Below are 121994 nucleotides of genomic sequence, written 5' to 3' on the forward strand. Positions count from 1 at the left end.
GCTCTAGCTGCATCAATGTGCTTGTCGGATATTAACCTGTTGCACCCACTCTTTTATTTCCAGTTTCTTGTTGTTGTTTAGTCATAAAAAAGACCTACCGTTTGCTATACGTCTGTTCGGTCACTACTGGCATTCGGTATTTAACACTTCTGTCGCTTTTCTAAATCAGTGGGACCCCTTTGGTGTTCTCGTCAAGTTCTGGTAAAAAGAGGGTTAACGTCTGACTTTGCGAGAGAGTGGCGTAAAAGAGAGAGAGAGGTAAAAAAATCCGCGCATCGATCCACAACAGTCTTACGATGTACATCGTCATTTATAAATTCCAGCGTGAGTTCGAATACGTAATGGCGGCTCAACAGGTTGCGATTCGCGATGGACAGGACGTGTTGTGGCAGATTGAAAATGAAGAATTTGTACCGGACGGTGAATCTGATATTGACGATTTTGATGGATCTGATTTTTCTGAAGAAGAAGAAGAAGAAGAAGAAGAAGAAGAAGAAGAGGTATTTTGGTCTACTGCTGAGAACGAACAGTCATCAGAATGTACGTTTAATTTATAATATTTTTTTTCAATAATTTCATTAAAATTTAACACTGGATTACGCTGACTTCACAGGGACCCTTAGCACACCAACCAGTACCTCATCGCCACAAATTCGAAGGCGAATTGCTCATAAACGACAAGAAAGTCCCATAATACCGATAAGCAGAACAAGTTGTCGCCCGTCAACTCTGAGGTCTAGGCAAACTTACAATTGGGAAAAGTCCTTCGCCGGAAGATCACTGCGGGCTTTCGGCGGCAAACAAGTGGTGTGCAATCGACACCTTAATAGCGATTCCAGTGCGCTTGACTGTTTTCTTCAATTTGTAAATACACGTGTGATTGGATTCATTGTTGAGATGACTAACCTCAATGCTACTCGAAAATTGCACAGTGAGTATCAAATTTAACTATGTTCAATAATGCACGATATACTTTTCGACCTAGTCACATGTTGACGCGCTACAGTCTATAGATACATTTCACTAAGAGTACGTGATTCCTATAATCTTATCAATCATTTCACAGCTCAATCTATCAATAACTGCACCGAAGAGAAGGCTTGGAAAGCCGTTGATGCAGTGGAGATGTATGCTTTTCTTGGATTGGTCATTCTTATGGGGATCATCCGTCTTCCAAGTATCGATATGTACTGGCAGAAGAAAAACTGGATCTTAGACGTGTCAAGTTTCAATAAAATAATGCCAAGAAGTCGATTTCGAGAAATTTGGCATAATTTGCATTTTTGCGACGAAGCTATGGCGCCAGACGCGGAAGACCCCAAAAAAGACAAGTTATACAAAATTCGCGGACTGTTAAATATCATATTGCCATTATTTGAAACATGCTACACACCAGGAAGAGAAATCTCTATCGATGAAACCCTAATCCCGTTTAAGGGCCGAATTAGTTTTCGACAATGTATAAAAACTAAGAGGGCACGTTTCGGAATTAAGGTTTGGGTATTAGCCGAATCCTCAACTGGTTATGTGTCAAGATTGCAAATTTACACTGGTAAGGATCCAACCTCAAATCCAGAAATCAGATTAGCTTCTCGTGTCGTACGATATCTGATAGAGCCTTTCGAAGGCCAAAATCACCACCTTTACGTTGACAATTTTTTCACCAGCCCTGAACTCTTCGAATACCTTCTGTCGAAAGGCGTATACGCCTGTGGAACTTGCCGAAGCAATAATATAAACTTTCCGAAAGAGATAACCATACCAAGAATTGGTTCAGTTCCAAGGGGCACTAGCGACTGGAGGGTTTCGGGACAATTACTAGCACAATCCTGGGCAGATAATAAAGCGGTATACTTTCTTTCTACAATCCACAGACCTGAATATGATGAAGAACACGAGGATAAAAAGACCGTGAAAAGAAGAGCTGGGCGTGGAAGAGCAACCGGGTTGGTAGAAATACAGTGCCCCCCTTTACTTACTGATTACAACGCTCACATGGGGGGCGTAGACCTCTCTGATCAAATGCGAAAATACTACAACCTGACAAGAAAATCGAAGGTATGGTACAGGCGAGTGTTTTCATATTTAATCGAAGTTGCGATTCACAACGCAAGAGTTGTATGCGAAAACCTATCAGAGAAGCGATTGAGTGGGTTGGAATTTAGGGAAGAGCTTATCACCGCTCTTGTTGGTGACTATAGAGCTCCGCGGCGCACGTCTGCAACGACGTCTGTTCCATCTCTTTCCAGACTCGGCCATGTGGGACGTCATTTACCAGTGCCCACACAAACTCGGTCGGTCTGTCCTGTGTGCAAGAAAAAGAACAAGGTAGCTTCTGATCCCGAGCAAGTGTACGTGTCACGAAGTCGCGTGAAATGCGACGAATGCAATGTACACCTTTGTGTGTGCGATGGTAAAACATGCTTTCGCGATTGGCACACCAAAGTTGAGTATTGGAGGTAGAAAGTAATTATATATATTTTTTCTTTCGGTTTACCCTTTGTGTTCATTTTGTGAGCAAATTTTTGAGGTTGTGGTTGCTTTTTCATGGTTTAATGCGGTCTTTTTTCTAAATTTTGTATAGATTTTCACCCACTGTTTTATATCGTCTGTGATTTGCTAATAATAATAATCCTATTTCCTATCAGAATAATTGTGATTGACAACGGTACTATTTTTAATTTGGGCAGCCTATACTTTTACATCGTCATTTGTCGTTCGCTTTGCTATATTAATGCAATTCACTGGAAACAAGGGGTGCGTGTCGTGTGACGAACAGTCTTCATTCTTGCTCTCTCAAAAGTATAGCTCGCAGTTCGTTAAAAACACAACGATACCGCAGTTGCTGGGCAATACCAATTTCATGGCCATGCCATGGTTACTTTTGCAATCACTGCTACTATAAAAAAAAATTCCCCGCCTTGAAAAAACTATGAACAACAAAATTGTAGACAGGAAGATTGGATAACCTCAACCACCGGTTTAAACATGAAAATTCTAAAATTTGCATACTTATAAGAAAGTTATCACCAAGTACTTCGGGACTAATCAAATATTCAGAACCGCTAGCCGTTTTGAAGGTATCAGTATTCGATGGGTGTAATATTTATATTCTTTTTCATTAATTAAATTAGAGGCGTTAATAGTGTGAAGAATGTGCTTAGTGGAAACTGATATGGGTTGCTATAATAATATATATATATACTACATAATTATGTGCCAAATATAAATTGATATTCGCCAAAGCCCTGTTTGTTAACATTTATAAATCACATCCTTAACACTACCAATTACCATTCTGCCCTCGTTGCCTGTATACAACGTTCTGTCCCACTAATGTTTCCGTTGTTAATTTAGCAAATCTCTTGCGCATATAGTTGAATGTGCTTATCTCATCTAAGGCGATGGTTACGCATCGTGCGCGCATTGACGCATGACCATTTTTAATGTGTGGCGCCTTTGAGAAAATATTATAATAAAAGCAGGCTGATTTTGCTTCGTCTGAGCCAAACCTGTCCTCAAAAAGTTTGTAGTAGTAGCTAGTAAACAAACACGTCAATGAAATGCGCACCAGTTGTTTATAAATGTCTATCATTAGTGTTTCTTACATACTGTATACTGTTGTTGAAACAGTGTGAGAAAACCTCAGATTTCTCGACCGCGTAACGTGCGATAGTTTGAATAATGCAAAATCGGAACCTAAACTATAGGCAAACTAGGTATTCAACAGCCAATATTCGTATTGATAACACCAATGACACGAATTTTTATGTTGTTAATATTTGGACGAGGCACAGTTTGGTTGCATGTGTTGAGAATGGTTGAACTAGAGCTCTGCATTCGGCTCTCACAGCGATGTCGGTGGCGGGATAAGTTATCCATCTCCCAGCGGTAACTCTTCTTTTTGCAACCACGAAACAAAAGTGAGATATAAAAAAATTGACGATGCCCCGAAGTGAATCAATCAAGCATTAAATCGAGATAAATTATATAGAAACTGGTCAATATTTTTTGATGTGGCCTGAAGCTATAACATTGTAAATGTAGGTTTGGTTGTTTTAATTTACGCAAACGAACTCATTTGCCATCTTTATATAATATTAATGTAGGGAAAATTGAATATAGGCTAACGTTTTGTGTAGACTGTTTATGATGGAATGACCTAAAAACCATTGTTATTTAATAGTCATTCTGTGTATCTCAGCACAAAAATAATACAACAATTACTAGTATTAGCGTCTATACTCTTATCTATCGTATACATACGATTTGCACAATTCACAAAACATATTCATGTGATTTGACAATATGATGGCTGATTCAATTTGCCTGTGTTGATTATATCGACAAAGCAACAGAAATCGATTCGCAATGATGTCATATGAATAAATGCAGACACGGAGCTCATGTGCCCTTTCCATCGTTATGCCCATTTTATATGAAAACACAACTCAACTTTTACTTTCTTTTAGGTGACTAAAATATGTACCCTGATAATATATATGGGAAAAGACAGCAAATGAGTTACGATTCTCCAGTCATGTCCTATAGACTGAGATTAAAACTGCACTGAACCGGCAAAGTTTAGAGAGTATCGTTGAACGAATAATTGAGCAGTAATAGTACAGTGTGCTTCTTAGGAAGTACCCTAATGGCGGCATGCCGTGTGTTTGTAACAAATATTACAATGAAGCGACAGGCTGCAGCAGCAATGTAGTATGCGGAGTTCAAAAACCACGTCGCCATTTAAACGGGCGGGAAAATGTTTGAGTTCGTGTCAAGCGCTGGTGAAAACGGGTTAACATCTAAACTTTCGAGAGAGTGGCGTGCAAGAAAATGAGAGAGAGAGAGAAAGGGGGAATTTGCGTTACAAAAAGCCAGTCATGTGAACGACGCCGATAAGTGACGGTCTTGTCCTATTTATCGTAACGCTTATATTTACTAGGGAAAAGCTCGAACAGGTTAATATGGCGGTTCAACAGGGTACAGTTTTGAATAATCAAGACGTGTTATGGCAGATTGAAAATGAAGAATTCATACCGGACAGTGATTCTGACTATGACGATTTTGATGGATCTGATATTTCTGACGAAGACGAATCATCTTGGTCTGGAACTGACGACGAGCAGGACTCAAAATGTATGTATCATTTTCGTAATCAGTAGTTTATTTTCTCACCATACCAAAAGCACACTTGATGTACAAATTGCGATAAATAGTTAAAAGGCATTTCAGGATGAGAAGAGCCAGAGAAACCAAATTTGGTTATCGAGCAGCGGCACTCATTATCGATCAGCGGTATCTTTTTGGAATATTACATTAGGTCTTATTTTTTATGAGATACAAAACACATATACACTAAAATACCTCTAAACAGTCCGCTTAACTTTTTAGGGAGCCCCAACACAGCAACACCAAGTACCTCACTGCCACCAATTCGTAAGCGTAGAACTTCGCATGAAAGCCAAGAAACTCCCACAACGCCGAAAAGCAGGAAACGGTATCGCCCATCAACTCCAATGTCTCGGAAAACTTACAATTGGGAAAAATCGTTTGCCGGAAGATCACTTCGGGATTTCGGTGGTAGACGGGGGGTTTCGAGTCGCCGCCTGAATAGCAGTTCGAGTGTGCTTGACTGTTTCACCCAATTCTTTAATGCAACTGTTATTGAGCTCATTGTTGAGATGACTAATCTCAATGCCACTCGAAAACTGCATGGTGAGTATCTAATCTGACTCTTCTGTAGAATTGAAATAATATATTAGCATCTATAGCAATAGTTTTCAACAATATTCACACAACTATTTCACAGCGGAGTCCGTCAATAGCGACACTGAAGAGAAGGCCTGGAAGGCTATTGATGTAGAGGAAATGCATGCTTTTCTTGGATTGGTCATTCTTATGGGAATTATTCGTCTTCCAACGATCGATATGTACTGGCAGAAGAAAAATTGGATCTTAGACGTGCCAAGTTTCAATAAAATAATGCCAAGACGGCGATTTCGAGAGATTTGGCGTTATTTGCATTTTTGCGACGAGGCTATGGCGCCAGAAGCGGAAGATCCCAAAAAAGACAAGTTATACAAAATTCGCGCACTGTTGACAATTCTATTGCCTTTATTTCAAACATGTTACACACCAGGAAGAGAAATCTCTATCGACGAAACCCTGATTCCATTCAAGGGCCGAATTAGTTTTCGACAATGTATCAAAACTAAGAGGGCACGTTTTGGAATCAAGGTTTGGGTATTAGCCGAGTCCGCAACTGGATATGTGTCGAGATTGCAATTTTACACTGGTAAGGATCCAACGTCAAAACCGGAAATCGGATTATCTTCACGTGTCGTAAGGTATCTGATAGAGCCTTACCAAGGTTTATACCATCACCTTTATGTTGACAATTTTTACACTAGCCCTGAACTCTTCGAATACCTCCTATCGAAAGGTGTATACGCTTGTGGAACTTTCAGAAGCAATCTCATAAACTTTCCGAAAGATATAATCGTATCGAAAATTGGTTCAGTTCCAAGGGGCACTAGCGACTGGAGAGTTTCGGGCCAATTATTAGCACAATCCTGGGTGGATAATAAGGTGGTATACTTTCTTTCTACAATTCACAAACCCGAATATGATAAAGAGTACGTGGGGAAAAAGACCGTAAAAAGAAGAGCTGGGCGAAGGAGATCATCTAGATTTGTAGAAATAACGTGTCCACCTTTACTTAAAGATTACAACGCTCATATGGGGGGCGTGGATCTTTCGGATCAAATGCGAAAATATTACAACTTGACGAGACGATCGAAGATATGGTACAGGCGTGTGTTTTCGTATTTGGTCGAAGTTGCAATTCACAATGCAAGAGTCATATGTGAGAACTTGTCAGGGAAGCGATGGAGTGGTGGTGTTGGATTTAGGGAAGAGCTTGTCGCCTCTCTTATTGGTAGCTATAGAGCATCACGGAGAATATCTGAATCGCTATCTAGTTCATCCCATCATCCCAGACTCATGAATGTAGGACAACATATCCCATTAGTCGAACGGAATCAGGTGGTCTGCCCTGTATGTTCGAGAAAGAACAAGTTGGAAAACTCAGGAGAAAAGACATATGTTTCGAGGAGTCGGGTGAAATGCATCGAATGTGGAGTTCATCTTTGTATGACTTATGGCAAAACTTGCTTTCGGGATTGGCATACGAAAATTGAGTATTGGAGGTAGACATCAATGGTGTGGTTTGGATGTTTACTTTCTGTTTGTTTGGGACAATATTCCTGGTATTACGATAAATTTTTTATTTGTTTCTTTGCACTCAAATTTTGCAATGTTTTTTTTCAACACCGTCTGCATTTCATCAATTTCGTTCTGTGATTTGAAAATACACTACTGCAATTTTCATCGAACAGGTGTAATAATTGGCTGCAATATTGTAATATACCAGTATATGCATTAATATTGCTTAGTTAAAACTTTCATTGCGTGGATTCGCCATGAATTCTATCGTTTAAATACAATTTCCCAATAACGAAAATCGTCTATTTAATCGCTTGTTTCCCGGTTTCAAGTACTCGCTGTAGCTTTACAAACTCGCCACGCTTTGGCAAAGATAACTTTCTATATAGCGGTACCTCCCAAATAAGATTTGCTGATTTGGTAGTACGAAATAAATTCTCCACATTTTAACAGCTTCGTCTTGAATACCAGATCACGAAAAAGTTATTTCTATTCACTTACATTTGCAGAGAACACTCGCCTACACGTCTCTCAGTATCAGATAGCCTTTAAATATTCTCTTTGAACTTACCAAGAAACGTATGTATTGTTTATTTCTTGTAAAATTTTATGAGGGAAACTAGGCCATCGAGCATGGCGACTGTTCTTAACGCGGCGTGCGCCCGAGATCGCTCCCCATTGTTTCAAATGACGCCGTTTACACACAAAGGGTCGCGTTTACAAATTTACGCACCTTACAAAAGTGAAAACCAACTTGCAACATTTGGACAAACCTTCTGATAACAATATCCTTGATTACAATATAACTGTTGATTGATTGAGAACTGTTGATACTAATTGATTGTGTTTGTCAGAATGAGTTGATTATTTAGTATGTGAACAACTTTACAAGAAAAAACGCTCTCGCGAATATCTGAGCCGAGACTGTAAAAATATTTAAATGAGTGGATCCATCCGCAACCCAAATTTCCGGTTGTCATTATGGAGAAATACAGTACTAAGATTGTCAGACAGTGGTATAAGTCGTAAATTTGACCTTACTTATCTTTTGTGTCAATTTATCTCTCTGCTAATATACGTATCCGCTAACGGAAAGTGAACAATAAAACGACTACCGAATTTGAATTGTTCAGGAGAGCCTAAAAATGTTGGAATCCACGCTGCTTATCAAGCTCATTTAGAAATTGAAACGATATAAAATAAAACGAAAGATGCATCAGCAATTCGGTTTCGGTACATTGCGTCATTTAAAAACTTCTGTAGTAAAGATATTTTCGATAGAGTATCGAAATAATTTCACGTTATGCCAGTTGTCAACGGAAGCAATATCGTACGTACTGAAGATATAAAAAAAAAGGAATTCGTGTCCAATTTCGTTATCCGCCGTCATTTTATTTATTATAATATTTACTACTTCAATTTATTGTATTAATCGGAATTGCGATAATAATTAACCTTAGTCTCGTTTGCGTGTGCAATGAAGGGGTGGGCATGGAGGCAAATGCAGTTTTAAGCACCCTGTGGCGTCTGAAGCTGCCGCAAAACCATGGCGGGATTTCCAAACCATGGCCGAAACATGGCGGCTGACTTTTTGGCTTCCACACACAAATGGCGTGGGGCGTGGTAGCACTTCAGCAAATTGAAAACTATGGGGGGTAAAATTGTGCTCGCAGGACTGCCACTGATGGTGACACCCTTTGGGTAAGTTATAAAATATTCCTTAGGGATACAGTTTTGATTGATTCGGGGTTAGGTTTCAGGTTTAAGTATATATAATTTGGCATGATAAACTAAACTCTGGTACGTGACTTCATGAATAAACCGGTAATAGCGTCATAAAAACATGACAAGAGATGCCGCGGAATTCAGGAATAGGGGAATCATAATCAGAAACTCGCTCTGGGCAGCAGAAACGTTTGGTACACACCCTGTGCAATACTATTTTAGAAGTTAGATTAGCAACCGTGGATTGCATATTTTTCGTAGAAAAAAATACATTTGCTAAAAAAAAGTCAGCCATGAGATAAATTATATAGAATCTGGTCAATATTGTGTGATGTGGCCCGAAGCTATTACATTGTAATGTAGCTTCGGTTGTTTCAATTTACGAAAGCGAACTCATTTGACATCGTTATATAATATTAATGCGAGGAAAATTGAATATAGGCTAACGTTTTGTGAGGACAGTTTAAAGAATGACTAAAAATGTTCCTTAAACCAATTATATTTAATGGTAATTATTCTTTAGTACGTGTATCTCTGAACAAAAATATTACACCAACGAAATCTTTACGCAATCATATTAGATGAATAAAAGCAGACACAAAACTCATGCGCTCTTTTCAATGGTATGCCCACTTTTTATGATAACACAACTGAGATATGTACATGTAACCTGAATATACGTAGAATAGACGCGGAAAAAGGGGTTGCGACAAGGGGTGGGCTTTTCGAATCGAATAGTAAATTATTCGAATCGGTTCAGAGCTAAATTTCGAATCGCCGCCATCTTGTTTTTATCTTTCCGCTAATGGTCGAGGTGAACTCCCCAATTTTTTTTTCATCGGAGTCATATTTTTTCAACGAGATTCTAACATATGACTATTTTCTGTAGTGAGTTATTGAAAAAACGTGTTTCTTATTGTGTGTGAACGCTCAGTAATCTATCTGGGTGATTTATTCTATGTCTTCAGTAATTCATATTTTTGAGAGGACCAATTACTATGATAAAGTCGCTTACAATTATATATTTTCAAGTATTCGAGATTCGATTCGAAAAAAATTATTCGATTCGATTCTGAAATCACAAGGTATTCGAAAATGCCCAGCCCTAGTTGCGACCTTCCATAACTCAGTCATGTCCTATGAATTGAAAATAAAACCTCACTGAACCGGCAAAGTTTAGGGGGTAATCGATTCATCCTTGGATTTATATGTTTAACTTGTTCTCAGAGCTTCAGTTATCAGTTGCAACTCTTTTAGTATACCACTTTACCAATACTTTTGGTTGTGGATCGGGACCTTGCTTGCTTTGAGCAAACGTATACAATTTTTGTATACTAATTTCGTTTCACAATGTGATATATAGACTAAAAGTAATACTTTGATAATAATAAATATTTGAATAAACGTTTTATCGGGGCAATTTCCATTTACAGCAATTCAGAGTTATAATTGGCTGCCAAATATTTGCGTGTATAATGTACTTTGTTGCATGAGTGATACTAGTCAAGCAAATCGCAACATATTTTCATGATTGACACTCAAAACCGTATCCTCGTTCGTTCAAACGAGTTACGTGGAATAATTGAGTAGTGAAGTAATAGTACAGTGTACTTGTTGGAAAGTACCCGGGTGAAGACCCACTCATTCATTCCTATTTGGTATTCATGGAAGACCCAGATTTGACAGCATGCGCCGAGTTTGTAACAAATATTACAACGAAGCGACAGGCTGCAGCGAAAATGTAGTATGCGAAGTTTAAAACATATGCGTGAGAAATACAAAACAATTTTAGAGATGTATAAAAAGTGAGAAATTAGTAGTGAGTCGTATTAAAATCCTCGTAACGATACGGTGAAGAGAAAATACCAAGAATTAAACTTTTGGTTTCGCAGTGAAGTTACTGCATACCGTATCGTTTGCTAAAAGAGCGTTCGGTCACTATGGACATCCGGTTTTTAACACTTCTGTCGCCTTTCGAACTGGCGGGAAATTGTTTGCATTCGTGTCAAGTGCTGGTGAAAACGGGTTAACATCTCAATTTTCGAGAGAGTGGCGTGCAAGAAAATGAGAAAGAGAGAAAAGGAGAATTAGCATTACAAAAAGTCAGTTATGTGAATAACGCCGATAAGTGACGGTCTTGTCCTATTTATCGTAACGCTTATATTTACTAGGGAAAAGCTCGAATAGGTTAATATGGCGGTTCAACAGGATACAGTTTTGAATAATCAAGACGTGTTATGGGAGATTGAAAATGAAGAATTCATACCGGACAGTGATTCTGACTATGACGATTTTGATGGGTCTGATATTTCTGACGAAGACGAATCATCTTGGTCTGGAACTGACGACGAGCAGGACTCGAAATGTATGTATCATTTTCGTAATCAGTAGTTTATTTTCTCACCATACCAAAAGCACACTTGATGTACAAATTGCGATAAATAGTTAAAAAGCATTTCAGGATGAGAGGAGCCCGAGAAACCCAATTTGGTTATCGAGCAGCGGCACTCATTATCGATCAGCGGTAACTTTTTGGAATATTACATTGAGTCTTATATTTTATGAGATAAAAAACACATTTACACTAAATTACTAAAATACCTCTAAACAGTCTGCTTAACTTTTTAGGGAGCCCCAACACAACAACAACAAGTACCTCACCGCCACCAATTCGTAGGCGTAGAACTTCGCATGAAAGCCAAGAAACTCCCACAACGCCGAAAAGCAGGAAACGGTATCGCCCGTCAACTCCAAAGTCTCGGAAAACTTACAATTGGGAAAAATCGTTTGCCGGAAGATCACTTTGGAATTTCTGTGGTAGACGGGGGGTTTCGAGTCGCCGCCTGAATAGCAGTTCGAGTGTGCTTGACTGTTTCACCCAATTCTTTAATGCAACTGTTATTGAGCTCATTGTTGAGATGACTAATCTCAATGCCACTCGAAAACTGCATGGTGAGTATCTAATTAGACTTTTCTGTAGAATTGAAATAATATATTAGCATCTATAGTAGCGTTTCCCAACCTTTTTTGGCCGCGGACTATTTTCTCACCGGCTAAAACCTTTGCTGACTTAAGGTGCGTTTATTGCAACCGTACTCTGTGTAAAGAAGCAATAAAACCAAACACAACAGAAATTTAACGGATGTCAAAATCGGAAATTCGCCGCAATTACGCGTTCGTTAAAAGAGACGACTTTTTTGGTGTATATTGGACTATTCTGTCGCACAATATTCAATCCATGACAACGACGAGAATTTAAAATGTCTTTCTATTTTAATTTAATTGTGTTCATCGCGGTTGCGTCGACTTACGACAAGATGAAAGCATTACTTTTTAAAAATTCCACTGCCATCTGCGAACATAATAATGAGAGAATATATTGCCTGATTATAATAAGCTTTGATACATATTTTTTGCGATCTTGTGAATTTGTTATCGCTGTTAGAAAAAATCATACTATCTGCTATAAATTTCCAGAATGTACAACTTAATTTAGTATTTATTAATAATATATATAAGGTATATATATTAGTAAATCGAAAATACATATTCATTGCATTGAAATTCTTGCGAACAACTTCTGAAGTAATCGTCGCGTATACGTCACCCGTTAAAAGAGCCGACTTTTTCTTGATTTTTTCTGTTGCATAAAATATTCAATCCATCCACATGTGTGATTCTTTAATCTGCGGTTGTGCTGACGAAATAAGAGCAATACTACTCAGAAAATACTATGACAATCCGAGGACGCAAAAATGCGTGGTAAAGTGCTCGAATATATCTTGTTTTGATTCGTATTTTTGTGGATTCGACAAATCTGTGTGAATTCGACATTACTACTGTGCGTACTTACTGGGCGACATGACTAATGTGGGGGCAGTAAAGCAGATAATCCTAAAGAAAAATGCCCTGGTACGTATAGTACGGTAGCATCCGAAATTTTGCGATATGCAATGTCTAAAAAAGCGTTTTTAATCGGTCGCGGAGCGCTTTTCAATTTAGAAAATTTGGGTAGCGACCATTTACACCTACCAGAAAAATAATTCCTCGTTGTTCGAACTCGCGAGAAACACCTATTACGAATCTATCGAAGCGTGTACAGACTCTTGTTTTCGTTGGAAATCCACAAGTGAGTTGTGAAATCCAATCGTTTGATTAAGCGACTCGCAAGTGACCTGTCGCGTCACGTGTTAACAAATTTTCGATTAGTAAATGTTCTATTCTAATAGTTGAATATTAGAATATAAGCCCAGCCCTATTCAGTAACCAGTAATTATTGACGCGATTAATGTCATGTGAATAAACTGACTTGTTTTGTTTTTTTGTAAATTCTCTCGCAAATCCTAACTTGGCTAACAGTTAATTAGGTTTCGCAAAAACGTTTGCGGCTCGCAGTGAATTTCTGACTCGTTGCGGACTCATTTAAACGCTCTGCGGACTCATTTGAGACCGCGGACTCGGGTTGGGAAACACTAATCTATAGCAATAGTTTTCATCAATATTTACACAACTATTTCACAGCGGAGTCCGTCAATAGCGACACTGAAGAGAAGGCCTGGAAGGCTATTGATGCAGAGGAAATGCATGCTTTTCTTGGATTGGTCATTCTTATGGGAATCATACGTCTTCCAACACTCGATATGTACTGGCAGAAGAAAAATTGGATTCTAGACGTGCCAAGTTTCAATAAAACAATGACAAGACAACGATTTCGAGACATTTGGCGTTATTTGCATTTTTGCGACGAAGCTATGGCGCCAGAAGCGGAAGACTTCAAGAAAGACAAGTTATACAAAATTCGCGCTTTGTTGACAATTCTATTGCCTTTATTTCAAACATGTTACACACCAGGAAGAGAAATCTCTATCGATGAAACCCTAATTCCATTCAAGGGCCGAATTAGTTTTCGACAATGTATAAAAACTAAGAGGGCACGTTTTGGAATCAAGGTTTGGGTATTAGCCGAGTCCGCAACTGGATATGTGTCGAGATTGCAATTTTACACTGGTAAGGATCCAACGTCAAAACCGGAAATCGGATTATCTTCACGTGTCGTAAGGTATCTGATAGAGCCTTACCAAGGTTTATACCATCACCTTTATGTTGACAATTTTTACACTAACCCTGAACTCTTCGAATACCTCCTATCGAAAGGCGTATACGCCTGTGGAACTTACAGAAGCAATCGCACAAACTTTCCGACAAAGTTAACCATATCAAAAATTGGTTCAGTTCCGAGGGGCACTAACGACTGGAGGGTTTCGGGGCAATTATTAGCACAATCCTGGGTGGATAATAAGGTGGTATACTTTCTTTCTACAATTCACAAACCCGAATATGATAAAGAGTACGTGGGAAGAAAGACCGTAAAAAGAAGAGCTGGGCGAAGAAGAGAATCTAGATTTGTAGAAATACCGTGTCCACCTTTACTTAAAGATTACAACGCTCATATGGGGGGCGTGGATCTTTCGGATCAAATGCGAAAATATTACAACTTGACGAGACGATCGAAGATATGGTACAGGCGTGTGTTTTCGTATTTACTTGAAGTTGCGATTCACAACGCAAGAGTCATATGTGAGAACTTGTCAGGGAAGCGATGTAGTGCTGTTGGATTTAGGGAAGAGCTTGTCGCCGCTCTTATTGGTAGCTATAGAGCATCACGGAGAATATCTGAATCGCTATCTAGTTCATCCCATCATCCTAGACTCATGAATGTAGGACAACATATTCCATTAGTCGAACGAAATCAGGTGGTCTGCCCTGTATGTTCGAGAAAGAGCAAGTTGAAAAATTCAGAAGAGAAGACGTATGTTTCGAGGAGTCGGGTGAAATGCCTCGAATGCGGAGTTCATCTTTGTATGACTTATGGCAAAACTTGCTTTCGGGATTGGCATACCAAAATTGAGTATTGGAGATAGAAATTAATGTTGTTTGGATGGATGTGTAATTTCTCTCTGTTTGTTTTAGAGACAAAATTTCTGGGATTACGATTAATTTGCTTTTTATGTGTTCTTTAGCGCTCAATTTTGTAAAGCTTTTTTACACACCGTCTGCATTTCACCGATTTCGCTCTGCGATTTGAAAATACTACAATTTCCATCGAACAGTTGAAAAAATTAGCTGCATTATTTTTAATATGTATTATCATTGCTCATGCAGAAAACACGCAGACCTACACGCCTCTCAATATCAGCTAACTTTTGAAAATTATCTATGAACTTGCCCCAAAACGTATGTATTGTTTATTTCTTGTAAAATTTTATGAGGAGAAGGAGACTAGACCATCGAGCAGCGCAGAAATAATGTAGTTGCTGAATACGTCAGCTCCTCCCTAGGCCCCCTGGGCTGGATACAAGCTTTTTAAAATACAAAGCCAATTTGTTTGGTTCATAATACACAACCTAATAGTAACGTTAGCCTCGTTCATTATTATTCCTCGTTCATTCAAACGAGTAGTCAAGGTTTCTGTATTCAAGGTTCGAAGAAACATCCGATCCGTCGAATCGTTGTCATATATATATATATTAAACTTTTCCCGTTCTCAGTATGTAATACTCGAGTTTTTTTTTCGCAGCTTGGGCTGCTGGTTATAATTATTGGCTTATCGATCGTCCTGAAATGCTCATCCAGAATGGGATTTATAGGTGGTGACCTTAATTTCCAAAGGTATTAATTATTTATAGGTGGTCGACTGTCGCAACTCACAGCATAAGAAACACTCTGCTCTCGCGAGAGATACATTACATGACAATACTTACATTGGGGGACTGCGATTTGCTCTTGTATTGCTGAAAACGATTGTTATATATCGCGACAGTAGGCTGCAGCGAGGGTTGCCAAGTTGTAAACAAAGCTCGTAGATGAAAAGTACTACCGCCGTTCATTTTATAACTTCAGAAATACATGAGAGTCGTGTTATCGATTTGTTCTTGTTTTAGTTTTCATTTTGTTCTCAGCAAATCACTGCGATGCCCATTTGGAAACCGCTGTTCTGTGGGATACTCATAGTTGGATAAATGGCTTTATATCACAATCGCATGCCTGCCGCTGCCAACATCCGACATCGTTTTTACAGTCTGAGGAGGCTTAAGCATAATGAACGAAAATTAAGCCTTCACTTTTATGGATGCTCTCCCGGACATCGGTCTCCTTGTTTATTTCCGTAACAATGACCAATCAGCCAAAAAGTCAACGGCGACGTAAAAAATCAAAATAGATATTGTAATAGCTATACGTAACTACAAATCGTGGAATAGAAGGTGAGCGCGCGTTCAGAAAGAGTGACACGGGATGTTGTAGAAAACCTAATAGTTGCTCAAAAAGTTCTCTTTAGCATGAGAGTACAAAATAATTCCGGAGAATCGGCTGAGGTGCAATGACGCTGACAAAACGTCAACAGTAAAAGCGACATCTAAAATAGAAACCTTCCGCTTCCGATGCCATATACACAAAAAACTCTTTTGCTTCAAAATGTTTACAACACCCAACCACAGAAATTGCTTTCCTCAATAGAAAAATGTTTCCAACTAACCGCAGTCAGATATTTCCAGTAACGGAGGTAGAGAGTAGCAATAAGAGTAGCCTGTTATATCGGTGGCACACAGGTGTAACTGTCATGATTGAAAACGGAGTGATCTCAAATTAAAATGATCCGGAAATCTGAAACATACAAATGGCCATATTTTCAACTCAAAAGTAAGCACTGGTTTTAAATTCTGAAACTAATGTTTCTTTTAAGATTATTCCGATCCAAAGTTTGACGATGAAACAGAAGGAAATGGAAAGGTACCAAATTCCTGGTGGCGAAAATGTACGCTAAATGCATTAAAATAAATATTTACCAGAAAATATATGACGAAGATCGTTTCATCAACAATAAGAAAATTTCAAACATAATTTCGTTACAATCACCATTCACTTATAAGCCCTTGTTGCGACACCACGCCCTGTCACCCTCTTGTTGTCGAGATAACAAAACACGTGCGCTTAAATTTGACCATGCTTAGTTACAGTCTCAATATGATGAGTAGGGAATTTGTGTGAAAGAATTCCTACAATGTCTTTTAAATTTTACGAATTAACCGATGCGCGAACAGGCAACTCCCAAATTTTTGCCGGGCTACGAAAGTTTTGTGTATGGGAAAAGTACGATTGGTGAAAGGTCGTAACGCGTTTTCCTTGAAAAGGGTAGTTTTTATTATTCTTTCTAACCAAACCTCATGGAAAATCTCAATTAAACAACCGATTCTGCACAATGTTTATATTTTCGCGCCAATATTCGTACTTTTTAAATTTATAACCAATGCAGGCAAATTGGATCAAGATGCATATTGTCATATATGTTGTACCTTCGGTATGTGATCTGTGTGATTTTATATTTTAATTGGGTATGTGACCTCAATATATATATTTTAATATTTCATATCGATATTTTATTAATTAATTGTAACAATATCAGATAAGAAAGCAGAAAAAATATCAACGATTTTCTCATTTTTCGCCAGCAGAAATAATCCAGATGAGATTGGAAGGTATTTGTAGGTACGTCTCCCAATTTATTTTAGTATTCCATTTTCGGGATCTAACCATGACCTCTCCATATGCAGATTATATAAGATCCAGTAGCTGAGTTCACATAATTTACTTGGAAATTAACTGTACGATGATTGTAATTCAAGTGAATTAAGTTTGAGTATGAAGGACATTCATCCGAATGAATGATTGAATTTTCCTCCACTTCTCACTGAATTATGGGTATCCCCTTTCTCTACATAAAAATATCTGCATTCATCCGCTTTTTTTAGTCCAAATACCCATGGACCGCCAATGCTTGTTCTATTTGAACTGGCTCTTCTACAGTGCCAACCGGTTTTCCACGATTTGTTACGGTAACTATTTGTGAGTATATTTCACGACAAAAATTGAACCAATCACAGATCATTTTAGTTTCACGACGCAGTCAGTATGTGAACCATATCTTTTATTGTATATCCCGAATGAAATAAAATATTACCTCCAAAATCTGATAGTTTACTCTATCATTCAAATCACAGAACAAGAAAAATGTGTTACTACAAATGTGCACCAAAATTTTTATCACCTCGGTATGCGATGGAGGTCACTTACCAAAGTGAGATCGTAACATATATATCACACGAGTCAGATTTTGTGAGCTGTGTTACCAGTAACATTAGCTGATAATACCTTCGTTGGTGTCATATTTTGGTTTCGACATACACTTACCAAACGATAATAGTGATGAAAAAACAGCACCAACGCTGCCGACAATAAATAAATATATACATAAATATATTGTTTACTTCGACTTGTTGATCAAAAATTGATATGTTTATCAAAAATCGGTGTTTGATTCACCCGCACTGGCTGCTAGGGGGAGTAGATTGGAAAATGCAAATGAACACGGAACGTCATAATATATGATGCATTCAAACACAGCAAGTCGAGAATCTATTTTCATAGTCGTAAATATTCTTTTTATTATGCGGTATCTGGTAGATTTACTTTAATCGCCCACATAATATACGTCGAACATGATTGAGGAAGAATATTCAAGTCGTAAAAGACGCATTACATTCTTAGAGCATTAGGATATACATGCATAAATGGTAGATAGAACAAGCCATCTTGCTGCTATCGCAGTACTACTTTGCGTCATCGCTTAGTTATTTCTCGGTTCCGGTTCTTGACGACCTATCCAAGCCAGTTTATATTTCACGTTCCGCTTTTGCAGATTCTAAATGCTGGTTAAGTAAACACCTTGGGCGGTCGAGCAATCTCAGATCAGCTGACAGTGTTTTCCACAAATATAAACCTAAACAACATTATATTAAAAGACAGCTGGTTCCAGTTGCTGAACTGCAAACAAATTTTACCCAGTAGTTTGTCATGAAAAAGTTTTCGGCTCATCAGAGACATAAGAATGACCATGCTTTGATTAGCAAAATATTTAAAGGGCAACACTTATTTAAAACGGGTATGCGTGTGTGCGCGCATCGTCGACGATTGACGCTTAGTGTAACCATCGCGTTATGGGAGACGATAGCGGAATTTTGAGATTTCTAAAATAACCAAACATTCTTTGAGTAAAGGTCTTTATCTTTGAGTCCGTCCTTTCATCTTCTTACCAATAATTTTTGCCACGTCACTCAAATACTTGAGTCGGAAAACTTACATTTCAGATAACTCGAACGGTTTCGAATTCTTAGAAGCGTTATATCGTTCATTGCTGGCACTACAATTGCACAACAATTCTTTGCCAGCTTTTAAAATTGTCGCCGAGAAATTCTCCACTAAAGTCTCGAAAACCTCTGCGCCTTTCGAGCTGTTTCCCCGACAGTGGAATCTCCAAATGTTTGGAGCCTCGTGTCAAGCGATATTCACTGACATCCCTTTCACAGGAGTAAAACTCTCAGCTCGTTAATAGACGCCTGCAATTCTTTCATCTGTACTGCTTCCATTTTTGGCTCGGTACCTTGCTTGCAGACTTTTTACTTTCGTTGATAATGTGACATAAAGAGTAACTGTGGCATTTAAAACCAATATTCAATTGACCAAATTCAAATTCGGATCTTGTCACATTTGTGGATTTTTGAAAAGGGGAGAACTTCTACACCACACATTTATAAATATGTCACAGTGTTGAAATATCAGTACATAGGTTTAAGTGATTTTTTGACATGTTTTGAAGCAAGCCAATATGAATAGCCAAATCTTTGGGTACGTATTATACTTGGTAATGGAGTGATATTAGTCATCGACCTATATAGTTTCACGTTTCGCATTCAAAACCTTTGAATGATTTCGTTGAAACAAGAGCTGTTAGAAACAAGTAATAGTATAAATATGATGTATGCACAAGCTCACATACGAGATGTAGCTTTTTAATACATGCCGTGTTTTTGTCTGGAATTTATATGAGGTGGATACACTTATTCAATCGTATCGCACGAACATGCGGCATTTGTTGAATGCTCAAACAAAGTCCCGTCAGGCAAGACATTTCCGAAATATGACCCGTGGTTAATGGCGGGAAGCTTTCTGGGAAAAAGGGCGCCAACTTTTGAGAGTAAGGCCATGTGTTTGTAACAATTTGCAGCGCAGTGCCATGTGTTTCAGCAGAAATTTAGTGCACGGGGTTCAAACTGTATGCGAGTAAAATAACATTTCAATACAATTATGAAGAACATTAATAAAATGCCAGTTTTTCGCATGGGAATAAATTTCCAATTCGTGGAAGAACTCGGATCTTTTGTACAAAGCCCTCGCCACTAATGCAAAAATGTGAGATTTGAGAGAAACACCCCCGCCAAGTTTTTAAATAACAAATTAGTGATTATCCAGTTAGGGTTGAGAATGATTTAAAAATTCGAATTATCCATTGAAATCCTAACCCTAACTGAATAAGTATTTATTTTGAGCGTTGGCGGGGTCTTTGTATAAAAGAGCCAAGAATTCTATTTGCAGTTTAGGTTGTATTGACTTTAGGCCCCACCAGTCTGCCCGAAACGCTCATTCATAAAATCGACATATTTAGTGCTATGATACGGCGACAATACAGAGAAGAGAGAGGAGATGTGTTTGATGTTCGTTCTATGTTGAGACAAGTGGTGCGTTTTGCAATGAATAGTAGCTGACCTAATTGGTGCGTAAAGTGCAATATCCTGGCTGACGTTTTCCTATGCTTCCTGCCTGCGTGCATGGGATTGCACTTTGCTGTCGACGAATAGGAGAGCGACTGAACATCAATAAACAAACCGCAGGTCGGTCTGCGACTTCTCATTCAGTAGAGAGAAAGAGCAGCAAGGCCCAAAATTGACGAGGTCATTGTAACGATTTGGCGGGCTCTTCCATGCGGTCAATAAGTAGATTTGTTAGAATACGTAGAGACTGAATACATTGGGGCACATCATCGTAAGTGAAAGAGTGACAATAATCTAATTTAATATTTTATAGGTCATTGAAATCTTGACGTAAGTCAAGCTCTCGATGCAAAGTATTTTAGTTCTGGGATAAGCATTTTGGAATCGACGCACGTCTGTGAGGGAAAACTCTTTGACATCGTTGAAAGCAATTGTACGCGGTTGTCGAGTTATGTGCGCATCGAATGCTTATGTAATCGCGCTCTGTCAACATTTCGTTCGCCAAACGCTAGAATTGTTCTCATGACAGTTTCATAGCAGAGTTCGCTTTGATAAGTTGGTCTGTTGGTGGAACATTAACCACGATCTCTATAATCTATTATCAATGCCTGTTTTCCGCTGTAGACTTTGCCTTGGGGGGATCTGCATTCTGTAGCTTTCAAGAGAAAAATATTAGTGAAATATGTTTGCATGTGAATCAGACCAGACGGTCGCTGTTCATCACTTTTAACGCGGATGACGTTTTCGGTACCAGTTGAGAGATAATTATAAAATTGCAATCTAGATCAGCATTTCAATATTACAAAATAAAAATCGTGTAATAATCTATGACTCTATGTTATGTGTAGGAGTTTACTAAATCATGCGGATAATACCAAAACGAACGATTCATCCCAGTATCATATCTCATTAGTGTACTTACCAGGATGATGATTAGTTACAGACTCTGCATTCCGATATGGTGAATGGCGTCGGTTCTCCATATTTCTTATTATCGGAATTCACTTTTGTGTGGGCGGAGAAACATATATATTGCCTGGACTCGAACAAGACCAGTCATGTTGAAGTTTGATCGCGATGGAATTCATGATAATATGCTGCTGGTGGAATACTGGTTTCCGTTTTTTGTGGTGTCACGCTGCTGAGTTCCCGCCCTTTGCTTTGTACTAAGGCAAGCTCTTTATCCATAAATGGGACCCCCGTCGGTAACGCAACAATGAACAGAAATATTTTAACGCCTAAATAAACGTGTGGGATAATTTCGCGTTTGCTCTTCTGCAAAAATCTACCACATAGCTACTTCGGCTCCTCGAACCGAATCGCTGAAAGATTCGTTTTTATGCGATTAGATAGCTATATTATCATAATAATTTTGTGAAGAAGCTTATGTACAAAGACTGCAATAAATCGGCTTCTTTTGAGTATGATTCCTAGGTCTTGAAATACACCTCTGCTGTATTGAAATCATGCTAGGACATCCCTTAAAACACCGATACAATAGATATTACGGGATTGCTCCGCATGTCTTTAGATACTTGGGCGTGTCAACATATACGATAAACCGGAAGGAAATGAGTTTCCCGACCATGTGAACTACGCGCCGCGAAAATTTCGAGCGAGATATGCTCTGTTTACATTGACTTTGTGGTCGCCGATTTGGTGGTTGGTTCTTGTAATAGAGAAATGGAAGCGGCGGGCGAACATGTTAACTTTCTCTAAACTTCAAATATATTCGTACTTTATAGGTATAAAGTAGAAACAGCATTTCTTGAAGAAGTGAGAGAAATGCGGGGAGCGGATTTTCTTATCAATTCAATTTACCAACTGAACATTCCTAACATAACGTGGCCAAATGTAATAGTTATACTCAAAATTGCAGGTTAGAGGCAGGGCGTATGCGAATCGTTCAAGTGTGCGGCCCGAGATGTGTTCTTTCTTTATATAATGCTTTACATAATATCGCATACTTGAATGATCATGGGGTGGCAGAGGAGTTGCACTAAAATTGTCTAGTGGATTTTTTGTTATTAGATCATTTTAACATTACCTTTAGGGTTACTGATGGGAAGTAGCATATTTCTTATCATATATAAAGGAACGCTATCTACCTATATTAAACTACAGGTTTCTATTTCTTTGTTCTGTTAGTTAGATGTTTCACGCTCCATTCACCTGTGGAATTTTGACACTTCTTTTAATTTACACAAGTTCCTTCGGGCATGCGTTGTGGGTGTGCGGTGGCGCAGTTTTGTTCAGTGCATGATCATATTAACTTCGTTCAGAGCTTCGAAATATCGGATGTTTAAAGTGGCGTAGTTTTGCACGCGATATTTGTCGGCATTTTGGAGGTGGCTTAGCCAGAAACACCTGATCGTCTTGCCTTTGGCGTAATACCAAGTATTGCAAGGAGCAGAACCGACTCATGTCTCTCTTCTGAGTTTACGGTGTTGTCAAATTACATTGCCTGTCGGGTGGTATAAGAGGACGCTAAACGGGTTGTCGAGATTTTGCACTCACTATGTTGGTATAATAGAAATATTTTCAGAATAATATTTGAAACGCCGGTGGCAAAAATGCAGTTCACATTGCTCAATTATATTTCGCGCCGATGGATGCCCGGAGCGTTTTATAGTCGCTGTAATCAAAAGAATTAGATATGGAATTTTACAGCAAGTGCGTTTATTTACATTTTCGCTCGTTGCTGGGCATATATGTGTAATATTTCTAAGCAAAGCTGCGAAGTAAAGTGCGGGGAATGCAAGCAAGTTTGTTAGATTGGACAGGACAATGACTAAATTACATCATTAGGGGCGAGGTTGTGGCTCAAAATGCCCGTTTTATGACGTCACAGTGGAGGTATACCTTGTTGTTTGACTATTTCTTTCCAAATTGGAACAACAAATACCACCATTGTAACTCTATATCGGGAGCTAGCATCAATTACCGTCACATATAAAGGGAAGACCTAGTTTTACTCTTAACTGGTGACTATATTATAGTTCGACCATTAGACGATATAGAAGAGAATGAATAAACTAACACCGATCGGCATGATAAAGGGGAAGGTTTTATTTGAGGACACGCGTCGCGATGTCGATTTAATTAGACAAGATTTGGCGACACAGCGCTCATAACGTTGAATAGAATTCTTTTCTTAGTTTGTTTGTCGGGTGTGGCGTCTTCTACATTCCAAAATTGAGAATGGAAGCAGATAATATAACAGTCCATATTTCTATTCAGGAAGCCACAAACTACAGCTCATGTAATAAAAGTGCCCACCAGTGAACGGTATGATAATTTTATTAGATGAAATACACCATACTGACACGCTTTTTTAAAACACCACGCTTTTCTGTTTAAACCGTGCCGATAATGACAGATTCTTGACGGTATTTTAGAATGACTCATCACGGTTCGCTTTCCGACGCCCACAGTTTAATTTTGCGGTATGTTTCGAAATATACGATCACCGGAGGCTGGGTTCAGATCTTTCGACGAAACGAATTGAAAACTTGAGAGTTTTGGTGGTACTTCGTCAAAGCTAGTCGATTTATTAATCTATTAGTTACCTGAAGTGTAATGCATTCATCAATCAATTTTCTTTTGAAGTGATCTGGTACGAAGAAATGGCTTGGACAAAGATGTGGGTTTATAACAATTGATATGTTAACAACGGTGGTATATCGTTTATGTTTGTTCATAAAACTTTCAAATCAGTATAAAAATATTCCAAAACTTCACTTCGTGGGACCTCATATGCTAAATAGTTTTATACACACACAATTTAATGTATACAGAATGATAAGTTCGATGAAAAGTCGAAACTCTGATTATACCCTTGAGTTTGATCCGAAAATTGTAAAAACATGTCATGAAAAGCACATTGTTTTACGAACTCACCTTAACAGGTATACATGATTTGACCACGCGAACATTGTGTTCAAATAAATTCATGGAATTCGCGTAGAAACTATGACAAGCGTAAAGCCTCGCCCAAAATGCCTTATGATTGAATCACGTGAGTTATGAAAAACTTCCCGATAACATTTCGTGTCATTTCACACGTTTCGAAAAGCGAAAAGTCCCTTCACTATAACATGATGTACTTTTGAATAATATGATAAGCAGCTTGCGTTGGAAAATGCTCCTCAACAAGTTGTGAATATCCCTCTAACTTACATTTCTTCCTTTACAGATTTCACGTGTTCAAACCTCACATGTAGCGGTTGCTCATCAATGTTTTCCGACATTCGGTAAAATAATATTAATACGCAAATTATAATGTGCAGTATATACTTCTTCATTACAGCTTCATCACCAAAGCATTAACGTCAGTGAAGCATTCAAAAATGTCGACTAATGTTACAATTGCCAAGTAAATGTAGCTTTCAAACGCCAGCTGCCAATTCCTCCAAAATTTGTTGGTTCGATGGTTAGATAAGAAGCATCATCTTGAAGCAAACACTTTTTAACTTGAAATAACACATATTATATGCACATCACATTATAAGTAATTGTAAGAACTTGTTCCTGTCACTCATTATGACTATTAAAATTATCCACCGACTCTCTCAGTGTATGATAACGAACTACTACATTTTTTAATCGATTTTGTAAACTACCATCATCATTTTTCTTAATGGACAGGAAGTGCACCTGTCGATCGTTTTCATTTCATTTTCTATTTTGGTTACGGTTTTGAAATTATCCCTCTCCTTGCAATTAATAGACTAATTAGTTCGGATTTTCCGTAATGATGGAAGAAGTTGCTAGAAATCACTCCGAAGATTGTTGGCTTTTATAAGTCACTGGCACCTTTAATGATATCAGGTAGTTTTTTTTATCATTTGTCTGAAAATTTACAGATTATAGTTATTTGACCCCGGTACCATATAATTTTGATATTGTTTGTAGGTGACATACTGCTGAACAATGCAGTCATGTTGTCTCAAAAACTGTGGTATCGTTGTGTTTGAAATATTAACTCTTATCGCGGACCGCTTGAAACGGCATGTAGACCGCGTGTATGGACAAAATGTAATGTCCCACGTTGCATCACTCTGTGGTCTAATGACTTTTACATCCAGATTGAGAAAACTACCCATATACATGTAAGGCTTAAAAATATATATATGGTTAAGACCCTATTTCAAAGTTCATTCTTTCAGTACAGAGCGATTTTCACATACCAAAAACTTAATCACCATGACGACAGTGTACGATTTCTTAAGTTAACTTTTGTTTAAATAATAGAAAAAATTAGAAAAGAATTCCGTCGAATTTGCCTCTAGGCTAACTCTTACAATGCTGGTATGCGTCATTCTTTCTTTGACCTTACATACTCGGTCAAATCCCGACCACAAAAGCATATATATAGATTAGGCATGAAGATTAGATGGAGCCTATCCATCTAGCCGTATTTCATGTTTGAAAAGGCAATTATTTATATGAATGAAACAGAGAAACACGAAAGAAAAACGGAGCGCAAGAAATGCTATTTTGGACATATTACCTCATCGATATATTTAGCGGAATGTTATGCAGACCCACCGTAGCGTACTGCAGGGGAAACCAAAAATCGGCACAGGAAAATGGTCGGTTAAGTGCAAAAATCATGAATACATTTATAAAAGAAAAAATTGTCAAAAATCACAAACCCTTTTAAGTGAAATAAACGCAATGTCCTCGTGTATACCAAACGCATAAAGAATATTACTGAGTCAAGTTTGCGTAACACGAGAAATCACGAATTCTATGCGTCATACTCATTGGACGTGAAAAGCATTTACCGAAACCCAGCTATCTACAACTATTGACTGGAACGCGGTTAACCATTAGGTTCGTCAGAACCGGAATGGGGCTACCTACTTGGTACTCTCGCAAATTATCTTGCACTGGACAGCCAAGTACTCCACATCTCCAACCTGAGATGTCACCAAAAATTCATGTGCACGAGGGATGACAAATGTACTGGTTTAAGAATAAGTGAATGCTTAAGATGTTCGACTTGGAATTAATTAGATAGATCTACAGTATTATATTACTTTAGGAAATCGTATGTTGCAAGACGGATAAAATGATATATTTCACTTAATCCTACTAGTGGTGAGCTGCTGCTTCTCGAACAGTTCTTACGTAGGTTTCATTTTTGTGATGAACTCGTCGTCACGACAGAAGAATGCAGGCGCTTATACTGACGTTTTGTCATAATTCAGGTTATCATCTTCTAGAAATATATTGTATTTTTGCACAAGACTCCACCACTGAAATAAAGTCATTATGAGTATTTAGCAGGGTCCAGACGTATAGGCGCTCTGTGATTCTTCAATCGATACAGACAGTGGCATAACCAGATGGAAATAGAGTTTTTTTTTAATGCAACGTCATAATGGATTTTCTCATATATATATTCCAATCACTTATGCAAAACACGGAATATTCATTAAAAAGAATTGCGAACAGCTGGCTAAAGCCTCCGTTGCATTGCCATCATTTAAACGTGCTTTTATAAGGATAAGATTTACATACAGTATTTATCTCGAGGAGAGAAAAGACGGCTTAAACATATGGCGATGGCGACCCACGGCTTCTCGTCCGGTTACCAAGCCACGTCGGGTATGGCCATGAAATTAGTAATTTGTTTCAAATGCGTAGGACTTGGTGGTAGGTTGAGTCGTAACCGATCAGCGGTTTCCTGAACCACTCCATTGCGACTAGCAACCCCTCTTGCACATAATTATCCTCCATATACGGCGAACCACGGCCTCTTACCAGGGTATGGGATTAGTGAGCCAGATATTCGTTTTCAGATGCATGAACTTGATAGACGAAGCCATCCTCGTAACCGATTAGCGGTTACGTGAACCTCCCTACAGCGACGAGAAGCCCAGCAATCCTTTCGCACGTAATTATCCCCCAAAGGATTTGAACCTGTGAACCCACACCTTTTCGAGGCAAATAAACATACATACCGGGGAATCGCAGGTGCGGTGGCAAGCGTATTCCCCACGCTTGGCACGATGCGCCACACCACCGTTAACGTTACAACAAACTCCAGTTTATCCTGTAGGTAGACCAGTGCTCTTCAACAGGGGTTCCGTGAGTTTATAGGGTTCCTTAGGGGTTCCGCGTTTTTTTTTTTTCAGGGGAAATCATTTCTTGCTTCAGCATGTTGATGCGTCATTATAAATATTCTTAGACCACCTTGTCTCATTCAAACTCCAAGTAGGCCAGTTCGTTAAATAGGAGGTTTAGTCACAGTGCAGTTAATAGACAAAACAGAAAAATTTTCGGTTGTTGCGTCACTTTGGTCATTGTTATGCAACTAACAAGAAAAGAACGCCATTGTCGCACCATAGTTACATGATGTTCAGCTTTTGTTGGAATATAGTAAAAATAGTGTGAAACCAGACTTTTTAATACCTTCAAAAAACACTGAAAGGAATATTTTTAGATTTCTCTCCACAAAGCTTACCGATCTTAAGATCGATAAGTAACAACCAGACGGAAAACTCCTTACTGGTGTAAATTGGTGAATTGTCCGTCAGCCAACATGAAAAACAACATATCAGCGGTAATTCGCGATCTCAATCACCAACTGCGCAACAGAATGGAATGAATATTCAAAACAATGTGTCAATTTTATATTTCAATAGAGACTACTTCTGTTTGTTGTGAACGAGATATTTTGAAACAAGCAATGTAAATAATGACAGGAACTCCACAAAAACGCTCGTGGAATGTTCATTTATCGGTCTTAAAAATGTTCACGCAATATGTTGATTTTTGTTGAACACAGTGGATAATTAGATCTATCAAAACTCGTTTGGCAAAAAATACTAATACAATTTAGCATTTGTACTCTGTTTTACGTCGACACACCAGCGAAGGATTCAAAAATATGCCATATTCTTCAACTTTTCCCATCCATATGTGTATATGCAAAATCTAAAATCATTAAAGAATGATCCACATTAAAACAATTGATAGAATTCTGCAAGTTATACTTAACTGGGAAAGTAACAATTAAATCAATTAATCAATCACTATTACCTCTTTATCTGGTCCTCTGCCATCGAGCTGGTCCGCAGTGGGTCATACCATTGATTCAAGTACTCAAATCTTTCATTTCAAAGACACCAAGACAATACTATCACCTCTGACAAAAAGATTATCCAGGTGCCGATGATAAAGCTGTGGTGTTCCCCCGTGAAAAACTTCAGGCTTAAAATAATCCTTTCCAACAACTTTGATTTTCGTTTTACTGCTTGAAGGGAGCTCTGTGCTTGGCTTCTTTTTATCAGAAGCTGTTGCAACAATTTGTACACCAGTTGTTGCTCTATGTTGCACAGTTTTCTTGAATTGTGTTACTTTGGAACTGGTCTTGCCTTCAAAAAATACATACATGAAAATGTGTAACATAATTTATATACATGAAACATTTATGCAGCCATCATTTTTTTCACACATACAATATGATGGGTACAAAGTTTCATTATCTGAAAGTATATGACTTCATACAAAACTTCGAATCATGACAAAAACACTTAAAAATGACAGGTTTTCGAAAATACCCCAAAGTTTAAAATACCGAAATGGAAAATGAAATTTTCAAAGTCTAATCTTATAAGTATAAGTTTATTTTGACTCCATAATCAGCAGAACAGACAATATAATAATTGATAAAAGCAAAACAAAAAAATGATAACGGAATCAGTAGAACAAACAAAACCTTAATAATGATGTTTAAGATTTTAAAAATAGTTTTAACATACCCAGACTTATATTCTTCATAGCATCCATTAGCTGTAAAGAACATATCAAAATTTAATAGCAATCATAAACACAAGAATTTAATTACATTTTTGGTACATACCAGAGGATGCATAATATGACACTGTAATATGAACATTGAAATGACAAACTTGGAATAGAATATTCATGTTAACAACAGTTCTGCTGTCACTCATGTTTGGGATGGAGGTACCAATTAATAATTATTTGAACAGGTACTACACTCAAGCAAATAGGAATACTTACTGAAGCAACATTAAGTTGTTTTTGATGATCAGCAACTCTTCCCAAAGGTGGTTTTCGAAAAGTTTCATCAACGTCAACCATCGCCTGAGTGCATGGAACAGAGTGGTATTATTTGGGTGCTCATGAGGTATACGTACCAAGGTACCCACTGGAACGTAGTATGTATACCAGGTTAGTGTTAGGCCATATTTTTTTTCCAATTTTCCTTATTTTAGTTCTATTAGATGTTCGGGGAATAGCCAAGTGACTCCCGTAGTATTTGTACCTAAAATTATCGCCTAACCATAACCTGGTACACATACTATGTTCCGGTGTCCGCTTTCATGGTACGCATACTTCAGGAGCGCCATTATTGTTATCAGGATTTTGAAAGCTAATTCCATCTTAGAAAAATACCTAACACATCAGCATAACTGTGTGATAAATAAGTGTTGTCAACTGAGATCCCATCACTAAAAGGATATCCTATATACCAGTGACAGGTGTATACTCAAACTTGAAGTTAGATTACCGTTTGTTATTGAAAACTCCTTCCATCAGGTTTTCTGTCAACTTATTTGAGGCATAATTTGTTTATGTGTCAAATGGTAAAATTGTAAATATTTTTAGGTTAATTCCTGTAATATACTTATTACCACAGTCGAATATGTGAAAAAATCTTCTCCGGTGTGCCATGTGTCTATGAGAAAATGGGGAAATATTTCTATCAAACAATTAAATGGGGCATGATACATTTATGATTTTAGAAAAAATGTTTTAATTACCAAATTAGTGAATCGATCAAATGCAACCACATATCCACTGCAAACACCTCGCAGTCCACAAAAATCTCGAACATAAACATTACATCTCAAATGCTCTCTTACAATCCGATGTATTAGACTGTATGGGCCTTCACTCAGCTCTGAAAACAATTCCCTTCTATAATTTGGCGTCATAATTATTGCTATGCACACACATAGATGAATAATAAAACATTTTTTAAATACCAGTAATATTTTAAAAAATAACAACAAAAAATAATCGTCGGGTGTGGACGTGTCTGCTTGAAAAAACTAGAGTATGCTACGTGCTGTATGTTTTTGTATTTGTAGCGCGTAATATCAACATGGGCAACATCCACCGGAATTAAAGAAGTTTATGGATAAAAGATTGGATTTGAAGTTAAATAAATGGTGGACAATCTGTTCAGGATTTATTGCGAGGTTTCGATCCTTTTATGAATCTAGTTGTGGATGATGGAACAGAGCGCAGAAAAGATGGGACCACTGCACCTGTTGGAATGGTGGTCGTTTGTAGAAATTCGATATTAATGTTGGAAGCATTGGAACGGATACAATGACTTTGAATTGAACTAATCGAAAACGACGAAAGAACCCGATACCCCAATCCATGATTTGTGCATAGACTGCTATGGAACATTCAATCTATTTACAGAGCCTGTTTTTTAGTAAAAATTTTTGTGTTACTGTGTTATTTTTGCAATAAAATTGAACTAGGCCTACAGCTTCACCATTTTACGACAGCGAGTGTTTTCTATTCCATAGTTTTGTAGGAAAAGCACTGTTGTGTTACACATACACGTCTCACATTTTAAATTAAGTTTGAAAGTATTGCCCGATTTTATATCGTGTTTTTGTTTTATTGTGTTTTGACTGTTTTTGGTGGACGGGCATGTACTTGTACGTTTTTAACTTTTCTATTAAGACATGCCCGTCTCCAGGTCTTCTGTATTTTGTTTGTTCGTTTCTTGTTGTTTTGTGTTTTGTTTCTATCAGAGTGACCAAATAAAATTGATTGATTGAACATATAAAGAAAAGTGTTACACACGAATTGGACTTTGATAGAGTGAGAAGAATAGATGCAAAATATCATACTTTCCATTGAAGTAAAAAGTGTTTTTCTTGTTCGAGTTCTTTGAGATCTAACTTTTTTCTCTGGTTTTTCATCCCTGACAAATTAAAATTTTACTTGATTAAATTCAATCAACTGCTGGAGACTGCATGAGACATTCCATATGGAAAATGCTTCAAAATACACTTGAACTGGTGTAAAATGGAAAACTTTATTAAACATGTTGATTGTTGAATCTTGAATAAAACAAAATTCAACTGTGCCACCTAAACCTCAATTTGTAGCTATACTGTTCCCATCCCCAAACAGTGAGGAATCTCACCAAATGAAAAGCATTTTTAACAGACAAATATAAGAGGCTTGCATATGTTAAATTGTTTGGAAGTAAAATTGGATTTTGACTTAGGAGCTAGAGTTGATGACTTCATGAAAAAGGTGAGGAGTCTAGCTAGTCAAATTGTAAATGAGGAGTCACTTTTTAAGTGAATAAATAACTGAGTCTCAGAATCAGATATTCTTGAGCTGGTTGAATGATGAGACTACTTGACTAATACAAGCGAATTTGATAGAATATTGTATATGCTACTCACTCAGGTTTTTCCCCTCTATCAATCTTTTTCCTCATTTCCATAAATTCTTTTAATTTTCCGAGATCTCTGTTCCTCGCTTCTTCTTCCATTCTCTTTCTTTGTGAAAAACTTTTTTGACTTCTTTTCGAGGATCCTGGTGCATTTTTCTGCACAAAAGAAATATGCGATAAAGAAAAAATAATAACAATTCAATTGCAAAACCGATATACGTGACAAAATTGGACTCTGTGAACAATACCAATTTATAATATTATTATCACTTTACAATGTCTATAGTGCCTATATTGAACGATTATATCATATTTCCTAATACAATTAGTAGTAACAGAAGCGTAGGATCAGGCCCGTTTCAACTTGAAACATATCGTAAAAAAATGATAGTAGCACACTTTATTCGTATACACTTCATCACACTAATACAATATTACATTTGAGGAATATAGAATTATTTTAAAGAATAAATTCACAACAAAATACTTTCTTAATCACATATCGGACAGTCCAGTATGTTCAGAAGGGTTTGAAATTATATCAAATTGATATATAAACAAAGGGTGAACATTTAAAACTTAAATGGATTGTGTTTGAATGCATTATACGATGTCTCTAATTGTACACTGTAGATAATATACTATATTTCAAAATAAACCTATAATATGATGCTTTATATGCATGTTTAGCAAAACTAAAACTTGTGAAAGATTAAGACTAAGTTCGATGAAAGCAAAAACAACAAATGAAATGAGGAATCTGAAAAGCGAAATATTATATGTATCAAGTAAAATCCGAGTGTGCTAATATCTAAACAACAAATTTACCGTTTTCTCTGAATGTTGCTGCCTTTTCAAGCTACCTTCAAACATTGCAATATTATCGAAAACCTTGACATCGCTGGTCTGTGGTTCATTATCACTTGAATATAGAGCCAACAAGGGATCGAAGTCTGATGAAGTAGGGTCAGTGCTCATCTTTGATGCAGACCTAGTCCATATGCCTCGAGAAGAAGATAAAATATAAACAGCTACAAGATCTATGAACACCACTAGTCTGCTAGTAGTCAATCCAGATGACCAATATAAGTTTTAAAAGTGTTCAATTACCGGTACTGTTTTTTAGTTCAGTTTTTAGTTTTTTTAGTTCATCTCACTGTAAATCAAAATTGAGTAAATTTTTTTTACCCCTTTCTTACCAAAGATAAGTAGATAATCATATATCTTAATCATCAGATCTCACTTAAACAGGCGTTACCTGATCACCCATTACTTTATTAAACCTTTATAGGTTAGTTGAATCTGACACTAATAGCAACTTTATACTTTCGTCTAGGCTTTTAAGAGGTAAGTGAAAATGCCAAAAACGTAATTTTGTGATTGTCATAAGAGGAATGACGAATTTTTTTTTACCTAGTTGATATCAAGAAATCTCTTCTACACGTTTAAATGATTGATAATCTATTTTTTGCAGTTGTTATGAATAAAAACGTGTTATTTATAAGTAAATGGATATCGGTTTTCATATTTTGTATATTTGAAAACCCCATAATTTATTACATTGTAATTTTGTTTTTGATAAATGAAAATATAAGACATCCCCATACACCATACTGCCATACTGGTACTTATATATTTGTTTTTTTACATCAGAAATTAGAGTAAAGGCCGGAGGGTTTCGCTGCGTTGAAGGTATTTATTGGTATTGGTGAATGCACTTGGAGGTAATCCTGAATATGTCAAGTTTATATGTTTCAGTGTTTGTAGCCGATGCTTAGACCTCATTCACTCTTTGTTAAACTGTTTTGTTTGCCTGTTTCTGAATTGTCTTGCCTCATGTTAGAGGAGCCAAAGTACTACATATTATGTTCTAAGTATAATTTTAGTGATTTAGTGTTAATTTTAGTGATTTATAACCTCCCTGCGCATATTATAATAGAAAGGGCTAATCAAAGCTAGATCCTAATCCTTATCTATCACACAAAGTGCGAGCGCGGTTAACTTTTGTGATCATTTTTTGGGGAATCCCGGAGTCACGTGATAGCTCCTTTTCGTTTTTGGATTTTATAAAATAAAAACATGGATATAAATAGTAGTGTATCAGGATTTTACCATTTTTTATTGCTATATATTTCTCATTGTTTCGAATATCAGAAATAAATTTATAAAAAACATCAGGGACTGGTTTAAGCTTTTGAATCCGGCGATTCCAGATCCTGGCGGATCGAATATGATTTCGAAATTATTATTAAAGACATAACAGGCCCCCATTCTCTACAATAACAACTTATGTATGTATTAGCAGTATATCATCACTTCGACTCGATTGAATTCGATATTGTATATTTATTACAAAAAATGATTTTTTTCAGAGATTTCGTTAACACTACACACAAAACAAGTGATACGAGCGCGGGTAATTATTTAGTAGCTTTCATTTTTTTTTATGGTTCATAAGTTCCTTTTGTGACCACACGCGATTCCGGCGGCCGCTCCTGATTGACAAATACACTGGTAGGTATGCGCGTAAGTTGAAGCAATGACATTAAACAACATGATAGGCAACTCTGACGTCACTCCATAAGACTACAGGCGAAACATTATATTTCATGATACGCTCCAATGCACATATTTCTCGTCGCCTTTCGCGTCCGTTTTCCGCTCGCTTTTGCTACTCGGCGTCTTTTTTACGTGTAGTACCTGCCTTTTTGCGCCTGTAACGAAACAAAACAATCTCTATATCTAAGAAGTTTTGCTTACTTGGAAAGCAGGAATAACAGGCAAGCTGTAAAGAGCAATTCTGGACATCATAGACGTTTTTTTTTATCAGAGAAGATTACAAACGCGATAGCGGAAAGATTTGTGTGGAACATTTTGCAGATAATGACAAAGTTCAAAGTTAGTAATTTTAATGTTTGCGCTTAATCATTGAAATTTCATTTAAAGAGGGTGTCATACAAAACTGTGCTGCGATACAATTCCATAACACAAAGTTTGCACCTATCGAACTTGCTTTTGTAGGTGAATTTATTAGACGTATTACATATTCAGTTAATCGTAGGTAACATTGCTGGTACATAATGCATCGTAGATAGGTTTGTTTAAATTTAGGAATTTAGCTCATAGCCCACTAATTAATATTATCTTCTATGCAGGAGGTTGCAGGGCTGAATTCAACTTGCAGCCTTACCGATCACCTGACGATGCTCATTTAGTTTGGCTCGAGCAAGTCTTCTTGAAATGCTTGTGTGGATGGAAACTACCTATATTTTTTGCCTTTCTCCGATTTTAGACAAATTTATTCTGAGGGATTTCGCATATAATTCTCACTGATTGTTGGCTGTTTATAATTCCTATTGATTGTGAATTCTGATTATAACAATGAGTTGAAAATTTTTTTACCTAATTTACTGGCACCTTTTTCTTGTCAATACTCCAAGCTGAGGTAATAAACATGACAATACATTTATGTCATCTGGAAGCAAAATATGCACACTAATTAATAGTTTGACACATTGAGATAATACATCATGAAAGAAAATACAAGTTAAAGATATGTATGACCATCACATGGTAATTAAAATTAAAAAAATTAATAGGGGCTGTGGAGTATGAAAAGTTCAAGACAAAGAAAAGAACAAATGTTCATAGCTCAAGAACTCTCAATTTTGCCTCCATTGCTTTGTGAAGGCCAATATATTTCGAGTGGCTGAATTGGTTTACCTTTATGATAGCAACGATTTTGTATTCAATATAGCGAGATTATTTCAATTTAATTGAAGTGATATAATTTCCCATAGCAATGCTTGAATCGTCTAGAATAGATCAGTGGTGTCAAACTCATGGGTTTTCGAGAGGCGCATTGCATTTTGAAAATTGTAAAAAGAGACGCAAACAGTTTTTGATAATGTATACTTAAAAGATATTTTTAAGATAGTTTTAGTTTGTGACATACAACCAAACTAAGCAGTTGGATTAAGTTTTATTATTTTCTTCAATTTCAAATGCAATTACATATTAATATTTGCATTCCACTATTATTGCAACATTTGCAAGTTACAGTATTTATTATAAAAAATCGTAAAATTCTATGTACAACCATCAAAATCATTTTTGAACAAGCTTTGATTAAGGAAAGAATAATACATACACTAAAAATAACTTAATCTAAATATATGAACCTAAAATTAACAAAAATACTACAGTATAAACTCAATGTTTTAATAATTACATTTGTCCTGGCGTTTGGCATCCTTTTTGTGTCACCAGCATACTAAGGCCAGTCTGAAATGATTTTATAGTACCAACTCTAACTAACGAGGCCACATGATCATGGGTTTATCTGGATCTTTACGAATGTTTAATTAATTCCAGTAATGCAAAAAAGTTACTTTTATCATTTCATGTATAGATCAGTAAAAAAACAAATGACAGATTTTTTCGACAAGACATTTCGCACTACATTGCGTGGCATAGAATTGCTTGAATTATTATTGATATTGATTTTTAGTAACTAAGTCGTTGTATAATTATATTAATATACAAACACATGGAAATTTTCTGTTCGAAGTTGGTCTTCGAATTTGTCATATTGACTGCTGAGCTTATTGTGTTTTTTGATTGTATTGATGGAAATATGACAAATTAAACAATGTGCTTCAGAATTTTGTGAAGAGCAGAAATGTTACAACTCCAATTTTCTTCGAAAATGCCACCTTCTTCATGTACTTTGCGTTTAATTTAATTACTCAAGTGTTTTATTCAAGTATTCTTTTGCTAGCTTGATGTGTATTCTTAATTGGGCCAAAATGTGGACAAAAAAAATTAACATTCCAAAACTACTTTCAGTAAATTGTTTTCTGTGTGAATAATCAATTTCACTTTAGAAGGTTTGAAAAATCTATTACATTTAGATAAAAAAAAAAACTTCCAAAATACTATTACAATTATTGTTAAGCGTTCGAGGGCCGCACTGGGAGTTCTCTGGGGCCGCGAGTTTGAGATCCCTGGCCTAGATTGAAGTTGTTCAAAAAATATATGATAGTATTTTATCATGAATGATGATTATACCCCTTCCGGAATTTCTTCTATAGTACTACCAAAAGTTGATGAACCAAATATAACACAGGTGCAGTGAGGTACCCGTAATCCTCATTTCCAAAGCTGTTTTAAGTATGTCTGGCGTGTTTTGTGCCTTTTTACAAATAAGACCGCTTATGCAATCTTACGCTTTGGACTTTTTAGTTATTTTCCTCAAGCCCTGCAGGATGTGGGGGCCATACACAACTCTACCGGAGGGTCAAATGTCTTTGCATGCCTCCATAGGTTGTTTTTCTATTGCAAACATTATATTTCTTGGAATCACACTGTCACTGATATGTCGCCAGACTTCTGATATCTTCCCGTCCGCTATAGTTGTCCTGTGAATAAATAATAGGAAATTGAGATTAGACGAATAGTTGAAAGTTTTGCTTTATGTCGGCTTAATTTCTTGATTGATATACTCACTATTTCTGCTATTCCCTCTTGTACTGCAAGAGTCTCACAATGCTTAGACAGGTTTGTCCACAACTTTCACATCTGAAGAAAGAGAGGAGATTTATTAATTTTCGTTAAGAATAAATAAAGCAGTCTATATGATTTAGAATGGAAAAGCTAATAAATCCAATATCTCATGTTTTATGTAAAAAATATTTTACTGAATTTGGTATATAAACCAACTAATAAAAGGGTTTAGTCAGAAAATTACAAGCATTCGTGGCTCCAAATACTTGAGAAATCAGACTGTACAATATAGACCGGTATGAGTGAAATGTTAGGTGAACTTGTTAACACTTTGATTCAATACGCAAATAAAAGTGAATGCGCAATAGTATGTTACAATGAGCAGCAATCAACGATGAGTATATATCCTCACTGATTAAAAAAATCTAACTGGAGGTGCATGAACTATTTGAAACCATAAGGGGTAAGTAAATATGTAATTTCGGCAAATGGGCAACTACGTACCGTACTGAATTAATAACTTCGTAGTATTTGACAAAGGCTGGCTTTCCCACATGTACTTAACAGTGCGATGCCCGGGTGTGATATACAACAATAGTATTCACCTTACCTTTTACCGATTTCTTTTTACCCCAACTTTCAAAAATATCATTAAAATCGACAACAACTGTCAAAGCAGGCACAAACACCATTCGTGCTACGCCTTGAAAGCAGCACACATCCGCTCGTTTTCGTCTCGTCAAGTATGTGCATTGGAGCGTGCTATCGAATACGATCTTCGGACAAAAATGCCGGAGTTGCGCATCATGTTGTTTAATGTCATTGGTTGAAGTAAATTTCCTGTCGTTTTTCACAATCATTATCACACAACAACTATGATCTGTTTAATGCGAGGATTGGCCTTTTCAACCATTATCAATTCGGTGCGGACCATTATTATTTTTTGAATCTGCTATAAATAATCTAATATTAAACATTAAGCAAGGGCCCGGAAATCTAAATGGAGTCTGGAGGCGATGACTATATAATTTTCAAGATACCTATATGTCGTCTTGCGCAGAGATTTTGTCCACATGAACTGGGTGCATATTCCCATCACCCAATTGTAGTACTCATTACATAGTAATTGCAAAAAATATAATAGAAGATTGATGATACTTTTTATTAAAATAATAATAAGCTATAAATATTTGTGCAAAATAGTAGAAATGATCATACACAATAATACTACAAATTAATTTTTTCTCGATAGTCACGCTCAAGTCAATTGAGCAGGTCAGTTTTTGAAAGAAATATAACAACATAATTATTTACAATATGTAGGTACTTTTAAATGACGATCAATCAAATGTTTATTACATTATTCCTTCAGTCACACAAATTAATTTAAAAATATGAAATGTTTTGACTGTATGTACTTTTATTAATGCTTTGGCAAATTCACTCGTAGTCCTGGCGCAGAAGGCGATGTATTTAATATGCTATTTATGAAAATGAGATTTTAACCCAAACAAACAAAAGAAATTGAATGTGTATTGAAAATTGAAATATAAACATGATAATAAATATACTGCTTATCTAACTGAGCCTCAAAGATGAAGAAGTGAAAAATAGGCTGGTATTCAGCTGTGCACAAGATCATTTTTTCCCAACTTGAATCATAACAAGTAGTTAACAAATCTTGCATAGTCTCAGAGCAACCATGAACTAATTTAGTAGGATATGCTGTTAATGTAAGTGACAGCATCTCTCCATAATTTCTGAAACTTTTGTGCTACAGATTTTCCAGTTTCTGCTAAGCCAGTTTCTTTTTTAGCCTTATTGATGCAAGCAGTAAATTCTGATTTTGTGAGTCCAGAAATAACACCAAGTTTGCAAAGTAAAAAAGTCTCTGAGTCTTTAGATATATCAGATAATGTTTTCGATGTTGATTTGTCAAGATTCATTCTTTCGATCAAAGCTTGCTGTGAGCTTTCATTCTCTACTGAATCAGCAGCTCTAAGAACTTGATATTGTAGTAATATTTGCTCGAGAAGAGGCTGGATATCATATGCCATACTACTGGATGACGGTGAATGTTGTGCAATCCGCTGTGCTTTGATCTTTAAGCGTCCCTGTCTTTTTAAGTGTGTGGCTCTAACATCTCCTTCGACCATTGAAGTAGCCATATCATGTCTGTTAATTTCTTCTTGTATTACTCTTGCTACTTCATCAACATGATCTTGGGCAATGGTAGCACTATTTAACAATGTGTTCTTCTTTGTAATACCTTCAATAATGTTATGCTTTGCTGAGTCAAAAATGAAAGTTTCGTCTTGCTTTGATAGCTGCTCATGAATCAAGTTTGACACGAGCTTGTGAGATATTATTTTACACATTTCTTCACTAGATATAGTTAATATTGACTTTATACATGTAACAGATGCTGTTTCTTTTATATAATTACGCATCATGTTTCGTTCATTCCATAAACGTTCAATGATTTCGAGAACTTCCTTCATATTTTCATTCACTAGGCTTGTACTTTTCTTCATTAGTAAGAATGCTTGACACTTTGCTAGGTCATTTTCAATTATGTGAAACCACTTAGCTCGCAATAAGTTTATTTGATTAATCAACAACAAGAATAAACTCTCTCGCTCTTGTATAATAGCGTGCCCATCTTCATTTGACAACGAGATTTGGACAGACAAAAATCTTTCTAGAGCTAATAGGTCATCTGTTACAGCATCTTGTAAGATACTAGCGTCAACACAATTTTCTTCTTCTTGTTCCAACATGCAGTGACTGTCATAACGTTTCCATAATTCTGTTATATTTCGCTTGCACAATCCTAATACTTTATCACGAGAGGCCTCTAATCTTTTTCTGAACTCATTCGTCATTTGATGAAGTTCAGATTCACTTAAGGCATCACTTTCCTCAAGAAGTTTACAGAATGTTAGAAGAATATCATTCCTTTTTTCGTCTTGTAATTCGGATAGCTTGGCAAATTTGTTTGCAATTCCTGAGTTCTCATTCTTGGCCAGTTCCTTGAGAAGCATCAGTCTTCTGAGTTTCTGCTCACAGGTAGTTGACAAATAATTTCCAACAAAACCTTCAGAACTTGTTTGGTTTGTGTAACTGTATAGAATATTTTGAATAGCTGTATTACTGCTATCTTCATGTTGTTGCAAGCTTGTCTCATAATGAGCAAGGATGTTTGGATGCATTTGTGAAAATACCTCTTTTACTTCTAATGCACTAACATTGAAATCATCGGGAAGAGAATCTTTAACTTTTTCCTTTGTTACTGATGAAATACGGCCTGTTTTCACAAGCTTTTCAAGAGAATTGTTGCAAGTCATGCTCAATAGTCTATTTAATTCACATTCACATATTAGAGCAACTACCAATTCACGAACTATGGTGCCAAATTCCTGAAAAAGTGCATGGATTGATTCTATGACTTCGTCTTGATTTTCTCTAAAATTTCCTTCTATTTCATCAATATAAATCATCAAATTGTATTGAATCTCTTCTGTACTTGCTTTATCAACATAGTGAGATATACTTTTCACAAATCGTTTTGGGCTTTCTCGATATATGATAACCATATTTTTTATGATGTTTGTATATCCTTCTTGAAGTGGGATGAAGGGATCCATCAATGACTGTCCTTGAAAATCATCCATTTGATTAATATGAGCCTCGTAATCAGATTTCATCTTTGAATAAGCATTCGACAAAGCCCTATTTTCGATCATTAGAATATCTTGATATTGTGAATCATTTATATATTTTCTTACAAGAAAATCATTGAGCATACAACGATACCATTGCAGTAAACAAGTGTGCCTCTCCTCCCATAAAGATAATTCCAACTGCATAATTTCGAAAAGTTCTTGTTTTCCAAGTTCAAGAACCATTTTGTCCCAAGTCATATCAGAAACAAAGTCATCAAGAACAAAAAATTTCTTGCGGTGACTTGTTTTCTCATCATAGCTATCTCTCTTTGCCTTGGGTTTCTTAGCAATTGCATTCGCAGTCATGTTTTCGTAAACCAATGAAGTTTCTTGCTGTTCTGTATGTATTTTATCTGAAGCTTCCACACTAACAGTATGATGGGAATGAATTCCAAGTTTCTTCGATAAAAAGCATTTAAAGACAATCACACCAATGATGGCACCAACAATGACACCTACGATTCCGCTTACAATTAAAGCGACTTCATCAACAGTTTGAACAACTTGTTCTTCCTCAACAACTATGTTCAAACAGCTTGACATGATGCTGAGTATAGTTTTGTTTGGTTTTTTAAGCAACTGAACAAAAATAATGAATATTTTAATTCAATGTATTACATTTTACAATCATATAAATTCTTGGTTGTTGAAACGAGGAAATAACTATGATATATACTAAAAATCATCAGATAGAATATTTAACATTTGATATAAAATAGTTGACATTAAATGTCCAAATTATAACATGTGTCATAATTGTTAAAACGAAATTTCAAGGTTGGGAAAAAATAGAACACGAGTCAAATCTAATGCAACACCATACTGCCATAATCGCATGTGTACTGGAAAAGTTGATTGTCAGCATAATCTCACTGTATATAAGCAAGTGGCAGGGAAATCTGAAACCATTAATTAGTAACATAAACTGTCATGTGAAAAATCGTCGACAGCTGCCGTCAACCACATTCAGACATACTGGTATTATTTGCTACTGGTACGGTTCTTTATGACTTTTGAAACTGCAATTGAACATACATATTTATCCTGGGGGAGAGGAAAGTCGATAAGACGACTTAAACATATGGCTACGTGAACCACCCAAGAACTTTTTTAAATTCATGTCTCCAACTTCAACTAGTCTCACAAATATTTACCTGATCAAAATATTATTTAGCAACAAGGTGGACTATTCACTTTCATTGTTTTATGGGTTTGTCTACACTGCATACCTGCTATGCTTTAAACAGGTCAGTGGTAAGTAAGTAAACATATCTAACACTGTACAGCCATCCATTTGTTTACAATCACTATATGAGCATTATGTTACCATAGCGATATGTGACAAGAGGGCGCAAATGAGTTGATAACGCCGACGGCGCATTTTGTCTCTGAATAAGTATGTTGATTTTTCGACTACCTTGTCTTTTCATTATAATTTATGACGAATGCAATGAAGCATACACAAATAAAAATAAAATACGCTACTTCCGTAGTGTGTGTAACAAGGTTAGGCCATATTTTGATTCCGATTTACTTTATTTTAGTTTTATTACCAGTTCGGGAACTGTCTGTGTTAGCCAAGTGAATATACCCAGTCTATATGCCTCCGTCCCTTTATACAACTCGATAAGAAGTAGGCAAACAAAATTATTTACCTCCATATTGGTAGTGTACACACACTTTCGAAGCGCCAAAAATATAGCCGGCCAACAAAAAGTTGGTGGGTGAATATACACCGTCTACTCTACACTCTATAGCAGGGGTCGGGAACCTTTTTGGTCAAGAGAGCCCTAAAATATACATATTTTCAATTGCATTTCCGTGCGAGCCATATCACATTTCTTCACTTAATCAGGCCTGAAACGTTTACTCAAAAGTCAACACATACATTTAATGTGACTTCTGATGCTGCATGTTGTCGCTGCGGGCCTTGAACGGTTGCTCACATGCAGCCCAAGTTGAAATCTACGATACTCATCACCCTTTTTCGTTTAGGCATCTCCGTAGTATTTTAAAACTCTATCGCTTTGTGATGTCACAATATATGTTCCAGAATCCCCATGTTTTGTCACAATGCCTGTCTGGTAATTCTCTTGCATAACATAGACATGCGCTGGGCCCGCGTTGTCAAACGTATTGGGAATTTTTTGCCAAATTTGGCTATAAAATAGTTTGAAGTTCAGTAACAATAGTAAGCTTAATCTTAGAATAATAGATTTTTCTGGGAGCCATATGCCGTCATCAAAAGAGCCATATATGGCTCGCGAGCCATGGGTTCCCGACCCCTGCTCTATATAATTATAGAGGGTCAACATAGAGATACCACCTCTGTGTGACGTCATAGTTCCGCATGAGTAAAGAGGTATGACCTTCTCAGCGCTTAACTTTGCCGCCAAATATTTTGACCGAAGTTTTTTTGTTGCCCCAAGCTGCGGGCATTTTTAAGTTATTTTGTAACGCTTCGTATATATATATATGAGTAGATTAGCTCTAAAAATCACGCTAGCTTTCGTTTCGATGCGATATTTATGTCACAGACTGTGAACTTGACCTAACACGGTACGATAACCTGGCACCGGTAAGGTAACTGCTGAACTGACAGCAGTAGCAATAATATTATTCAGATATTGCTATTTCATTTTCGGTAATTTTGCTTTCAGGCCCGTACCACAGTATTGTAGACAACTTAGCTCTAATCTATCTACCGGTACATATAGTTCTAATCGTAGGTACCGTACTTGCACAGGAATCCTTTATTTCAACTTATGTGAAGAGAGAACACAGTTTGGAGAAGCAAACCAAGTATTTGTGGTATCGATACGTGAGTATTGTTATATACAGATATATATATTAAGTGATTTAAATATTTTTTTACTATGCCAGCTGGAACGCATTGTGCAGTGCCGGGATGCAGCTACTCCTATGTCAAGTCTAGGAAAGCAGGACAGTCTGTAAAAACACTATTTTCTGTTCTTCGGCCCGATCTGGCAAAGACTCCTCAGGAAAGGAAACACCGGGAGGGGTTGTCCAATTTTTTATTGGCGATGAGAGACAGTAGCAGAGGAGATAACATCAAGGCTATGCTGCACAAAGAAACGTAATATACTTATCTAGGCATACTAAACATATAAACAAATTTATACAGCCTATAATAGTATATTTGAGTAATTGCGTTCAAAAATTCTGCTGTGTGGATTATCAGAAACCCGGAATATTTGTTAATTTTTCCAATCGTATATTTATCGTTATAATTTGCTAAGCCTACCAAGCCATCTAATTTGTTTTGCATTTAATTCAAGTTTTGCACAAAATGACCATAGCTAGCTTTTGACATCTTCATATTGTTATACCAATATACTTTACCTTTTTATATTTAGGGCCTCAATATGTGAAGACCTTTTCCTGGGAACCGATATACTTCGGCATCGGAAAAAAAGCTCTTTAAGACTCGGAGCAGTTCCATGCAGAAATATTCCCAGGAGTTCAGCTGTGTACCAGGAAAAAAACAAGACCTCTCCCAGCTGTGCGTGAACCACTGCCGGAAAAAATTCGATATCGATCTACTAGGAGTTTGGTCAGTGCCACTTCATACTTGTCGCAATCTATGAAAGGTATGCATCTGTAGAATTTTTTTTTGCTTGTTAAGCAAATTTTGATTGAACTTTTTATACAGATAAGTGGGCTTTGTATGAGCACCGAGGAAAATTTATTGCAGAGATGAGAAAGGATGATTACTGCGTGCCTAGTATAAGGTAGTTGTTTTTAAACAGAAGTTATCAATTATAGTTTGGTTTTCAACTTGCAGAGAATAGGATAACATGTTAGTTTTCAATTATTTTGTTGCTGTGTCATTTGAGTAGTAATTGAGTTTGACAGCATGAATTGTAAGTTCAGCAGTTTTTCATTGTAGCGCACGTTTTTAGATAGCAGAATATTAAAACTCATACTAGGAGGCTACAGGATTGTACAGAGTAAATAGCTAAGATAAATTGCAAATACCAAATCACAAATATACCCATGAGCCATATGACATACCAAATTGTATCTAACAACTTATCAATCTAAAACAAACTGAAATAATTTTACACAATGATGAAAAAAGAGTTGAGTATGGAGAAGATGGTGCAATGCAAAGTGCTCATTTTTCTGGCTGGAAAGTCGAGATTGCAAAGCTAGGATTTGACAGATGTGATACTCTGAATTCTGTTTTAGGTATACATTTTCTTTTGACAAGTTCACCTTTGTTTTATTCTGTAACTCAAATTTGTGTTATCCATTTAAGACAAATTAGGCAAATTGGAGTTGTGTTGCGGTATTGATCGGCGGGATGGCAGTACATTGGTTCACCCAGTTTTGTCGTGGGGAGGTGACAAAATTAATATCAAAAATATATATCGGTCAACATCATGTAGCACAATTGGTATGTTAGTAAAAAATCGCTGTTCGACTGTCTCGAGAGCATATATATGATTGCAGGATATTTTTAGTGGATGTGTCAATTGGATGCCCAATGTGCAGCAGCTGCATGTCAGAACAGTTCAAAAATGACGAGGAAGAACACCATCCAAGCCAGGTCATGTTGCAAGTTGATGATACTGTGCATGATATGATCAAGGTCATGTTTACTTTTTGTTTCATTTCACGATCAAATAATTTTTAATGTACTAGACTCAAGAGATTAATTGTATGACTGACTTGTGAATATTTTCACAGGCCACTTTCGCTTCTGAAAGTTCCATCTTGAATACTTGGCAGCAAATGTTTTTTGGTCAGCAGCTTGCCAACTCCAATGCTCACCCCTCTTCACGTCGGTACCATCCAGATGTGATTCGTTGGGCTATGGAACTCTATTGCAGATCGCCTTCTGCCTATGATCATCTGCGAACAAGTCAGGTGCTGACTCTCCCTTCCCCAAGCACTTTGAATCGCTACAGGTAAATGTAATGCTTCTGACAATTGTTGGGGTGTACTATGGTGAATTTAAATTAACTTTGATAACCATTCGGCCATGTTGTTTTCTTTCAGTCTATTTAAAAAAAATATTTTGTCTATTATCTGTCTACTTATTATATCATACATTGGTCAGGGACTTGCGATTGCTGATTTATTTTTTATTTTTGCAGAAATGTCATTCCACCACAATCTGGGATTAACAAACTGGCATTGAAAGAAATGGAGAGAGTCATCAAAGACAAGGGTTAATTGATTGGATTTGTTGCTCTCGGTGAGATGAAGGGTAAGCTCACTTAAATTTTTATTTACAATCTTACATCATTGTCATATATATGAATCTCTGATACAGTTAGAGAAAATCTGGTCTGTCGTAACGGCAAATTGATTGGTTTCGTGGACAAAGAAATGGCAATAATGACCAGCTTGCTTCACACATTTTAGGTAAGTTGTTACTGGGGTTTTACTACGGTAGACTTTTTATGTAACGCAGTATTAATGTTCTACATGTTTCTTCAGTATTCTACGTTAGAACCGTGAAGCGAGATCTGTCGATTCCTTTGGCGTGGTATGCAACCCGTAACTCCCCAGCCTCCAAGCTTTGTCGGGTGTTTTGGGAACTTTTAATTGAATGTGAGAGCCGAAGCGTAAAGATCCTTGCTGTAATCGCAGATGGTCACAGTACCAACCGCCGCTTTTTCCAACTTTTAAGTGGCAACTTGGAATTGCCTTGTGATGGTGTATTGTTTGCTCCTAATATATGCGACTCTGACAGGAACATATACCTATGTTCTGATCCATCACATTTGATCAAGGTAATAAAAGAAATGGGCAAATGGCATTGTATAATGTTTACCATGATGCGTTAATTTTCAACAGTCTTTTTTTCATTTGTTCAGACTGTTCGAAACTCGTTATATGCATCAAAAGTTGGTGGGAAGAAGCATATGCGCCGAGGTGGCCAGGACATTGTGTGGAGGCATATTAAAGATCTTTATATGCAGGAATCTGTTCAGGTCCTTGGCCATACCAGACTGAGTCCATCACATGTAGAGTTAACACCATATAGTAAGGTAAGCTAATAGTCTAATTGTGTTGGTTTGGCCGCACGACACGCTGATGAAATCCCTGAAATGGACTTATTTCAACTAAAATTTTTGATTCGCTGCCAATGCCCTTGACTGTGGTAACAGGATTTTCAATAACTAATTTTTTTTAATACAGAGTGATTTGGGAAAATCTTTTTTATTTTCAGATGAAAGTCAATCTTGCAACTGATGTGCTGAGCTGGAACGTCGGCCAATGTTTAAAATCAATGAATGGGACGAATGGAACTGCCAAATTTGTTTTGATGTTTGCAAAGTAAGTCGGTCATTTTTTAAAAGAAAAAAAATTCCCTATTTTTGTGTCAGTTATGCATGTATCGTCCATTCAGATGGTATGAAATTGTCAACTGTTCCTGTAATTGCCCCATACGATGCGTCGACGATAATAGGCTGTCTTGGTTGAAGAATGACTTCATAGGTTCACTGTTGGAGTGGGAAGTGAGTTGTATTTTTTGTGCGATTTTATTCAATATGATCACAATCTCTAAAAAGATCTACAACCATAGCATTTGAAGATTATATTGTATTCATTATGCCCTAACATTGTAAAAGAGAGATGTCATTTTGGGGTTGGCTATTGTTATTTTCATGCATTATTTATTCTTGAAAACAATTATAGAATGAGCATGGTGGAGATGAAAAGAGTTTTCTGGCTCGCCCAACCTTAGAGGGACTGAAATTCACCACACACAATTTCATAGAGATGTGAAATTACCTTCTGGCAAATGGTTTGGAATATGTGTCTTTGCACTGCTTTAATCAGGATGTTTTGGAAGCTTTCTTCGGAAATTTGGTGAGATTTTTTGGGGGGCTGAACTGTATGGGTATCTATCTAGCCATGTATATATCTAATCCGCAGCATCACATTCATAGAGACAACTTGGATCTAGATCAAGCAATCCAGACATATCTCAAGTATTCTATGGAATAACCCAAATTTCGCAAAGTAAGATCATCAAGAAGGTCAAAGGTGGTAATACAACCTATGGGAAAGCGAATGCCTGGACAGACATATGTGTCAAGTCAAGTCAAGTCAAGTTTATTTTTTCCAACCAGTAAAAAACAAGAAACACATGCAAAAATATATAGAAAAAATGATATTTAAATTACTGGGGAAGGGAAGCCGCGGGGAACCAAAACTGGTTATCGAGCTGCGACACCCAAGGTTCTAACACCTAGTTTGACAGATCGGGGAGAAGAGTTTCAACAAATAGATACCATATAAATTTTACTAGAGAGCTAACTAATTGCAATTGTTATATATTATTACTAAAAATTACCGTGCATTAAATGTGCCATAATAGCAGCGATAACGGGGGATTTCCCGTTTGCATAGACCTAGCTGTAGCGAAATGTTGTTCTGTAGAATAACTGGGGAATTTTGAAGGTGACCTGACCACAACGTGGTTGTGCTATGAAGCGATATAGCAATGGACACCGATCAGGTAAATAAATAAAGTGAAATTAGCACGCTGGATGTTGAAATAAATATTCACCATTGGTGTCCTGACGCGTTATCTCAGTACCGGTACCGTACTGCTTGTAAGCTAACAAGAAAAATATTAGGAACAAATATAAATGATATGATACTGTCAGACTGTGATAAGAATACAATGAAAAAACAATATTGACATTTGTTGAGGTGAAAATATATGTTGGTATAAAATCACTAGACTATGGAGTCCTTCAATGATAGAAATATCTGAATATAGGAAGCACTGTGATAGGAATACTCCATTGCTTAAACTGGTACCGGTACCGTAAGTTGATGTTAACTAATACTAAAATATGAAACATAATTAGTAATACTTTTTCATGTAACATAGCACAATTAATAGTTTTTGTCCATCCTAAAGTATATATTGAGACACTAAATGTCTTTTTAGATTTGATTTGAATATCTGGTGGGACATGCTTTTTAACTCACTTGGTAAATTGTTCCACATTTTTGCTCCAGTGTACTTTAGGCAATTTTGGGTTATGGAATGTGACAAACGACGTAAATAAAAAGAGTGTGTGGAGGCTGATCTTGTGTTATGTGTGTGTATAGTACTTTGTCGTATAAAATAACCATCAAAAGCACTTGGTAGACAATGGTTGTGATATTTGTGCATAAGCTTGCAGATCTCTAATTTATAAATATCTGCAAGCTTTAAAACATTAATTTTGTTATAAATTATGTTAAGATTTATGCGAGCAGACGAACGATAAAGGATTTTAACCGCCCTGTTCTGAAGTACATTAATTCGATGCAAAATTGATTGAGATGCGGATCCCCAAGCTACAATAGCATATTGGATATATGTTTGAAAAAGTGAGAAATATACCAATTTAAGGGTTGCTGTATCTATATAGTGTTGAAGTTTACCTAACATACCTACAGTTCGAGAAAGTTTTTTACGAATATCATTAACATGGACATCCCAACGTAAGCAGTTATCTATATTTAGTCCTAGATATTTGTAAGAAGGGACAGATTCTATCTCTGTTCCATTGATGTTAATAGAAATTGCGGTGACTTGATGACGTTGTTTAGGGCATATATGAACAATTTTAGATTTATTAATATTGATTGTTAGCTTGTTGCTAATCATCCATTCGAATACCTTTGCCATCTCGATATTTACATGTTTTTCTAAGGTCAACACAGATTTCGCACTGTCCAGAAGACCGGTGTCATCTGCGAACAATTTTGTCAAGAGGTCAGACTGTGAACATCCATTGCCATCAAAAAAATGAACATTAGCATAATTTCGGCTGCAATCATGACTTACGATATTTAGAATATGCAGATTATGCTTTTTCTCTTATAATATCGTGGATTGTTGCCGTAAAATCAATATTGGTCTTTTGTTCGAAACATTTGACCATACACACAAGGCTTTGGAGTCGGAAGTCCAACATTTTTTTATATCGTAGCTGTGCGCAAAATTTGGTTGAATTAATCAGAGTCAAATTTTTATCGTAATATCCCATTCAAATTTTTCTAAAAAACTAAGCATTGAATTGACTAGAGTATTTTCAATAGATAATTAAATTCAGTAAGACTCAATAAAGTTTTTGTAAAAGTTTGGTTTGTTGTAGCCTGTTTCGAACTCTTCGTCAAATTTGAATTATGGTCTAAATTTACTGGACTTCACAGCCTGCTCGGAAACTTATTAGTGCTGTTTTATAATAGCATGGCAATCAAATAACAAGTTTGGATGGCAGAAGATTGAAGTGGATGATGCAGTTTATTGCCTGGTGTATTTGAGACTTTGTGTATTTTAGTCGAATCAAATTTAATTGGGTGCTTTTTGTTTGGTACATAAGAGAAACACTGAGATAACCCGGCCCATACAATAATTAAACAATAGACTCAATCAAGTACCTCAAGCTTTTTATTTTAGCAGTTACTAAAAAAAATTAATTGAAAATATGACTGTTGCTGATTCTTGCCAAATCTGGTTTAGTACCTCTAGAACAGACACCAGACCCCGGGGCCCTCTTTTTGAATAATTTGTAAAACAACATTCTTGCATATGCATGTGAAAGCACTCTTATAAATAAACTTGTTACATATCTTGCTATCTTGACACTTTCTTTGTGTCCATTGCAATAGGGTAGCATGTCATTGGTATCAAAGTTTTGAGACTCTTCTAACTTATTTTCAATTCCTGCAAATAAGATGTGGCTGTTTAGCACATTCCTGCGCTACTTTTTGGTAAGCCCCTTCTAATAGTAACAAGTATGCTTGAGTTGGATAATTTAGCTTTCCCTCCGGGAACTGCAGTAATGGGATTGTTGAATGGGAGGGCCTTTTTGCACAGAGACAGTCCAGGGCTTTTGCTGATTCTGCAAATTTAATATACCCTTTTTTCAGGGTATATCCTGCAATGTACTCAATTATGCCTTTTTCATAACTGTCGACCTGTTCGCAAAATAAATTCTTCGGGGTGGCAAATGTTACATTGTCATCCAGTGGCTTGAGAATGTAGTTGGTTATTTCCAACATGGCTTTCGCTGTAAAAAAATTTTCCGTATGCCCAGCGAACATCTTTGGCGAGAGGTGTGAGCATTGAGAGAATTTTAGCATGAATTGGTCAGCTCCTTTCTCTCTGGCAAAGACTTGCATGAGGGCTTTTATAATATTCAAGCCTTCAAATGTTAGCTCTAAGTCGGATCTTACGTTATTGACTAATTTTATAACTTGATCATCGGAAACTTCCGGAGTTCTTCTATTTTTTACTTGTGTTGATGCTTTCGAATGAGGAAATTCTACGATTTTATTGAAATCCTCGAAAAGGAACTCAACAATTCCATGTATCTCGTTAGTAGCCATTACAGATGAATAACAGTAAGTAAGATAACTTATAAGTTACTGAGTAATAATCTAGAGATAGGCTGGGTATGTGAAAAATAATTAATTACAGAGATTGTGCAAATTGACAATCTAAACGTGGTAATGCTTTTGACTTTTAATTAATCAACACTCCTTTTTTTTCTCACTAATTAGGCTATGTGGCTGATTTCAGACAGATAACGGTTTTAGCATCGATTTAGTATGAGAATAAATGGTAAGATAGCAGTCCAATAAAAATAGAGTAAAATACAGTGGTTTTCAATCGCAGAGGCCAATACAATATTGATAGAGAGAGAGAGAGAGAATTTATTGTTTCGTCAAACCAGAAAACACATACAATATATATATGATAGCAAAATGAGTAAAATTAGATTTCGGTAGATGACAGGGTGGTAACGATACGACCATTAACAGTCATCTGAGTCGGTTACCACCCAAAGCAAGCACATGAATAAATAAATTAATAACACAGGTTCTGTAATATTACACTCTCAGGATATACAGTAAAGAAACATATTTAATAATTCTGAAAGCAAACTACCGAATCATGACCCTGAACTGATGGATTGGCTGGATACGAACCCGCGACATCTTGACACTAAACGGCCAACGCTGAAATAGATCGCGCTGAGAAAAACATCGCAATTCCTACTTCCGTACCTCTTTACTCATGTGGAACGACCTTTGAACCCGCGAGTGAATTCTCTATTATCATTCTCTGTGATATAATATAAAGGCTTCCGTCCCTTTACACAACTCGATGTGAAGTAGGCAAACAAAATTATTTATCTCCATATTGGTGTACACGCTTCTGGAGCGTCAAAAATACAGCCAGCCAACAAAAAGACAGATCAACAAGATGTTGGTGGAAAATCTATGATGGGTCATTCACGTTTTTTGCACCACTCGCTGTCAGAAAATGTTACACACACCTAACCGGAGCATTGTAAATCGATCTCTTGCACAAAGCCAAACCTTGGGACTATGGTAATAAACTGGAGCCTCTCAAAAATACAGTTTTTAACAAGAGCTCCTACAGAATGAGAGATTTTCCATAGAGTTCGCCGGTGATCTACTGGTACATTCGAGTATGATAAGAATTCCTATTTATCATTGTAAAAATTTGATGATTCAACCTACTATAAGCAACTCGTGTAAAACTAGGTGTTTTGAGACTATATGTTTTTCTTTCTGTATCCAACTATATTGAAACTAATCGACTCGGAAGTAGTACTTTATTGACATGTTAATTTATGCAATAACAAATTATTGGTACAGACTGAAAATTATCATTTGGGGCAAAATAGTACAAAGGAATATCACAAATTCACTTAATCTCTGAAATTTAATTGATCACTTTACACGTCTTTTTGATAAGACGGTAGCAAAACATAAGGCAATAATAGCAAGCTACTTCTAAGCAACAATGAAACACCGATTTATCAAATTATTAATCAAAAACCATCAAAAAAGTAAGAATATAAAAATAGAAGTAAAAATGACGAGTATATAATTTCTAGCATGAATCTGCTAATCTTAATAAAAATGCAAAAGGCTACTTCAAAAGATGACAAAGAAATAAAATAAGCCTGACTTAGTACGTAGATCAAGAATAAAGAAATTGGAATGCCAAAACCAGATACACCACGCAAGGTAGGCAACAATGATAACTTACATTAAAGAGATACAATCTCTTAATTATCAAAATAATGATAAAATCCTTGCTAATAATAGAAATCAAAGTATTCCAGATGATAAAAATCCATTGACAAGCTGTTTTAGTAATAATGATAACTAATAAGGATAGTCGCCATTTACTATTCACTAACACTGTTCAACTAGGATTTAGATTTTGTATTTAGCATTCTTCTGCTGGTATTAACAAAATTTGGATGTATGCACTCAGGTCACTGTATTGGTTCAAACATTTAACTAAGTGTTTTTCACTTTCAGCATACAAACATGATTGAACATTTGAAAGAAGTATGCATAAAAACAAATGTACCGGTAATTGTTACGGAAATTTTCAAGATAATAACATTTCAAGTAAAAGGCGACACCATGCTAGTACAAACATTTTAATCAAAATCGAATGGAAGTCAAGAAATTTAGGTAGTATATGATTATGATGTAAAATGATCCAGTTACTATATCACTTATCTCTGAATAAATGGAAAATAAATGCAAAGAAATGAATGTGGCAGAGGCTTAGTCTTCGATCACCAATGCTACATAGGTGGAGGAGGAGCTTGTCTCTTCACTGCTGCATTTGGTGCTAATTGCCTTTGTGTTGGATGAATGTTGTGATATTTGAAATAAGCTTGGACTTGTCCTGGAACTTCTGCCAAAACAGCTTTTGCCAACAACTCAGGAGGCGACTGAAAAAAAAGGATGTTTGCTATGTTATTAATAAATAAACAACAGATGTCAGATTGAACTAACACTGCAGAAAATCCAAAAATAGCTGCCAAGTATAAATAGCTCAATAGCAACCAAATATACAAACTAAATTTGCTAACCAACTTAGTATGCTAAAAGAGCAGACGTGGGCAAAGTAAAACCCCGCTGGGTAAATCAATCTGGCCCGCCTGATGCTGCCACAACCAAACTGAAATCAAATTTGAAAGTTTTAGCTAAAAATATCTCAAGGAATTTGTAGAGATTGCCGTTAACTTTAGTTTTTGCACGAGGCTTATTGTTTCCCACCTTTTCTTTATAACGCTGTAAATATTGTTCATAAAATGTAACTTTTTATGTCACACTTACATGGCTCGCCAGATTAGGGGGGCACATTTTTCGCCCCTGTTTCAAAAACTTTGCCCACCTCTGTTATAGAGAAAACTGCATAACATAACAAAAGGAGCAAATACATAAAAACTAAATCAACGGATTGCTAATTTTGAAATAAATTAGCAAAAGCTGTACAAAACACAAAGAATTAAAGTAAGAATGAATGTTTGATTGTGCTGCAAAATCGAAATTATATAAGAGGAACTTTGGCCAATTCTGCCAAAAAATGTTCGCATCTTCAAGAGTAAATTTCTCTCCTGATATCACCAATATATAAATAGCTTGCATTTTCTTTGTGAAAACAAGTGTTCCATCAACTTTTGCATTTGAGAATATTGCACACAATTGTCGTTTCAGTGAATGGGTTGAATTTTACACACATATAATTATAAGATATTAACTCACCACCATGCAAAATATGGTACTAATTTGAATAGAAATATAAACAATTATATTTTAATCAAACTTTGAACAAAATGTGGGCCGTTGTGTGTCATTTTCGTTAAGTTGTTAGGCCTACGCTGATAAAATTTCCGAATTATTATTATTACACCGAATGTAAAAAAAAGAAATTGTATTTTCCATCATTCATTGTTTATTATTTTTTCTGGATCTGTGGACCAATGTTTTAATCTAAATTTATTTGTTTAATAAAAAAAAAACACTCGATTGGAATAACTTGGTTAAATAAATAGTTCATGTATACATATTTGTGCTTTGTTTTCTTTGGTTAATGAAGGTGACCATGAAATGATTAACCAACAAGGATTATTAGTTCCTATCATCATAATAAAACAGATGAATTTAAATCCAGTGTGCAGTGCAATTCAACAAAACCGTGCCCCATTAAAATGAATGAGAATGTAACAATTAGGTTAGCACCAATGAGCATTCCAATGCACAAACAAAGGCAGGCAGAATTTACCCAGTCCTATAAGTTTTTTTTATGTGGCATAGGCCGGTGGTGGACCACTAGGCCCAGTAGTGGATGACAATTCGGGCTTGATGCTTCGTTTTCTGAAGTAACCGACAACTTGATCCGGTAATTCAGCCAAAACACACTTTGCCAATTCATGAGGAGGAGCCTACATTAGTGTTTAGTGAAATTTATATTTGGTCAAAGCCTATAATATAGCCTACACTTACCCACCTTAAAAATAGAATATCATAAAAGAAAATTTAAGGAATTTAAAAAAGAATAAGATTCAAATAATCGCACCATGCAAATATCCAGCATTAGGTTATGCGGGTAGTCCGAATACTTTATGAACTTATGAATAATTTTTGAATAAATTATGTTAATTTAAATAAAGACGTAGAGTAAATTATTCCTTTGTATCAGCGATTAAATGATTTGATCAAAATAAAATTAACATTTTATACTGTTAAACTTAGTATTGATTTGTAATTTGTACTCAATTTAGAGGCAATAGAAATATTTTTAGAAATCGTTTAAAGCAGGGGTGTGCAACCAAAGTCCCGCAGGCCAAATGCAGCCCACAAGAAAAAATCGTGTGGCCCTCGGAAAGTGCCTATTTTAAATGGTGTGGGGCCCACGAAACGAGTTTTTAATTTAGTTAAATCTGGTATGTGCGAGTACTTTCAATCTCTTTGCTGAAGCCCATACCTGAGTCCAATTTATTATCTATGCCTATGACATTCCAATTCCCTAAAAGCTAGCTTTTGCAAAGCGAAAAACGCAAGTCATAAGATCAATAACCAAAATTTTAGAGCTTGCAATCACTAGAAAGGCTATGATATATAAAATATCACCCAGTTATTTCTATCTTGCCCCACTGTATTAAAGGTTACACACCCCTGCTCAGTTTAAACCGGGGAATCGGGTGTTCATCAACCTGCCTACAAGGCACAGGTGCTTTAATATATTTATAACATCATAATTTATGGGTGCCAAAGGTTTGGTTTAATTATTTGGAAGACTGGAACCCATTGCACATATATAGCCTAATTTTGAAAATTCTACCAAAATGTAAATAGGACAGGCAAATTCATGTGCCTTTTAAAACACAATTACCATATAAAACATAATCAACCAATCATGCACATGCAAGAACTCACATTATTGAAATCCCTGAAAGGCACAAACTGTACAATATCTCGCGCACAAGGCTGACCACGTCTTGACATCAATCTAACTTCGTCTCCATCTAATACATTCATTTCAGTAAAATCAGCACCTCCTGAAATGTTGGCTCAAATATGAATATATTCTAATTGTAGGTCATACTTGCAATTAATACAGTGTTATTCAGGTGTTTCGTGTGTTTGTTACAAAACAAGATTCTAGAAAATGACCATTTTTTATGCTAATTTACTCAAAGCAATGTCTTACAATTAAATGAAGAAAGAATATAGATAATAAGAAGAGTTCTAAGTAATCACTAAGACACTTAAACCCATATTTGAGTTTAATTGCAACAGAGATTTCCCAGTGGATACCATTTGACATAAAATTTGAAACAATTCATGTCAGCTTCACACTGTCAGACTTCACACTGTTAGTTGGGAGATCTACAAATCGGACTATCTTTGATATATATATATATATATATATGATAAAAAAGTGTGCGCTTTATATTAGATCTGTGGTTTCCAAATGGTGGAGCGCAGACAATTTTATGCATGGCTGTGAAGCTAATAAAAATAAAAGAAAATATTTGTTGGATTTGATCTCGCCCGGCTTATTTTGGTTATATTCATTTCTTTATTTTGGATATTTATGTTCCATCCACATATTTTCAATGTGTAGTTTGAATAAAACATACTTTTGCCTTACTATCTTATCTGTTATTACTTATTGATGATTTTAATCGGTAAGTATGTTGATAGGTATTTGTCTGTCTGTCTGTTAGATGCACGCGATATCTCATGAAAGCGAGATTGAATCTGCTCCAGATTTTGCATGTGCATTCATCATATCTCGGACCAAAAGCCTATTGATTTTGGGTGAATTATGTTGTATAATCGAGTTATTAATTAATTAGTGATGGGACACAAGGTGTCACTATGGAGTAAGAGCGCCGTTTTTGGGATAACTTTCGATCGATGAGTCTTCGGTCTCTGACCGATATTCTCGTTTCCAGCTTATTGTTAGAAAGTTTTTTTTGAGGTGGGGACAAGACTTGATAAATTCTAAAAAAGGGGGCGCGGCCTAAAAAGTTTGAGAACCGCTGTATTAAATCAGTATACCTATCCTGATTTCTTTCAAAACTCAGCTCATTAATTGTTAAATAAAAGTACGATGACTGCTGAAATAAGTAACATTCGATCCTTACCTACACCAACAATAATGATTGACATTGGAAGATAGGAAGCATTTACAATTGCATCTTTCGTATCAACAAAATCAGATATAACGCCATCCGTTAATATTAAAAGAATGTAGTAATTCTGAATAGAAAGAACAGCTGTTAAGATACCAAAAAAAGATAGAAAATGCTCTTTTTGTAATAAATTTGATAGACTGATTTAATTGATAGTATATGATTCATGATATGAAATCAATTCAATGTGGCATCAGGATTCAGGAAGTTATAATTTCTCATGACAATATTAATCATAGGAACAAAAACAAAGCTTCATTTACATTCAATTTACTGATGTGCATTTCATGGGCATATTGCTATAGTTAGGCAAATAGTTATGAAGGTTGGCTGTAGGTGAATTAAGGGATGCCGGAAGGTGTCCATCTTTAATGGTAGTTAAACGATATGAAATTTCTATATAAAATATTAGGTCGTTTTCAATGAAAAAGATGAAGAAAAAAATGAATGCCCTGAATATATTTTATTCCCATGGGATTTCATACATGGCATGATTCTACGACACACCAAGAATGAATGTAACAACTTTAAATGATTGTTTTATTCATCTTTGAATCAATATATTCTTACTTTGGCAGAATTTTCTTGTGACGCAGTATAAGCAAACTTAGCAACATGATTAATAATAGGAGCAAAATTAGTAGGACCATAAAGCTGGACCTGGTATATACAATTCTGATATGCAGCTTCCAAACCAGGAACACCTGAATATAGAGAAAAGAAGTAAAGTTTCAGAAAAGTTAGGCCATAATTTTATTCTGATTTTCCTTATTTTGGTTCTATTACAAGTTTGGGGACTGTCTGCGTTAGCCAAGTGAATATCCTCCTGCCCATAGTTTTCAGTCCTTTTACACAACTTCATGTGAAATAAGCAAATAAAATTCGTTACCTCCATATTGGTACACATACTTCTGGGGCGCCGAAAGATGTAATCAAAATCACTAAATTGGCTTATAAAGTTATAAGTGAGGCAGAGTATAGTCTTTGGGATTATAAGACAAGAAATATCAGTTATCTTAACTATATTACATATATTTATCCCAGTGATGTCTTGTAAACTTTAAAGATGGGTGTTTCCATATAATTATTGGACTCTTACTTATTGTTTTAAAATATATATAATTGATTAAACTTATTTATGTCGGCATAGTACACCTCATAGCCTATTACACCCATTGCTGAACCAAAATAATTTCAGTCCTTCCCATAAATTGTAGCCCCTTACATATCGTTAGATAACAGTTGTTGCTCATACAGGACCTTATATAAAATGAATGGTGGCAACAGTAGGCTACTTTTTCCACATCAGAATTCAATTGTGACTTCATTTTCATAATTAAATTTTTTGAAACAATGTGCCTGAAGCAAAGTCATACAACTTACTCGGAAGAGGCAATGAGAATTCGCCTCGGAGCAAAGTCACAAGCAACAAATAAATCAAACCATGCATAATCAAGGTGGTGTATTATGTGTCAGTAAATGGCACTAGATCCTGAGAGATTGGGAGAATCATTAGGTATAGTTCATATGACTTTGGCATGATAAAAAATTGTAAAAAAATAGGTGGGAGAATACTTTTGATGTCAATTTGATACAAATTTCAATTTTTTTACTGTGCTTGATATCTTAGTCTAAACATGCATGAAAACTATTTTTTGCTACTTACCAGCACAAAATGGATTCTGCCAGTTGAAAGTTAAAGGAAATTCATGAGATACTTGATATTGTGGTGGAATACGGGCGCCAAATCCAAGTCCGGGAAATAATTTGTCTGTGTCATAATCTTGACAAACCTATGAATATACGAAAATAGACCTAACATAATAAATATGTACTACACAAGGTCTTATATATAATATTCATTTTGGCTATGTAGGATTTTAAATTGTGATTTATTTTTATCAGGAAGATGCAAATTAGATATACCGTAATTTTGAGTATGAAAAATAAAATTTTACTACAAAATTGAAAATCTTTATTCTTTGAAATCGCTTTTTGAAATAAAGATCAATTTTAAACATTGTTTAAAAATAAATCGTGTTTTCCCACCACAAAATGACCCGATTGTTTGAAACAGTTAATAATATGATTGATAATTTGTTTCCGCGGAAACAAAGAAAAAAATGATAATTATTCTAAAAACAAAAGCTTAATTAAAATTGATGTACTGACTTGTCCCACTGATCTTAAAGCTTTCACATATTCATTAGGAACAGATGGATTCATAAAATGCAATGATTGTGGTGTTCGAGGATCGCCATTCGACGCCGTGAAATCAATAGCAACCTATAACAAGAAGCAATAATTAAAAATTCATGAATTGAGAATATACAAGAAATGATTAGCGGTCAACTATTTATCAGTACTTTTGAATGTTTGCGAATGGTTTGTTACAATTTACAACATGGGTGAAAAAACCCCAAAAGTCACCTCTGTATACATCTGACATGGTCTGACTATGAACCGGGGGCCACATTCGACCTCTTAGGAAAATCAATCTGGCTCGCCTGATGCTGTCACAACCAAACTAAAACCAAAATTCGATGTTTTAGCTAAAAAATAAATCTAGAAATTTGTTGAGATTGCGATTAAATTTATTTTTCGAACGAGGCTTATTGTTTTTCACTTTTGCTTTTGTAACACATAAATATCGTTTATTGAATGTAACTTTTAACGTGACACTTACATGGCCCACCAGTCTGGGTGGGCAAAATTTCTGGCCCCTGATCCAAAAACCTTGCCAACCCCTGATCTACAGTCTGATAGAACATTAATTGAAAAAGATATTTGAATAACAATCTGAATACAACATATTCTTTTTTCAAAGTAAAATATCTAACTACAAATTAGGTGCTAACTTTGAAAGAAAGAATAGCAAAAACTATGATGATAATGTTTTTCTTATACTGCTACTGTAAATATTAATCATTTCTTACTGTAAAATTTATTTCACATCCACCCATAATGTAATCCAGAAAGGTATATTCAGTTTCCACCTGAAACAGTAAAAAATAGGTTAGTCTGGGATATAAATTGGGTTAACACAATTCACTTGACCTATTTGGTTAAATCTTTGTAATGGTTGAAACTAAACAACAAAAACTTGTTGGGAGCACTGGACCATGGCAACTTACACCAATGAGAAACAAACTGTTTTGAAAATGATAAATAGAGTTGATTCAATAACAATCGACATTATTCAATAAAAATAATGCTTCAAACTTTGGGAACACTATTTTTTTCGGTATGTAAATTCTTTAGAACTTTCTGCATTAACCCTCTTTTTCCGCTGGTTACAATCGACTTTTTGCACCATTTTATAATATGTAATGACTAGTTAACCAAACGTGCCAGGAACACCCCCAATATCTCTTTGAAAAGCCTATTTTCGCGTCTTCCTACTAAAACGCGCCCAGATGACGTTTCCGCAAACTGTTCGACCTTACGCCGGTAAGAAGAGAGAAATTTCAAAAATTTTGAGAGAACGTTTCACACTCTCATCGCTCCGATGAACACGTGTTACAAAGAAACAAGATTTAAGCGCTCTGCTCAAAGAGCATTACGTCACCTTTGCAGAAAAACCAGACTCAGCTTCGCAAGCGAAGCGAAACGCGAAATATTCAATGATATGTAAGAGCATGTTCACGATAGTTGTCTGGAATCTTTGTTTGTTTATTATGTGCGCGAAATTGTTTCCCGCTCGATCAAATGACTTATCTTTGAAGTAATGACAAATACTTTAGTGTATCTCTAAGCTTTGAAATACCTACACAAATAAAATTCACCTAGTAGTAGAATAAAAAATTTACAAAAAAAAAATTTTGACGGATCAAGCACGGATCATAGTTGGAAGCCAAAAATGATTTTAGTTAGTGCGGGAATACTTCACAAAACATGAACATAAACGTAAAATAGTCCGAAAATAACTATTATTGTCATATTATGACCAAGGATGGTAGTACGAATATATATATCATTAGGAAAAAGAGAGTTAAGGTTCCAAAGGATAGTTAACGGGTGTTTCAAAAACTTTATACAAACCTTACAAGACATGAGTCCGATGATGCCAGAATTCTTATATTTTCCCCCTTTCTTTTGCTTTTTCTTTGCATTGATACATTCCCATTCAACCTGACAAAAAAATTTATATTGTAGAAAACAATCGCAACAGTTGTGCTGAACATTGAGAATTTTTGAATAAAAATGGGTAGGTGTTTGATCGTCTATTCTTTATTTGGAGTGAATGTATGAAACATATCATAAATAATACAAGATTAGGCTTACCGTACTACTTGATGATTCTAAAAACCTTCGAAAATTTGTTTCAAATTGACCAATAAAATCTGATGAACCATCACTATCCCAATCCCACACTTTCATCTAAAATAAAATGAGAAATAAATCAAAATTTTTTACTCGTAACAATGAAGCAACGATTATTCCCAACCGGGAAATGAAGGAATTTAGGCAGAGAAGAAATTGCTTAGTATTTGCCGTAGAATGAATAATTATATTCTTTAATATTACTATTATGCTTATTCATGCATGCATAAACTACCCCAAGTGTACAAAAGCGTAAGTGCGACTCGCTCATAACACTAGCCAAGGATCAAGTAACGATTGCACAAAGAGAACAAATATAGTAGCTTTTAAGCGTAACGAGGGAGGAAATATTAAGATTTGAAAAATAGGAAAGGGAGTAATTTAATAATAAAAAGTTTGGGAGTCACTACAATAAAGAATTCTGAATACCATTCCCATATAATATGCTAATTTTTTTTCAATAATAGAAAGAAGTTTTACGTCATTACGTCTTATTAAAATTATTTACTACATAATTTACCAGAATAAATAGTGTTTACACAAAAGCAAAAGAGTTTCCCTCAACATATATATCTCTTGTTATACGGAACTGTGAAACCATTGAAAACAAGAGAGCAAAGCTCAAATATAAGGATACGTTAATCAGAGAGAAGCAGTCCTTACATTTAACGCTACCGGTACCTACGGCGCTGTACGCCATTCTCCGTTAAGAAAACAAGAACTTCGTTACACACCCCCGGCGTTTGATGAGCATGTGATCAAAAGAACAAGAAGAAGAGTGCCAGCATAAAAGCGCCTTTTTAGGTTTTCCACTAGGTGTTCAAATAAAAGTAAAACGATCCATAGGTTCAATCCTTGACCAATATTAAAAAATAAAAGTAATAGCCTTCTGGCAAAAACATCAATCTTTAACCACTGAAAATTTCAAAGCATTTGGTCCAGTAATCAAAGAGAAAGGCGACTTTTTCATAATGTGTCAAAGAACAAGAACAACAACAACATAATATTGAAATGATCCATAGGTCCACTAACGTGTCCAAAAACGAGGTATTCTATAATCATCGGCGACGAGATGCTAAAGATACTCATAAATGAAAGAGTGAATCTGCAAGCAACCTAAATCTAGATTTTAGAGCGGCAATATAAAATACTAAAAACTGAACAGAAACAAGTTATGATTCAGAAAGCTCACGACAGATTAAAAAAGCTGTTGTAGAAAATGGAAACTAAAAAATTTCTGCCGCCTACGGCACACATTTTATTTGCATGGCTTTCGTGGGCGCGGTGTACCGTTTGATCAATTCTAAAACTACCGACGGGGGCTGTTATATAAGATAATTAATGTAAAGTAAATTTAACCGATTTTTATGGTACTAAAATGAATTGTACTCGGTGTGCTTTCATTGCAGGCGTAGGGATTTTTCTGATGGTAAAAGAGCTATGTTAATGTTGCAGGAACAGATCAGATTTGTCGAATTCACAAAATCAAGACCAAAAATAATCTGGCACTTTACCTCACATTTTTAGGTCCGCGGAATGCGGTGGTATTTCAGAATTGTAATGCTTATATTTTGTCAAAGCGGTCGCGAGTTAAGATGAAAACACAAAGAAAGACATTTTGATGTGCCCGTATTAATACATTTTAAATATATCCGTATTTAAAAAATAGATATATATAGTATATTCCGGCAGCCGCAGGTATTTTAGATCAGTAATTCCCAAGCTTTTAAGCTCGCAACAACTTTCAGTGCATTAAAATATTCCGCGAACCTTGTTCACGTTAAAAATGCTATTATGACAGCAAAGTTATATGAATCGCGATGTTAGGCCACCAAAGACAGGGTCCTATTTGCGCATTGTTACTCACTTTTCAGCATTAATGATAAAATTCGGCATTGTTATGCAAGCATTCTGTCACTCCGATCCAATGTATTGATGTCTCGAAATCGCGAGATTTATATTTTAAACTAGTTTTAATAAATGTGCCCTGAATAAAAATTCTAACAAAGTACAATAAATATAGTACTTATTTAAATGTGTAATATAATGCAATAAAAACGCGCAATTGACTCTTAGTCCGGCCCGCCACTGCCTTTTGGATAATCAATGTGGCCCGATATCAAAAATAATTGCCCAGCCCTGGTGTAGATCAATATCCATTACCAACAATAGATGACCTTTTTACATCTCTTGCAGGAGGACAAAAGTTTAGCAAAATAGATTTGAAACAAGCGTATTTACAAATGGAGGTTGAAGAGGTTGAGGAAATTGTTGACAATTCATACTCCCAAGGGATTGTATAGGTTTAATAGGCTTCCATTTGGCATAGCATCGCCCCGGCTATTTGGCAAAGAACAATTGAACAAATATTAAACGGGGTTCCAAGAATCAAATGACATGTTAACAACGGGTAATAATAACATTGAGCATTTGGACAATATTGAAAAACTTCTTATGCGTTTGCAACAATATAATCTCAAAGTGAATAAAAGTAAAACTGAATTTTTTGAAAACAGCGTTGAATTTTGTGGATACAAAGTGGATTGTAATGGGCTTCACAAAACGGAAGAAAAAATTAAAGCCATTCGTGACGCACCTAGGCCAGAAAACGTCAGTCAAGTGAGATCGTTTATTGGCATGGTTAATTACTATCAAAGATTTATTCCAAATTTGTCATCTGTTCTGTATCCTTTAAACTGTCTGCTCAAGGCTAATTGCAGATGGAAATGGACTAAATACTGGGAAAAAGCGTTTCTTGAAGCCAAAAAGCTAATGACCTCGAGCACTGTATTAACGCATTATGATCCTTCATTAACTTTAAAACTGGCTTGTGATGCTTCACAGTATGGTCTCGGGGCGGTAATGTCTCATGTAATGAAAGATGGTTCTAAACGTCCCACAGCATTTGCTTCAAAATCGTTTGCCGAGACGCAAAGGAAATATTCACAAATTGAGAAAGAGGCCCTTGCAATTATCTGGGCAGTCAAAAAGTTCTATTGTTACGTATGTGGGCGGAAATTTACTCTAGTTATCGATCACCATCCTCTAACGTCTATTTTCCATTCAAAAAAGGTATCCCTGCTACAACAGCTGCAAGGCTACAGAGATATGCTTTGTTTCTAGCAGGTTTGGACTATGAAATTGAATTCAAACTAACGGCAAAACACTGTAACGCAGATGGGTTATATAGGATGCCGCTGCAAGGACAAGAGAACGAAACTGAAGACGATATTACTGATGCTACAATAAACAGCTTTGCCATTTGTGGTCTCTGCCGATAACGTGTAAACAGGTTAGAAACCAAACGTGTTGTGGCGCTGATTAAATGGAAGTATATGACTGTAATAAAGAGTGGTCATTGTCCCAGTCGCAGAAACCAAGTATCAAACCCTACTATTTTCATAAACGTGAAATACCGACACATGATGGTTGTTTGATGTGGGGTTCAAGAGTGATTATACAAAATTCTTGGAGATCACGTTTGTGTAAAGAATTGCATGTTGGAATTGTGAAAATGAAATCTTTTGCTCGAAGTTATTTCTGGTGGCCAGGGTTAGACAAAGACATAGAAAATATGGTTAAAAATTGCAATGACTGCCAAATGCAGCAAAATGAACCTTCGAAAGCTCCTCTACATCACTGGGAGTGGCCCCAAGCACCATGGATCCGAGTCCACGTGGATTTTGCCGAGCCATTCAAAGGGGCAATGTTTTTAATAGTAGTAGATGCATATTCAAAATGGCCGGAAGTTATTAAAATGTCATCAACTAACACCAATAGTACTATACGTGTCATAAGAAGTCTTTTTGCTAGATATGGTTTACCGGAATATCTTGTGAGCGACGATAGGCCTCATTTTTTATTTACATGAATTTGCACACTATTTGAAAGCAAATGGTATAAAGCATAAGAAATCTGCAATTTATCATCCAGCATCTAACGGTGCTGCCGAACGATTTGTACAAACGTACAAGCGCACTATGCGCTCAGTTAATGATGCCAACAAATTCGTCTTACATTTGGATGATTTTTTGCTAGGGTATCGAAACACTCCTTGCACGAAGGGCGAGGCACCGTCTGTATTATTCTGTAAACGACGTCTTCGTACTATTTTGGACTTGATCAAACCTAACATTCGTAATCGCGTTGAAGAAAAACAATATACAGTGCGGATACTCTGCGATCATTTAGCGTTGGTGAAATAGTCCTCGTTAGAGATTACCGTGGAGACTCTAAATGGAAACGTGGTGAAAAAACAAAAATAATAGGGCCACTGACTTATCTGGTCAGTGTCGCTCCTAATGTTAGTTGGAGACATATTGACCAGATTATTAAATCTGACTTGAAGATCGAGCAAGAACATAGATATGAAAAGCAACTGGTTGAATCTGAAGATGATCATTTTGAACATGACGAGCCTGCAAGCTTGGATCCGGATGCAACAGACAGTGCAGTATACAAAAGTCCAGTGCCGTCTCCAAACATTGAATCACCGTCACCGAACGAATCACAGAATCCGACACCAAAGTCGACTTTAGACATTGAACGACATAAACCTTTGCTGTTAAACTATTAACAAGCATACTGTACCTGTAATTTAGAGTCATAATTTCCACCACATAACGTAAGCAAAGAAATTTTGAATGGTTTCCAGACAGGATTTAATGTATTTTTAATAATTTCACTTCTGTGTGCTAGCAACCATCTCCCATCTGATGCTTGTCGAAATATCTCCAAATAAGGATCTGATTTACCAAAAAAATCCTGAAAAAAATATATAGTTATAGCGATAATGTATATAACCCACCCACAAAAGTATTGTATTCAGCATTTCAAATTGGATGTTATAGGAATGGTACCGGTAATTGCTTGATCAATTTAATGAAAATATTTTGCATACCTAAACCAGCGGTTCTCAAACGGTGGGCCATAGACAATTTTTTGAGGGGGCGCGAAGCTAATTAGAAGTAAAAATATTTCTAAGATTTGATCTTGCCCGCATTATTTTGGATATTTACATTTCTTTATTGTTTAGACTTAGAGATTGCAGAGAGCTATTGTGCTTGTATCTTTATTATCCTTAGCGTGGAGAATGTTTGACCCCATGGTGTTACCAATTCTAGACTATACTTTCAACATACTATCTGTTATTAGTAGCTTAGTGTTAGCTAGTTATTTTTGAGGTGGGGCACGAGACTTGACAAATTCAAAAATGGGGGAACGGCTTAAACAATTTAAGAACACTGCCCTAAACTGAAAGAAACCACGATCAAATATTAATGGGTTACTTATTATAGCTGGAAAAGCACATTAAAATGACACTAAGACTAATCAACGATGCAATAGAAATATTCTCAGAGAATAGTTCAAAAAAATTAATAGCACAAAGAGAAGGTATATATATAACCAAACAATTCTGTTACAAAATACACAGTAGCACTTCAAAAAATTAGTACTACCGTATCTAATTAAACATTACCTTCTTATCTAAATGGGTTCCTTTGAATTGCAGAAAGACCACTTCATTACTCCCACTCAATTCTTCTGCTGAAATCTTAACAAAACGAAAGTTGTAGCATTGTTAACTGTCTGTAAATGTTTTTGTTTGACAAATACTAATGTCAAAATGCATAATCAAATCAATACTTACTGTGATTGTCCCTTTACCAGCCTGTCTCCCATTTTTGAGGACAAGCGGTTGTGTGACCAACTGTCTTGATACAATCTATTAAAATAGAATGAATAAATAACAAACTTTGACTAAGTTTAATAACCTTTACTACAAAAAAGATTAACGAAAAAATTATCTTTTTGTGATGAAACAAGGCTCATCAATAAACCTCCAGGTGTATTTAAATAAATAACAATGTGATAAATACTTTACTTAAAATATAGTATTATATCATGCTCAAAAGTAAATAATCTAATTTGATCACTCCATATTTACTATTTAGTGAAATATGTCACATTGAGGTATTGCATCATTGTATTTTACTTATAGCTTATGTCATGTGACAAACATTCTGAATAGCTCAAAAACATTTAGTACCAGGTATTTATAGAATATTTTCATTCATCTTTAATTAATAAAGTAATGTAAAGTAAAAATTACTTAAATGTTATTATTACAGAATAACTCAATTTGAAAACAAAGTTACAGCTTAAGTGACTGTGTTTGAAATGTAGAAATCAGGTATTATATTCCAATAGAATACTTTACATCAGAGGTGTGCAACATGCGGCCCGCGGGCCAAATGCGTCCCACAAGAAAAAATTGTGCAACCTGCAGTCAAGTGCCAGTTTGAAATGGTGTGCGGCCAACGTAACGTTTTTAATTCAATTATATCTAGAAAGTGAGATTAATTCCAATTCCTTTACATTGCAAAGCCTGTACTATGACGTGACAATGCCCTAACAGATAGCTTGTGCGAAGCGAACAAAGCATGCCATGAAATCAATAACCCAAATTCTTGTGTCTGCAACTAGTAGTAATGTTGAATAAAATAAAGATGCGGCCCGTAATTTTTCACTAGTTATTTGTATCTGGCCCTCATGTATTAAATAAAGGTTGCACACCCCTGCTTCAAGGGACAGCAAAAATGGAATAATACAGTATCCCGAATACAATCTGAAATGATATTTTGAAACATGTTTTAAAAAAGGTCATTTTCAATTGAGAAATTTGCAGAAATCTTGTAAACAACAAACAGAAATTGAATTTGTTATTGCAGTTATTTTTTAAATTTTTTACAATTCTACAAGTTAAGTGAAATGTAATTTTTGTCTGACTATCAGATGTACAATAATTAAAATGACCAATTTTGAAATAATAATTATATAATCCTAGTGATTCAAGAGTCTTGCTGCACACTAACACAAATATATTTCTGTAACGTTTCGTCTGACCATAAGGATAAGTATAAGTAGTTAGTCTCGCAGAAACCAAATATCTTGGTCAGACGAAACGTTACAGGAATATATTTGTGTTAGTGTGCAGCAAGACTCTTGAATCACTTAGGATTGTTATCTCTACTCTTGCTACAGCATCCTTGCAATATATGCATACGGATCCACCGGCACAAAAGCATAGAAGAAAGATGAGTAGTTAGTCTCGCAGAAACCAAATAATAATTCTATAATATGAAAAAATGTGACATACTATATTGGATGCAACCATTTATGTATGTATTTGAATATTTAATTATTTCTGGGCTTCGCTGAGTGCTCATTAGATGAATAAGTATATAATGAGTCAATAATCAATAACCTACATGTCCCAATGTACATTCTATGGAACCGAGAAAGTCATCATCTGCAAGACTTTGTGTAGCATTGTCGATGTCATAAACACAAAATTTCAGTTTTTGAACCTCTTCAAAATAATAATCAACAACAAATGTTTTCGTAAATTGAGGATTCAAATTGTTCATCACTTTCTCTGTTCGACTATGCTGTAAAAAAATTAAATTCATAAATAGAAGTAAGAAGAAGTAATTGGAAAATAGTCAATTACCAATGCTGCATATATATTAAACGTTAGAAGATTGCTTTATAGTAATTTAGGACTGGCCAGAATATTCATATTCAAACAGAAAAGTGACAATGCTGCCAAGTCACGCCTCATCAATGTTTAAATTCTGAAATTAGAATTCATTAAAATCTTACCTCGCTCCACCTTCCATTTTGTAAGATATACAATGCACAAAGCGGATCAGATTTTGACAATATATCTTTGTCTAGCAAATGATTGCAAGAAATTCTCAATTCCACTTTTGATTTACATGTTGTAGGTGGTGGTGGTGCACCAATTCCTGGCTGCTGCATTTTCTGATGCTTGACAAATTCCCAGATAAGTTAGGCTTATTACAGTATTAATACCAATTACTGAATTAAGTTCAATAAATGATATTCCCAATTTAAGATATTTCAATATACTAATATAAGAATATCTGATAACAGGATAAAGACTAAAGCATTAAATTTTCCTCAAACTAAGCATGTGCAGATGTGAGTCAGTGTTATACCGGTACTGGTGTTTTAGGTACTTCTATTTTTGACCATTTTACATTTCCACAGTCTGTTGCTGTTGTAGCGTACTGCATATACTGATATAACTTATGACATGACCTGGCAGTATTGGTCACCGGATTCAGGGATTACCGGTACCGGTACTGTACAGAATTAAGCAGTCTCACTGTCTTATATGTTATAACGCAGTCATGTCTGCATGTACCATCGTCTTTCAGCTCACACAGTCACAAGCTTCGAATACGGTACACATTTTACCATGTACATTCGCTTCACTGATGTCGAAGAAAGCGGTCACCGTTTTTGTTTACTATCGAAAGTCAGCAATGAGAAGATGGGCGTCACGCACGTAATGGACAACAAAACACACGTGATCAAACGTCAGTTCAAAGTCACGCGTCTAAATTGTGACGTCGCGACGCACGTGATGTTATTATATCATCAAAATAGATAGGATAGGGATAGGGTTTACATATTTATCCCGGGGGAGAGGAGAGCCGATAAGACGGCTTATCCATATGGCGAACCACGGCCTCTCGTCCGGTTACCATTCCAAGTCGGGTATGGGATTAGTTTTTACTGTATTGTTTGTTTTCGGAAGCATGGACTTAGTGGTGGAGGAAGCCATAACCGACCAGCGGTTACGTGAACCACCAACGACGGCGAGGAGTCCAGCAATCCTCTCGCACATAACCATCCCTGCATGGGATTCGAACCTGCGAACCCACGCAGAGTGATTAGAGATGCGGTGGCGAGCGTATTCCTAACGCTTAGCCCGTTGAGCCACACCGCCGCGCCAAAATGCAGCGTATCACAAAGGACTTTTTTGAGAATTATTATTTGCCAGTGGCGGCGCGTGGTCATTTTGACAACCGGGGCAAGATGTATGCCATTATCTTAGTCATTAACATCACACTAACCCTTACACATTTGCATGCTATACACAGCATAAATTCGACCAAGGATAAAAACTTTGTACACACGCAGGACACAGCATATAGTACTACAGCAAGTTAAAATGTAGGGGAGAATCCAAATATACCTCGACTGGTCACCTAATGGACCTTTCCCCGAGCATCGACTTCCTTGTTTACTTCATGACATTGGCCAATCAGCAAGATGTAAAAAGTGACGTAACAATGCCCCCTTTTCGTAACCGCTCAGACACTTTTCTCACTCAGACAGATTTTCAAGCGTGGTTGTAAACATTACCTCGTTTTCGCGTTTTTGAACTGTATTTGTTAGTTTTCAGTTGTGTATTGGAAACTTAAATAAAAATCAGATAATTCAATGATCACTCTGTCTTCCTAGGAGTTTTAATTTAATTGCAGTAATGAAAATTAGTGTAGAAATAGCTGTGATAGACTAGCCTGAAATTCTTTACCGGTACCTTTAAAACACAGATTGTTGTATGCGATGAAGCATAATGATGGTTTGAAACACATACCCCATTTTACAGGCACCAACTCGCAAAAGCACTCTCAAAATAGCCCCGAAAATTTTGCAATGGTAAAGTATAGGAAGAATTTTCCGGGGGTCAAAGGTCGGGGAAAGGTCCATTACAATATTAGGTACAGTAGTTAAATTATACCGTCTACAACCCTCACAAAGAATCACACCACCCAAACAGAAAACAAAGTTCACGCATGTGGAATATCAGTAGTCAGTACTATTGCAGTAATGTAGGTTTTCTTGCAAATTTAGCCTACCGTATTTGTTAATTTTGATAAGAGCAAATTGAATTGAGTTTTTATATGCCAGAGAAGAACCGTTCCACGATCGAATAGCAGGCCTACATACAGCAACAAGTAGGCTACTGCAGTACTGGTAAGGTACCGTACGGTACCGCAGTGAATTACGCTCTCATCTTTTTGTTACAGTTCTGATGTAAACAACATAAATTTTGTAGCCTACCTTATTTTTTTTATTTGATCAGGAAGAATGAGGAATCAGATTCAGTTAATTTATTTTCGTCGTGCATGAAACATTGTAACAGGAATGAAATGAGTTCTTATATGACAAGGAAGAACCGCGGCGCGGCGGTGTGGCTCAACGGGCTAAGCGTTAGGAATAGGCTCGCCACCGCACCTCTAATCACTCTGCATGGGTTCGAATCCCATGCAGGGATGATTATGTGCGAGAGGATTGCTGGACTCCTCGCCGCCGTTGGGTGGTTCACGTAACCGCTGGTCGGTTACGGCTTCCTCCACCACCAAGTCCATGCTTCCGAAAACAAACAATATATAACTAATCCCATACCCGACTTGGAATGGTAACCGGACGAGAGGCCGTGGTTCGCCATATGGATAAGCCGTCTTATCGGCTTTCCTCTCCCCCGGGGGCCGGGATATATATGTAAATCCTATCCTATCCCTATCCTAACCGGTCTGCGAATGAATTTCAGGTACTGATAAGTAACCGTACCGCATATTATCGGGGAATCGATATATTTTTTAATTTTGCCCTGGTACCGTAATGGATAAGTGACTTGGATCACTTGGTATTTCAATTCACGTTGGAAGTGGAACAAAACAGGCTTTTGATGGCCGGAGTGGGCTACCTGTCAATCAAGTCATCGATCTAGTCACACTAGAGTGATTTTGGCGTATAGAGGCCGTTAATCTCCGTTCTCGGAGCGGGATAGCTTTCGCCCGGATAATGGGAATTTTTCATGTGGCATTGGGGATGGGGGCAGTGCCTCCGCCCCTCAGTGGTAAAAAACGTGTGGAAAGCCACGCCCACTTGTTACCCAATTCTAAAAAGTCGTTTTTCTCTTCAATTACTGGACCAATTGCTCTGAAATTTTTAGTGCTTAAAGATAAAAATTTTCTTTAAACGGCTATTACTTTCATTTACTCCAAACGTGTCCATATATTTAGCATAGCTCCCATGTTCAGAGAAATAAAAATTTTGCATCGTTGTGGACAAGTTTGGGAGAGAAAGAGTGAGATTTTATTTTAACAAACAATAAAAAATATCAATATCGATAATGTTGATAGAAATAGCCTATTCAAGCCTGTTTTGTGTTGGCCAGTATGCAAGACCGTTGAAAGTCATCGAGGCTCCTGACCAAAGTAATACAGACCAGCGAATCACCTATTGCCAAAGTAGCGTACCTTTTCCATGTTCTTATATTTTGACACCGCGGCACGTGTGAGCAGAAAGAAACAACACAAGACTAATGTCCATGCTGCTTCTAACTTTGCATTCCACCACTGAATTCTATTTCTGTCCGTTTTAGTACTTGCATATCTCGACTGCGGAAAGACTCAGGTGAAGTGAACACACAAAAATCTCTTTCGCTCCTGGTAGGAGGAGAGAGAGTTCATTTCATTCAACAACAACAACATTTTGTCAAACCAAGAAAACAATATAAATACAAATATGTATATCAAATAAACAGATGTTTTCGGTACATTACTGGGAGACAACGATACGACCTTTAGGGGTCATCAGAGTCAGTTGCCACACCTAAGTAGTATTTGATAACGAAATGGACAGGTGTCAAATTCATCATAGAAATTGCCACCAAGACGCCCCAGAGAAAATAATACCATACTTCTTTCGCCATTGATTCCTGCCACTTTGGCGCAGTCAAGTACATGCAATTGGAAATAATGTCTCAACGACTCGGTTTTTCTCTGCCCCCACCAAGAGATTCAACTGAACTATGATGATGTCATTGTGAGAATTAGCTATTGTCATCCGGATTTTATTTAATTAATGCGAATGATTATAGGCCTATTTGGTTGTAAGTTTAAAATCACATATATACCATGTTTCCCCGAAAATAGAACCGGGTCTTATTTCAATTTTCCTCCGAAAAATGCCACTAGGTCTTATTTTCGGGGGATGTCTTATATTTTCATTTATCAAAAACAGAATTACAAAGAAGGGAATTACGAGATTTTCAAATACACAAAATATGAAAACCGATACATATTTACCTATAAATAACACGCTTTTATTCAAATAACTGCAAAACAAAGATTATATATATATATATATATATATATATATCAATCATTTAAAACGTGTAGGAGAGATTTCTTGCTATTGACTAGAACTAGGTCAAAAAATAATTTCGCTTTATTAACTAGGTCTTATTTGAAGGGAATGGCTTATATTAACATCATTTTTAAATTTTAAGGCTAGGTCTTATTTTCGGGGAAACACGGCAGATAGACACACAATTTGTAAAAGGTTACACAAAAAATTATCGTTAATCACGTTCATATTCTTGATTATGGTATTTCAAAACCTATGTTGTTTGTTAATTGGATCATAGGTGATGGATGCTCGAGGGTCACATTGGAGTGCTCCGCGACCCGCATGCGCCCGCAAGCTGCGAGATTGACAACCCTGGTAAATCTAGTGTGGTATAACCTGTGTCGGGCTGTATAACTGTAGAATTTTTGAAAAATAATTTAACACAGACACACTAGTTTTTGTTTGCTTTTGAGAAAATTTGACAGTAAAAGATGTTGCCGCCCGATCGGATATTTTTATATTAAATTCAGAAATTATATGAATTTTGTTGTCGTCAACAAGACTAACTCACCGGCGAATTTGTTATTCATCTGAAAATGCCATGGTTAGAAATTGGACACCAACACCACTCAAATCAAATGAATTGTTGCGCACATCGAGGGCAATACCACTATCGCAAAATTAATGTTTCCGATAAAAACAAATAAAGCAATTGAATAATTTTTGAAAAGTTTATTTGGAATATTCAGTCATTTTAGATATATAATCGATGTAATCGAAATCAAATTTGACAGAAATGATCATAATAATAGTTAATACCAACGCAAATTAAAATACTGTGATTTAAATGAATAACAGAAACTAGTTTAATTGTCTTTCGCACAAATATGCATATGAATGATCGCACGGAGAGTCATTCATTTTCCACCCAGTTCCTTGTGCTAACGTTCCACAATCTTCATTCCCGCCGTAATCATTGGGCTCACCAGTGTACCAATCAGTAGATTGAGGGTTTGCAATCACACCATCTGCCCAGATAAACTGACCTTCGGTTTCAATATCATCCACACCAATCCATACCTGTTCATCATATTTCAAGTTTTCCAGTAATATTTTTATTAGATCCCTGTAAAATGAACAACGCTTCAATAGTTTCGGAATATCAACGAAAATGAATGATGATGAATATTTTCTATCCTAGTTTTTACTTATGGGCACTGATTTTCGAATATTACAGTTTTTCTGTCGTGCCGTAGATCTAGTTATGTGATCCTTATTCACTGTTTTCAGGCGTTGCCATTGGTTTTATCTGTCGTTAAAATTTTCACCCTCACCTTCGAACTTTAGAATCCCGCAATCCTACAGAGGCAAGATTTGCGCTAAATTTCTGACAGTTTGTCTTAGCTTTTTCGTAATCTAGACGATCTTCAAAAAGTTTGTAATAGAAGCCGTTGCTTGCCAGGTACCAGGTAAATAAGAATGCTGTATTTGAATATCAATTAGCTTATATAGCCTTATACCAAGAAATAATAATATATTATATATATAATATAATTATAAATAACCACTGTTAGATTTTTCAAGCCTTCACAAGAAAGAACGTAAAATATTAAATCGATAAATGCACATTTTTTTTTCAAATTTTCCTACATTTAATCTTACCGCTAATATTCGCAGATTGCGGACGGACTCCGAACTCCGTCTTGATATACGCAGTGGTGTGTTAAATAGAAAATAATATACTGTGTTGGAGTCGTTTTAAAGCGTCCAAATATATTCTAATGAGTTTTTGTAATACCCGACTGAGTTGTATTTTGGAATAATCTAAAGCGCTTTAAATAAGCTCTAATGTTTAAAATTGCGGCTAATTTGACAGACTTGTAAGTGAAAGTTGACCAAACTTGGAGAGAGTACATAAAATATTCAGTATTCAAAAGTAGGCAATTCATACTACATCACCTCTTGCTTTAGCATCAGCAACGTTTCGCTTGAGTTGAGCAATGACATCTAAAGTTGAAAATAAATGAATCTAATTTTAAATGCTATTCAGTGTGAAATAACGGAGAAGCCAATTATAAAGTTATGTCATCACCGATTACGACTTTCGTCGACAAATCGGCACCTTTATTGGATGGATAAGAACAGGCGTCTGATCTAAGTAAGGACCAAAACATCATTAGAGAGAACAGGGCAAACATTCAAATTAAAGTCCATTGTAATATTATTAACAAAGCAAGCGGAGTGAAGCCACATTTGGCCGACGGAGTAATTAATCTAGTCTGAAACTAGTTTATCTGTATGGAATTCTGTTAGAGTCGACACAAGCGCACCGGTTGCGTCCTCAAAATTCTGCCGTATCATTTATTTTCATAAATGCCGACGGTGGATGTATATGACCATAATGAAAAGGGATTTAACTTTCACAGTGAAGGGTGCAATGTCTTCATGTCATGGCCTATCTATATGTTTGAAGAATCCAAAGAAAAATTTTCGGTTATCGTGACCAACATATATATCAGCTTTGTGTTTGGAGGAATATATATAAACTCCCAGGCCGGAAACCAACAATTCTGATTATTTTTTCAAAGCCTTCGTGACTTGCAATTGGTTTTGGTCCACATTACCTGCCTAAAATCGAACCTACTGCTCATTTGCAGCCCCATACGGGTATTGTATTCAAATGATGATCCGAACCATATATTTGTCTCTATTTCTGACTATTTCTTCAGAATCTTTAAATATCTTATTATATGATAATACTGTAATCCGCTTCATGTAAAAAATTCAGAAGCAATAAAGTTGAGTTTTATAAATGTAAGATATGACAACGTTAATATGTAAATACTTATTATACCAGAAGAGTCAGGATTTTGACAATCGCCTTCTAAGAAGAAACGTCCGTTTCTCCACTTCCCCACACAAACACCATCTGTGTACAAATTTAGAATATTATTCACCTAATTAAGATGAGTAGATTTTTGTTTTATCATTATATCGATAGCATTGTCAATTGGCCAAATTTATATTTTTAGGTGTGTCGTAGGTTAAAGTTCCTCAGTTTACGTATTAAGTTGTCAATCTATATTTATTTACAAGAGATAACAAACTGCATAGCATACACCGAACTAATGGAACTATGTGAAAAACCCGGTTTCAACGCCCGGAAAATGAGCGTGATCAAATTTGTTAAAACATCAACCGCGTTGACTCAACGATTCACAAGGTTTTTGACATGGAATAATCATTTTTTGGCCAGAAATGCGCAATCGAATCCATTAGTGAGTATCATATACAATAGATTCAAATTTAGATTCTGGTTTAAAACTTTTCTCACTTAAATAGAACGTAACGATCATTTAGATCAGGGTGGTCCAAAATTATTATTGCATTGTTCGCGGGCCACAATATTGCCAAACATAGGTAAACAGGGCAATACAAAACAAACACTTTTATTGTGCAAATACATTGATCATGATTTGACATGTCATCACGCGTAAACATAAAAAACATCAATAACATCACTAAAACGTGCAAAAAATTTTCTATATCTACATCAAGTGTAAGATTTCAAACTCATAACGGAAAAAGCGCTTCCGCAAATGTAACTGCTTTCGAACATCGATAGGATTCTCAAGCAAAATTCATTAAAATGTGGAACTCCTCATTGCTCACATGATTGAAAAATGCCGTTTTAGATTAATTTTTCCCTAATTGCTGATTGATTACCAAATGTGAGGTACAGGAGAGTAATTACAAAGTTTTCTGGCATATGAATTATATTGACAGAACATAATATTAATATTTAGTTATCATAACTAGTTATTATATTGATAGCATATATCCCCACCAAAAAAATAGAAGGGCAGTGAACAATTTGGACTAAGCAAGCACATTATTCGACTTCGCTAAAGTGATGTAACAAGTAGTCAGTGAATTTTTTGAGTATTTTTGTGGCGAGACAACACAAAATGCGATTTTTTGATTACACTTCAGTAAATGCGACGCGGGCCACAGAGAATGATGCTGCGGGTCACCGCCCTGGGTTTGGACCACCCTGATAAAAGGTCTCACTTGTTTAATTGTCCATATTTTCATACTGTGTGGAAGTATGTAATAACGACTGCATAATCTCATCGACTTGGTAGGGAAACAAATAAATATTTTCTTAGATAATCCTATAACAAGAGTTTCTTTCCATTTTTTTGAATGAGAAAGAATTAACGGGATAGAGTTCATTTGGGTCTTACCAAGGATCTGATATCCGTGAGTACGAGCGTCTTTTTATGATTAGAAAATAACTGAATAATAATATTGTTCATACCTCCTTTTGCCCTAGTTGCAGCAGAAGCCTTCAGAAGACAAATGATAGCGATAATTTTGACATTCATCCCTTGATCTTGATAACTCTTTTATCAAGCCTCGACTTTATTTAGCTAAATGAGACTCTTGTGCAAGTGAATGTCTATAAGCGTTCTAATCGATTCAAATTGATGAATAGACTACCAGACTACCAATATCACGCGGCATTTTTTAACTTCCGAGTTCGTGAACATTGCCTGATTCAAAATTTAGGTTAATGATCATTAAGTTTCAGGAAACGAGCGTTAAAAACTTTTGCCGTTTTGACCTGGTGGACCCTAGCATCAGATTTCTCACATTCTAATCATTGCGAATGAAAATTCAATGCGAAAATTAACCAGAGATCTAACCCGCTTTTGTTTGTTGTTATCGAATTTAAGCTCCACACTAATTCGTCCATCTTTGTATATCTGTATGGCCAAAGTTCTCAACTTTTATTCTCTCATTTACTTCTTCGCAAATTTCAAATTCATTAAATTTACCCCTTCCCCTCAAATATTTTTCATATCTCTACAAATACACCTATATTGACTAATTGAAGATGGAAAAGTGTTTAGAAAAAAGGAATTTCTACGTAGTATTGTGCAGATGTCTCACTTGATTGTGTCGAGTTCCCGTACCTACAGTTAAACCACGCTGCAATGCTGCTTCCTTCTTCATAGCGCGATGGCCTTGTACAGGGTCGTCCAACCCGTGGCCCGCAAAGAGTTCCGAGTGGCCCGCGCAGTATTTTTCGAAATTAAATAAACTAAACTTAACACGATGTCTCCCACAAATTAGACACTTCCCCAAAAAATTAAGTAAATCAATATTAAAAAAATAATACCTCGTAGTTCAAACGCGCGAGAGACACGACTAAATGAAAATTTTCGAGAAATTGCTTTCAATTTACTTTTGCTATAGTGAGCACTGATATCGACGATTTGTCCATTTCAGCCTGCTGTATTGAACCTCCCTTTACAACGAGCCGTGAATTTCATATAGGACAAGGTGTGTTTCGTGATTTTGGTTTGTTTGTTCCGGCCGATGTACATCCCAATATCGGTTCTCCTTATCACACATGTACCAAATTTGGCGCTCCCGCAGTATGTGCAACAAGATGGCGGACTATATTATATTCAGAATATCTTACTGAGATATTTTGTGTTAAATTTGCGTTACGCTGCTTGAACAGAAAGTAAATGGTTCACGTGAACGTCCCTGATTTTTCTAAACGATATCAATCTCCTATGACATATAATCATAAATATGTTTTGAAATATGATTCTTTGAAATCATGGTGTCATCTATGAACAATACATCAACAACTCAACGCAAACTAAGTGATAAAACTTTAATAAAATTTTTCTCATTTTCAAATATGGCGTGACAGTCATTTAGATCAGAGTGGTCCGAATTATTATTGCATTGTTCGCGGGCCACAATATTGCCAAACATATTTAAACAGGGCAATACAAAACAAACACTTTTATTGTGCAAATACATTGATCATCATTTGTCATGTATCAAGTTAAAACATGCAAAAAACACCAATAACATCACTTAAACGTGCAAAAGTTTTTCTGTATTTATATCAAGTGTCTCTTCAAAACGAAGAAAGTGCTTCCGCAAATGTAAGTGCTTTCGAACATCGATAGGATTCTCAGAGAGAAATTCATCAAATTTTAGAAATGCTCATTGCTCACATGCCGATTTAAATTTCATTTTGCCGTAACTGCAGATTGATTGATTACTAAATGTGATGTACAGGAGAGTAATTACTAATTTTTCTGGCATATGAGAAGCTTTTTTTGGAATACTGTTTAGGCTGGTTGCAAAAAATCACCAAAAGGAAATGTAAGGAATAATAAATAAAAGGAAATGATAGGCCATAACATTAATATTTAGTTAGTTATATTGATAGTATATAGCCAACCAAAAAGATAGGAAGCCAGTGAACAATCTGGACTAGGCAAGTACATTATTCGACTTCGCTAAGTGCCTCAGCTAGCCGTGACACTAGTGTCAATTCAGTGACATTAGTGATGTAACAAAATGTCAAAAAAATTTCTGGTTCTTTTTATGGAGAAACAACAAAAAATGCGTTTTTGGTTACACTCCAACAAATGCGACACGGGCCACATATATCGGCCCGCTGGCCTGGGTTTAGACCACCCTGATTTAGATTTAGACCTTCAAAGTGTGTACAAACAGAATAGGTCTCACTTGTTTAATTGTCAATATTTTCATACTGTGTGGAAATATGTATTAAAGACTGCATACTCTTATCGACTTAGGGGGGAAACAATTAAATATTTTCTTAAATAATCCTATATCAGTGGTTTCTTCCGAGAATAAACTCGAGTCTAAGCAAAGATATGATAACCGCGAGTATACGAGTGTCTTTTTATAAATAGAAAATAATAAAATATTAATATTGTTCATACCTTTTTTACCACAGTTGCAGCAGGAGCCTTTAGAAGAAAAATGAGAGCAATAATTTTACCATTCATTCCTTGATAACTCTTATCGTTCTAATCGTTAGATTCAAATTGATAACGAGACTTTTTCGCGGAAGTATCCGGCACATTTGCGTTGCGATTGATCACCGATTTTCAATCCGAATTTTGCTTGCGCACTCAATTTTATTTTATTCCCGCCCGCATTAATGGTTTGATCAGAGTACTAGTCAGTAGATTAAATAATTACCTATCATATCGTCTGTCCCACCAAACTGAACGTCTTTTTAAATATCCAATCCAACCTAAGCTATATTTATTTCAGGAGTGTATTTTGAAAATCAATATGAAGAGAAGATCATTGCAACTTTGTCTTTAATAGGCCAGAATACGTCTGAACACGGCATGAAACGTAATATACAAATTTCCCTGGTGTGACATAGGTCTATTTATGTGGTCTCGCATTAGATACTTGGCAAATATGTGATGTTTTCGTGTTTCGTTGTTGGTTTTATAGAGTCTTGAAAATGTTTATACAGCCACAAACTTATCGATGTCACGAACCCGTAGTGGTCCGATTTGCATCAAGTTTCTAATGATTCACGTTCGCATTTGCGACAAGATCGTCAAAAAAGTGTGTGGGTAAATCCATTTCTTGTCCGGTACTAGGTTTGCAGGGCTTATGTATTCAAGATAAAACTCACAGCTCTCTCATATGCTAAGTTGGAACTACTTCTTTCAATGAGCTCTTTCAGTTCATACCAGCAGTTAGCAGCGCTACGGATCATGCCAATTTGTCTCAGTATTTAGTTAATTTTAATCGACAGTTCATATGTCTGAAATGAGTTGTGCGATAATCCGAAGCTAAATTAGATCCCATACTTGAAATTACGGATAAAGTTCAGCACTTCGGTCACTGTCTTGAAAATTAAACATACTTTTAAGTACAAGTTGACAAGCTCAGAAAGAAACATTTCACAATTTATTTATATTGGTTTACCTTCTTCATTTTGTTACATAATATTATAGTTTGATAATGACATTTGAATATACGAGGGACATTTTATGCATATATATATATTTCAATCTATTCAAAGTAATGATTATGCTTAATATTGTGTATGCGATAACGACATTGCCCAAACGTTGTTTCCCATTCGATTTTGCGTTGAATTATCAAATTTAGGTTGAGTCATCAGCGCATATGAATTTATTGCAAATAAGGTTACCCGGAAGATGCATCGATAACAAAATTAAATATTTCAAAGTTGAAGCCTATACCCTGTATATGTATAAGACCTGGCGTATAATCTATTAGTGGCGCAACTAAAAATTGTCATTTGTGTGAAACACACGACAGTTCAAATAAACAAAGCCACATCTAAATAATAGGTGGAGCTAGATTTCGTCAACAAAAAAAATGTGAGCCTCAAAGTCATGCCTTAATGAAGTGTTGGATAGGGATACCATATACAGAAGAGCAAAGTTATGAACAATTTTACCTTGATTGAATAACAGAAGTTAAAAGAAAAGAAATTTCCATATTTTCTAGGGTACTAAGAGGGTTATTTCAAACTGTCGGCAAAGCTATTTTTATGTTTTGTAATGCAATTGTGGGTAAAGCAAGGTATCAGTGTTATAAAAACAGTTATTGTGGAATAATGAGCTCATATAACATTATGAAAAGCTGTATTTAACCACAACTTCCATTGTATTGAATCTGAAAAGTTTTTTTTGTAAATTGGACGGATAGTGGCATGTAGCCTTAAAAAGAAATAGGCTTTGCTTTGTTTTAGTATTAGGCGGAAGATCAGATAGAGGAGAGAGGAATTGAATTGGAAGTTGATTGGGACGATGAATACGATCCTCAAGTTGCTCATCAATGAACAGCCTGACAGATACTACTGGCAACTTAGGACGATGAAGCAAGCGAGGAACCAGTTGATGCTGTAAACAGAAATAAGCAGCAAAAAAAATAAAATAAAATGGTATCGCTAGACAGAAAACTCTTTCAGCTTTTGTTTACTGTGTGGATAGACCTCCACTCGTCTAGAATAGATAGACCTCCATGTTTCATTGAAATCGGATTTGCATTTCCGAAGTACCGGAAGACGGGATTTCAGACTTTCAGTGATGATGAAAGAATTAAATATTTACTTGAACCCATTAATCATTATAACGGAGTTTTAAAGAGGGCTTGCATATATATACGCTAAAGTTTTAGAAGTCAAATTCTTTCACACATCGGCGTCTGAGCCAAAACATATTTTAATACGGAGTCGGTGTCGATTATAAATTTTCGTCGATTTCACAGTCTCATTTGCAATTTATAACATAAGGGAGCTGGTGCAGAAGTTGCGGAACAAATTAATCTTGGTTTTGATGCATCCGTGGTTGTGACTGAGACTAACCATAATAAAATTACTAAATAATTGTTTCGATAATTACTTCGCCGGAATGTTTGTAGTAAGAAAATTAAAATCGAGAGGCAATCCTTCACCTGTAGTTGTTATGAACAGACGATTGATGGGATCGACTGAAATCTCGATAAAAGCTTATAAAAAATAGATTCAACCGATTACTAAGTGTCGGTAAAAATAATATATATACATAAATATGTGTGTTATATGTTGGTTATAATGTTAGATAATGATGTTGTGACACTTGCTTCAAGTTTTCCCGAATTTTCCCAAGTCGCTGTGAAGCACCATGGCTAAAGCAAGCAAGTAAAGGCCAGTTTGAGTGATTTTTCACCTAGATTTTGTACTGACAAGCTTGTGACTTAGAGGTAAAGGAACACCGCATTCGAGCGCTGAACTCATTTGAGTGCAGATGCGAGATTGTAGGCTACTTGCTTTTCTCAAAGCTAAAGATCTATCTCTCCACCACAATTTCAAACACAATGACAACTGTGATTTTTAGCCAAGGACGGAAATCCACTGAACGACATGAAGATATGATGATACATACTATAGGTTAAAAATGCAAAAAACTGTGGCTACAAAAAAAAATGAAGCATAGTTAAATGCGGCAACTGTGCGACGCTTCCTTGTGCTTCAAAAAGGAGAATTGATTCTCGAAATTTCACTGCGAATAGGTTTTATATATATATATATAGGCCTATACAAAAAAATCTACACATATTTTACGCTGGAATTTCTGATCAATGTTTAATATTTATCGATTCCGCAATTTGTGTTTGAGCAATGCAATTTTAAAGCAATATTTCCATTTTTTATTCGAGTATTTTCGGTTCTTCGATTTTTACAAATTTTAGCGCGTTTTGAAAAACATTCGTACACATCGCCTAATTTGCAAATGGGAAGAAGCAAAAAATTTAATATTTGGTCTCAGATGATCAAAAATGAATCAAATTGTAATAAAATTTTTTTTTATATATATTTGCTTTAGCTGCATGGACTAAAAAATTCCAGTGGTATTCAACTTTTGTTTATCATGGAACCGTCGTTAGGCGCTTAGGTTTATCGTGGAATTCGCATAAACAAAAAATTCGAAAACGCGATTGAATTATATAAAAATCAAATTTTTCGAGTAGCAAGACAAGTGAAAGAACACAATAACAACGTCATGTTAAAACGGTGAAGATATGAAAAATAAAGTTCAGCCTATTAAAGCTCCGTTGAATTTTGTATATGTTCGACGTTATTTCCGATAGCGGTGCTAGAGATTCAGTCAGAAATGCTGCGCATTTGCTGAATATACCGATGATCTATGCTTCGCTGTCTCGATGTTAGAAAAATGTCAATAAATAAGACAAATGTATTTGGTCAGAACAAAACCTGCTTTGCAACATTAACTTCATCAAAAGCATACACCTGTGGGTATGGGACTGTGGGTATTAAAATTTCCGAATGCTCTGAATGAGGCCAAATCAATTTTGAAATTAGTTTTATATTTCTCACCTTGCGCATGGTTTGATTCTCAAATATTCAAGAGCCGAAGTAAATCAATATTGTATGATATAAAATGGTTAAATATCACTGCTTCATGACTACTATACTGCCATACGATTGATATTGGAAAGATATGCGAACAGCACCATTACCCAATCTATCGATATTTTGACGGTTCATGCCTATATCTGTATTTTTAAATCGTTTTGTGTATCAATATGGGAACCCCTATGATTTGATATCAAAGAGAAAAGATGAAATACCGGTTCATCTTTTTCCTAAACCTGGTTACTTTATTAAGTCGGTTCCTATAGGAACCTGGGTGACTTGAACCTGCTGTCTCGTTGTGACCGTAAAATGCCCTGAAATAATTTCCATCACAATATTTAATTTAAATTGAATTTTGTTATAAACCATTATCTGAATCACGTAATGGAAAATTACGTCCATTCGTTTAAACATGAAAGCCTACAAGTTAAATCGAATTGTATTTCCACGTTATAACTGATGAAATTTACCTTGAATTACGTACGTTTCTTTACTGGGAGAAGGCGTAATTTACTGTGCAGCGGTATCATGGTTAAGAGTTGATTAAGTAGCAAGCGAGCAACAGTTTCACATTGGGCATTTGAAATACATTGAAAGATTGTTAATCTATCTGATTTATGTCATATTGTAAATTATGACCCTGCCTGTAAACCATTAAGCAAATATTTTACGTATAAATCGTCCTTGTGTATATTTATCCAGTCCGAGTACCTTGTTAAACTTGCAAAATCATTTGATTCTCCTCACGATAGAATTCTTATTTTCAGTATCAGAACGTGATTTCGTTTATGCTACGCAATGTTGAGTGGGCGTATATTGTCGCCATGTCACGCAACGTAAAATGACGCAATCTTATTACGGGGTGATGAGAAATAAATATGATTCTGTAGTTATGGAAACCAAAACTGAAGATAAAATAGACAGAACTTCTTTTGGTATTTGCATGTTCAATAATTTCCGTTGCTATAGTGAAAGTAGAAAAACAAGAATATCAAAATTGACTTGTATATTAACCAACTTGTTGAATTTGAATATCACAAGAAGTGATGAAACATTCCTGTATAGACACATGTGACACTTAACTTCAACCAGTTATAACAAACAAAATATAAAGTCTGGCAGGTCATTGGAAGTGGTGTTTGTGTTGGTTCAATGATCAGTTTTCGTTGCAACTGTATGTGAGTAAAGAACCTGTTAGAATGAATATACTACCTTATTCACCAAGTCGTTCATGATGGCATTGTAATCATAATTTATTCAACGTCTATGAATAGTTCACCTCACCATCGTACTCGACCTCATATCATCGCCAACTGAGTCGCTTCAATTCATAAAAACATCAAGGCTAATCAGTTGTAAGGGACGTTGAAACAGATATGATCAAAGTATGGGATTGACATTCAATAAGTAAATTATGGCAAAATCATGTCCCTACAAAGCGCCAATAATGCTACTAAAAACAATAAACGCTTTTTAAATATTATGTGATTTCAGCTTCAAACACATTTTATGACTTTGCGTCTCGTAATCAACGCAAAACAACTGTGTCTGCTTACGACTCCAATTCCATGACTACGGATGACAGACGATTCGCTGTACGAACTGAGATTGAGCCAATAGTATACATTTTGTCATACACGGCTTTTTTGATGATCAATGGCTATACAAACCAATAAAATTATTCTAAAGCTTCAATCAATTTTTCTACGTGACAAGACAAAAATGGTATTAATAGTTAAAACTAAACAAATTGCTGAATTCATATATTTGTGATATATGTATCACAAAAAGTTAAATAAAATAATTATGCCGCCTTATTTACAGTTTCTCTGAAAATATCGGTCAACATACCGAGTGGTTTGTCTGTGTAACCTTATCACCACGAATTAATACTTAAGTCATTTCTCAAACATAACGATCTCACATCAAAGTTTGCACTTAATATCGAGTGTTTGCTTCTTATCATGCTCAAATAACTCTCAAACACGTTATTTCGCGGTGCTGTCACGCACCTGACGTCACAACTGTAATGTGTTATAATTAATCACAGTATCTTGTCCTTGGTCAAACTAATTGAGAATATGAATAGAACGGGATACATCTGTGTAAACTTTGCAAAATAGCATCATTGATTACAACACTATCGAAATTCGAAAGTATATTAAAAACAAAGAGGTCATTTGAACTTGTCGAAAGCATATACTGTCGATAGTGCTGTATCAATAGTGGTTTATCTAGAACTTTTGCCTCATGAAATTCACATTCTTTAAAATGTATTTCCTGTCAGTGTTGACTTGAGTCTCATGTTTATTCGATATCTGTCATCATATATTCTGCTGTTGCTAGCGTTCAAGAGGTCATTTGATGGAAAACAATTATAAAAAAACTATACAAAGCATATACAAAAACTCATATCCGCCTTTGCCCGTAGTATATTTAAATTTTCGTATTAGTCATATCATGTTAAGCTGCAAAACGCTTCCACAAATAGTGATCTGAACGGAGCAAAAGTCCACAAATTGACCTTAAAACTCAAAAATCGTAGGAATGAATGGTAAACTATATGTCTTCAAGTTATTAGGTGCGACTTGAACTTTATTATCATACACAAACATGAATCTTAAGCTGAATGTTAATATTCAGAAGCCTTGATTGCAGTTAAAATGTTTTCTTTACACACGTTGATGATAAAAACCTTCCGCCCCTTCGGTATATGCGATCACATTCGATAAAAGCTTTGAGTTTTAATACCCAGCTGCATTGTTAAAGAAGAATTAACAATGAAAATGAAAGGCGAAGTAGCCGTTTTGATGTATAATGGTATATATATTCACAACTTCATTGTCAAGGGTGACATTCACATCAATAAAAAATCAAATGACAAAGGAACGATGGAATCTAAAAAATACTCGAAAATTGTTCGCGTGCAGGTAAATCGACCTGAACGGTATTTCACCCATATAGACCATTTATCACGAACCACGATCGTTCTTATCATTACCCTATATGAAGTTTTTGGTTATTTCCTGCAAATTTTTGTTCTAAGTGTTTGTGATTTTAGTTTTAGGAAAATGTACACTGACGCCCGTGCAACACGTAAAAGCAATCTCACTATCTCAGATGGGGTTCCGAAAATACACGAATTATGATTTATTAAAGTCACTAAATAATGCCCAAATATTTGAATAGCTCATTCATCTTTAATGGGGGTAAGCAGTTTGTTGGGTATTGTATTATTTGTACAAAAACTATAATGTAAAACTAGGTTGAGGTACTTATGTTATGCTCAAATCTGGGAATGAAAAATTTTACAACTGTGCGCCAAGTAACGACAGGAATTATAGTTGGTATTCGCCAAAGATTTCTACCTCCCTCCCCCCCTTTTTCGTTCGGATTAACTGAATAACCAAGACGAATATTTGCAAAAAAAATATATTGTCGAAATATTTCTTTGTCGATTAATTTCACAGTTGGTACTAAGACATATTTTTTAAAGTCGAAAAACAGAGGATTCCAATATAAAATTATTGTGTAGAACTTTTTTCGGGTTCAATACTAATACCCGATTTCAATTAATTTTATTTTGAATCAATATTTCAGTTTTTTATTGCCAAAAAAAAGTTTAACGTCAAGATATTGTAAAATTTCTCCTTTATTACCTGTGCATATATTGAATGCAAACGCACATGAAGCGAAGCACGGTTTAATTATGACTCATTTAGAATTTATGTGTATACGTTTACATATATGACTATTACTTTCTAAATTTAGGAACAGAATTAGCAAAAACTTCCAATTTCTATACCTTCTTTATGAAAAAATTAACTTTCTCTTTGGAAAAAGAGTTCATTTCTCTTAGTCACGATGGCATTGCAAAATTGAGAACTTTTCTCCTCAAAGAGGGATCAAAAGGGTACATCCAATACTCAAATACTTCTAAACGATTGCGTTAAAATTTGTTTCGAATTTTAAATAATTAAACATCTAAATCTATTACTTTGATACTTTGGTAATATAGCATATTACCTCATATATGCACCATAGTGTGCACAGAATCGTTATAGCCATAGCATAAGTGAACACAATTTCTGGATTGCCACAAGTCTTTGAGTATTGTTTGACGGTTTGAGGGTATAAACTAATATGTGCAAACAAACAACACAACGGAAACGTAAGTTGGATAGTAACCAAACAAATCGATGTATTCGTTTCAATATTGATTTTCCGGAAGAATTTCATTGAAAAATTTTCTCGGCAGGATGTGGGTTTTCGATTCTCATGTCGGGCAAACAGTTCAGTTGCGTAGGCGTTCGGTAACTATGGGTAATTGGTGCTTTCCTTCCAAGTGCGATCGAAATTTACCCGTTTTTATATAATTTCCCAAGCATTGTAGCACGCTAGCGAAACAATGGGAATACTATAGTTATTGCTCAATATGAAATATTTTAATATTTAATATTCGTGTTTTCACTTTACATATCTCATGTATTTCTAAAACAAAATTTTTATTTTCCACAGTTCGCAACTTTTTCGAATCAGACTTCGTTCGTTTCCTCCTAACATACACATTCAATTATTCGGTGGGTGATCGTTTCATTAATATTCAATGCTTAAAAGAAATTTTGATCACGAAATATCGAAATATACTTTCAGCCATTTTAGTTCCGTCCAGTTTATGGAATGGTCACAGAATCATCAGCACGTTTTTCTATTATAATATATTCTTTGTTGTTTCACAATTGTGCATTTCGTAATGTATTATGGTAATTTTTTCCTTCAAATAGACCGCAGGAGGAATCAGTAACAAAGGAATTTCTAGTATCTCATGTTATTTTGAATACAACAAACTATCACTATCAAATAAGTACGCCATATATATTCATAATAACGTGCAAATTGTCGCTAAAAAATTCTCACAGAATATATTCTTAAGGATAGTTGTGCCCGCGCTAAAGTGCTAAACGAATTAATAGGTTATCCTGGGTTCAAAAGCAAAATTCCTTCCTTTGAATAAATCGAACTAGCATATAAAATAAGCTGGAGCTTTAGATACACAGATCAGTGCTAAATATTCGTTTTAAATGTTTCATTTATACATATGAAAGAAGGACCTGGTTTTTATACACAATTTGAAATACACAAAAAAACGGAAAATAAATGGCTGTGGCGTATAAACGCTGACAAACGAATACACGATTGTGTTAAATACTGTGTCCATATACATCGTAGAACGTAGACTGATTGAACTCTAATTTTGTAGAAATGACAATAATGAGTTGTAATATCATCAAAATTGTTACTCACAATTCATCTATTCTATATGATAGATTATAGATTGAAGTATCTTGTTGGTCAGTGTGATTGGAGAATGCATATCATATCACCAAAAGTTTTTGAATCTATTACTACTACAAGGTGAAAGGTTAATCTAGTTATATTACGTTGTATAGGTTGCCACACCCGATGTCACATTAATATTTCAACTATGACTTTGAGCAAAAAAAGAGATAAAATACCACTGTAAAACACAAGCGTATACTTTTGAATCTACACGGGTTTGCAATTTTTCAATGCCAGGTACAGGTTTGCTCGATATTATGCGCGGGGGCACATCATCCATTGAAGGCATGATTTATGCGTGGTTAGTTTACGTATCCGTATGTTTCCTAAGCAAAAAATGAGGTGTGTTCTTACTTAAAAGTCAATCACCCACTCTCCAAAAATAACTTAAGTCTTCAGAAAAAATAAAATAAAACTAAAAATCAGGGGGTGCAGGCGCCGACGCCAAACCAGTTCTCGTTTAAATAAACATAAACAAATCCAACAAACCAAATATAGTGCCTGTCTCCTTGTGTTGTGTATAAAAATAAAACAACATAAGTCGCTATTCAGATTATGACGTTTGTTTTAAACATAGATCAAGAATATTAACCTTGCTGAGAATTAAGGAGAGTCGCTATCAGCGATATCTTGCAGGTAGATATGACGAGAGATAGCGTTCATAAACAATCGTCACGATCACGGTAAAAAGGTAATGGAAACATTTTATTTTTAGATTCGTTTTCTTGACATTAATTGTAGACCCTCCCAAACTATAAAAATACTTTTGAATGCAGCCTATTCTTTATTCATGACATAATTATATCATTTTTACGCTGTCCGTTTGGGGAAAACGACATAATGATAAACTGATTGAAAGAGGTCCATGCAGAAAACACGATAAGAGGCTTCGTCTTCGCGGAAATAATTAAACACGATTTTAGTAAAAACTTCCAGGTATTTCCACTGCGATTTGGAATAACTTTATTTAATACCATATAGGGTAACATAACAATAAAACGAAACATTACAAAAATACAATTGTGTTATGCAGCCTCCTAAGTCAATAAACAAAATTTGTAATATTTTCGCAAGGTGTATATTATGTTATAAAAAATATTGGCATTTGATGATGGATATAGACTGAAAACGAGAAATCACTGGATGTGTAATACTTTTTAGGATGCATGTATTAAATACATTTTTCACACGTTCTCCTGTATTTCTTATAATTACAAAAATCACTAATAAAATATGTATTAGACACGAAATATCTAATAATAACAACAGCATGTTGTTTTTCGTGCTCTGCTAAATATTTACCTAATAAGAACTACATCGGGCGTGTCACTAATTTCTTAGAATATTTTTTGTTTAAAATATATTTTCAACTATTCAGATTGCGACACACGGATATGCTGATAGCTATTACAGAATACGAAAGATTTATACGAAACTGTAAACCTTATTTGATTAACTGAATACTTTTTTAGGTTTGCTCATATTCGATAGAAATTAATGTCATTTTCAGAGCTTATAGCGAAAACTGCTTTGAACGTAGTATTTTAAAATTTAGATCAGCATCGAAAATAACTTCTGGCTTTTGTCAACAGAAGATGATGAGAAGTTTAGTTTTAAAATTATGGGACTTTTGTTACCAGCAATGTCGATTCATGCGAAATGCTGTTTGGATAGATAAAAAAAAGGTATGCTTGTTTGTGCAATAAAGTTTTAACGTTCCACTTGTTTTTTTAACATGTATAGTTAATTTTGTGAATGATATAAGCGATTTATAATTTGTGGTATTGATCGAATAAAGTGTGAATTTTGGTGCAAAAAATTGCGTAAAAAACTATATTTGATGAAATTCCATTTAGCGGATATTTGTGAAAATGTCACGATTTGATTCGTAGCAATGAGTCAATCTTAAAATACTACCTGTAATCAGATTTAATACAATAATTCAAATAATACACAAAAATGTGATTAATATACCGGGATTTCCGACATTACCCTTTCGGTCAATGCCTGCCAGCAGGAGGTATGTTACAAAATGTCAAATGATTTAGTATAAGTGTTTTGTGACGAAGTGAAACACAGTCGACATTTACACTTCGTTAAATATAGGCATGTAAATATACCAAAACACAACTTCCCATGTTTATCCTATGTCCCGACGTCTGCGTGTCATATATGAGGCAATGAAGTCATTTGTCTTCACCAAGTAAAGTAATGATAAATGTATAACTCAAAATTAAATGAAAACATGATAAGTGTAAACATAGAGGTGATGGGTACGACAATTCTAACGTGTGAAATGGCCGAAAACAATTTTTTTTGATTAGCACCAAAGTTATTTATCACGGGAACGAGTATATAGATTTTGTTATTTAGAAGTTATTCTGTAGTCAATGTGTACAATAATGCGAGTGAATGATAAATAAGTGATTTTCAAAAATGGACTAACGAGAAAGATTTGTGAACTCTTGGAGCAATCAATCTATTTGGCAAGCGTGATTTTGCGGTTTAAGTTTTTTTTTTCCATTTTTCAGCCTTGTCGTATTTTTGTCAGGCGTCAGAAACTAACTAAGCTGTAATGTCTCAATTCAGCAGACAAAAGTGGATAAGTAGGGATAACTAGTGTTAATTCATACCTATGATCTGGTTGCCTCGAAAAAATGAGGTTTCAGCAGTTCACATTATCTACAAATCCCACAAAAGTAGACTATACAAAAAACTTATGGCAAAGTGTTAGTCCCTTAAAACTCATGAAAGATCTATCCATTTTTGCAAATGTAGTTTTTTGTAAACCACCAGCAAGAAATATTCAAAGTAACAGGCAATCGTGCGATAGTGCAAAGTTTTGTGAACTCTATTCAAACGATTTGATTTGAAATTATTTTGAAAATTCATAAAAATGACGGAATATCGAAATAGATAGATATTCATTACGGATAAAATGTTTTACGTTTTGATTTAAAAATATTATAGATTTTCAGTTCAAGTTTGACTTATATGTTGCAAAATTTGCATTATCATATTTACGCATTGTTACTTTCATATCCGACAATTTCGCAATTTAAATTTCGAATTTGAAGCTGTTGACGGCGCAAGATGTTATTGCGCTATTAATGCGCGGTGCAAGATGTTGTCACCATTATGAGATAGTATATTGAGATTCCACATTGAATTCACCAAATTACGTTTCGAGCTGATTATCAAAGTATAAACTATAGGCATATTTCATTTTAAGACGTAATACTATAAAAGGAAAATCAAGAGCAAACTAATTTATGCGTGCATGATGCTATGCGTGTACTCCTAGTCTCGTACGATCGCGCGCCCATCCTATGATGAACCTTCATCGCCCCATATGAGATGAGATATATTTACACTTTCGTGATTTTATTATGTGGTCTCGTTCCGCTTCAATGCATTTAAAATATAATAGTCCATAACATAACGTTGTAACCATGGTGATATTGCGTGGGCGATGATAGTATACTGTCAATGGAAATTAATCTTAGAGCAGATTCCATTGTATAGCTTCATATTATGACGTTTATAATTCACAATTTAGTGGTGAAATATAGCGTGCAAACGCGCTGTCATGTTACATCCATCTGCTAAGCATTAAAAATAATTTAACCACGTTTAAAAAAACTATTTAAATATCCGATTAAAACCGGAATTGAGCGCCTACTTGAGATTAGTATCCGGCTGGTACGAAGTCATATTAATACGCTCGTTGGTGGTAGAAAAATCACAAATGTAACTAAGTTAAAGGGATTATCTTTTATTATTAGCTACGGAAATAAGTTGGTCTTGATATCTGTCACGCAATTGACGCTAACGTCGCGATCGGTAATCTGAATATGAAAACGCGTTTCCGCATCCAGGATGAGTGGCGAGTGTTTCGTATATCATATTTCGACTGGAAAATGCATTGAGATAATAGTATTTATCTGCCCTCCCTCTCGTGTTTTTATATGAAGTCCTGACATAAATGTAATTGAAAGGGGATTTAAAATGAACCTTGTTGTTTGCCATATAATAAAGGGATACATTTTATAATTTTAATAGAAAAATGCTGAATTTTCTATCCAACGAGAAAATCAGTTTAATAAAAGTTCCCTGGCAGGTAACCACTTCACGCTGCATGGTATAATTCCAACATATCGCGGGAGGAAGTAGTTCGCGACAGCTAATGGCCCAAGTTCCAGGCTTTTGAAGTGGTTATGAGCTAAGTGAGATAAGTGACCCGTAAAATGAGCATTTTGAGCCACAAACGTAATTGAAACCATGAATTAACACAACTTTGAAACATAATACTAGTTTTGTAAGTGCGCGATTCAGATATATGGAAATGGACCGAAACATCTGCGTTTTCAACATTTCAATGTCGACGTAAACTGCCTTGACAAACAGGGTAAAATCCACGTCTGGTATATCGCTTAGGTGCATCGGAATCGTGCTTCTGGATTAATTCATTCCTATTTAGCAAGTAGTATCACATTTATACATTTTGATACCGCTTAGCTAAATGATTGTTCGCTGTGAACATCACTATCAAAAATACTTGTAAAAGTTGATATCATTTTGAACTTGCCATTTGACACAACCTAAATTTGGGATTTTTTCAATATCTACATATTGTACATCAATAACATGTACAGTCCCTGCAGAGAGGCAAATTAAAATATAATATACTTATTTACTTGCTCTATTTGCCGATTGGAAATTGGAACAAATTGACACTAAAATATATCCAGTAAAAGAATCATATTTTTTATGTGCACGCAATTGTGTAAAAATGCTACGCTGACTGCGTAACGTCAAATTGACATAAAAGGGATAATATTTTATTGCTCACATATGTGGCGCCAGTTTTGCGACAATAAAAGCTTCGACATTTGTTAAAATATGACTGTTGCATTTTATTAGACAAATGACAATTTTCAGGACGTCAAATGGCGAACAGTTGAATATATAAAATATAGATTACCGGAAAAAATCCTTAATTCGCGTATAAAAGCATACTGCAGTGAATAGAATTGAGAAAATATTTCAAAAGCAGTTTTATCATATTTTACGCAATTTTATCTTTATAAAATATTACAACAGTGTCATAATTTTAACTATATGAGAATTCCTTTGTCATTGCAAGTTATTTTTAACCTTGAATAAATACGAAAACTGAACGCATAATTTGAAATGTGTATAAACAAAGTTTTTTTTTATTACACACGTTAAAACCATCGAGACACATACCTATTCTGATGACAGAACTTCTAGAGTCTTGACCATTAAAATTTGTGCTGTCTGAAAAAAACTTGTTTAAATTCCGCCTTACCCGAATTTTCAAATATGGTGATGAGGCGGGTGGCAATACTGTATTGTATCAAGGATTTTATTAAAATGAATTTTCAATTATGATAACTTTATTACCCAAAACGATAAATTTCGTACAAATAGGATATATATGTCACGCTGAACTCTAATTAAAACTATAAAGTGCGAACAACCCGCGCAAAAATTTTCATTCCACTATTTAGATTGGTCGGTCGGTCACAGTAGCGTGTGTATTTAAAATAGTTTACCAAAATGTTCACTTAAAGCAAACCCAATTAAAATAAAGGATTTTCTTACACTCTAATATTATGTAAATTTGTATTATCACATTTTACCAAATCTGACTTTTAAAGAGGGTCCAAATTTGAATTAAAAAAAGTCCGGTTATACAATTTAGTCATTTTTATTTTTGGTGTTTTGCCAGGAAGTGGTAGGAGAAAATATGATGCGTGAAGATAAACTCATTTTTTGATCATATCTTTCATAAAAACTCAAATGCTACTTGTTATCTTTGTAGTGAAAAATAAAAGAAAAATTAAATTACTTTTCCATGATAGATGCGAAGTAGATCATATATATATATGTGAATTAGGACTTGAACTAAAGTAAAACACAAGTCGAACCCAGGCCCGTGTTTATTTTTGTTTCCGTATGAAACTTACTTGTTTTTTCTTTATAATTTACCAATTGTTTTTAACCAGGTAGGTGGAACCCCTAGTAGACATTAAAAATCGAAATATCAAAACACGTTTTAAGCAAGCCGCAACAATATCGCGTATCCACGCAAGCGGAGAAACATTTGCTGTAAATCGGAATGTTATCTCATTTCGCCATTATATACGTGATGAAAATATTGTTGCGAAATGTAAAGTCTGACATAATAATACAATGCACGTACAATGGTGATTCAGTCATATGTAATTTTAATAGGTGATATCAAGGTTGTGCGGACATGCACGCTTTATCCTTGTTTATCCAGAACTTTCTCCGTTCTGCTTCAAAATTAGGGTTTAAGATATTTGAGAACTCTTCTAATACACCTTTGTTTTGTTACGTAAACTATCAATAAAATAATATTTATAATTATATGAATCATATTTTTAACGGGGACAATCACTTTGCGCTAATTTATCTGTAACAGAAATACTTTCATTTTCTGTATCTACGATGAAAATTTAAAAAATGAAACTGTAGTACCTATTTAAACGATACGATACTGCTAGCAACTTTGTTGACTCCAAAACATTATTAGATATATTTTTGCGTGGTGTCATGTTCCTATGTGTCGAATTAGCAATTTGAGTAAAATGTGAACTTGCTTTAATGAAACGAAAATAGTATTAAGTACGAAAAATTAAGTAATCCCGAATTTCGATTTGTAAAAACTAAAATAAAAACATAGATTCAGTATTTAGGAAGATCAGTTTTAATGGGTTGTATACAACTGTCAATCACAAAATGAACGCTGGGCCTAATCACTGAATGCTTTGATTATATTGGTTGGTAGACACTCGAAGCTATGATGTCATCGAATGTTTTAGCAACATTAAAATCTTCCGTTCACCTTTAAATTTTTAATATAACACGTAATGACCCGAGTGATGTTAAAACCAGATTAACGTAAACAAACGAAGATAAATCTTGTCAACATGGGTCACCAACGGCGTTTGTCGGTCGGTGTCGCAGGTAAAATCAAGGGAACAATCTGTGATAAAATGAACGTGAGCTTGAGGTTTGAGTGATTTCTAAGAAGCGAAGAAGGTAATAAACTTTATACATTACTCTGTCGTTAAACAAATTTGTTTTATCATGTTCTATTGAGGGAGTTTCTGTGAAACTAACTATACATGCTTACTACATTTTGCTGGTGGCTTATTGTGCGTGAAATGGAATGATGCTGTAAAAAGTGAAGATATCTATTTTAAGTGATATACTTTTACTAACTATCCTATTTGGTAATCACGTAGTTAATATGAAAAGGTCTGGTTTGTAGATATAGAATTAGAGTTTTGCCAAAATTTCGATTTCATAATCATTCGGTTGCGATAAAACTTTACTGTTGATGTTCGATAATTTTTAATGCCAGCAAACAGCCGCAGATAACATAATAAAGAAATATATTGAACGAATGTCGGATTATCTGTTTTAAAAGATTTATTTTTTTTCGTAATATTTATTTTATGTGGGAATTTATTTCTATGAAGGTATTGAGCTAACTGTAGTGAAATTCAACACAGTAATTTTGCTGCACACTGTCACAAATATACATTAGTGCCATTTCGTATCGGTGCGCGCAGCAAACCTATTCTGTATTTTATTATTTCTAAATCTTCTTTACATTTTAAACGGTAGTAAATTCAAAAACTTACAAATGTATTTATATTTTGCCTAGTACAATTTCAATATTATTACTATTTTATTTATGGAAAGATGTATTTAGTGCGAAGAAATAATAATAGTTTGTCTATTTATATTATAACGGTAACATATTTGTTCGGGAAAGATAAATTTCAATATAAGAAAATACGTAAACAAAAATCGCACTGTCTTTTACTACGAAATGATTAGTTGCCGACGGCAAATCGTCTATTATTAAAGAATTTTTTGCACAATTTATGAAAATCGCCGGAAATAAGTCGGCGACATGTAACGAGAGTCATCCACATTACTTTATGTTTATATGAACAGCCTAACTTTCGTTTAGTATAATTTTTTCAGCAATATATTGATAATGAGGTCTAAAAATATCCTTTTTAGTCTCCAAAATAATTTTTACCCTAAAATAGTGATATTAAAATGTATGAACATTTTATAGTTTATTTATATGTTTATAATAGAAATATTTTTATGTCTTCAACACAATGTCAATAATCAAAAAGTCATAAATATCAATTATTCCTTTTTTGTCGATTTTTGTTATGTTGTTTGTGTGTTTCAAGTATATTTATTCCAATTTGATTTTATATTAGAAAATTTGGACAAGTAAATATTATGACAGTCTAAACAACAATCTAAAACAGTCGCCGGTAGGTATAATAATAGGTTTCTCAAGATCATAAGGGGCGAAATGTTCAGCCACTACTTTCGATATAAACCAGATAAAGAGTAGAAAAAGCACGTTTATGCTTAGAAAATTATGCATTCGGATGTTTTTGTTTGGCATTAAGAAGACTTACTATCGCGCGTTCAGGATCTGATAAAGAAATCACGATTCAATGGAATCAACGGTAAAATGATTCTGTGGCTGCCAATTTTATTTTGATCTTTTACAAATTTGGGGATAGGAGAAATATCAACAATGCAATGTTTGTTGAATGAATGGAATGTTCTTTGTTAATACCAGTATTGAAATAGACCTATTTTGTGTTTCTAAAAATACACAGACGTACAAAATTTTCAGAAATCATTAGTATACAACAACAATAGTATAATTTTGTAGAGATTTCCACTTTTGAAAATTCTGAACCATGTGACTTTTTTACTGGAAGAGATGGACTCTGCTAACGAGACTATAAACGACTTTCACGTAAAATCGAAGCTTATCTAATACACGCTTTAGAAGTAATCAAATGGTGATGGAAAGCTGGAATAAATTTAAACGTAGGAATTGACCAGACGGCCGTATTTTACCACACATGCAGTACATTTTCATTTTAGACAATTTAGTGACGGCGGATCAGAACTGTATTAAAAGTTCGTTCATTGCTAAAAGCATGGACAAGATTTAAAAAATAAAATTTTAAATCGCGCCAAAGTTAATTTTTTTATCGCCCTACTTGACAAAATTTGTTTATAATGAAATATAGGAATAATGTCATCTGTATAAATTCAATCTTACATATTTTTTTTACTTGAGGTTTACATAAACATTTTTGTTACGATGGTATTGAAAAAGTCATTCTCGTCGTTTATGAAAACCATCTTAAAATTGCCAAATTTAGACATCAAAACGAACTTCCTAATAAGGAGTGTCCTTGAGATCTTAAAATTGGCATTGACATCAATTTTAAGCATGTTTAATTGATGAAACTGCTACTGTTGTTAAACACCCACTGTAGTTACCAACCAAGCGGAGATTTTAGAAGAAATTAGTTCGTATAATTTATAACACGGAAAAGATGAAAACATTAGTAAATACTATTCTGCGAAAAACGTTGACACCTACGAAGAGATCTATATAAAAAATAGCGTGGTTACTTGCAATGTGTATGACGACATATCAACGACGAGTTTATGGTAACAATCGGTTGCCTGACACGGATATAAAAGCGGACCGTGACGCAATAACGGAGAGCGTTTAAGTCTGTTCGATGTGTTACACGATTTTGGAGGTTAGTGGTATTGTTTACATCTCGTTAACCGCGGGTAAAATTAATTGTGTCGGCACTTTTTTCACTTAATGTTGCAAAAAAAAAACTAAACGTAAGTGGAATAAAGTGTACTTGAAACTTAACACTCACGCAAACGTTTAGATTAAGATTAAAATTAGCATCTTAACAGATGAATGAACACTTGAACTCTAGTCTACACTAAACAGTCATAAATTTTAATAGAACTGATAAACCTTCCTCTCCATTCCAGTCTTATATCAGGCACCTGAAACATTTCCGATTTTTGTCATAACTATCAGACATTCGACCGTGAAACCAAATGTGAAAGAAGGACTATTTATTATGTAATTACGGACGTGATTTTTTAGTAATTTTAGGATGTCCGGGATCGTATCCACGAGCCAAAAATACAACTTGAGTAAAAAACTCGCAATCCGTGATTGTAAAAATAATGGTTGTATCACTCGACTGGTTTAGGAATGAATACTTGCAAGTAGCATCATCGCATCACTAATTTTTTGTACAATGCCTTTTTTGAAATGTTAAAATTAAATTAAGGTTTTCTACCGTGCCCAAATAAATCATTTCTCCGTATAGTGTCACTTTAAGTAAATAAATACAATACCATCTAATATATATGGAAAGGTGTATGCTGACATTGATAGAAACTAGAGGTATTTTGGAACTTGTACATAAACAGTATTGGATTAATTAGTTCTGCATGAAGTTGCTATGATGAAGGATGTATATAAAACTGACGCTTGCGTGGTTTAAGAGGATTACACCAGACTCACCAACCGCAGAAATGACGGTGATATTTTGACTAATCAAAATTGTCTTCCGTGGTAGGCTAAAGTTTCACACACTTTTAGAATTTAAATCTTAATGCCATCGGACCACAGAATTCCGCGCTTGAGGGAAGCGGGTTTTCGGTACATAAAATCACCCTAAACTGTTTTATTTTATCTAACAATGTTATTACGCAAATATAATTAAAAATAATTGCTTTCGTTGCTTCAAATACTTTCAATAAACTTTTTTGATTGTCATAGTATCGCACGTAGGGAAATAATTCAATTAGCTGCGGACCGAAGATATTTTGGTAAGCTGTAGATTTCCATCAATACATCCGGTATAATCATAGATTATATAAAAATTCTGTAGAGAGTGTCTTTGTCTTCGAAGATTTCATTAACCACGATTGATGTGAATATAAATAGGCCACAATGCTGCATTCACGAGTTTGCGGTTTTAGCGTTAAACTACGAAATTAATAGAACAACCGGAACACGGATTCTTAGTACTAGACGGAAGATGTGATTTTTAGCGACACATACTTTGTTACGTATTTTTAGAAACTGAGCGTTAAAAATAGACAGCGTATTCATTTGACGTCAGGTGCGTAGAGATGTCGACGCTCCCTGATTCCGTGGCTTTGTGGTTTTTACATTTCAACAGCGCGGGGGCGAACGGAACAAATCATAGCCTACGTTTTTCATGCTTGGATGTCCACCTAAAATATAAACGAGAGGATGATACAGCGCCTGTTCGTCTGCTCTTTTCCAGTGAAACGAAGCGCAAAGAAGAAAATAGACGAAAATCATGATGATGGGTTGTATTGAAAAAGAAAACATACTCTTTGATAAAAGTTTCTTGTCTGTTTTGAATCATTCATCTACCTGCTATTATGTTGAAATGATGTTCGAAACAAGTTGAATTTATTTAAGTTGATTATTCATGCGTTAAAATTGTGCAATATCGACAACTTGTTTTTCAAATTTGAGCGCTCAAACGATCTCGTCTGAGCGCACATCAATACCGCAAAACTCTCCACGGTTGGTTTCGTGTATCCTTCCTCTTAAGACGTTGTTCAGAACAACGGAATATGTAAACACGTATTAACGGGGTAAGGTTATGGGCGGCTGGCTTTTATCATTTCCTGTGTTACGCCATTCGATAGAGAAGAAGGCTTTAACGCATGGCGGCTGGGTAGTGACCCCCCCTTTATAAACTTGGCATGATATATTTTGATGAACCCGTCCATGCCTGATTTTTTTTACTACATTAGTTTTCGATTAAATCATAATTGCGAGGCACAATATAGTATAACACAAGAGGTATATTTATAATGAGGTTTTTATTACAAAAGGACCGTTGGGATCATGAGTTCTATCGAGAAAGTTTTGACAACGCTTCACAAAACTCTACACAATAATATTATTGGAACAGAGCAAACGCACTGTCTATTGAGGGGTGGGTGATGCATCCGTAATTTTGCCGTGAGCTGCGTTGAAATAATTACTTGTTTACCAGCTTCAGATCGGAAACTTGTGAAAAAAATATTCGTGATCATGCTAATATGTTCATGTTAATATTAACATATTTACCAAGAAACATGTTCGCAAAAATTGTTTTAAATTTGGGCAGCGAGGTAGTTTGTAGATATAGAAAGTACCATATTGTTATCAATTTTCGCATTACTTGCCAAGGGTAGCCAATTCAGATTTTTCAGAAGAAAGGCAGTTACGATATGATATGGTATGGTTTTCCAGACATCGATATTGAATGTTTGGAAAGGTCAATAACGTATTCATAATCCGCCTTTATTGTTCGTCTTCGGGGCCGCTATAATTTTGTATTGTAAGTATTGAACGGGCGAAGCCATCCAATATGAGAACGTGAAAAATAGCTTATATCTATATATGTATATCTGTGTATGTGTGTAATATTTTAACAATAGATCGAGAATTATCACTATTATTATATATTGTATACGTAGATACGTAGAGTAACGTATAATATTCTGGCTATGAGTTTTAGCGATGCGGGGAAGAAAGAACCGTTTTAGAATTTTGGGGCCAAAAATGATTGTAGATAATTGGCAATAAATTGTAATTTTCAACGAGATTTTCTATCGGGATTTCTGCAACTTGAGCGCTGGTTTTGTTTAATGAAATTGGAAGTAAACAAATATATTAATTCTATTTGAATCGAAATAATACCATTATACATTTATTAATTTTAGACGACGGTATTGCTTTTAAGCAAACCTATAAAGTAAAATAAAAAAAACTGTACGACGCCATTTTACTCACAACTTGCTTGCGGAGGAAACATACAATAAAGTTATATATAGTTGAACAAAGAAGAACAGTTTTTTTCTACATATTTGAAAAGAATCAACTCTAACGACGAGCGACATCAGTATTAGTTGTCGCTATTCAACATATTTCCTTATTCTCAAGAAACTTCTCGAAATCCGATGAAATTACCATCGTGTACATTGCATTGACAACGACCACTCTTATCAATTATTTTTACTCTTCAAGTTTTACGCCATTTTTATTTTACAAGATTGAACAAGCATCAAAGGAAACTAAGTGTTTACTACGCTTCAGAAGAAATAGCGAATATTGATTTTATTTGAACAGGTAAGTGTTGTCCATACTATCAATGTTTACTTATTTATTTTCATATGAAAAACAAGATAGGTTCCACATTTTAAATAATGTTCGATTTCACATTTCGCGCATAAAAAATGGTATGACATGTAATTTCCTGAATTGTAACATGCTTGAAATTTATTGAGATAAAAAAAAAGTTTGATAATGACTTGAAAGATATGGAACATGTTGTTTGTCTTGAGAAAACAATTATAAAAAAAAAAAAAAAATTTTGTTGAAAAGTACATATAAATTACTCAGCTTGATATGATATTGATCTTTTCGCATTGGTTGTTTTTACCCAAAGATCATTCGCGTAAATGAAAAAGGAACCTCAAATGGCAAATGCAAATATTACATGAAAAAATATTAACTTTATTCGATGAAATCAACGTTTAACCAAACGTCTGTTTTAGTGAATTTAACGTTTTATGAAGTACATAGTAGTATGCATATGCATCGCAAGCAGTTACACTGTAGGTGTAGGAAACCACACTAATGTATACCAGCCAGCGTTAAGCCTGTATAGTAAATATCTATTTTGAGTCGCGTTGTATATTTCTGGTTCAGATAAATTGTATATCGATCAAATCAGTTTTCTAAAAGTACACAAACGAAATAAACTCGTTTATCCTGATCTAAGGGAGAAGATAACTTACGATTTCGCTCAGTCACGTTTGACTAACAAAATTACTCGGTGTTTGCGTTCTTTTCTAAATATATTTTTGCGATTGAGACACGAGTACTTGAGTAAATATGTGAGAAAGAAATATTAGTTTTGAAGAAAATCTGAACGCACATGATTGGTCCACATTAAACATAGCCAACATTTGAGATACATTATAGAGAAAAGGTAAAAATTATTTTTTAAATTGCATTGACTCAGAATATTACACGTTTTATATCCAGAATACTTCAATATTACTTATGTTTTGTTCTACGTTTGCCCGAATCCCATTAACGTATTACTATTTACCTACTTTCCGTTGAACACATATTTAAACAAGAATATTTGTCAAGATCCAACGTTCGCTCTACGCACGCAACGGAAGATGAGACTACATTCGTTGTTATTCGTATAAAATTTTCGAAATGCACTTGTGAATTGAGACAATCAGGGCTTATTCAGTTATTGCATTCACTACTTCCAACTGCGTGGTAGATTTCGAAAGCTTATTAGCGATATTTAAAAACCTTATGTTACATAGCCGAATTGTTGTTTTTCCGTAGTATTTTAAAAGAAAAATTGCATATGTGGGTTATTTTTTATCGTTGAAAACGATTCCAGTTCATTTGTGGATTCATTTCGTTTACGAATATGAGAATTTCTGTGCATTGCACTCGGTTAGGAATATATTTCACAAACGCAATATATTTAACGTAAGTTGGCGCCAGCTAAAACGTAAACCTGTTTGCGGGACAAAGAATATTCTAGTTTACATAGGAGTAATGTCAATATTTGATCCGCGTTGCGATAATAGAATCGGTAGAAACGACCGAGGGTTATCGTGACACGCTAAAATATAATTTATGCGTATACTTTCGTTTGATGGTGACATTTTTATCACCCAAATATACTAAATTGAGAAAAATCGTAAAAATCGAAATGATGAAATATTTTCCTTCGCTTTCGACGCTTGCATTGTAGATGTTGAAGCTTGCACTCAACTAGAACTGAATATTTGTCTGTGTTTTACCACAAACTCAACCCAATTAGTCGATGTAGATTTTTAACAGTTTTTGTTTATCCTTCTCCCACAAATATTTTATTGAAACGACGAATAGGTTGTAAATATTAAATCGGATCTCTGGTTTAGAATTTTATTGAACGATATATTGCTAAAACATTGCATCACTGAAGCTAGTCGCTTATTATATACCAGCCAAATTTGAAAAAAAAAAAGGTTTGTTTGATGAGACATCCGCGTGACTTCACGTTCCAGTACTCTCTACGTAATTCATAACCGTTACGTGGGCAACATTTAATGTTTAACTGTAGTCGCAAACAAACGAAATAGCTGGAGTTATTTTTTCTGCCCTTCAAATCAAAAAGGACGTCGACGGAATATTTTCACGCATAGCGACGTCGACGTGCGTGGGATACTAGTTCGCACATATTAAGAGTAGTTAAGCGTAGAGACAAATGAAAGGTACTATGTATTCAAAGGAATGTCGTGTTCTAATTACATACTGTAAATTAAATTATTCAAGTCAGAAAAAAAGCACACGGTCCTGAAATTGAAGAAAAAATATCACTTGATTTATATTAGACCTAACTTCGCAAATTTAATCCAAAGAGCTTAGGTCTTCTGATGCGATTGTGTCTAAGACTCGGACAAATCGTTAGACGAGAGAATTTTGAGAACTACATACGCAAATGTTGAGAAAGTATAATCTTGATAAGCTGAGTATTCTTGGCCAACTATTAATTTACCTCTTTCGCTATGTGACATCACCGTTTTAATAATAATACCAAATGCAATAGATATGACGACGTCGCATTCCGCACCGGTATAAAAATAGTGTCTTGCGTCTCTTTGCGACCAATTTTAACGAGAGTATAAATAGCAAGTGCCGGCCTTAAACTTGTGGCAGAATACGCGGGATTTGATACATGGTGGTTCTTCTTGGATGGTATAAGATAACAAGATAGGCACTCAGAACAGTCACTAATTCAGTATGGGTCTTAAGTAAAATTCTCATTGTCTGTTTTAATTATTATTAAAATTATAAGGTTAGCAATCTTAGTATGTTTTTTCAAATACCGGAATTTTTGTTTGTTTAAAACTTTAGAATTCGGTTTTGTCATGCGCTTCATAACATTTAGGAGATGTTTATGGCAGCTGTAAGGTAGTTAAATTAGGTAGTGCGAGTATTTATTGCACACTTTCGAACATTGGGCATACCAGGCATTTCGGTTGCACATCTGTCTTTTGCAAATGCAAAAAGAAAATGCAAAAGCCACGGTTGCATGTCAACAAAATGCTTTATGGTTATTTGCAAACCGCAACCTGGGCATGGGTTTACGGTTGACTAAACTTTTGCATTTTTTGAACAATTTACAGTCTGTAGATAATCGGTGAAACTTGCAACAAGATTCATCGTTTAATGACAACTGAAGAAATCGCCATATAGACTGCAATCAACTATCATTCAGCTGGTCTCCAAGAAAGGAGCTTACAACTCATGGCAGCAGCAGCGACCCTCAACTACCACCACCCCGTATCCGTTAATTTCCTATCTTCGACAAACATCGAACCATCATTTTTTCAAACTGACCTTGAGACCTATCAGGTACCACTAGCGGCCACCAGGCCGGGCCAAATGCCATCTATTTCACCGGAGCTACTGACGAACGATTCTTCTATAAACAGCGAATACGCCGAATTGGAGGTAAGACGCTTAATTATTTCGTTAAGAAAGTTGGTTATACTATCATTCAAAATCAATAAAACATTGCCCGTTAGATTTTCTTACAAAACTATTTCTATAGCAACCTTGAAATTCAAAAATGTAAATGTTTGCTTCATTGCTTGTCAATAACGTCCGATGAAATAGCACACAAATGCTCCGCGCTGCGCATATTTCAAATAGACAACTAAAAGTACACAAATAATAAAATTTTATAGCAAGATTGACGCAGATACCATCTTTAAAGTGTTTGTACAAGTCTTTGAAAATACCAAAATAGAGATTGAAATACATATGTTAGGTCGTTGGCACGGAATGTACAAAGTATCCGCTGAATCAACCCAGTAGTGGGTAGTTTTGCCTTTTCGAATTATTTTCTTCAAACCTACAGTTCGGAGCATATTTCTTGAAAGAGCTCATCAGCGTGAACATTTATATTTTGCGCGAGATTTAGCTCAATTTCAAATTCTTCAAACTCTTGATTGAAGAAATAAAGAACGATAATTAACCGCATTGTACGCTCGAAAGCAAACTGAGGCTGATCAAAGCATAATTATTCTTGAAAGTAATTTAAGTTTTTATATGATTATTGTTCAAAGGAGATTTTTTTCAAGTTCCTCATATTTAATTTTCCATTAACATGATGCTTTAAAGGTTGGAATGGCAAAGTACATCAACGAGAGCATTGACACAACGCTGATGACGACCCTGGACACAATGACTCCGCCAATCTATACGTCAGGCCTCATGGAAATGCCACCACCGTCTGTTACCCACTATCCGAGCTACGATGTACCGCCCACATCTGCGCGATCGCGCCCAACTTTCAAATCAGACCCGGACTTGTTCCGACGAGATAGCGCATCGAGAGTGAACGAAATATTGTCAGAAGCTGACATTAATTGCGGAGTTGGTGAGTGATTTGACAAACAACACATTCCTCATGATAAATACCGATTCAAACTCGCGTATTAAAATAACCTTTTTTTTAAGAATCTCTTGGGCAACCTAGCACAGGATTGGGAACAATGACGCAAACACCATTTGTAAATGTGAACTTCAATGTCGTCGTTCAACAGCAAAATACTAATAACAACAACAATTACATCAATATCCAGAACAACAGCTCACATGTGAACCAAAAAACTGAAAATGGAAACCACCTTAATCAATGTAATATGGGATCTCCGCATCATAACGGAATAATTGCCTCGCCCGCACAAAGTATCTCCCCCCACAACACGATGAGCGGTTCGTCACCACATCATCACATGCATAGTCCATCAGCCATGCCATCAGCTTCCCCTCCACACACAGACTCTAGCCAAGCACTTTCGCCTAATATCCCTCCCGTATCGACATTTATAAAAGCGTCCGATGACATGCTTCATCCTTCTTCGCCCGTTGATTCAATCGGATCAACATCTCCTTTTCACATTCAGTCTAAAACTACCGGCAACTGCTATGTCAACTCAAACGGATGCTGTTCTAGGTCACGCCAGTGTTCTGAGTCTGATTCCTATGCATCTTTCGAGCAACATTCTCAAAGTAATAATTCCGTCGTTCCTAATACAACGATGCAACCTGTTACCAATTCAGGGTTTACGGATATATACACGTCACCAATTTCTAGGTCACGTTCAACAAGTTTAACAAGCAACAGCGAAAACTATATATCTAACTCGTCTAATTCATTCATTCCAACGTCAACGTATCCGAGTTTGTCTTCAACTGATTGCCAATTTCAGAACAATTACCAGCAAACTTGTGTCAAATCGGACCCCGATTTGCGAATATGCAATAGCAGAATGATGAGCCCTGAAGCAGTATTGCGTTCCTCAAGGCACGAAGACAACTTAAATTATAACAGAAGATGTAGTTTAGATTCTCGATTAACGACTTTCCATGGCGAATGTGGAGAACGAGCAAACAACCTTTTCAATATTACTAACACACCGGGACACTTTCAAAATGGCATGGTTTTGAAACAAGAACCTTTGGCCGATTGTGGTCAAAAAGGCTTTGGCGTTGCTGATGAATATATGCCTATGTCGGTTCAGGAAGAGAATTGCAACGTGCATCCCTACTTTCCCCCACCACAGGTGAATTTTCAACCAATTGTGGATGGCAATTCTGCAATTCCACTTGCCCACCCTTACCCCCATCATATTGCAAGTGATAGTAGACATCATCACCATCACATCATTGCAAACAGCTTAGCCATGTCTCACGGATCATTCCACCCCGCGCGACACAGCGGAGAGCATAGGCCGCCACCTCCTTACCCACTGGCGATGAATGGTACAATTCCATACAGACCCCGTTACAGCCGCAGAAACAACCCAGATCTTGAAAAGAAAAGAGTGCACAAGTGCAGATATCCGGGTAAGAGCTTTAGTTACTACAAAAAACTTTGCAATTGTATATCAAAATTTTTGTAATTAATCAATGTCGCCTAGGCCGTTTAAGCAATGCGACCTATTGCCTAAATGACTCGGCGCAAATTTCCCCTAAATAGTGGGAATCACGTAGTCAAATAAGAGACAAGCAACTACTAAAGAATTAGTCGAGCCACGCACGCTAATTCATCACGAACGCGCCAAAACCGGTTAAAGATTTCAACCAAGTAGTATGAGATGAATATTGCTTAAGAGCGCCAATTTTTCTTTGCACAGGCGGACTCGAATTCGCTATCGAGTGCGTGTAAGTGCGTATTAATGTCAATATAACTGTACGGCGTACACACCAGGTTATGCTATTGAAAACCACGTCAAATAATGGTATTTAACTTGAACAGATTGTGTGTGGATGAAACGATATTACGATTTTTCCGAAATCGAAGTTTCAAAAAACTCGGAATAAGAAATAGGTAATTATTACACAGCAGCAATTTACGGAACGGTCCATATCCCATTAATACAACCAATATAGCATTATTGATCTATTCCGCAATGGGTAATATGATCAATAATTGAGTTTTCCTTTCCAAAAAACTAATTTGTAGTTAAGAGTTATCATAATTTTATTATGATTCTAAAGTATAATTATAAAATAATATAATTTCTTTACAGATTGTACAAAAGCTTACACAAAGAGTTCACATTTGAAAGCACACCAAAGGACTCATACAGGTGAGGATGGAAAACAGAAAAATTATTCATACATCCCCGAGCGTTACAAAGCAAATAGTTGCTTCATCAATCGAATTGATGGCTATTCGATGTTAACCAAGCGAGTCGTGACGACTCAATAGGAAATACTTTTTAGTTAAATATGAATAGGATATTGTCTGTTCTCCTACCAATAGATTTTTCGTTATGCCGTGTGAGTACAATCGATGGTTTATAAACATTTCTCCCGTTAATTCTTTTAGGATCAAGAATATTGTTCGTATACATATATCCGTTTGCAATAATAGTACATTTCTAACGTTTCTTTGATTTTTTAATTCTAGGAGAAAAGCCATATAGTTGCAGCTGGCTCGGATGTGATTGGAGGTTCGCCAGATCGGACGAATTGACCCGTCATATGCGTAAACACACCGGAGCAAAACCTTTTAAATGCATGGTATGTGGAAGATGCTTTTCACGTTCGGACCATCTTGCACTACATATGAAAAGACATCAAACCTAGGACTTGTGACAGTAAAATCAGGAGGACAAAATGACAATGGTCCGAGATAGCTATGAGCAAACTCTTTCGCCCTTTATTTTCCCTTTTTTTAACTGAGCATTCAGTATCAAAAAGTACTCATGATGTCAATATTCGTGACTGAAGTAATACAAAAGCCATTCGACTATCTGTGTTTGTACAGGCTATGCACCTTTTCAATGCCATAGAAACGAGGACCAAATTACTATGCTGCTCTCGCATATTTACAACGTATTATTGCACAAGATCAAATACTGATAGAATGGACAATGTGAAGGCAATCCTAAATTAAATAAAAAGGATTCGCTTGTGGTGGATTTGGTGTTTTATTTGCTTATATAAGTTTGTAGAAATGTCTTGTTGCAACTCAAGATATTTTCCAAAATAAAGAAAATTTTATCGTTTCGCTTTTACTATTGTCGTGATTTGACTGGCATTTGAAACAATCATGAATTTGCTATTAAATATAATATTTTTATTTTTAATTGACAAGAGATCTCTAATAAATCTCGCTCATGTGCTATAATTTATACGCAATCAATAATCCTTGCATGTACTAACGCCACTGTAAATATTCTTTTTTGTTTTTTTTCCACAAATCAACTTCCTTCTATTCTGACAACATGTCAGAACATCACAGAAGGTAAAACTAATTCTACTAATCTGCATTTAATTATTTATCGCTTGTTTCGACGCTCGCTTACTTCTTTCATTGTAATTTCTTGCTTTGTAGCAAGAATATTAAGTATTTTATATTTTTATTGCTAATATATTCGTATATATATTGAAAGTTCTATATTTTTGACGCGAACAACGTTATTTTTGTATATCTATACAAAAATGCGTAAAAATTGTAAACTTTTTTCTTCAATATTAACAAATCCAAGTTCCGCCATTGCAGTAACGAGAAGTTTCGCTATAGCGATATCTGATCGTCTTGGCTTCGTTTTAACAGTTTATTTATTAGTTGAAAGCTACTACTTTAGTTTATCAGTAAGCAACAAAGCGTTTGACCTTTTCATTGGTTTATTAACTAACTGAAAATATCGTTTTTAACTATGAGTTTTGTAGTGCAACCAGTGCCTTGTATTATTATTTTACTGTATTTAAATTTAAGAGTGGTCTACACCTACACTTATATATTTTCAAGAAATGTAAACGCCCGCCTAATGTGTAACATTTTTTCTCATTAAAATGGCGTGCAAATTTAATAAAATCTTGGTAAATTGATTGTTTCTAATGATGAAAATGGATCGATCCAGATAAATTTGCTTATGTTTTGCCAGCGTGGTTTAATAAACAATTATGAGATGGTTTAAGGACAACCAGTGAAACATTTTAATCGCGATGGCCAAGGTACGTACTGCGTGAAAACCTATTTTCACTTGGTATAATATGTTACTTTATTTTCTTCTGTCAATATTTAGTTAGCATCATATATCATTCATGTGTTAAAGGTTGTATAGAAATAGGAAGGAATAATTAGAGTGGAAAAAAATATATAAAAAGTTCGTCACGTGACCACAAAGAGCATTTCTGGATTATGTACCTAAAATCTACAATATATGACATACCAAACTTTTCTATGTAATGCTAAAACTAATGAATCTCCGATAGATTGGTATTATCCTCAAAATATGACTTCGAGAATGCCTGATACCAATATATCCAAGCGAAGTCATCAGTAATTTAAATAGCGCATGTGCGTCACATTTTTCTATTATTAGAAACCAGTCACTTCGTCCGGAATGTCGCGGGTTTGAGATTAAACTTCAAGATTACAATTGTTGAGAATATAAGCATATACTATATAACGACCCTATTCAATATCATAGTAGTGTTTCAGAATAAACCATGAAGTAATTGGCATAGAAAAAAAACAATTACCTAAGATTTAATTTGAGTGAAGTTGGTTAATTGAGCGGAACGTACTGAAAATCGTAACCAGCATTTTAATTTCGAGTGAATATTAAAAAGAAATGTTGTATCCAATTGTTGTATATTCACGTTTACACATTTACTATTGAACCTAACGCCTAACTAAAAGAAAAATCATATACAGAGGAACGTCAGATTAAACGATTATATGATATGGTGAGAGGAAACCGTCTGGAAATGCTTTGAAAACAAATTTACTTCTGTTGTCCAAGTGGCATTTAGGGATGCAGTAATTAAAAATTAATATATCAAGATCGGAGATAGTAAGTTTAGTATTAAGCCAAATTTTTTTGAGAATTCGTACAACGCAAGGTAATGAGATATCACCTGAAAACTGCAAATTAAACCCCAGGGAAATAGGTAGGTGAAGGCGAATTCAACAATTCCAGGAAAAGAAAATTTTTTTTATAGAAATGGCAACAGTAAATACTAAATCAAAATATCAACTATAAATTTATGTATAATTAGGACGGAAACAACGTAGGGATAAAGCGCCGCATCTCGCTAAAATCAGTGTACATTTGGTAAATTGGAATTAAAAAGAGAAAATGTTTTCGTATGTTATGAAACAATCTTGTCCAATCAATTTTAAATACCATCTTAGCTGTACAGAGCGACAGGGATACACAAATATATTGTTGCATTTCAACCAATAGCTGGAACTAACAATATTTAAACCATAATGAAAAGTGTTTGAATTCTCATAGCCATCGAAAATAACTACATTTGTGTTTTGTGTTCAACTTTTCAGCGTATTCTGTAAAGCATGTCTCCTCTCTCCAAGTTTTAATATATTTGTGGAGGAGTGTCTGTTATGAAAAAAAATTAATCGTCTCAATTGAATCAAGTGGCCCAGAAAGAAGGGTCTAGATAGGATTGCATTCTCGCTTGCTATCTATGAAGCATACCTTGCATTGTTTGAGCGAAACACGAAATTTTGGTCTAATGTTGATTAAATTCTCTCAATATTTTAGCACTTTGGTAACATGTTCCTATTTTCGTTTTTTATATTAAAATTTGGTAGATATGGAATTTAACCAGTATATTTTTCATTATTGTTTACACAAACACTATGAATCATTAAACCACATCTAAACTTATAAATATATATGTAGTCTAAATAGCTCAAAAACTCACTACCCCTGGATAAATTTGTACAAAATAATCGACAAAATGCTGCTGTTTCGAACTTCATCCCGAATCCAAACAATTACCAGCTATAATTCAGCACACATTGAATTGCATCACGCTGTGAATTATTGCACATATTGAACCGGTTCTACCGGTATTTACAATCACGTGTTAACAACTAATACTGAATTCTAGAAAATGCAAGAATATGTTTAATAGAAATAGGGCAACGTTATTGGTATCAAAATGCTGTAGATATTTCCAGTTAAACCAACAAGGGCAATGGTGTTTGACTTGCTCGTTTACTAAAAATATACACCGATAAGTTTGTCTCGTAACAGCCAAAAATACACCTTACCCACAAAACCATTTAAACTTTAAAAGTTTTATTATACGGAACATATACAAACTGCGTCAGAAAGACGTCAAAGAATGCAAATTTAGTTAATCTTGGTTAGCATCTGTCATTGATTTCCTATCTAAAATTCAAGGGGAAGTGCGATTAAAAAATTCTGCAAACATAGGGTTCACGGCATACTACATGACAGTTGAGAGAAATAACTGTCAAAACAACAAACCGAAATTATACCTAGGGTTGTCACGTTCTATTAAAGTCTCCGGGTGTTTTGAACTGAACTGATACACGTAGTTCACATAAGATGCGTAATATCTGATTGGAGAACACAACATTTCTCATTTATGAAAGAATTTGAGACTTAACGATACATTCATATTTGAAATAACAAATAAACAATCAAATGTGATGCGGCACTGACAAAAGTAGAAGATGTTAAGTGTATAAAAGTATATTTTTTAAATTTAATAATTTCCAAAACCTTATCAAATATTCTCTAAATTTTGTCTTGCTTTATGTGAAAACGATTTTTTAAACAAAAAATATTAAGATAAAATATTAGAAAGTGGATAAATATTAATGCTCACAAAATTTCTTTCAGAAACGTTCAAAAAAGAAATGTCGCGATGAATCAGGAGGCACTGGCGGTTTGTATCAGAACCAGTCAGTGCTTAGTGCCCCATGTTTACGTTATATCGATGTTTATGTTTAGAGAGATAAAATCTTTTGAAAGTAAACAATTGACTACTAGTGTTTATACAACTAAATATAAACAATAGTCGATTTTCATCACAATACGCAAATGGTGCTTTCGCCAACCAGAACGGAATCGCCCAGTTGAGTTAAAAATAAAATTGTTGATACATGATTGTAAGCAAACGTGACACGATAATCTGATGCAGGGATGTTGGAAACAAGCAACGACAACAGTATTCAAATCTTTGTTTTGTTTCAACTTTGTGGCGCTACGGTGATTACCCAAATGGAAAATTTCATGAAATGTGGGTAATGTACCAACATCAGAAAGAAGCAACGTACTCCCTGGAATCACTTAGAATCAATACATATTTGAGGTATTTTCTTATAACATGAGTACGAGGTCGGGAGAAATGACTAATTCAATCGCAGAACACATTATTTAATTAAAAACTTTGTTCAATTATTACAATTGGTGAGATTTTCTCTTTTCTGTATATAAGACACTGATTTTCACTTTGCTGAAATCTATGAATGTAGAAACAACAGTTACAAATGACAAATAAGGCTGCGTCGAGATGTTAATATAAACATCAAAGAAAGTCTAAACCACTGATGCTTGATGTTTGATTTTAATTTACTGATGTAAAATTTATTTTGTACTGATTTGAATTTCAACGAATTGAGATTTAGTGGTCGTATTAGAGATCAAATAATCCTGCTTGTGAAAAAAAAAACAATAACAATAACATCCCAAGATGTCATTCAATAAAATTTTCCTGTTCAGAAACGGTTCGGATAACAATCTATAACGAAGATTGTTTAGACCCGGACTGGCCAAAAGTGTAAACATGAACGACCGCTAATAAGCTAAACAAATAATAAAGATGTTTATAATTGGTAGATCATCGAAAACTCAACACGTTCTTTCGGGTATATCTGTAAACAAAATTATGTAAGCGTAATTATATTTCTTGAGATATACTGACAAAGAAACAAGTATGCGATTCTGAAGGGCAATATAAACATCGGGTTCTTTTGTTTATGTAGCGCTTATCCGAACGCTCAGCGATGTTTTCTTCTAATTTTACCTTTAGTGTACTGTACAGAATAAATCAATAAGTAGAAGTATAGGCTATAATATATTTAGTTATAATAAAATCTAACTCTACGTGTAGCCCACAGTATTTACGATACGTGGCGTCTACGTCCCAGTTACGGAAATGGTTGTTTATAATCATGCCAGAATAATATTTGACTATGGCTCAATTAATAGGCAACTATGATATAGCCTAGTTTCAACTTTAAGACGACGCTTCTAACAGCGAACGACGATTATTATAAAGTTGGGAATATTTAGGTACGATTGGAAATTTATCAGCCCCAGTCACGACAAAATGACGGAAAACCTTACAAGTATTTGTCATCAGACAATACATTTTATACATTAGAATGAACTTCTATGACGCATCATCCATATCCCCAAATCTGTGAAGTTATGGCAAATTGGACTCATTTTGAGCAAATAAATATAATTTTTAGATTCGTCGATGTAGGCAGGGCATTTAAAGTCGGATCTAATCAGCGACGTCATTATAAATTTACAGCGCTCCTTTCAATCGGCGTTCACCGTCTACTATAATCAATCCAATCAAATTAAAGTTTGGTGCAAATCGTTAACTGTTATGTTAGGTTATGGACATTTGGTATATGCGTTGATAAATAAAACCTCATAGAAAAATGAGATTTACACGAGTGTTACCAGCTATACCAATACATGAATTTAGGATTTTAAAATTTACTTCCAGACTATATGATGCAACATATTATACAGTTTGTTTAATAATCAGCATATATATATATATCCGTAGAGTTCAGAATCAAAAAATAGATTCGGGTTGAGCCAATGATATGAACTATATTGATTGAACGAATAATACTGAATATAATCGATCTATGATCTTTACCATGGATAGGTCGGAATACTCCTAAAAAGACTTTAGACAGATCGTACCATATTTGTCGAACCTTCGAGGTTATTCAAAACCTAAAATATTATCCTTGAAATAAACATAGTTTACAATAATAGCAACGATAAGAGACAAGCGAGTTTTGTTAAAATATCACGGATAAAGCAATATTTCATGACACCACATCACTGCGGACGGCTGCGTAAGAGTGCCTTATTCGTGAAATATAAGTAATTTATAAGATATTTATGGCTAATTGTTCGCGATGCAAGAATAGGTAAATCGTGAATTCTTAGCAATCATGTATAAAATTATTTTTATACTGTGTAATATATACGGAGCATTATATCGTTTAAATTATTTACAAAACTGCGTAGAGCTATCAGCAGTGATCTAAATAATATTTAGAGTAATTATTTACGCCAGCGCACGACTGCTGATCATGAACGGTGAAACGTTAGTTTATTATCGCTGAGTAGCATAAACGTGAAAAACAAATTTATATGCAACGTGAGTAATTGCGTCAATTTTCCATCGAGGCGTACCACAAAAATCGGAGAAAAGTTTTTTGTGCAATAACTCTTCCCGGGCGCTTATCAGGGGTCATGGAAAGGCCTTCATTGAATACCACACATTTTCCAAAGACTATGCACTAATCTTGTAGATCTGGGCGATATTATATTTTATGAATCAGTATGCTCTGTAATATTGTTTTATTGCGTACTAGGGTGAAGATGATGTTTAGATAGATTTAGATATTAACCAGTTGGAACAAAACGTTGATTTTTTCTTGTCTAAATTCGCATTGAAAAAAGTCGAAAATTTCGTGATTGAAATTAGAAAAAGTAATTTCAGGATTAAAATTCGGTGCTTCGATGCAATCCGACCATAAAATCTTACATTTTTTTGTATACATATATGATAGTTTTATTTCAAAACTCATTATCATATATATATTCACCGTAGGCTATATTAAAACGGACGCAGTATTGATGTGGTATATTCTTTCTATCTATGTAAAGCAAAGCTAAGTAAGTAACATTTCGTCTTTGAAAACCTTGAAAATCAAGAATCACATTTTGATTTCTGAGACGTTGTGATCCCATCCTACGAGATATAATTATGTATAATTTATAAAACCTAAATGAGTCATTTTCGGTTATTGAACAAGAATAGTCTAATCAATTGTAGATTAATCTACGAAGTGTCATTAAGCAACCAGTAGCGGGTTTCAATTTATTGAGAAAAACCTCAACAAGTCCAATAATTGATGCTTTGTAAATAATAACAGCACATTTTGTCTTGCCGCAGATAGATTAATTGTCTGATATCGATGATTGCTGCTAATGGAAGAATTTAATTGATACTTGTAAGCGTGGCAATGGACCACAAATATAGATTTTCGATGTTGAAGACGACTCAACTTTGTAATCTCTAAAATTCGGTCCATAAATTAACGGCTTGCGAAACTAACTATCTGGTAAAGATTCGATTTTATCGCTTTTTTAATATCACACACGTTAGTCCCAATACGACAATGAGAAATGCATTCATTATTGTTTTAGGTTGATTTTGATGCTTGTAGTAAATTTCAATTTTTGTACAAATACAAATTTCAAAAATAACTCCGCAATCACAAACGAAAATATCAACATTTCTTAAATTAATGAAAGTTACATTATACGCGTTAAATATGCAATATAGTAAGTACCAAAATTGATACCTCATAGATAAAAAAAAAAGGGTTCTGGATGGTACATCGGTCACGCCGGTCTGAAGGCAAAATAATACGGGGTGTTCGTATAGTCCTGTTACAATTTAAATTTTGTTATGAAGTCAGTTCCCAGGTTTGTTTTATTTTAATCAGTGTTAATTTTTTCACTCCAATTAATACAGATTCTTATGACCGCCATTTGTTTCACGAAACACATCAAAGTTCTTTAACTTACATTAATAAAGGACTTTAGTTTATGAACACCGTGTATTGTAAAAAGACAGGGGCTCGCTGGCGTCGACTTTGACAACGTAACAATATCACGAAAAACCTGATCTCTACTGACATCTATTGGCTGCTACAAAACAGCCAATTGAGTCAAATTTATTAATTGATCTTTCAAAGCACCAGCAAGTTTAATTGGCGATAAGGCCACTGATTCTTACGATACAACATTTCAAGCAACAAGATGGGTATCTGGGATTTATGTCATAAATTGCTTAAAATCAATTGCGCCGTTGACTGACTGAGCAGATTACCTGTGTGTAGAATAGCCGATTAAATTAAAAATAAGTTGATGAAATTACTCACTAAAAATAGGCGTGGTATTTTTACCGATATGGGCTATATGCTTGAGATGAATGTGATATATATTGGTCCATTTTATTTTAAACGAAAAATTGTATCTCAAATTACGCAAATAATTTTACGTCGTTTTTAGTAATTTATTAAAAGTTATAGCTCTACTGCAACGAGATCCATGGACGGCACGCCTCTTCAAAAGTAAATTTTGATGTGGATTTGTTGTCAACAATATAACTTTGAGATGTGTGAGAAACAGATGTTAGGTACAATTTAAGGCATATCAAAAACTTCAAAGCGCATTTTTTGCATAATATCATTATCATAATTTTTGAGGTATTGGCTTAGTGTTAAACCAATTTTAAATCACTTTGAGTTGAGTTAAATATATATGTTCATGACTAAAAATATTGAATAATGATTCAATTGAACGTTTCTATCGCGACGATGTTGTTGTTGCCTTGAATAGTTTAGAAGAAACTTCTGCTTATTAAATTTACGAGTGCGAAAGGACAGTTCCCTCCATCTATCGTACCATAAACACATTTTTACTTATTATTATTTCTTGTTATTTGCGTGCATATACGGTTTGAAAAACTTTTTCGAGAGTTGCGGTAGACGTTTGCATCAAATATGCTAATTGCTAAACGTTTTAAAGCAGGGTGGATCAAGGTTGAAGTGCCGCAAAAACTTTTGAGGATGGTCTCGCGGGCCGCAGTCGGAGAAAACCCAAAAGTGATCAAAACATCGCGAGTTTACTCACTCTAAATATATTTAATATTGAGAGTTTATCATTCTAATCAGTGTTTCAAGGAAACTAGCCAAGGAAAAAGCCTTTATTCATTTTAAAATAGCTTCCCAAGAAATATTGTGGTATTTTCGGTATCTTTTCTCATGTTTAGTTTTGTAATGCCGCTTAAAATTATATTCTTTCGCGACGGATATTACTTGAAAACACACCAGACATTGTGGTTTAACGCTGTTGTGGGTAAGGAAATAGTTTCTTGCAGGTTTATTTAGGCCAACTTTATTCTACACTCATTGTATGATGAATTGCTATATTTGAAAAAAATTATTCCTTGTAGCGTGAGCAAGCGAGCTCATCTCATCGACTTGGTCGTGTCTACACAAGATAATTCATTCTCATTGAACCGATCACAGGATGCCATTCCTATATAGGCACCGTCTTGACGTTTATAGATACCACAATGAAATTCCGTGATTTTAACAAACATCAATCCCGACATTGTGATTAGGAAAAAGAGTATTTCCTGTTGGAATGGTTTAACAATAAATCAAAATTGTTCTGCTGATAAATACAATATCTGCCAGTGGTTTAGTAGTGTACGCTAAAATTGCTCTGAGGGCCGCACGGAATGTGTCAGCGGTCCACAGTTTGGACCACCCTGTTTTGTGCTCGAAATGACGGAGTGAAGTTATACGATATCGTTAAAGTTAGACGGGACCAGTGATGGGATTCAAATTTTTTGTCAGCCGGTTTCATCACATGCACAAATGTCATATTTTTCAGCCGGTTCTGTTACAAAAAGTCATGTTTTTTTCAGTAATGCCAACCGGTTCGCTGATCTCATAAAATATCGTGAGATGGTTCTATAAAACCGGTGCGAACCGGCTGAATCCCACAACTGGACGGGACAATGTGGTTTATTCGTTTCCAAAGCTTGCGCGGTAGACTGAATTGAATTTGAGAGAATTAGCATTAGGTAACGCAAGATGGAGATACAGAGCCCTAATTAGTTCAGAATTCTCATTCAACTATTACATCTCTACACGAAATGCATCAGGTTTGAAAACAAAACGCAGAAACAGGCTCAATAAATTCGATCGCATTTAGAATTGTCCTTAGAATTGTCCAACCCTAAAAGCTCATCCTACAGCAACAGAGGGAAATGCATGTGTTCCCTCGAGACATGGCCATTTTCAGGCGATTAGAGTCCCTATGGCCTTTACTATATGCTTTGCGGATTGTGAGGTCCCCTATATCAGTGACGTCATAATCGACATTCGCGGTAATAATTGGCATGGTCTGACTACTGATTCACATGACAATCAATCCACGTTTTGTTTAAATAAACGAGTCTACGATAAAAAATCGAAATAGCAAAATATGTATAATATTACACAGATAGATTCGTTCACAGATCAGATATCGGTATTATCTTTTTCGAAAAATGAAGGGAATATTACGGTAAAAACTGTCCAAATAATTTAAATAAGCTTATTTCGTTTTTTTTAATTGGATGGGTAGAGTTTTCCAATTTAGACAAATTCAACCGTATTTAATGTTTTAACATTCATCTGGGACAAGATTAACCTGAGTAAAAAATTGAACAAATATCAGTTTTTCAATTCTAAACCGGTTTTATAATGGAACAAGCTTTTACGATTTAGAACTACTGTTAAATGAATGTTAAATGTTACAATTAATATGTATAGAAATATGGAAATAGTACTCTGGCACGTTTTACTCAAGTTCGATGGATTCCAGTTCACACAATAACGATGCAATTTATGGGTATTTTATTTAACTTCATTCTGCACGAAAGAGAAAACAGGGTCGTTGGTCGATTTTTTTTTTTGCTTGTAATGCAAACTACTAGATTGTAAACATGATTACAATCGAGGTTATTTTATTTAACTTCATTCTGGACGAAAAAGAAACCAGGGTCGTTGGTCGATTTCTATGCTTGCAATGTAAACTACGCGATTGTAAACATGATTACAATCGAGGGAGCGGCGAAGCATTAAAAATAGGATGGGAAAGTAAATAAATGTTTTACAACTTCCGATGTCGACTAATTGTGCATCTAATGTAACGACATGCCAAGTATTGATCGAGAAGAGGAACTTCAACAATTGACAATTTAATTTTGATTGAAGAAGGCATTATATCTAAAGACAAATATTCCGATATAGAAAATAATCTTAATTATCCGTTCATTTCAATGTAGCACAATGACGTGTTTGCAAAAATTTATATTTGTTTGACAAAGGAATTGCCTTGCCCAACGCCCGGTATTTGGTGAATGCGTCAATTGAAAACATCGGGTAGATATCTTACCACTTGATTTGTTTGACGACATGATGATACTGCTAAGGGAACCGACTATTAAAAAGTGATAAAAAAAAA

At 35.3% G+C, this 121994-nt stretch overlaps 6 protein-coding genes across 8 annotated transcripts; 2 read left to right on the top strand and 4 right to left on the bottom strand.

Annotated features, from left to right (window-relative positions):
* Positions 1-27106: 27106 nt before the first annotated feature.
* LOC120340643 (U7 snRNA-associated Sm-like protein LSm11) lies at positions 27107-33215 on the bottom strand. The gene is made up of 8 exons (XM_039408954.2): positions 32917-33215; positions 32099-32244; positions 31532-31605; positions 30419-30558; positions 29655-29738; positions 29390-29420; positions 28668-29002; positions 27107-28562 (listed from the first exon to the last, which is right to left on the bottom strand). Exons 1-7 carry the CDS (start codon positions 33064-33066, stop codon positions 28740-28742), a joined length of 888 nt encoding a protein of 295 aa, XP_039264888.2. The 5' UTR covers positions 33067-33215; the 3' UTR covers positions 27107-28562; positions 28668-28739.
* Positions 33216-38421: 5206 nt separating this feature from the next.
* On the bottom strand, positions 38422-42201 carry LOC120340634 (uncharacterized). Its single transcript, XM_078120304.1, has one exon. It carries the CDS (start codon positions 41859-41861, stop codon positions 39306-39308), a length of 2556 nt encoding a protein of 851 aa, XP_077976430.1. The 5' UTR covers positions 41862-42201; the 3' UTR covers positions 38422-39305.
* Positions 42202-43827: 1626 nt separating this feature from the next.
* Positions 43828-47077, top strand: LOC144432138 (uncharacterized). The gene is made up of 10 exons (XM_078120243.1): positions 43828-44415; positions 44696-44929; positions 44992-45070; positions 45421-45530; positions 45601-45738; positions 45806-45933; positions 46032-46252; positions 46442-46554; positions 46621-46712; positions 46788-47077. The coding sequence occupies exons 2-8, from the start codon at positions 44923-44925 to the stop codon at positions 46518-46520; spliced, it is 762 nt and encodes a 253-aa protein (XP_077976369.1). The 5' UTR covers positions 43828-44415; positions 44696-44922; the 3' UTR covers positions 46521-46554; positions 46621-46712; positions 46788-47077.
* Positions 47078-52937: 5860 nt separating this feature from the next.
* On the bottom strand, positions 52938-70058 carry LOC120340641 (copine-3-like). Of its 2 annotated transcripts, XM_039408952.2 has the most exons (15): positions 69839-70058; positions 69445-69624; positions 67824-67898; positions 67653-67727; positions 66764-66937; positions 62135-62230; positions 61892-61981; positions 60787-60846; positions 60023-60136; positions 59517-59643; positions 58421-58554; positions 57803-57917; positions 56586-56707; positions 55432-55591; positions 53954-54094 (listed from the first exon to the last, which is right to left on the bottom strand). In XM_039408952.2, exons 1-14 carry the CDS (start codon positions 69995-69997, stop codon positions 55451-55453), a joined length of 1662 nt encoding a protein of 553 aa, XP_039264886.2. In that variant the 5' UTR covers positions 69998-70058; the 3' UTR covers positions 53954-54094; positions 55432-55450. The 2 variants fall into 2 exon arrangements, with proteins under 2 accessions (XP_039264884.2, XP_039264886.2); XM_039408950.2 differs by lacking the exon at positions 55432-55591 and having other exon boundaries at positions 52938-54094.
* A 3758-nt stretch (positions 70059-73816) lies between these two features.
* Positions 73817-86247, bottom strand: LOC120340902 (C-type lectin mannose-binding isoform-like). 2 transcript variants are annotated; one of them, XM_039409296.2, is made up of 5 exons: positions 78513-86247; positions 77046-77120; positions 76151-76198; positions 75526-75679; positions 73817-75317 (listed from the first exon to the last, which is right to left on the bottom strand). In XM_039409296.2, the coding sequence occupies exons 1-5, from the start codon at positions 78577-78579 to the stop codon at positions 75053-75055; spliced, it is 609 nt and encodes a 202-aa protein (XP_039265230.2). In that variant the 5' UTR covers positions 78580-86247; the 3' UTR covers positions 73817-75052. The 2 variants fall into 2 exon arrangements, with proteins under 2 accessions (XP_039265230.2, XP_039265231.2); XM_039409297.2 differs by having other exon boundaries at positions 75526-75673; positions 78513-86246.
* Positions 86248-102956: 16709 nt separating this feature from the next.
* Positions 102957-111687, top strand: LOC120340901 (uncharacterized). Its single transcript, XM_039409295.2, has 6 exons — positions 102957-103383; positions 106461-106788; positions 107461-107719; positions 107800-109191; positions 109878-109937; positions 110261-111687. The coding sequence occupies exons 2-6, from the start codon at positions 106582-106584 to the stop codon at positions 110437-110439; spliced, it is 2097 nt and encodes a 698-aa protein (XP_039265229.1). The 5' UTR covers positions 102957-103383; positions 106461-106581; the 3' UTR covers positions 110440-111687.
* Positions 111688-121994: the final 10307 nt, after the last annotated feature.

The sequence above is a fragment of the Styela clava genome, chromosome 14 (genome assembly GCF_964204865.1).
Source record: "Styela clava chromosome 14, kaStyClav1.hap1.2, whole genome shotgun sequence".
Classification (NCBI taxonomy): Eukaryota; Metazoa; Chordata; class Ascidiacea; order Stolidobranchia; family Styelidae; genus Styela; species Styela clava.

Excerpts from the sequence above, each read along its gene's own strand:
- LOC120340643 (XM_039408954.2), bottom strand. The coding sequence starts at position 33,066 with ATGAGCACTGACCCTACTTCATCAGACTTCGATCCCTTGTTGGCTCTA. Across the intron at positions 32,245-32,916 it reads AGCAACATTCAGAGAAAACG|AAAAATGCACCAGGATCCTC; the intron begins GTAAATTTGTTG and ends TCTTTTGTGCAG. Across the intron at positions 30,559-31,531 it reads ACTTTTTACTTCAATGGAAA|AGCTGAGTGAAGGCCCATAC; the intron begins GTATGATATTTT and ends AATTGTTTTCAG.
- LOC120340634 (XM_078120304.1), bottom strand. The coding sequence starts at position 41,861 with ATGTCAAGCTGTTTGAACATAGTTGTTGAGGAAGAACAAGTTGTTCAA.
- LOC144432138 (XM_078120243.1), top strand. Across the intron at positions 45,071-45,420 it reads TACTGCGTGCCTAGTATAAG|AGTTGAGTATGGAGAAGATG; the intron begins GTAGTTGTTTTT and ends TGATGAAAAAAG. Across the intron at positions 46,253-46,441 it reads AGCACTTTGAATCGCTACAG|AAATGTCATTCCACCACAAT; the intron begins GTAAATGTAATG and ends TTATTTTTGCAG.
- LOC120340641 (XM_039408950.2), bottom strand. The coding sequence starts at position 69,997 with ATGCAGCAGCCAGGAATTGGTGCACCACCACCACCTACAACATGTAAA. Across the intron at positions 62,231-66,763 it reads ATTATGACTCTAAATTACAG|ATGAAAGTGTGGGATTGGGA; the intron begins GTACAGTATGCT and ends ATTTTATTTTAG. Across the intron at positions 60,847-61,891 it reads TCGGACTCATGTCTTGTAAG|GTGGAAACTGAATATACCTT; the intron begins GTTTGTATAAAG and ends TTACTGTTTCAG.
- LOC120340902 (XM_039409296.2), bottom strand. The coding sequence starts at position 78,579 with ATGAATGTCAAAATTATCGCTATCATTTGTCTTCTGAAGGCTTCTGCT. Across the intron at positions 76,199-77,045 it reads TCAAAATCCTGACTCTTCTG|ATGTCATTGCTCAACTCAAG; the intron begins GTATAATAAGTA and ends TTTCAACTTTAG. Across the intron at positions 75,318-75,525 it reads CGGGATTCTAAAGTTCGAAG|GGATCTAATAAAAATATTAC; the intron begins GTGAGGGTGAAA and ends TTCATTTTACAG.
- LOC120340901 (XM_039409295.2), top strand. The coding sequence starts at position 106,582 with ATGGCAGCAGCAGCGACCCTCAACTACCACCACCCCGTATCCGTTAAT. Across the intron at positions 107,720-107,799 it reads TGACATTAATTGCGGAGTTG|AATCTCTTGGGCAACCTAGC; the intron begins GTGAGTGATTTG and ends CTTTTTTTTAAG. Across the intron at positions 109,938-110,260 it reads ACACCAAAGGACTCATACAG|GAGAAAAGCCATATAGTTGC; the intron begins GTGAGGATGGAA and ends TTTTAATTCTAG.